Source organism: Magnolia sinica, chromosome 5 (genome assembly GCF_029962835.1).
Source record: "Magnolia sinica isolate HGM2019 chromosome 5, MsV1, whole genome shotgun sequence".
In the NCBI taxonomy this organism is placed as follows: domain Eukaryota; kingdom Viridiplantae; phylum Streptophyta; class Magnoliopsida; order Magnoliales; family Magnoliaceae; genus Magnolia; species Magnolia sinica.
The window spans coordinates 12,172,463-12,316,641 of NC_080577.1; the positions used below are offsets into that span (position 1 = coordinate 12,172,463).

The following is a 144,179-nucleotide window of genomic DNA, read 5'->3' on the forward strand; positions in this document are numbered from 1 at the left end:
TTGAGCCAATCAGATGGCGAGAACTATGTGATCTTGCATTTTTCACCAATTTCGGGCCTCTTTAACGTGAATGACTTGATTTCCTCGGATCCCTGATGTGTAATTTCATCGATCTTGGTCCCCTGGAGTCCGTCCCTTGCCTTGGGTGTCATCAGAGCATTAAATCCACGGTTTAAGCACCCTTTTTCAGTTCATGCTTGTAAATACACTCTGCATCACAAACACGATTAAGTCAGGCTATTAAACGGTATCATGCTTGTAAATTCATGCAATAACTGGGTCTGATATGCAATATTTGACCCTCAACAATTCTCAACCCCCTTGCTTCTCTAGATTGTCATTGAATGTATGCTCTGTGACTTACCAGAACTCTGGATCTTGTTACATCAAAATTGAAACTCATGGTAGTCTAGTCCTCCTACATGTCATTCTAGCATCATCATAAATCCCATTTGTAGACATTCTCTTGGCGTATGCTCTGCGGCTTGCCAAAATTTCAGACCCTCCCACATCAAAAATTTGAGTCTGTCGAATCTCATTTTAATGCCTTGCATCTTATCATTTCGCCCTCTAATATCAGCTTACCACATGGAGTAGAGACCATACACCTGTACAAGCAGAAAGGTTGCCTAACACCTTCTCTATTTATAACTAAGGTCCCTTGTTCGGAAACTTAGGTGGCAGGTCAGGAGTCAACCTTAAGCAGGAGAGTCTCCATATTCTCTAGCTTTTATAGATTTTGCAGGTTCTAACCGGCCGCAAGATTTTGAATTAATTGGCTAGTGGTGACTCCAAGTCTACTGCATCAACAATCCAAATCAGCCCATACAGCCTCAAACCAAATATAAATCAGCTTGGGCGCCAATTGCCAGCGTTCACAATAACATTTTCTTATTTTTAGAGTTTTAGATTTTCTTCTTTTTTAGAAATAACTTGTAATCATGTTAGGACTCTTCTAGCAGAAATTTATTTAAAATTTTTATTTTTAGAAATTAGGCTGTAAAAAGAGTTTTACTAAAATTATGACTTTTATTATAGTTAGAATTTTGCTATTTTTGGTAATTATGAATTTTGATTTTTTTTTTCTTTATTAATAATGTAACAGGGACACATACACATTAGACAATTATCAATCAAGTTATTTCTAATTTTATTAGAATTTATTTCTTTCCCTCGTGGATTTTTGGAATCATTGTGAGGAGTTCAGAGAAGCTCGGTGGATGCAAATGAATTATCCCTTGAGGAAGACAGTGATCGACCTCATCACGTCCTTCCCTGCCTCACAGACCAACGAGATCCTTAAATGAGGCTTTGCACAAGGACTCGGAGTGTAGAACACAGCACTAGGGGTGCACATGGGTCGGTTCGATCCGGTTTTGGGGTGAAACCAGAACCAAACTGTTCCTAACGGTTCTGCAAATATTGGAACCAAAATTGGACCGTTAGCACCCTAGAACGGAATCGGCACTGGACCATGAAGGACGGTTCGGTCCCGAATCGGATCCACGGTTCTGGGCTTTTAAAAAGCATTGTCGACAAAGATGTAGGCGATCGTCTCCATGCCCTTTTCTTTTCTTTCCTTTTCTTTTTTTTTTTTTATCAAACCTAAATTAGCTCTAACAGACCTAGCAACTTCTGAAGAATAAAAAGGTAGGTCCCATATCCTTCACTTATTGTAGTGATTTTCTAGAAATTCAAAAAAGAGGGCAAACCAAGGATTTTAACTGGAGCTATACTCACTTCCTACCATGGATTTTAGCTGCCTGCCTGTTCTTCTTCTTAACTCCAGACTTAGCAACCTGAAGACTCTTGCGCACAGCACTTAGCCTAGCAAGTGCCACATTCTTTAGATTTGGCCTGTAGTAGTTGTCTGCAACCTAGTTTACAATAGCCTTCACCATCGTGTCCACGCCCTTAGACCGGAGGTCGGCCGCCCGCTCGATGAAGTTCGGGAGGTGCTTCTGTGAGCAGGTTGGCGTGAAGGAGCCAGGAACCACAAACAGGATCGCCTTCTTCTTGGCGGTGAGGTTGGAGACGGTGACCATCTGGAGCTCGTCGGCGGCGTCAAAGTAAGAGAAGGTGGATTCCAGCGGCTTGTCGCCGACAGAGATGGCGACAGTGATGGTGGAGGTAGAGGGCGTGGCAGAGGGCATAAATCATGAGGGCTTGGAGGGGCAGAGGGCAGGGAGTGCAGCGAGAGAGAGGGGCAGAGGGCAGGGAGTGCGACGAGAGAGAGGGCGAGGGGCAGGGAGTGCACGAGAGAGGGTAGGGCGTGGACTTAGGCAACTTCGGGTTTTTTTTTTTTGGTTTTAAATGCATCAGATCAACGGTTCCTATCACGAATCGGTTCTATGGTTCGGTTAACGGTTCAGATCAACAGTTCGGTTAACAGTTCGGATCAACGGTTCGGTTCAGTTCTACAGGACCCTAAACCGGAACTGATCCGTCATCAACGGTTTTCAAAATTTGGGAACCAAAATCGGACCGTTAGCACCCTAAAACCAGACCAAACCGGACCGATCCAATGGTTCCAGTCCAGTTACACGGTTCCAACGGTTAAATGTGCACCCCTACACAGCAACGATGTGGTTAGTACTCTCATACGTAGCAAAACTTTGTAGGCCCCACCATAATTTATGTACACTACCCACAGTGTCCATTAATTTTTCCGAAAAATTTTTGGTCATATACAGACCTAAAAATGAGGCAGATCCAAAGCTCAAGTGGACCACGCCACAGGAAGCATGGATTGAATGCCTACCATTGGAAACTTCTGTTTGATCTTGTGCACAGGTCATTATGGTGGGCCCTAGCTAGGAAGGTTTGGAGGCGTTCTAATCCCACTGCTACATGCGGTCTGGTTCAATTGAGCTCTAGATCTGCCTCATTTTTGTGCTCATGTGCTAAAATGATTCAGAGAAATGAATTAATGGCTTGGATAACACACATACATCATTGAGGGGCATAGAATGTATATAGAGTACCGATGTTGGTGCTGTGTTCTACACTACGCAATACAAGTCCTTTACACAATACGCACGGGTCACCAATTCACGAGTGGGGCCATGCTTCCGTAATTAAGACCACTATAGCTGCCTGTTGTGTCCTACCATTTTTTCTTTTTTCTTTTTTCTTTTTTGTGTTAGCTTGTTAGTACACCCACTGTCAGATCACACTTCACTGTTAGCCACCCCCACTAGGGAATCGTTGCCAATGTTTGTGTCCTACCGTGGATGGACCATGCCCGAGGAATCTCTCGGACTACAAATCTTTTACCATGTAATTTTCCCTACAACCATACGGTTAAGAAGAACAATTACAGAATTCCTAATTCAGCTGAAAAAAAAAAACCAGAGTCTTTAAGATAGCCTGTTTAAGACCACGGCCTTGCATGAATCTAAAATAAAAACTGATTAACAGTAATTATGTATCAGATATCATAGTTTATATACACCATTTTTATCATTACCAAAATCTCTAATATATAATTACCACGTAAAAATATGGAAAAATCGACCATAACATTTGATAAGACTCGGCTCAACTTGAACCAATTTTAACATGATGGGAGCAAAGTTTGGATTTGGTCAGAGCTTGTAAATATCACAAAAAGGAAGAAAAAAGAAAAACTCTGAATCAACTTGATGAAGCTCAGAAATGAACTGGACCAAACTTAAGTAGCCAACACTGGACAATATTATTATATTATTATATTTTAATATTATTAAAAATACTCGGACACAAACCTGAAAAAAAACTAGTCTGAGCTACTTGACGAACTTTCGGTGCAGATAAAGATTTTTTTATTTTATTTTTCTAAACCATGCCATTGGCTGACTGAGTTTTATAGTGAGCTAGCCTTGTTTGGTGTTTGCTTCAGGTCCAATCAGTTGGGTGCCTGGCATCCCGTCCAAGATTTAAAAAACACAGCAGAAATGACAGCCACCATGGTGGTTAGTGATAACACTCATAATGAAAGATAATGAAAATTATCTAAATTCAGTAACCTTGGACATGAATTGACTTGTTGATTTAGGAATTTTATCATGCTAAGTCATGCGGAGAGTTGTCCATTTCCTACAAGTCAAGAAAGCTTGGTGTTATCCATACGAGAAACAAAGGAACATCTCAAATTGTTGACATGCGTAACATGTATAAAAACAAGCACCAGCGCCAAGATAATACTAAAGTACGACATATGGCATGTGCCAGATTTGTGTATGAATCAGATATCAAAGAGAAAGTTTGATGATTAAGGTTATATTACTTGTTGATTTTTATTTTATTTTTAATTGTACGGAAAATTTTAAGGAAAGGTGACCTTAATACAGTTGGCACAACCACATTATAGTTGGCACGATCGTGCCAACCACATTTTGATGATGTTATTGTCCGTATAATTAAGTGATTATTAAAGATAGTGTGTCCTGGGATCTAGACCTTTAACAGGATGTCCACTCCAGCTCCTCTTTAATTTAATTTAGGCTGCTTGTTTTGACAACATTTGTTAAGTTTTAGGTGGAATGGTCGTTGGCACATTACTACCCCACTACAAGAAATCCCACTTTTAGCAACGAAAATTTTCGTCGCTAAATTCGTCGCTAAGCCGCCAAAGGTAATCTTTTTAGCGACGAAAATTTTCGTTGCTAATAAAACTTCACAAGACTTTTAGTAGCGAAAATTTTCGCTGTCAAAAATATACGTTCCACTTTTAGCGACGAAACTTTTCGTCGCTAAAAGAACTTCATAAGACTTTTAGCAACGAAAATTTTCGCTGCCAAAAATGTATGTTCAACTTTTAGCGACGAAACTTTTCGTCGCTAAAAAAACTTTATAAGGCTTTTAGCAGCGAAAATTTTCGCGGCCAAAAATTTAAATTCCACTTTTAGCGACGCAAATTTTCGTCGCTAAAAAAACTTTACAAGACTCTTAGATATTCGGTCCACTTTTAGCGATGAAAACTTTCGTCGCTAAAAAAACTTTACAAGACTTTTAGCAGCGAAAATTTTCGCTGCTAAAAAATATTCGTTCCACTACAAAACTTTTGCCTACGAAAAATTTCGTAGCTAAAAGTCTCTTTTATAAAATCAATATTCCGGCACAAAATTTCACAAAAAAATTATTTTTCCTGATATACACCTGTTATAATATATTTCATCATATTTTTCCTGATATACACCTGTTATATAGTATAATGCATCATATTCACATTCACATTCATATAAACCCAAACTAGTAAATCCATCCAAACATAAAAGTACATTCATCCAAACACAAACAATCTTATCCACATCACATTCATTCACGCATAAATACATAAAAGTTCGTTTATCCATCGGTGGATGTCTATGAAACAAGTGTTCCTCCCGACTCCTATGTCATTTTGGATCAAGCCCTTCATCATGGGAATGTCCATGAAACAAGGAAATTGATCGGCTCCTATGTCAATGAAACTAGAAAATTTTCATAAGACAGCTACTTGACTGGCTATGCTTGGGACGAAAGTATAGAATTAAAAATGAGTTCATTGGAACAGCATAAGAATAATTCCAATAAGAAATTAAATGATCTAGAGCAGGTTGAGGTGATCGGTCATGTGCAACAAAGACTAGAGAGCTCCAGCAAGGAATAATGATAGGAGTTGAAAGGCCTCAAAAAGAATATGACAGGAAGACCTAAAAAGGTCTTGGATCAAGGTGGTGAGGAAGTATATGAAGGCTTGTTCAGTTGCATAGCATAGAGCCTTAGGATTGATTGGTGAAATGAGATTCACAAAGCTGACCCAAATACCTGAGGGAAGGCTATGATGATGACGATGATACACACGAGGTCTCATGTGCAACTAGTTGGACTATTGGTTATTGACCAACCAGCACATAAGATTCAATGTTTCAAGCGTGTCTAACATCCAACCAATCAAAAAGGTTGGCACCTCCATGAAAACACCTGATGCAAATTTCAGGTTGATCAAATAATCAAGTAGGCCAAACCACAAAAAACAATGGACAACCGCTCAGCCGATCCAAAGTACATGTGTGGCACATCTGATGAGTGGATATACCCGATTTATGTGCTAGGTGATCTTCATGGCCGGACCAACCTATTGGAGGGGGTGAATGTCATACACACGATACATTGACAATTATGCACTAGGACCATAACTTAGCAAATGTAGGAAACTTACCTGATTAGAGCTTTGCAGCCAATGCAACAAAGTTGTTTCTTAGCAAATTTCATGATACCGCTGTTTGAAGGAATTGAAATGGAAACTGATCTTGTGTGGCTGCCATGGAGAAGTTCCTTTTCCGCATTCTTCAGAATGGGATCAAATATTCTCAAAAGCGGCTGTAACATGGAAAATACTCAATAACCAGGTCAATCAAAGAAAGTAGTGAAGTAAATCTTGAAGGAAATACCAAATAACACCTTGCTAATTTGATTTTCGAGATAGTAATGGGAATCAATTGGAATGTTATTCTCTAGCACGAAGATAGGATCCTCCGACCTTTCATAAGCCTGTTTCATTATGAACCAGTGGATTTGAAAGCGTTACCAACGAACACAGAAAAAAACAACTCACAAAGAACAAGCATCACATAACCAACTACCTTGGCACCTTTTGCAGCTTTAATAATAACATACAGAACACGATCCCCAACATTTGGAGCAGTGGCAGCATCCCGCTTTTCATGACAACCACACAAGCAGAAAATAAGAGCATGCAATAAAAGAAAATAAAAATGCATCTTGCTGTAAGAACAAAGATAGGAATGACATCCAATTTGTTTAAATAAATACTGATTCGAAATCATGAGAACAATTAGCTGTACTTTATCAGAGACCAGATTTCAATATTAAAAAAAGAGCAAGAAGATGAGCATGAAGTACTAAGATGGGAAGCATAGGGTAGAGATCCTCTCATCCATGCATCTCCTAAATTAGAAAGTGGAGTTGGTTTTATGCTTGTTTTGGGGTTAGAGGAATGTGGAAAAAGTTATCATGTTTAAGTTTGGTCAGATACATGTAAGAAGTTACCTGACATGGATTGAGTTCAGGAAATGACTATGCCACACATCTACAGGCATGCTGATCAAGATATGGTGTAATAATTGCCTCAGCTTCCAATTGTCACATGGATCATGTCTTCCACTACAGGTTTATTCCATTTATTCCTATTTTCTCTCACAAGTCATATATCATGAACCATGAACAGATTGGTTTCTTATTTTATGTCGAAGCATCAAACCACTAGCCCTTCAAGATTGTGGATTTTGGTAAATTATAAAGTGAAATATTTTACTAAAACTTATTTATACTCAAATCTTTAGTTTCCAATTTCAAGGATCCAAACTGCTCATAAAGAGGGTTTCTATAAATGGGCCTGCATGTCTAGAATCTAGATATGTTTTATGCAAGAATCGCATGACAATTTTACAAAGTTTTTAGTTGATTGTATTCATATTAAATAAGTTTTGATGGTGTTAGCACCAACTCAAACCCTCAACCTTGGGGCCTATTGAGCCATTACATGGAACAACTAAGCAAAGGTTTGGAGTAAACAAGAAAATATTAGGAAACGCGCCATTCATATTATATAAATAAGAAAAACTTTAGGGGCTGTTTAGTTTCGAGTGAATGCTATGGTATGCCATGGTACTTCTTTTTCTTGAGTACTAAGTCACAAGTATGAAAAGAAATCAAGTATTAAATACAAAATATAATTATCATTAATAAATACAAAAAAACCTAGTGTACACTATGACGCTACATAGGCTGCGACCCCTATAGCATACGCCACAAGGGATTTACGCTATTTGCTAACTTTAGCATCGTAGCTACGCTACGCTACGACACTATTCAAAACAGTGGTGTGGACACAACTGATAGATTTGCAGGTTATCTTACCAAACAGATTGATTAGCAAATCACCCAAAGAACCTGCAAAAAAATCACTTCATGTGGCCTATAGAATCACTCTCAAACAAAGTCAAGAAAAGGACGAGTTCATGAAAAACTAAGCAAAGTTTTGTTAAATGAATGATACATATCCCATGATCAACTTCCTCCTCTTTTAACTCTCTAGTTCCGAATCAGTGTCTAATATTTGCTCTCGGTTATGTAGTAAAGGCCTATTAACAAAATAATTCCTAGTCAAAACTCATAATACTACTCATTACACATAATCCGGATACAACTCACAGTAAATAAGTTAAACGCATTTAGGTGGTATGATTGCTTTGCCCATCATACATGTTAGGTCAAGGATCTGTTACAAGACATCAGCAACAGTTCCAAAGCATTTCAGCAGCATGATTGCTTCAGTCATCATACATGTTAGGTCAAGGATCAGTTACAAGAAGTCAGCAAAAGTTTCAAAGCATTTCAGCTCATCACTTTTTAAAAAACCAATCTGCACAGAACCATTGCTTCCTGAATTCCCATGAGCAACACACCAAAAACTGATCTAGTTTCTTCCTCTCTTTTTATAAAAAAAATAAAAAATAAAAAAAATCGTTGAGACAATCTGAAAATTCTTGCCAAGTTTTAAGTTATATATATTGCAAAGTTCAAAAGGAGAACTTACCATAGGATCCATTTCATATTCAAGTGGCTCTAAAATGAAATCTTCATCTTGGATTACTCCATTCACCATCAATTTTCCATCACGAACCTATCAAAAGGCAAAACACATGCATGTCCGATGCTTAGCATTAGAAAATGAAGTATGGAATCAAATGCATATTGAATCATTCTTGATCAATGAAAGTGATTTTAAAAAAATTAGCTGGAGGGGAAACTCACATCGACAAAGTCCCCTACCTTGGCGACAACTCTTTTGATAAAGATATCACCTGAGCTGAAACCCTTTTCCTGCACATAGTGGTATCATGATCATAATTATAGGGTCCTAGTCATGCATATCATTCCATTGGCAACAACTGCTACTTAAGATGTATTGCAGTATGAGATTAAAAAAAAAAACATATCTGCAGGGCAGGAGGAACCTTGAAAATCACTCTGTGACATCTGGATTGTTAAAATAATAAGAAACCTGTAAAGTTTGCAAGGCAACACAAAAGATCAGCTCCAAGATATTTAAAGGGGAAAAAATATCATCCAGATGAGCAAGATCTACATGATTCTGGACGATAAAAGCATCAAGTCAAGGCCATTCTCAATGCAAGAGAAGATGTTCTGATAGATATCATTAGTTTAAAGAAAGCATGATTTTAATCATTTCATCATCCACCACTGGTTTCCTTGACAATAAATAAAGCTTAGTGATGTAGCTAGTGAAAGAAGACTTGCCTGCATATGGTCAAACCATAAAGTAAGGCCAACAAGAGCTGCACTAGCAGACAGCTTCCTAAAATCAGCTCCCCAGTCCTTGTCTGCCACCCTGCATCACGGCAAAGATCACAAGGTGTCCAAAAGACAAGCCAATGTGCACAAAACAATAATGATCGGATCATGATACAATGGAAATGAGAAATTACTAAGGATGGCTTTCCAATTTGTCATGGTTATGAGTATTCTAATCGGGACTCAGAAGGGAAAGAAGTTGGGCTTGACAATCATCTGATGAGGCAGATGTTGATGGGAGATGCCATAGAACATCTCATTCACTTCTCAAGGCTTCCTTGGGGAAATGTTCAGGGGTGGGAAATGCAGGTTGGAAAAATTACTTGCAGAAAAATCATTATAATTTTTTCCAACAGCCTTCCAGAAGAATATTATATGATGGCGAATGTTTTTTCTGTACCAAACTCTCCTCGCAACATACTTGGTAGCCCCAACCATTCACACAGGATCAAAATTTTACCTAACCATTTACAAGAGAAGGCCCTATAAAGCAAGTTTACTTCTCTAATGTCCAATGTCTGGTTTTTTCACTTTCATATACCCTACACTGGATGAAGTGGAGCCCCTCTCTGTTTTTATCTCATATGCAGAGGAATCTTTTTTTAACAGTTACATGCAAAGGAATCTTTTCAGAGTTTTTTCTCCGAATTTCAGGCTGCATACTAGACATTGACTACAAATCTACCATGAAGCAACAGCCAACAGTAATGACAAAACAACAAATAAAAAGATAAATATGTGGAATTGTGCCACAAAACTCTTAAGGCATTGCACCAAAGAGGCTCTAAAGCCATCACGCCAATAGAAAATCAAATCTATGAAAGGAAACAAGAAAACTGACTCAATTCAGTCAAAATATCATCATAGTCTACTCCAGAAGTCCATACATACAGCTCAACAAAGCCTATTGGAAAACAAAAAGTGATCTTCCCTGAACCATCTCTAAAGAACCTGGTTGAGCATTTTCCTCAAAATATGCAACTACGGAATACCACCTGACTGATATTTATGGTCATTTAATACTACCAAAGGCTTTGATTTCCACCATGTTTCTTGAATAACAGATGCATGGGTCTTTATATATTAAGCCTATTGACAGGATCTGCTATGGTTGAAATACAACCTCTAAAAGAGGACTCAGTTGATATCAATTATTTAGAGACAATTTGCTGAAGTACCATCTACTTATAACTGTATGGTGCCGTAGATCCGTACAGCTGTGAAAACATCGAAAAGAAAAACTATGGTTATATATTTCCATTCTAACATATCCAATTGAACTTGGGGGGTGTGAGGTCCACCCTTGAACCTCCATAGTACAGATATCCACAAGGACAGCCTGTTTGGCAAGCAATGTATCAATGGAATTCTTTCGTTGATGAACCTGTATCTCTGGACATAAAAAATCAAACAGAAAAATGGAACAGAGTAAAAAAGAAGTCTGACATGATGTTTGTAAAAAAAAAAAAAGAATTTAATAATGATTATGATTTTGGTGTAGTGCACTCTTCGACTTCAAACTGCTTGCACCCAATTCAACACTTGGGTTCTTGATTCCAGTAGACAGAAGGAAGAGCACAAGCACTTCCTGAGCTCTTACATTTTCAGGATGTGGAACTTTAACAAGCTTCCAAAGCAAGCTCACTTGAACAATGAAATGGACAACTTAGCAAATACACAAAAACAAAAATCATAATGAACATCCTCACAAGGTTAATAATGCTGAGATTGACTTCTCAGTCTTAATGGGATACGACATAGCATGTAAATGAGAATGACAGTTATCAAACAAGAAGTATCACCTTTCTTCTGTCTGTTTCAGGCAAACGATTCTGGCCAACTACTTTCCAAAGTTCTGACTCAAAACTAGCCATTGGCAAGTTTTTAAGGCTTTCGAGATCATCTATAGACAACACATCTTCTAACTCCTTCCTGCATGTGTGCGGGCACACAAACAAATGGAGCTAGATCATCTTTTACCTGAAGATATGTAAAGAAAAGGAGGAAAGCCAAACATCAATTTCAGACAAGTAAGCTTCCCCTTCCTCATGTTGAGATTTCAGAACATCAGACAGCATACCTATATACCTGAAATATGAATAAAGGCTGGACATATGTGATTCTTGCTCAAAATTATTTGTGCCAAATAGCCACAGTTTCAAGGAAAATATAATCTTAAAGACCTAAAGAACCAATGTCATTATACAACAGATTGATTTGAACCTGTAAATGGGGGGAAAGGCTAACAAACAAAAAAACAATTTTGAAAGCATGCTAGCATTGAATAAAACCACCTTGGTAAAAATTGCTTGCTAAGGTACACCACTCATTATGACGCAACACAGATCAACAGATATTATTGAAGAATCAAATTAAAGTACATTGCGTCCACTTCAGATATGAATCCCAAATAAATCTGTTAATTAGGGATTTTCAGATATGAATCCCCAAAAAATCAAAAAATCAGGGATTTTCGATTCTGAATCCTCAAATCCGAATCCCATACAGGCAAATTAGGGATTTCGAATCCCAAATCCAGAAATTAGGGATTTCGAATCCCAAAATCGAGAAATTGGGGATTTTCGTCAACGGTGAGAACGGTCAGAGAGAGAGAGAGAGAGAGAGAGAGAGAGAGAGAGAGAGAGAGAGAGAGAGAGAGATACCCGGTCACGGTCCACCGATCCACCGAGAGGGACAGAGAGAGAGAGGATGCGCGAGAGAGAGAGCACCGAGAGAGACAGAGAGAGCGACAGAGAGACAGAGAGAGCGACAGAGAGACAGAGAGAGAGAGGGCGCGGTTGAGAGGGACGGAGAGAGAGAGAGAGAGAGAGAGAGAGAGAGAGAGAGAGAGAGAGAGAGAGAGAGGGAGGGAGGGTGCGCGAGGGAGAGGAGACAGAGAGTGAGAGACCGAGAGAGAGAGAGAGGGTGCGCGAGGGAGAGGAGACAGAGAGTGAGAGACAGAGGAGAGTATATCTCCTTCTCTCTACTCGCGCTGACACCAACGCCCGTGGCTGGTTGTCGGTGTTGTGTGGGCCCCACGATGTTGTATGTGTTTCATCCCTGCCGTCCATCTATTTTTCCATATCATTTTATGGTATGAGACAAAAAATGAGGTATATCCCAATCTCAACTGGACCACATTATAGGAAACAGTGTTGAATGAGCATCGACCATTAAGTTACTTTTGGGGGCCATATACATTTTTGGATCAATCTGATATTTCTTTTTCTCATCATCCGGGCATGTATGACCTAATCAATAGATTTGATGTCAAATAAAAAGTACAATGGACCTTAGGAGGGTTTTAATGGTGGATATTCAATCACTATTGTTATCATGTGGTGTGGTCCACCTGAGATTTATATACCTCTCATTTTTGGTATCAAGCCCTAATTTTTTAAAAAAAAAATTTATGTGAGAGAACACCAACACATCTCCCATAAATATTGTTGCTTCACAAGGACTCTTTTATTTATTTATTTAGAAATGCTCCGGTGCCTACGAACACAATTAGTTATAGTGTACCCATTTTTATTCAGAACATAGACAGTCCAAACCATTGATCAATATGGTTCATCAGGTATAATCCATATTTCAAGAACTACCATGAAAATATCACACTGATTTAGTAAATTTGACCATTCCGTAAATGGAATTAAAAATGGACGGTCAAGATCATTTACACAAAAATAGGTCCAATCAACATTTCGATTCATCCATTTGTTAGGATTATCATGGTTTGCTTATAATTGTAAAGAATCACATTGTGCAAGTGACAATTAAAAACCCATGTAATTCCATTTTTTTATCATCAATTAAGCTATTTTTGAATTTACTAGAATTTATTTCTATTTTTTCTCGTGGATTCGAGGAATCTTTATGAAAAATATAGAAAAACTTCATGGAATTGGAATAATTATCCACTTTGAGGAAGACAGTGATCGACCTCATCACGTCCATACTTGCGCCAGTTGCTATAAGGGTTTGATAGAGAATGGTGCCCACCATACCATAGCCATCGAGGATGGGTTTAGAACTCGAAATACATCTTAGATGATGAAATAAATTGTTCATATTCTAGTGTATAATAAGAAGCATTCGCTGAACTAATGATTGTCTAGGACAGAAAATTTAGAACATTGAGAACTAAAGATCAAATGGCTCATATTCGAATCCAAGCATGATAGGTTAGGATCAACAATGAAGCATTGCTACCATAGCATCTATGGCATGATTATAACAAAAACAGGGAAGATCATAGTTTAGGAAGCAAAACAGATTGAAAACCCACCCCAGCAATGTATGCTGATAAGGGGCACCGTGAGTTGTCAAAATCCTCACTGCAAAATGCATGCCAAGGGATGGATGACGAAATGCATCATGGGAAGTTCTTGTGACCAGAAGCTATGTGGGCCCACAGAAATGCAGTAACAAAACCACTTTGTTCATGATTTTCTCAAGCTCGTAATGGGATAGGGTCTAAAAATCGGGCAGGTTCAAAACTAAGTTAGGCCACTCCGAGTGAAATACTGAGAATGGAAACGTCCACCATTGAGACTTCCTAGAACCCATTATGATATTTATACACCATCTCAACCGTTAATAAGGTTATCACCACACAAATAAAACTATGGGCACAAATATCATCCTGATGTCCTGCCAAGTTTCCAATGGTGGATGTTCCATCCTGCCCGTTTTGTCTGACGTGTGGCCCACTTGAATTTTAGATTTGCCTGATTTTTGAACTCTTCTATTGGCCCATATAGCTTATTACCATTGAAGCGGATTGCGTAGTGAGTAACTCACTATGAGTAAACTCTGTGAGGTCCACCATAATTTATGTATTTTATCCTCTCCATCCGTTAATTTTAACAGATAAATTTTCGGATTGAGACTAAAAATGAGGCATATCCAATGTTCATAAGGACCACACAACAGGATACAATTGAATTGAACATCTACAGTTGAAAAATTCTTGGGAGCCCTGGAGGTTTTGGATCAAGCTTATATTTGTGTTTTAACTTCATCTATGTCTGTATGATCTTATGAACAGGTTGGATGACAAATAAAATCACTGTGGGGCCTAGAAAGGTTTTTACGGTGGAAATTATTATCTCCATTGTTTCCAGTGATATGATCCACTTGATCTTTTGGGCTCAACTCCTTAAATTAGACTGAAAAATGGATGGATGACATGGATAGACCAAATACATTCAGGGCCTGTTTGGCCAAGCAGATTAAGAGGGATTAGGAGGGATGGGATGGTAAAATCCCATGATATGCCAAACGAGCCAAACAAACCCGATGAATTTGTCCCGGGATATGGCAAACCCATGGATCACCATGATGTTTTATTATAATATATTTCAAAAAATAAAAATAAAAATACAAATTCTGAATTTTTATTTTCAAAATCTTAAAAAATTTCTTATATTTTAATTTTTTTCCTCAAAAATTTCAAAATGTTGATTTTTTTTTTTCCAAAAGCATCATTTTGTTTTCAAAGTTTTTCTCAAACATTGTCAAAGTTTTTCTCAATGTCATATTTTTGCATTTTGCTCCATTTTTTTGTTCAAATCGTACCAAATTAGTGCCAATAGGTGAGAAATGCTTGATTCTTCATTTTTTTTCTACCAAATTCAAGGATTTGAACGTTAGATTTCAAAATTTGAGGGCAGGTGATCCAATTTGGGAGAAATTGGTGAATTTGATTTAAACATCTGAAGTTATTTACTGTTCAATTTGAACTGATTAAATTGTCCAAAAAGAGTTGATTAAAGGTTCAATTAGTGGATCTCCCTAATAATTTAGTAATTTTATTTTTCACAGATAAATTTCAATTTACATTTAAAAATAACATTTTTTCCAAAATGTATATTTTGTACTCTTATAATAAAATATCATTTTTATTATAAAATATTTCAAAAAATTAAAATACAAATTTAGAATTTTTATTTTCAAAATCTCAAAAAACTTCTCATATTATAAATTTTTTCTCAAAAATTTCAAATTTCCTATATTATCTTCAAAAGCAACATTACTTTTAGCGACAAATATTTTCGTCGCTAAAAGTATTATTAGCGATGGTTTTGGTTTGTCGCTAAAAGTCACTAAAAGTCAGGGCCAAAAATGGAAATACAAAACACTTTTAGCGACGAAAAGTTTCGTCGGTAAAAGTAAATTTCTATTTTTTAGCAACGAAAATATTCGTTGCTAAAACTCTTAGAGGGAAAATTTTTAAAAAAGCGGGAAATTACTTTTAGCGACGCAATTTTTCGTCGCTATTAGTCAGGGCTAAGATTTTCACAACTCTTTTAGCGACGAAAATATTCGTTGCTAAAACTCTTAGCGGGAAAATTTTTAAAAAAGCGGGAAATTACTTTTAGCGACGCAATTTTTCGTCGCTATTAGTCAGGGCTAAGATTTTCACAACTCTTTTAGCGACGAAAATATTCGTTGCTAAAACTCTTAGCGGGAAAATTTTTAAAAGAGAGGGAAAATTATTAGCGACGGTCTTGGTTCGTCATTAAAAGGCAGGGCCAAAATTTTTGTTTTTTAGCGACGAAAATATTCGTCGCTAAAACTCTTCTAGAAATTCCTTCCACTCGTGAAACTTTTCGTCACTCAAAATATTATTAGCGACGGTCTTGGTTCGTCGCTAAAAGTCCGGGCCAAAATTTTCAAACTGAGATAGATGTTTTAGCGACGAAAATATTCGTCGCTAAAACTCTTCTTGAAATTACTTTCAGTAACGAAAATGTTCATTGCTAAAAAAAATTATTAGCGACGGTTTTGGTTCGTCGCTAAAAGTTAGGGCCACCTTTTTCAACCTGGAATACACAACACTTTTAACGACTAAAGTTTTAGAGATGAAATTACTTTTAGCGACGAACTGTTTCGTCGCTAAAAGTCCCATACACGATTTTTAGCTACGAAAAGTTTCGTAGCTAAAAGTAATCGTCCAAAAAATGTTTGGAGCCTGTAGCGACGAATATTTTCGTCGCTAAAAGTCTCGTCCACGATTTTTAGCTACGAAAACTTTCGTCGCTAAAAGTTTCATTGCTAAAGATACTCTTTTAGCGACGAAAATTTATTTCGTCGCTGAAAGTCACTTTTAGCGACGAAAAAAAATTTCGTCGCTAAAAACCCTCTTTCTTGTAGTGCCCGATCGCGCCGTTTGAAAGTATAGAGCATCTTTCACCCGTGCACCTTGGTTTAGAAATGGTCTCTTAAAACACGTTTGAAAGTTGTTACATTGTAATGCAGGACATGAAAATTAAATATGATATGCGAGATTTCAGGCTTAAGATCACGTTAGTTCAAAAACAATTACACAAATTCCATATCCCACATGAAAGTCCAAGCATTGAATTAAGGGGAATCTATGTGGGTCTAGGCCTATACATGATAGGGCTAGATCAATAAAAATTATGAACCAAACAATACTCAAAGGTAAAAAATAATCATCTACGCATGCATGGTAATCAATCCCTAATCCAAGGGATTCACAAATTCCAATTCGAGGAACCCTACGGTAAGAAAATTGACAAATAACTTAGGAAAAACGTAATCTAGGGCTAGGATTCATGAAAAACGGCTATGAGAGGATAAAAAAAGATAAAAATCTGAGCCAAAAGATGATCCCGTTTGTGGACAGTAACAATGGTCAGACAGACGTGCGTGTGATCTCGGCCACACGTGTGTGGGGCCCACTATTCAGAAAAGGGACACCTTGGCCCTGGTCGGCTAGGGATGGTCTCAAAAACCCCCAAATCTCAGCTCGATCTGATGTACAGTTTGTGCGTGGTGCTCCGCTGAAGTTTCAGCTCGCCTGCGGGCCAAAATCTGAAAACCTGCTGTAATGAAGAAATCTGATGCAACAAAAGGATGAATTTGAAGTACGGATGGTAGGGAAAGATGGAAAAAAAGATGATGGAGGATGAGGGTGAATTGGGATCGATGTGGCTTCGCACCACGGTATTTAGCCCTTCGAAAAGGGAGGGCTTCGCATCCACTTTTGAATTCTTCCACAACTCATGAAGAGAGCAGAAAAATAAAGCAGAAATTTTTTATTAACTTCAATCAATCAAAAGAACTACAAGGGGTGCCTATTTATATAGAAAAATCCTATACCTCAAAACTCGCACCATGTGCGCAACCTATTACTTGGCGATGAAGTAAACTAAAATAAAAACCAAACAGGAAAATCTAAAGCATTCATAATGTTCTAAATAATAATAATAAATAAAACCTAAAATATGAAATCAATCTGACGAGTGGGTCACGATCATGAGATCCTATGATGGGCTTTCCTTGATTATCGGGCCTAATCTTTTGAACCAAACTTCGTCTTCTAGGTAGGAGGCCCTCCCTGGACGTCGTCATCGAGACAGATCGATGGTGGGGCCCTTATACTCCGTGCGTACATGCGTAGGTGAGGCAACGTGTGTGCGCGTATGCACGGGATGTCCCCATCAATTCTCCTCGGCTGTGAAGATTTTGCCACTGGTGAAATAAAACTCCTAAACCACTCCACGACGTCAAGATCAAGTCTCTGGAGCTCCTCCGTAGTGAGCCACGTGGTGTCTGAAGCTGGGCGTGACTTCCACTTGACCAGGTACTTCTGAAACTTGTCGTCTAATGTTAAAACTATCTGATGGTCCAGGATATCCTCTATTTCCTCTCTGGGTGTGTGAAGGTTAGGTATAGGAGGAAGTGACTGAGAATTTTTTTTAGGAAGAATAGGTAAGGGAGGTAGAGGTGGAGAAAATGGGTTGGGACGGGTAGGTATGGGAGGTAAGGGTTGGGAAAATGGGTTGGGACGGGTTGGTATGGGACGTAGAGGCTAGAAAAATGGGTCGGGAAGGGTAGGTATAGGACGTAGAAGCTGAGAAGATAGGTTAAGACAGGTAGGTATGGGAGGTAGAGGCTAGAAAAATGGGTCGGGACGGATAGATATGGGAGGTAGAGGTTGGAAAAATTGGTCAGGAGAGGTAGATATTGGACGTAGTAATTGGAAAGATGGGTCAGGATGAATAGGTATGGGATGTAGAGGCTGAAAAAATGGGTCGGGAGGGGGCCATGGATCAATGAAAATGTCTGATGAATCAGGATGGTTAAGCAAAAGGCTAGACAATGCATCAATGGCCCCTTGAAATGCAACTAGATCCTCCACATTGAATATGGAACTAATTCCCATGGAAGGTGGAAGATCTACCTCATACACATTGAGACCGTTTCGTTTTATAATTTTGAATAGTCTAGCACTACACGTGTGTAACTTACGAACGGCCCTCGGAGGGTACCACTTGGGGTTGATGCGGACCATCACGGAGTCCCTTACATTGAATTCTTTGAAACATTTATACTGGTCTTCAGAAAATTTGTAATGTTCATTACTAGTAGTGATCTTCTGCCTGATTTCTTGATACCATAAATGAATGTGATGCATAAAAAACTCTGCAGGCTCTGACGACCTATGGGACAATGACATAGGGACAAGATCAATAGGTTTCTCAAGTTTATAACCAGTAACGACTTCATAAGGACTGAAACCTGTGGACCTATCGACGGAACTATTAAACGCAACCTCGGCTATAGGTATTACGGTGTCCCATGTTTTGGTATGCTCTATATCCCTCCTAGGGGGAGACTCATCCGGTAGATCATCAGGAAAAATATCACGAAACTCATCTACTACCGGAATGGCCTCAGTGGGTAACTCTATACTAGCCTCTGGGGCACTCTCTCTAGCCACAAGGCCGTACGTGTTGTGCCACTCAAAATAGTAGTCTTGATGCCCCTGTTGGGGTGGGTGCACGAGTGCATGCCCATGACTAATTCCTTGGCCACCTCTATTCATTGGTCTATCCTCCTGGCCACTTGCTTGAGATTGGACATCTACCTCAATGCTGCGATTTGTCCTGGCAGAGGCCTTTAGTTGAGTAATGCATGCATCAAATTAATCAAAGCATTATTCTATATATTGTTCATAGCACTTAATTACCCAAATACTCGATTTGCTAGGACAACTTGTTCATTGACTCTAGCAGTTGCTCCATGTTTAGTGTAGGGTGCAAACCAAAATTCAGCAATATAGTTGTCAAAATATAAGAATTTTTTATTTTTCATTTTTTATTATTTTTTAAAATTTTTAAAAGAAACAACCTAGTTTCTAAAAACAAAAAAGGAAAGTTTTTAAAACAAGTTAGGAAAGTTTCTAAAAGAAAGCAACCTAGTTTCTAAAAACGAAAAAGGAAAGTTTCTAAGAAAAACAAATTAGAAAAATTTTCTTAAAAAAAACAAATGAGGAAAGTTTTTAAAGAAAAGTAACCTAGTTTCTAAAAACGAAAAAGGAAAGTTTCTAAAAACAAATTAGGAAATTTTCTAAAGAAACAAATTAGGAAAGCTTCTAAAAATAAAAAAAATAAATTAAAAAGTTTCTTTAAAAAAAAAATAACCTAGTTTCTAAAGAAAAAGAAAAAGGAAAGTTTCTAGAAATAGAAAGTAAGTTAGTTTCTAAAAAAGAAAAAGGAAATTAAACTAGTTTCTAAAAAAAAAGGAAATTAGTTTCTAAAAACAGATTAAGAAAGTTTCTAAAAAATTAATTTCTAAAAATCAGAAAAGGAAAGTTTCTAAACCTAGAAATAGAAAACTAAGTTAATTTCTAAAATAATTCAAATAAGGAGATAATAGAAAATTTCAGCAGCTTATGTTAGGGTTTATGGACCTCTAAACAGCCATATATGATGAGAATTGATGCGTAATGGACATAAACAACCAAACCCTAAACATGTAATGAATTCCTCTATAAGAACCCTAGGCTCTGATACCAAATTTAATGCAGGACATGAAAATTAAATATGATATACGAGATTTCAGGCTTAAGATCACGTTAGTTCAAAAAAAAATTATACAAATTTCATATCCCACATGAAAGTCCAAACATTTAATTAAGGGAAATCTATGCGGGTCTAGGCCTACACATGATAGGGCTGGATCAATAAAAATTATCAACTAAACAATACTCAAAGGTAAGAAATAATCATCCACGCATGCATAGTAATCAGTCCCTAGGGTAAGAAAATTGACAAATAACTTAGAAAAAACGTAATCTAGGGCTAAGATTCATGAAAAACGGCTATAAGAGGATAAAAGAGGATAAAAATCTGAGCCAAACGATGATCCCGCATGTGGACAGCAACAATGGTCAGACGGACGTGCGTGTGATCCTAGCCGCGCGTGTGTGGGGTCCACTATTCAGAAAAAAACACCTTGGCCCTGGTCGGCCAGGGATAGTCTCCAAAACTCCCAAATCTCAACTCGATCCGATGTACGATTTGTGCGTGGTGCTCTGCCGAAGTTTCAGCTCGCCTGCGGGCCGAAATCTGAAAACTTGCTGTAATGAAGAAATCTGATGCAACAAAAGGATGAATTCGAAGTACGGATGGTAAGGGAAGATGAAAAAAAGATGATAGAGGATGGGAGTGAATTGGGATCGATGTGACTTCGCACCACGGTAGTCAGCTCTTCGAAAAGGGAGGGCTTCGCACCCACTTTTGAATTCTTCCACAACTTACGAAGAAAGCAGAAAAACAAAGCAGAATTTTTTTTATTAACTTCAATCAATCAAAAGAACTACAAGGGGTACCTATTTATAGGGAAAATCCTATACCCAAAACTCGCACCATGTGCGCAACCTATTACTTGGCGATGAAGTAAACTAAAATAAAAATCAAACAAAGAAATCTAAAGCGTTCACAATGTTCTAAATAATAACAATAAACAAAACCTAAAATATGAAATCAATCCGATGAGTGGGCCACAATCATAAGATCCCATGATGGGCTTTTCTTGATTATCGGGTCCAATCTTTTGAACCAAACTTCTTCATCTAGGTAGGAGGCTCTCCCTGGACATTGTCATCGAGACAGATCGATGATGGGGCCCTCCTACTCCGTGCGTAGGTGAGGCGGCGTGCATGCGCGTATGCGCGAGATGTCCCCATCAGGTTGTAATTAACCTTGCCCATCTCTGGCACAACAAATGGACCAGTTAAAACCCACCACGTTGGGTCACGAAGGACATCTGTGGTGGAGGGGTCAACATACAATCCGCATCCGAAGAGGTACACAATAGGTAGATTTATATATAATACTTTATTTGCTTCCTTCCTTACCGAAGTTCTAATGCTTCTTTTCAACGCTTCTTCACTTAATTTGAAACAAAATGATCAATCGAAGACTGTCGAAGTTGCTATATCATATTCATTACATCTTAACAAACTTCGTGAACCATGCAAGCACAGAGAGAGAGAGAGAGAGAGAGAGAGAGAGAGAGAGAGAGAGAGAGAGAGAATTACGTAACAAGCCAAAATCCACGAGAAACCATTAAACAGAAACAAATAAAGAAAGAAAACAAAAGACAGATAAAAACAAATACGTTGCACTACTCCCATTTTATTCAAACATTTACGTAAGTAAAGAATTATATCTGGATACACCATAAATTACTGAGGGAGTTTATTGTAAGGGAGCGTGCTCTAGTTTTTCATTGCAAATTGCGCTTGGAGATAATCAACTATTTTCTTGTCAACTTGGAATGCCTTGGCAAGAACATCATCTGAGATGGGCGGATTTGATCCAAACACAGCTTTTGCAATGGTGATGGTTCCTGGGTTCTGGCTGCCAAATCCTGCAATGGCTACAGCATTGGTGTCGCCGATGTTCAACTGGAAGTGAATGAGGCCTTCGGGGAAGACAAACACATCGCCTTTATGAAGGGTCTTTGTTATGAAGCGATTTTCAGTGTTGGAAGTGACGAATCCGACATAGAGGGTGCCCTCCAATACTGTTAGGATCTCTGTGGCCCGCGGGTGTGTGTGGGGTGGATTGAGACCATAGGGTGCAAAATCTATCCGAGCCAGGGAGACGCCGAGGGTGTTGAGTCCAGCTATCTGGGCTACATTCACTGGGGTCACAACGGACCCAACCTTGCTATCCGTGTTGCCTGGTTTGTCCAGTCCCATGAAGAAGAAATCATCAGCTTTAACTTCCTTTGGGTCCTTGCACACAAATCCATTCACCAACACTGCCATCAAAAAAAAAGAAAAAAAGAGAGAGATTGTACGTAGTATATTCTTTCAAGACCTATTAAACCAACATAAAGGTGACCCTCACATGAATCCTTTTAAGTGGATTGCATTTCTATGAAACATTTGCAGCATTGATGCAATTACTTGACATGGAGTGAACATACCTTCGCTGTTGTTCAAAGCAACGCAGAAATCCTGTAAAGGACTGGGGTCGGATGCAGCGGCAAATGAGAAACTGAATGCAAGGAATGTTAGGAGAAGAAAGCCAGTGGCCATATTGAAAATATTTGGGAGTGTTTATGTATGTAAGCTAGGAAACCCTGAATCTTATAATGAGTGTTTTTTGGCTGTGGGTTTTGTAAGAAGATTAAGCTAGTATTTATAGAGTTAAGGAAATGTTAATCACTGAAATGGTCTCATTACTTTAGAAGTAATGAAGGTTTATTTATTGTTATTTTTTCAAATCCAAGACTTGTTCCTGGTCGACTTTGTATAAGAAGGAATTGGTTGAGTCAGTTGCTTCTAGAAAATATAGTCATTTGTTTACCAAGTCTGGATTTCATATATACTAACCACTCCGACTCGAATACGAGAGGTATGTAAAATAAGTGAGAAGAAATATGCAAAGGTCCGTCGTGCTGTGACGTCTCATCATATGGTCGAGAATGGGTCCGGATTTTGCTTCAGAGTGGATTAGGCGATACCTGGGTAACATGTTAATGGGTGATACCCTGACTTTATGGGGCTACATTGATGAATGTTTTGCATATCCATGCTGTCCATCTGTTTTTTCATCACATTTTAAGACCTGATCCTACAATTTAAGTAGATTCAAAAGGTCTGTTTGACCATATCAACGGGTTGGATGACAAATAAACTTAACGGTTGTCAGGTGCGCCTTAGGTAGTTTTTAATGGTGAGCATTCAATCACCACTGTTTCTTGTGTTGGGGTCTACCAGAGATTTGGACCTGATTAAGTTTTAGGAAAATGTCCTAAAATGATCTAGAAAAATGGATGGACGGCATGGATATACAACACATTCACCAAGGTGGGCCCCACAGTCAAGGTAACATCCACTAATGTGTTACCAGCAATACCTAATCCTTTATTGCATGACTAGAAGTATTCAATCGAAGATAAGAAAATTAACCAAAGTACTAAAGCTAGGTAAAGGCAATGGTGGGCCCATCTACTTGGTTACAGTAGAGTATGTGATGCTCTGCATATAATTAATCGTCCGATGTATATGAACTGTCCACCTAAAGTCGTGTTGGCCATGGATGAGAAATGGACCATCAATGTGGATGGCCCATGGCTCAACAAGCACACCAATCAGACAATCGTACCCGTTGCTTTCCAGCACTTCCCTGAACCCGACGTGGTCTTATCCCGCCCTATGTGACTCCCCATCATCAAAATGTTATTTGGATTTGAGATTTTGTATTGTTAATATTTCAGGTCGTAGTTTACGTATCAGCTCAAATGTTGGGTTCGACCGTTGCGAGCAGAACGCCTCACTTATTATTCAATTGAAGATGGAAGCATTTTCCAGGAACGATTCCAGCAGGATCAAACCTTCAATTCATCTCTCCTTTTACCTCACGTTTATAACTTCTGGTGTCGCCACCGATAGCCGAATCGTGAGTTTTCTTAGATAAATTTCTCAAAACGATTGCAAGCTTACATTCACTGTAGGTCAGGTGTGGTGTTTCCCTAACTGTGAGGCTATCTTGATATATGTGTTGTATATCCACACTATCTATCAGCTTTTACAGCTCATTTTAAGTAATGCTCCTGTTTGCCTGACTGTGAGATGAACGGGGCATGCCTTAGGATTGGAGCCTTCTATGAACTCTTCCTTCTCATCTCGTCTTTCCCATTCAATGTAAGCTTTTTTTCAGGTATTAGGCAAGGGTCGGGCCTAAACAAACAATTTGGATGGGCTCGGGCCAAACCATTTTGGCCTGTTACAGGCCAGGCCGGGTTTTAAGTTTAATTCCCTTGAACAATATGCATCGATAAGGGACCCATTCGCAATCTTTGTAAGATAAGCTTATTGTAATATAATAATAATAATAATAATAATAATAATAAATCTTAATGTGCAAATCATGCGGAGGATCCCACATCGGAGCTGCCTACCTCTAAAATAATAATAATAATAATAATAATAATAATAATAATAATAATAATAATAATAATAATAATAATAAATCTTAATGTGCAAATCATGCGGAGGATCCCACATCGGAGCTGCCTACCTCTAAAAAAAAGTATCATGCTCATGTTCTAGGCCAACACCTTTTGTCTTTTCATATCAATTGGCATTATCAGCTCGAGTTAATTTGTATATATATGGGGTGTGTCTGCCATTTTGACAGGACTATTTCCAGGGCATCCCTGGACCATGCGAGGAGCTTGGGCCCAGTGATCATATATATGGGCCTGTACTGTGGGGTCCATCTGTGGAACGATGTTGGGTGCGTGGGTTTATAACCTCATCCGCTTCACCAACAAGCCATTGAGTGAGATTACCAAGAGCTCTTCTTTCTTGAAATTTTTTAAGTTCAAGGAGAAATGGTCCCACTGAACAGGAAATAGATATTGACAGGGAAACCATCTAATAGACCCTTATTTTTCATGATATCCCCCGTCTCTCTCTCTCTCCGTTGAAAAACTTGTGGGGCTCACTATGTTGTTTATATCCCCCTCTCTTTCCAATTTCTTAAACCCCACTGTTGAAAAAATCGTGGGGCCCACCATGATATTTTTGAGAAATCCATTCCGTCTACCAGTTTTACCAGATCATTTTAGTGCCTAAATCAAAAAATGAGGCAGATCCAAAAATCAAGTGGGCCACACAGCAGGAACAGCAGATATTGAATGCCCATAGTTGAAACAATCATGAGACCAACATTTTGTTTTTGAGAATCCACCACATCCATCAGTTTTACGATCATTTTAAGGCGTGAACCAAAAAATAAGCAGAGCCAAAGCTCAAGTGAGCCACATGGAAGGAACCAAAAGCCCACCGTTGAAACTCTCCTCTCTTATCTGATTTCATGGACCAGACAACTCGCGCCCCACCTTGATGTTTGTGACAAATCCATTCTGTCCACCAATTTTGACATATCATTTTGAGAGTGAGCCAAAAAATGAAGTAAATTCAAAACTCAAGTAGGTCACATGGTAGGAAACAGGGGTTATTGAATGCCCACCATTAACACACTCGTGGGTCACAAAAGTTTTGGATCAGGTTACTATTTTATTGTTTTCAGTTCATCCCAGAGGGAAGACCTTATGAACAGTTTGGATGGCACATAAACATTACGGTGGACCCTTGGAAGGTTTCAACGGTTAGATCAATCCCCTCCCCGCTTTTCCTGCCGTGTTGCCCAATTTAGCTTTGAATCTGTCTCATTTTTTATTTTTTATTTTGGCTCCCCACCTAAATTGATATGGCGAAACTGATGGACGAGGTGGATTCGAAACAAACGTCATGAGGGTGGCCCCACCTAGCTTCCACAGTAGAATGAAAAGAGCCACGAATGGGCATTAGTAATCCAAAGGGCATCCCTTAGACATAATCATGTATATAAGTGAGTTTTAAGAAACGATAGATTACAAACCGTAAACAAAGCAAGGAAAACAGAAGAAAATGCACGTCTGACTACAAGTCCCCAGAAATTCCAACTGTTTGTGCAGTTTCAACAGAACTAAACCCACTTGCGTTTGGGGCTGAGTGGGAAACTGGAACCACACCCCGTCCATTGCAAATCATGGAGCATCCAAACAGTCTCCTAACATAAAACGAGGTATTGGTGCTTTTTTATTTTTTAAACCTCTCAAGGCATGGATCAATTTCTGCTCATATCAAATGAGATCAGGTATAAGTTTTCTTGTTGAGGACTCTGCTTCTTCTTCCTTACTCTGGAGAGACACCGATGAATCCATCCGTGGCCCTTCCATTGAAATGCTATGAATTTGGCTGTCCTGAGAGAGCGTCTCAAAGGACTTAAACCTCCAACCATCGCTCAATGAAGCAGGCCTCATGGTCGGGGCTTGGATGACAATCTGTCCCTCAAGCATGCTAACCACAGAAGACATAATGGGCCTGAGAGAAGGAGATGGGTTGGTGCAAAGAAGAGCCAAGTTCAGCATCCCCAATGCCTCTTCTTTTGAGTAGTCTGATCCCAGGACTGGATCAACCAGTTCCAAGAGGCTTCCCTTATCAAGGAGTACATAGGCCTGCAATTTCCACACAGGATAACATTACTATCATCTGATGATTATTTTCGTTTTAGTTAAGCAGAAACCACATAGACGTTGCAGAGACGCATTTTAGTCTGTTTCACATGTTCCTGTATTTCTCTTTCTTTTACTTAAGCATTTGCTAGTAAATATATAGACATATTTTAAAAGGTATTTCGGTCATTCATTTAACTAACTTGTGTATGACTATTGGGCTAACCATGCCCAACCTACAAAATGCTTCATGTGATTGAAATCTCTAGGATGTTGCAATTTCGGAACATTGTCTAAGGACCCACCTAACCATTGTCAGATGTCTTCAATCAGACAGAGATCAAGGATCGGTCGATGCCATCAACACCACTTGATGCCATCAAGAAAATCCGGAAAAATCTCTGCTGGACAGTTTTGGAGTTACTACTCAATGCCGGTCAAACCTTTATTTGCTTTTCATTACTATTTGTTTAGGATATTTTCATGGGAAACCTCAGATCGACCTAGTGACCTTGCAATTACTGCATCCTAACTGGTAGAGCTGTAAGAATTCTATAATGTGGGTTTTATTGATCAACGGTCTGAATTGCCCGAAGGGTTGGATAGTGTGATCAGGAATATATATATATATATATATATATATATATATATATATATATATATATATATATATATATATATATATATATATATATATATATATATCTTATTCTTTGTCAGGCTTTGAAAAATTCATTCTAGAAGGGGTTCCTCTGAATGGCTTTCATAGCTAATTTGAGAAATAAATACCAACCAGTCAAATTCCAGCTTGTTCAATTCACTAGTGGGCATGTTTACAGCTTCACATGGTATGTCTGGATACTTCATCCAAACTAAATGGTATTTACTATGCTTTGTAATTTCAGTTTCCAAGATAGAAGGAATGAATACAAAGGTCTTACTAAGGTCTGGAAGGGGAAATTAGCTGAGGCAAAGGCTAGTGGGAATTTTATAAGGATTCATGAAGCACATGTATAGGTGATACAGTTCCTTGATCAATCTATGTTTTACAGTTCTTATGTTGATTGTTTTATCTTATTAAATGCCTAGCAGGTGCATTACACTCTCTAGTCCATAATTGTACACATTTCCTTTATGTCTGTCATTGCACTTATTTTGATATCATATATTGGGTTTACATTCAGGTATTTCATGTCAATTTGCTGATGTGCATGTAATGTTGCCATGATATGACTGTATGACATGCCATCTTCTTTCTCGGGATTGTTGCTAAGGTAAGTTTTAAGAGCGAGAAATGTTGAACAATATTCTCACGAATAGGATTGAGTGTTTTTTCAGTGGTTCACATAGATGCCAATGTGGCATAGGTATGTGGTTTAGGCCATTCATCAGGTAGCGCCCTTCAAAATGTTTACTTGGAATTTCGTATTATACCAGTAATGGGTTCATTCGTCTCATTAACTTCTCTAATAGTTGTGCATGATTTCAATTTGCTAGGGACAATGTTGACAAGGTGCCAATGGAAATTTCTTGTGATTGTTTTCAAGTTTTAGCTATCATTCTTTGTCAAATTGCCTTTTGATGTTCCTTCCCTCATTAATGATGGTAGTTGTACTTTTTTATTTTATTTTTTTCAATGTGTGTGTTATAGTTGTATTGTATTTTTTTTCCCCCAATGCTGAGAAGCTATAAGTTGCGTTGTGAAGTATTCCCTTTGCAGTTCACAAAAAAATCAAACTTATTGTTGTAAGCTTTGTGTGAACCACTAGCCAAGGAGTGCTTTTATGGCCTCTAAAGTTAGCATGATTGCTCCTCATGAATGAGCTTATCTGTTGTAGCCTTTTGGAGGTGCTTGGTCATATTTGATTTTTAAATTGTACTTCTACAAAACTCTTAAGACTCTATTGCCATTGGGCATTTAGTAATGAAGTTCTGTGCATGCTTTAACAAGGATTATATTTTACCTTTCATAGTAAGATTTGAGTACGATGGACCACGCCTTATGGTTATTACTATTTATTCACCACGGCACCTTTTTGGCATTGCTTTCCTAGTTAAAAGAAAGACAATTGTTTAACATTGCTATATGTTTCCGTGGTTGTCCTGAGTAGATTACAACTACATGCATCAATCTATTGAGTAGATTCTAACTACTTGCATTAATTGTAAAACCAGTACTCAACCCATTCTTGTGGTTGGATTGGTTTGACTACTGGTCCTACGTTGGGCCCTCTTGGACTGTTTTGGCCCAAAATCTGCCTCTTTCTAATAATTTTTTTTCAAAAAAAAAAGAAAAAAAGAAAGAAAAAAAAAAGAGGCAATTTAACAACTAATCTATTGTTAGCCTAGTGGTTAGGGTGTTTGGTTTCCAAGTAGAAGTTGTAAGTTCAAGGTCAGTCAGATTCAGTACCTTCTTTTTTTTTTTCACTAAGTAGTTATCTCTATAACTGACTAGGTTTTAAGGTTTTAGTGTTTATGTTCTAAAATGTTAACATGCAGCTACTTGACTTCATTTCCCCTTTTCATAGGTAAGTTGCTCGTGGTTTTGAAAATTGGTTTCGGCCATATCATAAGCCACCCTGTTAAGTGATAGAGGGTTGTGCTAGAGAAAAAGGGCCGAATCAGCCCATATCAGTTGATACAAGCTAATACACCCCACATTGACATTGATACAGGGCTGATATAGCCATAAAGGAGCCATTTCAAAATTTTCCAACTTTAATTTTTGTAGTTGTTTCTTCAATCAACTATGGAGGAAGCTTAAAAACTAAATTTATACTAGATCTAGACTTATTTTGGATCAAAACACAAGATTTTAGTGATATTTGATAGATTGAAGTGAAATCAACCATTTTGAGAGAAAAATAGAAAAAGGTGAAAATATATACATATACCTATATATTTCTTTCTTCATCTTCTTTCTGTTGTATTTCAATGTCATGGGCCATAATATATCATAGCATGCTTTATATGCATGCGTTTGAGTAGGTCCTCTTTGATTGACTTTCAGTAAGTCAAACTAGCAGACAACATTCTTATAAATTTGTGTGGGGGGGAATATATTTGTCTGTTACATTCTTATAAACTATCATGATTGGTTTCATGCCATTTTTCTCCTTCTTTTTCCCTGCAACATTTTTAAGAGTAAGAGGCAGTCATTATCAAAATTTAGTGTGTGGGGGAATATACCTGTCTGTTGCATATTTCTCTTTGGTTATTATGCAGGTGCTAACAATTTAATACCAATGGAAATTACTCTTAAGATTACAAACAAGATCAAAGCAAATGAGAGATTTTCTGCCTATATAGTTATCCCAATGTGGCCTCAAGGTGATCCGACAAGTGTTCCTACACAGAGGATTCTTTTTTGGCAGGTGATCTTCACTGACTGTCTTTGATTTTAGTTTTTATTAGGAATCTTAGACATCTTGAGAGGCTTTAGACATTAAATGGGAAATTTAATTTATGCTATTTTTAAAAAATATAAATTTTATCAATCATCCTTCTGTACTCTGTATGATGTAATGTTTATTTATATGGAGACCTTTTGATAGCTGCAGAATAAAACAATGCAAATGGTGTAAGACATAATTTATAAGGCCTTGGAAGAGGTTGGGATCGAGAAAACATGCGCCGCAAGATTATTTGAATTTTTTCTGCCTTAGCAATTGTGAGGCTGCAGATGGAACCGATGCTTCATGTGGAAGTCCTGCGGCAAACACTCCCCAAGTAATTCTTTTTTGTTCCTGAAGCATTTTTTGTAGTTTTATATTTCATGACCTTAATTTTCTTTTCTCTTTTGTTTTGTGGGTAAGCTGGAATCAAGCCCATGATTTCATTCTCGTAGTCTTTCTCTTTACCACATGGACATTGGGTATGGTTTGAAACTTGGAGCTGAGACTCTGTATTCTACTGAGTCACTCAATTTTTCTAGAAACCAAGCACTGAATGATGCACTAAACTCACTTTGTGCTCACGTGGTTTGATTTTGGCTTAATTATTGACTTGGTTAGGAACCAACTCAATCTTAAGTCAATTATGGATGCCTTTTTTAAAATCTATCTGTAGCACCCATGCCTGTACAAGGCATACCATCTACATGCCACCATATGTCCCAGCATGACAAGCAGGTGCAAGATCCAAGCCATCCATCAGGTGGGTTCAGACAGTATGAAATAGCAAGTTTTATGGAGCTTGATATGGTGAGACCATTCCTTTTATATCAATTTCATTCCTCTTTGAGTTTTTATTAATTCATTAAGAAAAAAAGAAAAGAAAATGGTCATACATGATGCACTTCTTTCACTTTGTCTTTTTTTCCCCCAATGGTCATTCCGATTTATGAATGCCATGACTATTTGTAGGATGATGGAATATATGAAGCTATTGTACGAAGTGACTTTGTCATTATTAGAGTTGTATTTCAAGACAACTCTTCAAAGTACTACATAAATGACCGTGAAAGTAATTTTACAAAGGTCAGTAAGAAATTGAAAGGAAAATGAGTGGACTTGGACAATTGTAATTGTAATTGTAATTGTAATTGAATGAATGAACGATTGTAATTGTAATTGTAATTGTAATTGAATGAGTGAATGAACGATTGTAATTGATTATAATTGAATGAATGAACGATTGTAATTGATTGTAATTGAATGAATGAATGATTATGCAGGTAGTAATTGAATGAATAAATGATTACAATTGTTTTTTAAATGTAGGCAATAGCTATGGATATTGACCGTAACTGGTAATCGGACAACTGTATCTGTAATTAAATTCAGCATATAACTGCTACGGATTATATCTATAGCTATTGTAACCTATAGCTACGGATTAAATTCGTAGCCATAGATATAACTGCTACAAATTAAATCTGTATGTACTTTTCGCTACAGATATAATTGCTACTAATTATATCCATAGCTATTGTCATCTATGGCTCAGAGTAGATCCGTAACCATTGGTTTTTGACCTATTGTTACGGCACCTACAACTACGGTCATGCTACGGATTAAAATCGTAGCCATAGGTCTATAGCTATGGCTTTTATCTGCAGCCTTTGCCCAATTTTCTAGTAGTGGTACTTCTCCATTCAACGAGGCTAATGGAGACCTGTTTATCAAATATATTGTAGTGTGTATTGCTTCTCCCCAAAACATTTTGGGCAATTTTGCATGAGATAACATGCATCTGATTCTCTCTACAATGGTGCGATTCATTCGCTCAACCACACCATTGTGCTTTGGGGTCTTAGGAACCGTCTGTTCATGCCGTATACCTAAAGACTTACAATATTCATGGAAGTCACCAATGTATTCACCACCATTGTTAGTATGAATGCACTTTAATGATTTACATGTCTCTCTCTCTCGACCATAGCATAAAATATTTTAAACACATCTAAGACCTCGTCCTTGGATTTCAAAGCATAAACCCAAACCCTCTTAGATGCATCATCTATAAAAGTGACAAAATACAATGCCTCACCTAATGTTTTTATCCTCATAGGACCACAAACATCAAAATAAACTAAATCTAATGCATGCATTTTATTAACATGGGAAGTAGATTTAACAAATGAAACTCTATATTGTTTCCTTGATAAACAATTAATATAGATTTTGAGAGGTATACCTATCACTTCTGGAATGAGTCATTTCTTCGCTAGTAGTTGAAGCATTTTTTCACTCATGTGGCCTAGACGCCTGTGCCACATGTCAATAACTGAATCTTTCACTACATTCAACTCACCCTTGCACACACTGACACTTGCCTTGTAAATGGTGCAACACTTCTTCCCACTGGCTACAATCAACGAACCCTTGATGAGCTTCCAACACCCACCAACAAATCGGCTTTTATAGCCATTATCATCCAAACTTCCCGTCGACATCAAGTTGAAGTGAAGGTTTGGAATGTGCCTCACATTCCTGAGAACCAATGTGTAGCCCACATCAGTTGTTTACTCCCCAAGTATAGGGTTGTATATAGTAATAAACTCGGTGAAACTGAGGTCGAATCCCAAGGGACTGATACCTGTACGTTCTCTGAAACTAGGTAGAACTAGAACTAGAAAAAGATGAAATCTAAATCAGGTGGATTTGAGGAATAATGGTAAAATAGTAAACTAAAATATGTAGAATTCAAAGGTAAAAAACTAGGAATTCAGAGAAAGGAACTAGGGATTCAGAGGATCCACTTGTAGAGATCAGGGAGATCTACGGTCGATTTATAAACTCAACTGGACTTTGAGTCCCATCTTCATCCAATTGGAAGATATAACCTGAAAATCAATTCTGAACTTCATTTAATCTAGTTTTCAAGAGATCAGACAGGTGTAAATTAGAATAGATTCCATCACAAAACCATGCCTATGAGACAAAGCAAATAACAGACTTAAACCAATTCACGGTCAATCTGAGTGATGTATGAATGGTAGGAAGGGTGCCGACATCCAACCATGCCCAGGAGACGATGACGAACAATAGGGCTTCCTGACGTCATAATCAGAACAAAGAAAAAGAAATACTCAAAGCCATCGCAGACCCATTGTAATTTCAGTCACAACAGACCATTAAAAACTAAAAATATTCCCATAATAAAATTAAATCAAAATCCATTCAATCTAAACAAAAGGCACATGCATAAATTCTCCCATCACGCTACAAGCTTCACCTCTTAGCCCTAGCTAAGAGGTTTAGCCGACCATGATTAGGCTATCCTCAAAATTAAGCATAAAGAAAAATAGTAAATAAAACTAAGAAAAATCTTCTCAAACTCTCTCCCTTCTGACGTCCCAGCTTGGATAGAAATTTTATGCCCCCCTCTCTCTCTATTCTCGTTCTTTTATATGCAGGGAAGTTGGTAGGCTGGAGATCTTGTTGGAGTCAGAGAACCGACTCACTTTACACAACAACGTGCATGACTCTGTTTACGTAGAACTTGGAAAACGACTCATGTTTTTCCAGCATTGTCAGTCCATGGCTATCTCATAGGCTGGATCTGAGCCATTCAGACTCCTTGAGCTTGAACGGTCTGGATCATGTCCATGATTCGGATCTTGATCACCGAACGGCCTGCGGTATTGTCGGCTTCTTCCGAATCGCACCTGCTGTGGAATCCCGAGTCTGCGATAGTTGGTGGGCCCACAATTGGATTTTTCCAGAAAATTCACTCTCTTCAAAAAAACTGTTTGGATATGGACGGTTTAAATTTTCATTAGCGCAGCCCACCTGATTGATTTTTCGGCAAAGACTCTGCCGTTCAGTGCATTTACAATCTCTGTCTAGCATATTTCAGACCAAGAACCACAAGATCTTGGTTAGGACCGTCACATGCATCGAATGGATGGCTTGGATTGAGCTGATTGGTCCATATGGTGGCCCACAGAGATCGTGTGTAGTGCTCTGTTCGAGCGTTTCACAGCACGCAGAGGAGTTTGAATCTAGTTAGGATTTGCGGTCAAAGACGTGTTGGCCGTCTTTGGACCCACGGTGCACAACGAGTGCACGGATAAGTGTGGTGCACACGACATGCTGTAAGGCTCACAATGATGTGTATAGATTAGGTTACCTAATCAGTGTTTTCTTCATCTTGAGCAAAAATTGTGAAACTTTTTGCTCAAGATGAAGAAAACACTGATTAGGTAACCTAATCTCCCAATTGCATTTGACGTGGCAAGGAATGGGCGACCAAGAATGACGGGAATCTGAGTGCTCATGTTATTGATGGGTTCGGTGTCCAGGATGATAAAATCTACAGGGTAGTAAAATCTATCGACCTGGACTAACACATCCTCAATTATCCCTCTTGGTACACGAACAGAGCGATCAGCAAGTTGTAGCGTGGTTAGGGTGGGTTTTAATTCACCCAAACCTAACTGTTTGTATACCGAGTAGGGAATCAGATTGACGCTCGCTCTAAGTCAAGGAGTGCGTGATCAATTCGATGGTTCTCGATTACACATGATATAGTTGGGCTACCGGGATCCTTGAATTTCTGTGGCACGTCTTGCTTCAGGATGGCACTCACTTTCTCAGTCAAGAAGATTTTCTTTTGAATAATTTTCCGTCTTTTGGTCGTGCATAAGTCTTTTCAGAAATTTGGCATATGAAGGTATCTGTTTAACGACATCAAGTAGAGGAATGTTGACTTTCACCCGTTTCAACACCTCTAGGATATCCTGAGAGTTAGAGAGAGGTTTTGGTGAAACCAACCGTTGGGGGAATGGAGAAACTGGCTTCTCTAGAAGTTCCGGTTCTACTTTTTGTGGGGCATCACTGGATCCATCATTGTTATCCTCTTCTAGTTCTTAAGGCTTTTCGGGCCTAACCGGAAGAGTTTTATCAATGATCTTCCCATTCCTAAGAGTGGTGATGGATTTAGCATGCCCCATCTGATTTGAAGAGCTGGGATCATTGATCTCGTACTGCGGTTTAGGATTGGGGAGAGGGTATGCAGGAAGCATCCCCTTTTCTATAACCGTCATACGAGAATCTATCTTTTGCATAAAATCTGTAATTTCCCGCATTGCTTGAGCCAGCTCTTGTATGGGATTTTGAACCGGTTCCTCTTGAGGTTTCACTTGATTTAGATTTTGATTGAAGAAACCTGGAGGAGTCACAGTTTGTCCATTCTTCCAACTAAAGTTTGGATGATTTTTCCAGCCAGGATTGTATGTGTTGGAGTTAGGTCCAGTAAAAGGTCTTTGATAGTTGTTTACGGCATTGGCTTGTTCATTCAACACTCCTCGAAATGCGGGTATTGTAGGACAGTTTTCAGTTGTGTGAATGTTGCAATCGTAGATGCCGCAAACAATTTCATTGACCTTATCCTTCTTTCCTTCCATGGCCTCAACTTTCCTTATGAGCGTAGTCACTTTACATTTGAGATCATCCTCTTCTTTCAAGAGATATAATCCACCTTTCTCCTTTAATTGAGTCGGCCTAGACGTGATGTTTGACTTTGGGTAATAGTCCCAAGATTGTGTTTTTTCAGCCAAACTGTCGAGGTAGTCCCATACCTCATCGACATCTTTATTAATGAACTCTCCATTACACATTGTCTCGACCATTTGGCACATGGAAGATGTCAATCTATCGTAGAAAAAATTTGTGATGCGCCACGTTTCAAATCCGTGTTGTGGGCATGAACTGACCAAATCTTTGAACTTTTCCTAACATTGGAAGAATGTTTCATCTTCCTTTTGGGCAAAGTTCATGATCGCTTTTCTGAGGGTAATCGTCTTATGATGTGGGAAGAATTTTTTTATGAATTCCCTCTGTATGTCGTTCCATGTGCCAATGGATCTAGGACGCAGTGAATGTAACCACGTCTTAGCTTTCTCCTTTAAGGAAAAAGGAAAGAGTTTCAGCCTAATTGTATCCTCAGATACATTAGGAAAACATAATGTAGCTATAATCTCATCGAACTCTTTCAAATGCAAATATGGACTCTCTGATTCAAGTCCATGAAATTTGGGAAGGAGTTGGATAACTCCTAGCTTGATGTCCATTTGTCCTGTGTTTTCAGGAAAAATCATGCATGAGGGCATACTCACTCCCGCCGGTTGTAGATAATCTCATAAAGTACGAGGCGGGGGTGCCTGTTGCACCTCATTCTCATCTTGGGTATCCTCCACCCTGGGTGGAAGTAGAGGAGGTTGGTCTTCAGCCATAACTTCACTTAACTCAGGGGATTTTGAGTGGTGTCTAGTCCTGCGATGGATAGTCAACCCCTCAACCACTCCTCCTTCGGTCAAGAGACGTCGAGTGTTGTCACGGGCCCACTTGGGCATGAAACACTTGCAGCCCTCAATTAAATTCAAAGCCTAATCCTAAGAAGGGAAAAGAAAATCTAGAAAGAAAGAGAAGGAGAGTTGGAAAGAAATTACTAAATTGAAGCCCCTAAGTTAAGGACCTGCAAAATAAAACAAGAATAAGTTAGATTCTAAAAAGGAGAAAAACAATCCTTTAAAAGAAAGATAACAGTAAACTGATTTCTAAAAGAAAGTGAAAACTTCTAAAATAAATTAGAAAAGTCCTAAACTAGAAAGTAAATTACTAACAGAGAATTGAAAAATAGAAAGTAGGGAAGGAGCTTACCGAATTAGAAATTTCTATCTTAAAGGCCTACAAAATAGGAAGGTTAGTTTCTAAACAAAAATTCTAAAAATAAATTAGGAAACAAATTAGATTTTAAAAGAGTTAAAATTAGAAAGTTACTAAAATAGAAAGTTAATTTCTAAAAAGGGAAAGAAATAACCTAATTTCTAAAAATAAACTATTTCCTACAGAAGGGAGGATACTATAATTAGAAAATTTCTAAAATTTAAACCCTAATTCTAAAAATAGGAAAAAGTAGAGAGATTAGGAAGGAATTACCAATTGAGAAACTTATGTCAAAATCCTATAAAACAGGAAACAAGTTAGTTTTGAACTCAAATAAAAAAAAAAAAAAAAAACTAAGGTTAGTAAAATCCTAATCTTAAACTAATCCTAAAACCAATTAATTTCAGAGAATCGTAACCGTCAGTCCCCAGCAACGGCGTCAAAAACTTGTTCACTCCCCAAGTATAGGGTTGTGATGTAGTAATAAACTCGGTAAGACCGAGGTCGAATCCACAGGGACTGAAACTTGTACGTTTCCTGAAACTAGGTAGAAATAGAACTAGACTAAGATGTGATCTAAACCAAATAGAATTTCAAAAATAATTGTGGAATGATTATCTAAAACTTTAAGGAATTCAGAGGAAGGAAAACTAGGGATTCAGAGGATCCACTTGTAGATATCAGGGAGATCTTATGCCTGCATCAAGGATTATGGAATTCAAACTGAACTTACTTGATCTGGTTTTTAAGAGATGAAAGTATATGAATTAGAATGGATTCCATCATCTAACCATGCCCAGGATACAAAGCAAACAACAGGATTAAACTAATTACCAACTAATCAACAATGTATGAAGATCAAGAAGGATATTGTCATCCTACCATGCCCATGGGACAATGATGAACAACAGGGCTTCCTGACTTCATAAACATAAAAAGGGAAAGGAAATACTCAAAGCCATTACAAACCCCATTGTAATTTCAGTCACAACAGACCATAAAAGACTAAAAAATATTCCTTGAATAATCAAACCACAATCAATTCAGTTTATGAATTAAAGGCACAAAGTAGAATCTCCCATCTCGCTACAGGCTTCACCTCTTAGCCCTAGCTAAGAGGTTTAGCCACACATGAATGGGCTAACTTCAAACATCAAAAACAGAAGAAGGAGAAAAGAAAGAGACAAGGAAAAAAAAACCAGGTCCAGGTCCAGCCCAAGCAACGTTGCCAGCACCTTCACGTTTCTTCCTTTTCTTCCTTTTCTTCCTTCCTTCAAAGCCAACCCCTGCCCGTTTTGCTCACGTTCCAGCCGTGCCTCAACTGACGTCCAGCCCCAAGTCTAACAAAAAAAACAGCCGCTGCTTCCAATCCTCCCACCGAGCAAAAAAAAAACAAAACCGAGCACCCACGGTTTCTCCCTAACCAAGCCTCTCCTTGCCTTCCCTTTTATCTTCCTTCTCACGTCCCTGCCCAAGAAAACTCCTCACGTTTGCTGCTGTGGAGTCCTGAAAGGATTAGGTTGTGGAAAGCTCGCAGCCAGCGATGCAGCAGCGTGCGCAGCAATGCAAAAGGAGTTGCGTTTGGCCTCAGTTTGGGTGGCTCGCCGTCCAGTAACCTCAAAACCGACTTCATGGCTAGGGTCATTCCTGGCTTGGTCATCATCTGGACGGTTTGGATCACCAATCTGATCACAGGCAGTGGCCCACAATCGGCCGAAAATTCCAGATTTCCCGGATGCGAAAACAAGGTGCGTAATGTACTTATGCTGTACTGATGGTGGGGCCCACATCGCTTGTGTTTTGAGAAATCCACGCCGTCCACTGCGTTCTACTCGAAAAAAAAGGTGGGAAGCACTACTTTTGGACCAAATTCTATGTGGCCCACAATACCTTCTACTCCGCCGTTCATCATGCCTTTAACGGTTAGGATTCTTCAATATTTTACATGGTCTCAAAAGGCTGCCTTGGTGAGGTAAATACCCCACCTACGCACACAATAGACGGTCCCGATTGATGCTATGCATGATGTGTGGGGCCCATAAGCAAATCCGACGGATGAACAGCGTTAACGCTGTTCCGTTTTTAAAAAAAATTCGAATTTCGTCGGTCAGCGCCTGCTGACCGACTTTGAGTGCACGGGTGCAATGCTGGTGCACTTATGTACTGTGCACCTCTGTCTCATATGGGATCCACCTATGATGTTTGCGAGAAATCTGCACCGTCCATCTTCTTCCTCTTTTAATTTAAGCCGTTGAGTCCAAGGATGAGGTGTATCCAGTGATCAGGTGGGCCCCAGATTAGTAAATTGTGGGCTGTTCTGTCCGTTGGGCCACTTGCAGAGGGATCCAATGGCTAAATTTTGACGTGTACGATTATTTTTTTGGTCCTCAAGCCACGTATGGAGTTTCGAACTGATCAGATGGTGAGAACCCTATGATCTTGCATTCTGGACATTTTTCAGGCCACTTGAGCTTCAATTCCTTGATTTTCTTGGATCCCTGGCGTGCAAATCTATCGATCTTGGTTTCCTAAGGTCCTTCGCTTGCCTTGGTGACTTCAGACTGTTAAATCCATGCTTTTAACATCCTTCCAGCCCATGCTCGTAAATACACTCTGCATCACAAATACGATTAAATCAGGTCATTAACCGGCATCATGCTTATAAATCCAGGAAATAATTGGGGTCTAATATGTAGTATTTGACCCTCAACATGTATAAGAAATCTACACCATCCATCTATTGTATCATCTAATTTAAGGGGTTGATACCAAAGTTGAAGCATATCCAAAGATCAAGTGGGCCCCAAAGTGATAATTCATAGGCTGATCTGACCATTGGGCCAATTTCACAAGGATCCAACGGCTAAAATTTGACATGTAAGGTTCATTTATCATCATCAGGCCATATATGAAGTTTTGAACTGAACAGATGGTGGGAACTCTATGATCTTACATTCTAGACCAATTTCGGGCTACTTGAGCTTCAGTTTCTCGATTTTCTCGGATCTCTGGCAAGTAAATCCTTCGATCTTGGTCCCTTGGAGTCCGTCCCTTGCCTTGATGTCTTCAGAGCATTAAATCTATACATTTAGCACCCGTTTTCAGTCTAAGCTCCTAAATTCACCTTGCAACACAAACACGATTAAAGTAGGGCGTTAAACGGTATCAAGTTCATAAAATTAGGTAATAACTGGGGTCTAATATGCAATATTTAACCCTCAACATCAGTCTTCACACAAATATCACCGACTACTACGATCTTCGATACGCCAGAATTTCTCATCTTCACAGTCCCAAAGTCACCTAACTTGTAACTTGTGAAGAAATCCCTGCGTAAAGTCGCATGAAACAAGGTTCCCGAGTCTATCACCCAGTCGGTGTCCTAACTCGTAGCCGTGAGACAAACATCATGATTTGCTAAAAGAATAATTACGGCGTTGCCATCTAAAGCGACCGTAGTGGAGTCTGATTCATCTTCGTTCTCCTTTCCTTTTCTTTTCTTATCATTCTTCTTCTTATGACATTCATGCTTGTAGTGGCCCTTCTTGCCACAATTCCAGTATTTAACACATCCTTCCTGACACTCGACTTGCCTCTTGATTTATCTTCGGCATTCCTGCCCTTTCTGTTATTTCTTCTCTCCCGATCTTGTGTCACAAGGGCTTCTTGTTGAGTAGACCCCTGAGACTTCCTCCTTGTTTCCTCATTGAAGAGACAACTAATTACATGTTTCATGGACACTTTTTCATCTGGCGCGGAGTTACTTAAAGACACCACCAAGTCTCCCAACTGTCAAGCAATGTGCTAAGCAATAGTAAGGCATGTAGTTCATCATCCAAGACCATGATCTTCATACCGAAGAGCTAGTTCAATATGTTGCTGACCTCATTCATGTGCTCAGCCACAGAACTGCTATCTTTGAACTTCCTATTCACAAGTCGTCTTATGAAAAATTTTATTGCCGACTATCTTCCTCTCATACAACCCTTGCAATTTCAACCATAGGCTAGCGGCTGAGGTTTCCCTAGACACATGGTGGAATACGGAATCATCCAACCATAGTCTAATAAACCCCACCACCTTCTGGTCCAACTTCTTTCAATCATCATCTGACATATCCTTGGTCTTTACTGATATGCCTAAAATTGAAGCATACAAGTCCTTGCAATAAAACAAGTTCTCCATCTTAACCTTTCATATGGTCCAGTTAGAACCATTGAGACTGATCATCCTTGATGAGTCACCTTCCATAATTCAGAACTAATCTCACTCCGCTCAACCAACTTGGATGCTTTGATACCACTTTGTTGGGAGTGTTGCACAAAAAACCTTAGGATCTCGCTTCCCAAAACACTAGAATTATGAAATATAATAAAGTATTGAAATATATCAAAGCACAAACCATACGACACAAGAGATTTTACATAAAAAACCCTCGAAGAGGTAAAAACCACGAGACTTAGTCTAAAGCAACAATTCACTATGAAGTAGAACGTTACAACCGATCACAAGCACACACTGCTTAGATCAAACCTTCTTCACTCACATAGGAGTGGATGAACAATAAGAGAATAATGAAAACGGAGAGATCTCACCTATCACGAGGACATAGAAGCGCTGAGATGTCGATTGCACGGTAAATCACCTTTACGAGCAGAATCTTCCCTTCCACAAGCTTCCTCTCTCTTTTCTGTCTCTCTCTCTCGCCTTGGTCGTGAAAACACCTTAACATACCCTAGAATAGCCCCATAAGGACCCTTATTTATAGTTTAGAAAATCTCTTTCCGTACTTCTGCGAAACCGCCTCAAATTTATGCAGTCCGTACAAAATCCTCGCAGAATCTGAGTAACCCTCGACTGGTCGAACCAGGCCCTCGACTGGTCGAGCAACAAAAAACACAGCCTCTGGACTTCGAGTCAAGCAGACCTCGACTGGTCGAGCAACTCCCTTCGACCGGTCGAGCCACCCACTCGACCAATCGAGCAGTGCGGTGAAATAAGATTTAAGATATCCGCTTCACAATAAGCTGCACTACTTCTCCTCTGAACTGAGGAGAAAAACCCCATCACTATGAACACGGTGGACCTTGAACAAAGTGATGTAGGACATATCACAGACACATTCTTAGCATGGTTGGACCAAAAGAAGGTGAACTGCTCTGTCCGTTTTACCAGGAAATGCACAGTTTCAGTTCAAAAATGAAATTTTAAGAAAAAATTATTATTTTTAATAATTTCAATTTTTATAACATTTTCTTATTCTTAGAGTTTTAGATTTTTTTTCCCTTTTTTAGAAATAACTTATAATTATGATAGAACTCTTCTAAGAAAAGTTTATTTCAAATTTTTATTTTTAGAAATTAAGCTTTAGAAGAGTTTTACTATAATTATGACTTTTATTAGAGTTAGAATTTTGATATTTTTGGTAATTACAAATTTTAATTTATTTATTTATCTTTATTAATACTATAACAGGGGCACATACACATTAGGCAATTATCAATGAAGTTATTTATGATTTTATTAGAATTTATTTCTTTTCTCTGGTGGATTCAAGGAATATCTGTGAGGATCGTCCAGAGAAGATCCATGGATTCATAATAATTATCCCTGAGAAAGATGGTGATCGACCTCGTCACGTCCTTCCCTGCGTCAGTTGGTATCAGAGCAAGGCTTTCTCCTCGAATCTATGGACGGGTTGTGTAACATTCCCATGGACGGTGTTCTAAGGAATTTACCTTTAACAACAGCAACTTTCAAAGCAACGCAACAAGATAATCGGCAAGTCATGCAAGGGCTATAGGTTGCCATTGATCGCATGACGGAGGCCCTAGGAAAACTCCCTGTTCGTGGTCATGATTCGCTCTAGGTAGGTGCTGAAATTCATACATAATCACGCTGATCGTAAGGCGATTCCAGCAATGAATCGTTGAATTGCACTCCAAGAAATGGGATCCAACGACATGATTCCATAACATACCAGATGAGGAGTTGATAGGATAGATCGAACAAGACATCTGGTGGCAACCATCATTTCTCTTCTTCCTACATTCTTCAATAACAAAACCATGTAAAGACGAAAATAGTGAGAAATGTGTGTGTCCCTAGAGAGAATCTAGAGGAGAATTTTCTACTAGATTCCAGGTGGTGCAGAATTGTTGGGCCCCATGGAAGAACGAGAGCAAGTAGGAGAACAAGAGCGAGAAGGAGAACGAGATCTGGGATGTGGTTAAGAAAGGGATTTAGAATGGCGGCTGGTGCAACGAAAGCAAGGTAGGGCATCACGCAGCCACCATTTCGTTATTTTTGTGACTTACAACACAAACGTGGAAGACCTCTCCCGAATCTTTGACAGATTTGGAATTTTTGGATATTACCATCCCATGGGACGGAGCGCAACAGATCTCATGGTTTTGCTTTCATTAATTTCCTCTATGAATAAGATGCCCTAAATGTTGTCAACAGTTTCAATGGCCGAAGGATTGATGGAAGGATCATTATCACCCTGGAAAAAGCAAAGAGCAAATTAGAGGATATTTAAGGCAAGACCCACCGAGATGCCTCTGCATCTCAATTTGCCCTCATTTTGGGAAGGCGGTCCTATTCAAACTCTGTTATGAGTAAAGAACACCTCCCCCTACCAAAGCCCCCATCTCAGATCAATATGGGGCCATTTACAGTCACTACAAATAGCCAAGAAGTTAGGAAGCTACAGGAAGAGTTATCATCGGCCCTCATAGGAACGGCTCAAAGCAAATCAGTATCCATCACCCACATTATTGACAGTATCTGAAAATCCCCATTTGCAGCCTTGAAAGCGGACATATCCAGAATATCCCCCATGAAATTCATTCTAAAGTTTAAATCCAAGTAGGAGATGACCGCATTTGCCAAAGATTCAATCTTGCACCAGAAAATGAAACTGATCGATGTCGCAGCTTGGTACCCGGAAGCTATCATCTCGGGTATAGGTAGGTGGATCAGATTATTTGGAATCCCAGCTCATTCCTGGTACCCATCCACTATTGAAGATCTAACGAAAACCTTTGGGGAGGTGGTAGAAATCGACAGTGTGGCAAGATCAGGATCTTTTCAGGCATTTGGCAGAGTTCAGGTGATTCTCAAACCAAGAGTGGATATTCACAGCTCTTGCCACCTTAAGGTAGCAGGTCGAGACTCTCCAATCATAGGGATCTTGGAAAATTCTGATAATGAATTCGAGCGTCCTCCTAATCACATGTATTGCCGACATCAAAGGAATCTACTAATGAGTGGGTTGCAAGAACTTTCCATCAAGATAGGGCTAATAATACGAAGCCCCCACCCACTATTTGTGAAAATGACCCAAAGAACCTCCCTCCGTCTGATAACACTCATGCTTGCGAACCATCAGCATCCCCTCATCCTCCCAACCGTCCCACCTAGTCCAACAAACCTAGGCCTATTACCTCTTCCAACAACACACCACAATCGAGACCCCAACTATCAGAACCAACTTCCACCCACCAAACTAGGCCTCTACTAATATAGGACCATACCCCATACCCCTCAACCCCTCCAACCGATATTGCCACCTATCTCCCATCTCCCGATCCCACAGCCCACCAACCCATCTACCCTAGCCTGGCCACGGCTCATATCTCCCATCCAGTCTGTGCCCCCATATCTGGTTTCCAGGTTGATCAGACTCGACAAGCCCCTATTTCCACTCTTGGAGATGTAGAGTCGTCTACCCTTGCGATGAATGTTTCTCAGGAAAATCCAGTGGAGCAGCAAAACATCAGAACAGCAACTCAGTCCCAGACCCCATAATGCAAGTTCCTCCCCTTGTCTCTGGATTTGAATTCCGGCAGACATATACAAACCATCAGAGACTATGCCCCACTTTTTTCTGTCCTCAATCATCTAGCCTAGAGGGCCACCAGCCCATCAAAGGCATGATTTAGAAAATAGTGTAGAGTGCAGAACCTCATCTGAGAAAGTGCAAAAGATGGTGCCAATAACTATGCTCAGTGACTCCAGCCCTATTGAGGAACTGCAAAATCTGGATCAGGCCTTTTCCATCACATATCAGTCTGGCAACAAGGAACTTCATGGCCCTATGGATGCTCTCCTTCTAGGTCATAGAAACGATGATTAGAGATCTAGGCTATGCTTCAATCAGTGGGTTTCATCCCATACTCGTGAGAAACAGATAGATAACACTCTTCGGCAGGCCAGAGTAAATGTTAACAGAAAGGAAAACATGTCCTCTAGATCGAAAGGCAATTCTCCGATACATTTCCAAGAATTTGATTTTACGGACAGGCTACAGAATAAATGCAGAAGCCTCCATCTCTCCTTCCAGCAACATAGCCACGCCTTGGGGATTACCCCAGCTAGACCCTTTGGGCTAGTCGATAGTAGAGAAGATATCCAACCTATTGACTTGGAAGTAGATTTCGCCCCTTACAATTCTTTGTTCCAAGTTGGAGGGAAATCCCCTATCAAGCCAGATTACGAAGACTGCAGCGACAGTAAAGATCTCTCCATCCGGCAGGTCTAGGAGATCACCAAGCCACCATCCCAATCTCTCCAGGAAGACCTACAGGTAAATGGATCAACAGATGATACAACCCCACCCCAGTCCAAACCTCCTTCCAAGAGAGGGAAGAAGAGAATTGTGGTTAGAAAAATAGCAAAACCAATGATAGGCTTCACGCAGGAACAATGGGGTGGAAGACTGAGAAGATTAAATAGAAGGGCAATCAACTCAGGAAATGTTACTGATGGATAGTGTGATTATTTGGAATGCGCATGGGATAGCCAACACAGCTACTCTCAGATCAACAAACAAGATAATTCGTAATCATAAACCTCTATGTATGGCTATTCTGGAGCCCATGTCCAGAGAAGATAAAAGAGTGGGTGAAAAGGCCGAGCTAAGAGTCCTAGAGAGGGGGTGAATAGGACTATGTGTTGAGGGTCAAATATTGCATACCAGACCCCAGTTATTGCTTAGATTTATGAACATGGTACCGTTTAATAGCCCAATTTAATCGTATTTCTATTACAAGGTGTATTTATGAGCCTGTACTGATCAAGACTCTAAAAGCAAGGATTTAACGCTCATAATGCACTAAGGCAAGGGACAGACCCCAAGGGACCAAGATCGATGGATTTACACCCCATAGATCCAAGAAAATGGAGAAACTGAAGCTCAAGTGGTCTGAAAATCAGCCAGAATGCAAGATCATAGGGTTTTAACCATCCGTTCGATTTGAAACTTCATTCAAGACGTGAAGACCATATATTAACCGTAAATGTCAAAATTCAACCGTTGGATCCTTGTGGAAGCAGCCCAACGAACAGATCATACCATAAATTAATGATTTGGGACCCACCCAAGATCTGGATATACTTCAATTTTTGTCTCAACCCTTTAAATTAGATGGGGAAGAAGATGGACGGATCAGATTTCATATATACATCACTAGTGGATCCCACTGGTAGCGCCAGTGCACAAGTGCACTCGATGTGCACTAGATCGGGACAACCGGTCAGCGCTCACTGACCCGATCCATCTCACACCTGGAGACAGTGGACGGACGCTGTCCGTACGTTTTTGTGTAGTGGCCCCCACATATCACCTGTATCAATGATCTGGACCGTTCATTCGTCCCGTGGGGTGGCAAAAACCCATGCCTAGGTATAAGAATTACAAAATATCACGAAGATTGATTTTCAGCTGTTCAAACTCAGGACGGACGGTGGAGAAAACTAGGCCCCACCAACAGCCAGCGCAAGAAGCGCTGGCCTTGTTTTGCAGTCCGAAAAAACCAGACGCACATGCAGTTGTGGGCCATCACAATGGGCCAGCTCTTCAATCCAAACTGTCCAAACGTTGGAGAAGGGGGCCACAACCATTCCTATGGAGTCAGAATGAATGACGCAGATGGTCATCCACGCCAAACACAAATCAAACGCAGTTGTTTTGTGCCTTCTCCTTATGCAGGAACAGAGGTCTATTCCTGCTGCGATTTGGACTGCGAAAAGAGGTCGGTTTGTCCGATTATAACCACCGCCCATTCCTTCTCTATAAAACGAAGTGAGAGAGAGATCTGGGGATCGGATGAATTTTCAGAGGACGTGGAGCAAAGAGAGTAATATCTATTTTTATTTGTTTATTTTTACTATTTCTTTTTATGTTCAGCCGAATCATGTCTATTCTAGGCTAAACCTCTTAAATAGGGCTAAGAGGTGAAGCGTGTAGCGTGATGAGGAGACTTTTTGCTTGTGCCTTTGTTTAAATTGAACTGATGTTGATTTTAGTTTAATTAAGGGAATGTTTTTAGTTTTTAATAGTCTGTTGTGACTAAAATTACAATGGGTCTATGATAGCTTTGAGCATGTTCCTTTCCTTTTTATGTTTATGACGTCAGGAAGCCCTGTTGTTCACCATCGTCTCCTAGGCATGGTCGGATGACGGTACCCTTTCTAACCTTTATACATTATTGATTGGTTAGTAATTAGTTTAATTATGTTGTTTACTTTGTCTCTTGGGCATGGTTTGATGATGGAATCCATTCTAATTTATATACCTTTTATCTCTTAAAAACTATATCAAAGAAAGTTCCGTTGATTTTCATGGTTACACCCTTCAACTAGATGAAGATGGGACTCTAAGTTCAGTTGAGTTCTTGAAACAGGCATAAGATCTCTCTGATCTTTACAAGTGGATCCTCTGAATCCCTAGTGTCCTTCCCCTAAATTCTTTAAGTTTTAGATAATTATTTTATCATTATTCCTCAATTTACACTCGATTTAGATTTCATCTTAGTCTAATTCTAGTTCTACTTAGTTTCAGATTATGTACAGGTATCAGTCCCTTGGGATTCGACCTCGGTCTCACCGAGTTTATTACTACATCACAACCCTATACTTGGGGAGTGAACAAGTTTTTGGCGCTGTTGCTGGGGACTGACGGTAACATTTTTTTGAAATTGACTAGTTTTAGAATTAAGATAAGATTAGGATTTTCTATCTTTAGGTTTAGATTTTTCTGATTTCTAGAAACTAACCTGTTTTCCTGTTTTGTAGGACCTTAACATACACATTCTAAATTGGTTCTTAATTTAGGACTTCTATTTTGGTAACTTCCTTCCAACTCTTTTCTCTTATTTTCTAGATTTGTATTTCTTACTTTCTCTTAGGTTTAGGTTTAGAATTTGAATTGAGTATTGCGAGTGTTTCATGCCCAAGTGGGTTCGTGACAACACTCTACGTCTCAAGTGGGATTGGTTGAGGGGTTATCTATCCATCGCAGGATTAGATACCACTTGAGATGCTTAAAGTTAACTGAGTTTATGGCAGCAAATCAACTTCTTCTACTCCAACCTAGGGTGGAGGACATCCAGGATGAGAACGAGGCGCATCAAGCACTCCCGCCTCGTACTTTACGAGATTATTTACAATAGGCGGGGATGAGCATGTCCTCATGCATGGTTTTTTCTAAAAATACGGGACACATGAATATCAAGCCAGGGGTGATCCAACTCCTTCCACAGTTTCATGAGCTTAAATCTAAAAATCCGTATCTACACTTGAAAGAGTTTGATGAAATCATAGCCATTTTATACTTTCCTAACGTGTCTGAGGACACAGTCAGGCTGAAACTCTTTCCCTTTTCTTTGAAAGAGAAAGCTAAGATGTGATTACATTCACTACATCCCTGATCTATTGGCACATGGAATGACATGACAAGGGAGTTCATAAAGAAATTTTTTTCATATCACAAAACAAACACCCTTAGAAAGTCAATCATGAACTTCGCCCAAAAGGAGGATGAAACATTCTTCCAATGTTGGGAGCGATTCAAGGATCTTGTTAGCTTATGCCCATAACATGGATTTGAAACGTGGCACATTACATACTTTTTCTATGATGGACTGACATCTTCCATGTGCCAATTGGTTGAAACAATGTGCAATGGAGAATTTATGAATAAAAATGTCGATGATGTGTGGGATTACTTGGATAGACTTGCTGAAAACACACAAGCATGGGACACATACCCAAAATCAAATACCACTTCTAGGCCCACTCAATCAAAGGAAATGGGCGGAGTATATTTTCTAAAAGAGGATGATGATCTTAATTCTAAAGTGGCTAATCTCATAAAGAAATTCGAAGCCATGGAATCAAGGAAGGACAAGGGTAAGGAAGTTGTTTGTAGTATTTGTGGTTGTAATAATCACACAACTGAAAATTGTCTAACCATATCTGCCTTTCAAGAGGTACTGACTGAGCAATCCAATGCTATAAATAATTACCAAAGGCCTTTCAATGGACCCACCTCTAACACATACAATCCTATCTAGAGAAATCATACAAACTTTAATTGGAGTAATGAACAAACTACTACTCTTCAAGGTTTCTTTAATCAAATCCCAAATCAAGTGAAACCTCAAGAGGATCCGGTTCTAAAACACATTCAAGACCAAGAGCTACTTAATCAGAATACGGCACAAGCAATCCAGGAAATCAGATCAGCAATTGGAACGCTTGTGTCGTCTGTCCAAAGGATGGAGTCACAATTAGCAATTGTGGGAAAGGAGATGCTTCCTGCTCAACCTCTCTCCAATCCTAAACCACAATGAAATAAGTGACCTTAGCTCTTCAAATCAGATGGCACAAACTAAATCCATCACCACTCTTAGGAGTGGGAAGATCATTAACAAAACCATTCCGATTAGGGCTGAAAAGCCTAAGGATCCAGAAGAGGACAATGATGATAAACTTAGTATTGCTCCACATGAATGAGAACCGAAACCTCAAGGAAAATCGATTGTTCCATTCCCCCAACAGTTGATTACGCCAAAACCTCACTCTAACTCTCAGGATATTTTAGAGGTGTTAAAACAAGTGAAAGTTAACATTCCTCTACTTGATGCCGTAAAACAAATACCTTTATATGTCAAATTCCTGAAAGACCTATGCACGACCAAAAGACGGCAGAGTATTCAAAAGAAAATCTTCTTAACTAAGAAAGTGAGTGTCATCCTAAAGCAAGACGTGCCGCAGAAATTCAAAGATCCCGGTAGCCCAACTATATCATGTGTAATTGAGGACTATCGAATTGATCACGCACTTCTTGACTTAGGAGCGAGCGTTAATTTGATTCCCTACTCGGTATACAAACAGTTAGGTTTAGGTGAATTAAAACCCACCCTAACCACACTACAACTTGCTGATCGCTCTGTTCGTGTACCAAGAGGGATAATCGAGGATGTGTTGGTTCAGGTCGATAGATTTTACTACCCTGTAGATTTTATCATCCTGGACACCGAACCCATCAATAACATGAGCACTCAAATTCCCGTCATTCTTGGTCGCCCATTCCTTGCCACTTCAAACGCAATTATCAATTGCAGGAATGGTGTTATGACTATGTCTTTTGGGAATATGACATTAGAGTTAAACATCTTTTTTAATAACGGCAGACGGTTAGAGGATGATGACGATTTCCACGACATTAACATGATTGACTCTTTCGTGGAAGATAGGATACCTCTGACCTTATCCTCTGACCCTCTAGAGATGTGCCTAGTCCACTCCCATGATTTTAATGATAACATGATTAGGAAGATGGGTGTCATGCTTGATACTGTACCAGTATTTGAAGTTAACCGGTGGAGGCCACAATTTGAAGAGTTGCCTCAAACCGATGCAGTGTCTCTACCGTCTAACCTTAAAGCGCCGAAGCTTGACCTAAACCTTTACCCTCTGATTTGGAATATGCCTATTTAGGTCAAGAAGAGACATACCCAGTGGTGATTTGATCCCACCTTGAGAACAAACAAGAGGGTATGCTCATTTCTACTCTTAAAGAAGATAAAGAAGTTATTGGACATATCATCACAGATCAAGATAAGATGAATGAACTCCTTTCAACTGAATGTTTCAACTCTTTGGATGATTGCTTGGCACACTTTACAGATTCAAACAATCCCGTGATACAAGAAATAGTGGATGCCTCGCAAGACAATACTTCGATAGTTGTTACGGAACAAGAGAACTCTTATTCTGAAGTACTTCCTCCCCCAGATCCTGAATGTTACCATTAAAGGAGGAGGACCTGAAAATTGAACTAAAGAGTGAAAATTCGGCGTGTGTTGAGATTACACCACCTATTATAAATTTTTCTGAATTTCATCTACTTGTAGTCTCTGATTCATCATGGTGTACTAACTTCAAAAATTTTTCTGCCACAAGTGAATCATATACACTTTGGACACTTCAAATGATTAAAAGAAAAATTTATGCTGAGGTCCCTCAATTTCTCTGGACATTCACGCTCCAGGATATCCAAGCCTACTGCAAAATGGGCTTTTGGATGATCTTATTGAAAAACCTTCTGAGAAATTTACCAAGATACTGGCCGACGGAAGAACCTAGATGCATGATTAAGTAGATTTTCCTTACTTTCACAATTGAGGATTAGAGTTTACTACTTTCATAGGACTAGGGTAGTTTGCTTTATGTGGTTCTAAGATAAACAGTTTTATGCCATTAGGTTAGTTTGCTTGATACATTGTTTTAAGATAGTTTGCTTTCGTGTTTCACTCTCGTGCTACCTCGCTCTCCTGCTGAGATCTCTATGGATAAGTCTCTCTTGATTTGTTATCCAGGTACTATCTCCCCATCACTTCTCATTTACTTTCGTTATCCCATATGCATTGCATGCTCATATCTTTTACATTGAGGACAATGTAGATTTTAGGTTGGGGTGGGAGATTAGGTTACCTAATCAGTGTTGTCTTGGTCTTGAGAGCAGAAATTTGTGAAATTTTTTCAAAATTTTTGTGGAATTTCTTGTAAATTCGATGCGATTTTGACGGCTATCTTTGATTTAAAATTACAAGATACGTGATGTTGGATTTATGAATCTTGGATTCGGTTATCTATTTAGATTTCACAGTTAAGTTTGAATTGTTAATCCAGAATTAGAAGTTGTAAACATTAATTGATTCATGATTTCACATGTCACATCTCGCTTACACATTATGGTTTCAGTTCGATATTAAAGGGTTAACTTGGTAATCACTAAGCATGTAAGGAACCAGCCTGGAAAATTTGCCCGTCATGATCAATTGAAGAAGAAGAAAATACCTAGCTAAAAAAAATAGCTACATAACTAAAAAAAAATTATAGTGGTTCGCTTGTGTGTACACCAACTATTTAGAAAAACAGCCACATAACTACTCCACTCCTAATATCCTCACACAGTGGATATTAGCGTTCACTATGAAATAGGTTTTTCAAGGTTCACCTAAAACCTTCACAATTGTGTCTTTCAAGTGGGCTTACATAATCCAAAACCCCACACTCTGAGTTTTCTGGATCACCTCAGACAACCAAAAGAATGAGATTTTTCTGGCTCAATCTCAAAGAAACCAAAAGAAAAGAATTTACACAGATGTAAAATACTTGTCTGGATATTCTCCTTTTAATGCAACCCGGTAGAACCAAATTAGAGTAGAAGTTCAATGTCCACACTCACTTATGAAATGGTTCTAGATTCTAAATGATTTTTAAATTAAATCAAGTTAGGCTAGCTCAATTTGATTTTGATTCCAAGAAATGAAAATTTTTCAATCCCTTCTTCAAATATGACTGAAATATAGAATATAAAATCAAATACAACAAAGCTAAATGAAGAGAATATTAAATGAGCACAATATAGCTTAAAAATATGACTAATCTCTCAGAGCAGCATATTGATTTTACTTGAATTAGATATCAAACTCTAAAATTCGTGCTCTATTTATAAGTGCAGAAATTGCACTCTCGACTGGTCCTGAGGTCAGCTCGACTGGTCGAAGGACCGACAAACTTTTAAAAATTTGGGCTTGAAAAGATAAGGCCATTCCACGACTGGTCAAAAGACCTACTCGATCGGTCGAGTAGCCTCCACGACTAGTCGAGTCCTGTCCACAACTGGTCATGTGGAACCCATTTTAGTTGTTGAAATTTGAGTCGAGCCTGCAGGACTGGTCGAGCACTGTTCAACGACCGGTCGAGCAGTCTCCAGGACTGGTCGAGAAAATAATAGAAATTCTCAAAAATCAGTAACAAACTTAGGACTGGTCGAGGAATTCTTGGACTGGTCGAGCCAATGCTAGGACTAGTCGAACATAATCCAAGACTAGTCGAGAAACAGTCAATGCACTTATAAAGTAACCCAATTTAAATTATGTATTCAAAATGACCTTCCCTAGGGTCAATCTAGGGTCATTCCTTATAAGCGATATATGAACATTGAATCTTCTTTTGCTTCAGTTGATAGCTAATCTTTGAAGTTCACGAAGGTTGATATCTTGTCATATGATGAAGCTTGAACTTGAGACTTCTAAAGCTTGAATTTGTAATACATTGAAGCTTGAGCTTGAGGTTCAAAGTATAGGAACTTTGTCTTGACTTGGACGAAGCTTTGAAAACTTGAACTATTGAAGTTTGAAAGATTGAATTCACACTTGGTATTGTACTTGACCATAAACATGTAATCTTGCATTTAAAGTTCTTAAAGTAAAGACCTTTGTTTTTGTGCATGAGATGCACAGTCTTAAATATGCAGATGCGCTACACAAGACACAGATTCCAAGAAGTTTTGGCACTACAAAATTTGACAACCATAGGAGCTAGAAACCATAGCCTTTACAGTGGGGCTTAAACTAGGTTTCCATTTGTCAGTTTCCAATGTGGAGAATGGTGGGAAAATCTAGTTTTTCCACAACAGAAACCTTAACGTCTCAATTGTGCAGAGCTCAAATCAGGTGATGCCTTTCCAAATCCAAGTTCTCAACTCTAGTTTAACTTTTCATCTATCTATTGTATATGCCAAGTGTTCCAGAGTGCAGAGGAGAGCTCTTCGGGAGGATCTGATTTCCATGGCTAGGAATATATCAGGTCCATGGGCAATGGGTGGAGATTTCAACACTGTCCTCTCCACATCAAAAAGAGAAGGTAGCAGAAATTAGGACATAGGCAGTTACACAAAATTTGCTGATGCTATGGAATTTGCTTGTTCGTTGGATCAGGATTCAACAGCAACAGATTCACTTGGTACAATAATCAAGCTGGTAGCACTCAGGCTTGGACATGTTTAGACAGAGTTTTATGCAATGGTAATTAGATAAATTCCTTTCCTCGCTTCCATGTCAAGCACATCCCTCACGTAAACTCCGATCATTGTCCTCTCCTTCTAGCTTTTCCCCCAGTGATGCAGTCGTCAGCGAAGCCTTTTCGATTTCAACGTATGTAGATCCTTCACCATGAGTATTCCAATGTGATCAGCCAAGCCTGGAAGGAAGACCTTTCAGACCATCCCATGATCAATCTCATGATCAAAATTCGGAAGGTCAAAAATCACCTGAAAGAGTGGAACAAAAATGTTTTTAGTAATATATTCCAATAGCTCAAAATTGTGGAACAATCCATCGTCCAGCTGGAAGCTCAGGCGTAAAACTCCCATCAAGTCAGCTAAGGTGAGCTTCTTGAGGCTAAAAAGCATCTCAAGCAAATGGACTGGCCGAGGAAATCTACTGGAAACAAAAATGCCGCAACAATTGGCTTAAGGAGGGTGACCGTAATATAAAATTTTTCCACATGTCAACCATAGACAAGATCAAGAGGGCCTGCGTTGAAGAAATTCAGCTAGAATCAGGTAACATGACAACCGACCCAAAACTGATTTAAGATGAAGCAGTGTGGTGTTTCCCTACCCTATTTAAGTCGGAACCTAACACGATGCATGACAGTCTCCTTGATTCGATCCCACAGATCATCTCTGACGCTGATAATGAACATCTTTCGAGTTATCCCTTGTTGGATGAGGTCAGGAGAGCAGTAATGGCCCTTCTAAGAGACAGCGTTCCTGGACCCGATGGGTTTTCACGCATTTTCTTTGCCAATAGATGGGATATCGTTGGGCCAGATATCCATAAAGTGGTGGTGCATTTCTTTCAAGGTGATAAAATGCCACGTACTTTCTTTGCTTCCCTTATTTATCTGATCCCCAAGAAAACGGCCCCTAAAGTCTTTTCAAACTTCCGTCCCATCAGCCTATGTAACTGCATGTATAAAATATTTACTAAAGTTATTGTAGATAGATTGGCTTTGGTCCTCTCAAACATTATATCCCCTAAACAAGGAGCATTTGTTCAGGGCCACTCAATAGTTTAAAGTGTTGCTTTGGGCCAGGAGATCTTAAGAGATATCGATCGAAAGGTTAGAGGTGGAAATATAATCCTCAAATTGGACATAGAAAAGGCATATGATCGCCTAGAATGGGATTTTCTCATGCAGGTTCTTGCAGGTTTCGGTTTCTCTCAATCGTGGATTCATATGGTGGAAAAATGCTAGAATAACAATTGGTTTTCGATTCTCATCAATGGATTGAGTGTTGGTTTCTTCAAATCCTCAAGAGGGCTGTGCTAAGGGGATCCTTTATCTCCAAGCCTTTTTATATTAGTAGTAGAGGTCCTAAGTACAGGTTTCGCAAGCCTTATCAACAGCTAGAAATGTAATCCTTTCAAGCTCAAACTTGGCTGCAAACAAATCACTCATCTGTTATATGCTGATGATACAGTCCTTTTCTTTAATGGTGGTAGCTCATCCCTCAAAGTGGTGTAAGAATTTCTCTCCTGATACTAAGCTGCATCAGGTCAACGTATTAACTACCACAAAAGCTACATCCATCACTCCTCCAAAATGCTAGTGAATAGAATTAGAAACATCCAGAGTCATCTTGGGATCCCCAGCTCTTTGGCGTCTTCATTTATCTTGGGATTCCCCTTATTAAAGGTAGGGCCAGAATTTCTATTTTTCGTCCCTTGTTGGAAAAAAAATGAGAACAAGATTCAAGGGTGGAAGGCCAAAATTCTTTCACAACCAGGTAGGTGCACTCTCATCAATCATGTTCTTTGCGGTATTCCCATTCACGCGATGTCTGCTGTTTCTATTCCTTCTCAGATTCTTCAGCAGATGGAGTCTTGTTTTTCCAATTTTCTTTGGGGCTGGCATGAGGGAAATAAAAAATGCCATTGGATAAAGTGGGATAAATTATCCATGCCAAGAGAAGAAGGTGGCTTAGGCACAAGAAAGCTTAGAGATGTTATGACAGTGCTCAAATTGAAAATGGTATGGTCAGCTAAGATTGGCACGAGAAGTAGTTTGTGGGCTGATTACGTTGCCTCTAGATATGGCTCTCTTCAACATAGTACATCTGCCTCCTCTTTTTCTTCCCCCTCCCCCATTTGGAAACACATCATATCCCTCTCCCCTTTTCTAGACAGCAATTTGCAATGGAAGGTGGGGCAAGGTTCTTTCAACATCTAGCAAAACAACTGGCCAGGTTTAGGCTAACTTGCAGATTGGGCAGTTCAACCAATTCCTGATGAGATGGTCCACATGTCAGTCAGTGACATTGTCTCCCTCGATGGTATCAATCCTCAACCGATGGTTTTTGAGCTGCTCCCTGCGGGGGTGAAGGAACACATCATTCAGGCGGGGATATGTACATCAGATCAGCCAGATTGTCTCGTCTGGCCACACGAACGATCTGGCAATTTTTTGGTAAAATCTAGGTGGGCTGTGTGCAGGACAGCTAGGTAGGAAAAAGCTTGGGCCAAGCGCATTTGGCATCCAAATATTCCAAACAAGATTTCCTTCTTTCTTTGGAGGCTCTTCCAAGGGGCCATTCCAATTGATGATAGGATCCAGTCTCGTGGGATCTCGCTTGCCTCCAGGTGCCTTTGTTGTGATGGTGAGTAGAATTTTTCCCTTTATCCTGAATCGTTACAACACCTTTTCATTAGAGGGGCTCTTGCGTCCAAAGTCTGGAAAGAGTTCAGCGATAGTTTTGATATTCAACCCATCTCTTCATCATCGATTGGGAATCATTTTTTCCTCTAGTGGGAATCCAATCATTCAGGTGGTGGGCCATCTCTCCTTTACCGCATTAATACTCCATGTCTGATAGTATGGGAAATCTGGAAAGCTAGGAACTCAGCCAAATATGATGGGGTCAGCCCAAACAGCAGCAAGGTGATTAGTCGCGTTAAGTGGTTACTTGGTAAAATATTTCATGGTTCCCTTTCTTCAAATCCAATCCTCCTCTACCCAAATCTTGCCATTCTACTAAATGGATTAGACCTCCTGTAGGCTGGCTGAAGCTAAATATAGACAGTGTAGTAGTTGGGAACCCTGGCTCGTCTAGGGCCAGAGGCATTTGCAGAAACTCTAACAGCAACCTGATTTTCGTTTTCTATTCGGGCTACTGCTCTGGCTCGAATAACAGGGCTGAACTTTGGGCCCTTCATGATGCTATGTTTTTCAGTATATTGCTGGGTTTTCACCAGGTACTCATTGAGTTAGATTCTTCCTTTGTGGTGGAAGCTATCAAGGGGTTCTTGCATCTTCACTGGAAATGGAATTACTGGTTGACGAGAATCAAGAGTCTTCAGGTGAAAGGAAATTTTTTTCATATCCCTCATTCCCCATGAAATTAATGGGCCGGCTGACGGGCTTGCTAGAGTTGGAGCAGCCAACCAAGGGAATTTCTTGACGGACAAGACGCCAACCCTCCCTCAAATGATAAGAGGCCTATGTTTCCTTAACAAAACGGGTATAGGGGCATTAAGGGTGTCATGATTTTTTCCTGTTTTTCATTTTACCCACTCCTTCTGGAATCTGTATAGTGATATGATAGGTGGTCGGGCCTCTTTTTTGTTTACTCGTGTCCGCCCGAAGCTATTTGTAAGTTTGTTGATGACATTAATATATTCACAACTTTTCTTAACCAGCTCCACATCCATGACTTCTTCGATTGGTTGCTTGAAGTCGAACGTTTATTTGACTAGATGAACATTTTGGAAGAGAAGAAAGTTAAACTTATAGCTTACAAGTTGAAGGGCAGAGCTTTGGTTTGGTGAGAACAATTTCAACTAGAGTGGACAAGACAAAAGAAGGCTCCAATTCACACATGGTCGTAGATGAAGCTGTTGTTGTGCATGCAATTCCTCTATCGATATTATGATCAGGTGTTATTCTAACAAAATAAAAATTGTTGGCAGGATAGTCGATCAGTAAGGGATTACGTAGAGAAATCTCATTATTTGTCGGTGAGAGATGACCTCGTCGAAACGAAATCACAATAGGCCACATGCATAATTCATTAGTGGCAGACATATGGCCCCTGTGGGAATAGAAAACAAACCCAAGACTTCTAAAGTGGAATGACAGTCTCTCATAACTGAACAAAATTTTGTTAAGCAATCTAAGGAGATGAGAGATATAGATGTATTAGTTGAAAATGAAAAATATATGGAGCCTGTAAACATCCTGGAGGATTTTAAACCAGTGTTACATGAGTTCAATGTGATCGTGCTCAGTGAACTTCCTAAGGAATTGCTTTCGATACAAGATGTACAAAACTACATTGATCTTGTCTCAAAAGCAAGTCCGCCTAATTGCCCACATTATCAAAAAGGATGGAGATCTTGCAAGCACAAGTGAAGGAACTGATCCACATTGGTCAATTCGAGGAGAGTATGAATACATGTATTGTGTCAGCTCAAGAGCCTAATGCAAAGTATAAGGAAAAGGCTGATAAACATCGGCGCCAAAAATTATTTGAATACCATGAGCGAAGTCCCTTTAGGAACTCAAGGATGAGTTTTTTCCAAGTGGAGATGTCTGATGTAGGACGTGGCACAGATACATTCTTAGTATGGTTGGACCAAAAGAAGGTGAACCGTAAATTGGCCATAACTTTTGATCCAGGTATCGTTACGAGGCGCGTAACCTATCAATCTTCACTGTAGTTTCAGAAAATACGTGGGCCATCCGAGTTGAATCGACCCACAACGTGGGTCGTGTCCGTCCGTTTTGCCAGAAAACACGTAGTTTCAGCTTAAAAATGAAATTTTAAGGAAAAATTACTATTTTTAGTAATTTCAATTTTTATAACTCTAGACACCCCACCCAAGCTAACTTGATGAAGCATAGATGATCCTTAGGATCTAAAACTAAATCCTAAACCCTACTTAAAACCTTAACAGCCATTTCTAAGCCTAACCTAAACCCTAGAAGAACTCGAACCATTATCTCAAACCCTAGCTAAACCCGGGCCATTATCCTAAACCCTAGTCGAACCCGAGCCACTACCTAAGCTGAGTCATACCCAAGCCGAGCCATACCCAAGCCATCACCCAAAGTGGAGTCATATTTGAGCCATCTTTAAGCCAAAATCTCCAAAAAAGGCCCTTAGCCACTCTTCGGGCCCGAACAAGTCCTCAGCTAACTCACGGAAGAAAACGGAGTGAGGCAATAATTGGATTACCACCTGACTGAATTTCATGCAAGTATAGTCAAGGGTGGTAATCCAATTACCGCCCACTCTCGAAAAATGTGCCCCAAAGACACAACTGTTGCTCCCTTAAAAGTCAACTCTGTTAGAACCTATTTGACCCTCATAATTCTTACTATTTACCATATTACCAAGCCCTTTAGCCTATAAACAAGCCACGTGGCATCTCACTTCTCTCTACCAATTCAGAATTGCCACATCATCATTTACCCTTGATAAACCCTCAAATTACATCAAAGCCAACCCAAGGGGCTATAAATACCCCCCCTCCTCCCTTCATTTCAGACCAACAACTAATAAAGAGAGAGAGAAAGAAAGTAAGTGAGTGAGAGTGAGAGGGAGTGTTTAAATGCCTAAGCTCCCATCTTTTTCAGCCCCCTCCCCTCTAGCCTCCTCAGTCACCTTTTAGCCTCTAGTCCTATCTAGATTAACCAATATTTCCAACCATGATGCACCCAAACATCCAAGTCATTTCATGTGCAAGCCAAAAATCATGCAATCATCATCAGCATTCATATTTCATCAATCACATCATTTCTTCCGTTCACAACCCCCTCGCTTCTCTATATTGTCATTGAATGTATGCTCTGTGACTTACCAGAACTCTAGATCTTGTTACATCAAAATTGAAACTCATGGTATTCTAGTCCTCCTACATGTCATTCTAGCATCATCATAAATCCCATTTGTAGACATTCTCTTGGCGTATGCTCTACAGCTTACCAAAATTTCAGACCCCCCCCCCCAATCAGAAATCTGAGTCTGTCGAATCTCATTTTAATGCCTTGCATCTTATCATTTCTCCCTCTAATAGCAGCTTACCACACGGAGTAGAGACCATACACCTGTACAGGCAGAAAGGTTGCCTAACACCTTCTCTCTCTATAACTAAGGTCCCTTGTTTGGAATCCTAGGTCGCAGGTCAGGAGTTAACCTTAAGCAGGAGAGTCTTCATATTCTCTAGCTTTTACAGATTTTGCAGGTTCTAGCCGACCTCAAGATTTTGAACTAATTGGCTAGTGGTGACTCCAAGTCTACTGCATCAACAATCCAAATCAACCCATACAACCTCAAACCAAATATAAATCAGCGTGGGCGCCAATTGTCAGCGTTCACAATAACATTTTCTTATTTTTAGAGTTTTAGATTTTCTTCTTTTTTAGAAATAACTTGTAATCATGCTAGGACTCTTCTAGTAGAAATTTATTTAAAATTTTTATTTTTAGAAATTAGGCTGTAAAAGAGTTTTACTAGAATTACAACTTTTATTATAGTTAGAATTTTGCTATTTTTGGGAATTATGAATTTTGATTTATTTTTTTCTTCATTAATAGTGTAACAGGGACACATACACATTAGACAATTATCAATCAAGTTATTTCTAATTTTATTAGAATTTATTTCTTTCCCTCATGGATTTATGGAATCTTTGTGAGGAGTTCAAAGAAGCTTGGTGGATGCAAATGAATTATCCCTTGAGGAAGACAGTGATCGACCTCATCACATCCTTCCCTGCCTCACAAACCAACGAGATCCTTAAACGAGGCTTTGCATAAGGACTCGGAGTGTAGAACACAGCACTAGGGGTGCACACGGGTCGGTTCGGTTCGGTTTTGGGGTGAAACCAGAACCAAACCGTTCCTAACGGTTCTGCAAATATTGGAACCAGAACCGGACCGTTAGCACCCTAGAACCGAACCGGAACTGGACCATAAAGGACGGTTCAGTCCCAGATCGGATCCACAGTTCTGGGCTTTTAAAAAGCATCGTTGACAAAGATGTAGGCGATCGTGTCCACGCCCTTTTCTTTTCTTTTCTTTTCTTTTCTTTTTTTCAAACCCAAATTAACTCTAACAGACCTAGCAACTTCCGAAGAATAAAAAGGTAGGTCCCATATCCTTCACTTATTGTAGTAATTTTCTAGAAATTCATAAAAGAGGGCAAACTGAGGATTTTAGCTGCAGCTATACTCACTTCCTACCACGGATTTTAGCTGCCTACCGGTTCCTCTTCTTAACTCCAGACTTAGCAACCTGAAGACTCCTGCGCATAGCACTCAGCCTAGCAAGCGCCACATTCTTCAGATCTGGCTTGTAGTAGTTGTCTGCAACCTAGTTCACAATAGCCTTCGCCATCATGTCCACGTCCTTAGACCGGAGGTCGGCCGCCCGCTCGACGAAGCCCGGGAGGTCCTTTTGTGAGCAGGTTGGCGTGAAGGTGCCAAGAACCACAAATAGGATCGCCTTCTACTTGGCGATGAGGTTGGAGATGGTGACCATCTGGAGCTCGTCGGCGGCGTCAAAGTAGGAGAAGGTGGATTCCGGCGGCTTGTCGCCGACAGAGATGGCGGCGGTGATGGTGGAGGTAGAGGGCGTGGCAGAGGGCATAAATCGTGAGGGTTTGGAGGGGCAGAGGGCAGGGAGTGCAACGAGAGAGAGGGGCAGAGGGCAGGGAGTGCGGCGAGAGAGAGGGTGAGGGGCAGGGAGTGCACGAGAGAGGACAGGGCGTGGACTTAGGCAACTTCGGGTTTTTTTTTTTTGTTTTAAATAAATCGGATCAACCGTTCGGATCCACGGTTCCTGTCACGGATCGGTTCTATGGTTCGGTTAACGGTTCAGATCAACAGTTCGGTTAACGATTCGGATCAACGGTTTGGTTCGGTTCTACAGGACCCTAAACCGGAACCGATCCGTCATCAACGGTTTTCAAATTTTGGGAACCGAAACCGGACCATTAGCACCCTAGAACCGGACCAAACTGGACCGATCCAACAGTTCCGGTCCAGTTACACGGTTCCAACGGTTAAATGTGCACCCCTGCACAGCACCGATGTGGTTAGTACTCTCATACGTAGCAAAACTTTGTAGGCCCCACCATAATTTATGTACACTATCCACAGTTTCCATTAATTTTTCTGGAACATTTTTGGTCATATACAGACCTAAAAATGAGGCAGATCCAAAGCTCAAGTGGACCACGCCACAGGAAGCATGGATTGAATGCCTACCATTGGAAACTTCTGTTTGATCTTGTGCACAGGTCATTATGGTGGGCCCTAGCTAGGAAGGTTTGGAGGCGTTCTAATCCCACTGCTACATGCGGTCTGGTTCAATTGAGCTCTAGATCTGCCTCATTTTTGTGCTCATGTGCTAAAATGACTCAGACAAATGAATTAATGGCTTGGATAACACACATACATCATTGAGGGGCATAGAATGTATATAGAGTACCGATGTTGGTGCTGTGTTCTACACTACGCAATACAAGTCCTTTACACAATACGCACGGGTCACCAATTCACGAGTGGGGCCATGCTTCCGTAATCAAGACCACTATAGCTGCCTGTTGTGTCCTACCATTTTTTCTTTTTTCTTTTTTCTTTTTAATGTGTTAGCTTGTTAGTACACCCATTGTCAGATCACACTTCAGTGTTAGCCACCCTCCACTAGCGAATCGTTGCCAATGTTTGTGTCCTACCGTGGATGGACCATGCCCGAGGAATCTCTCCGACTACAAATCTTTTACCATGTAATTTTCCCTACAACCATACGGTTAAGAAGAACAATTACAGAATTCCTAATTCAGCTGGAAAAAAAAAAAACCAGAGTCTTTAAGATAGCCTGTTTAAGACCACGGCCTTGCATAAATCTAAAATAAAAATTGATTAACAGTAATTATGTATCAGATATCATAGTTTATATACACCATTTTTATCATTACCAAAATCTCTAATATATAATTACCACGTAAAAATATGGAAAAATCGACCATAACCTTTGATAAGACCCAGCTCAACTTGAACCAATTTCATCATGATGGGAGCAAAGTTTGGATTTGGTCAGAGCTTGTAAATATCACAAAAAGGAAGAAGAAAGAAAAACTCTGAATCAACTTGATGAAGCTCAGAAATGAACTGGACCAAACTTAAGTAGCCAACACTGGACAATATTATTATATTATTATATTTTAATATTATTAAATATACTAGGACACAAACCTGAAAAAAACTAGTCTGAGCTACTTGACGAACTTTCGGTGCAGATAAAGATTTTTTATTTTTATTTTTCTAAACCATGCCATTGGCTGACTGAGTTTTATAGTGAGCTAGCCTTGTTTGGTGTTTGCTTCAGGTCCAATCAGTTGGGTGCCTGGCATCCCGTCCAGGATTTAAAAAACACAGCAGAAATGACAGCCACCATGGTGGTTAGTGATAACACTCATAATGAAAGATAATGAAAATTATCTAAATTCAGTAACCTTGGACATGAATTGAGTTGTTGATTTAGGAATTTTATCATGCTAAGTCATGCGGAGATTTGTCCATTTCCTACAAGTCAAGAAAGCTTGGTGTTATCCATACGAGAAACAAAGGAACATCTCAAATTGTTGACATGTGTAACATGTATAAAAACAAGCACCAGCGCCAAGATAATACTAAAGGAAGTACGACATGTGGCATGTGCCAAATTTGTGTATGAATCAGATATCAAAGAGAAAGTTTGATGATTAAGGTTATATTACTTGTTGATTTTTATTTTATTTTTAATTGTACGGAAAATTTTAAGGAAAGGTGACCTTAATACAGTTGGCACAACCACATTATAGTTGGCACGATCGTGCCAACCACATTTTGATGATGTTATTGTCCGTATAATTAAGTGATTATTAAAGATAGTGTGTCCTGGGATCTAGACCTTTAACAGGATGTCCACTCCGGCTCCTCTTTAATTTAACTTAGGTTGCTTGTTTTGACAACATTTGTAAAGTTTTAGGTGGAATGGTCGTTGGCACCTTACTACCTGATCGCGCCGTTTGAAAGTATAGAGCATCTTAATTCACCCGTGCACCTTGGTTTCGAAATGGTCTCTTAAAACACGTTTGAAAGTTGTTAGGTTGTAATTAACCTTGCCCATCTCTGGCACAACAAATGGACCAGTTAAAACCCACCACGTTGGGTCACGAAGGACGTCTGTGGTGGAGGGGTCAACATACAATCCGCATCTGAAGAGGTACACAATAGGTAGATTTACATATAATACTTTATTTGCTTCCTTCCTTACCGAAGTTCTAATGCTTCTTTTTAATGCTTCTTCACTTAATTTGAAACAAAATGATCAATCGAAGGCTGTCGAAGTTGCTATATCGTATTCCTTACATCTTAACAAACTTCGTGAACCATGCAAGCACAGAGAGAGAGAGAGAGAGAGAGAGAGAGAGAGTTACGTAACAAGCCAAAATCCACGAGAAACCATTAAACAGAAACAAATAAAGAAAGAAAACAAAAGACAGATAAAAACAAATACGTTGCACTACTCCCATTTTATTCAAACATTTACGTAAGTAAAGAATTATATCTGGATACACCATAAATTACTGAGGGAGTTTATTGTAAGGGAGCGTGCTCTAGTTTTTCATTGCAAACTGCGCTTGGAGATAATCAACTATTTTCTTGTCAACTTGGAATGCCTTGGCAAGAACATCATCTGAGATGGGCGGATTTGATCCAAACACAGCTTTTGCAATGGTGATGGTTCCTGGGTTCTGGCTGCCAAATCCTGCAATGGCTATGGCATTGGTGTCGCCAATGTTAAACTGGAAGTGAATGAGGCCTTCTGGGAAGACAAACACATCGCCTTTATGAAGGGTCTTTGTTATGAAGCGATTTTCAGTGTTGGAAGTGACGAATCCGACGTAGAGGGTGCCCTCCAATACTGTTAGGATCTCTGTGGCCCGCGGGTGTGTGTGGGGTGGATTGAGACCATAGGGTGCAAAATCTATCCGAGCCAGGGAGACGCCGAGGGTGTTGAGTCCAGGTATCTGTGCTACATTCACTGGGGTCACAACGGACCCAACCTTGTTATCCGTGTTGCCTGGTTTGTCCAGTCCCATGAAGAAGAAGTCATCAGCTTTAACTTCCTTTGGGTCCTTGCACACAAATCCATTCACCAACACTGCCATCATATAATACAAAAAAAGAGATTGTAAGCAGTATATTCTTTCAAGACCTATTAAACCAACATAAAGGTGACCCATCACATGAATCCTTTTAAGTGGATTGCATTTCTATGAAACATTTGCAGCATTGATGCAATTACTTGACATGGAGTGAACATACCTTCGCTGTTGTTCAAAGCAACACAGAAATCCTGTAAAGGGCTGGGGTCGGATGCAGCGGCAATTGAGAAACTGAATGCAAGGAATGTTAGGAGAAGAAAGCCAGTGGCCATCTTGAAAATATTTGGGAGTGTTTATGTATCTAAGCTAGGAAACCCTGAATCTTATAATGAGTGTTTTTTGGCTGTGGGTTTTGTAAGAAGATTAAGCTAGTATTTATAGAGTTAAGGAAATGTTTATCACTGAAATGGTCTTATTACTTTAGAAGCAATGAAGGTTTATTTATTGTTATTTTTTCAAATCCAAGACTTGTTCCTGGTCGACTCTGTATAAGAAGGAATTGGTTGAGTCAGTTGCTTCTAGAAAATATAGTCATTTGTTTACCAAGTCTGGATTTCATATATACTAACCACTCCGACTCGAATACGAGAGGGATGTAAAATAAGTGAGAAGAAATATGCTAAGGTCCGTCGTGCTGTGACGTCTCATCATATGGTCGAGAATGGGTCCGGATTTTGCTTCAGAGTAGATTAGGAGGTTCCTGGGTAACATGTTAATGGGTGATACCCTGACCTTATGGGGCTACATTGATGAATGTGTTGCATATCCATGCTGTCCATCTGTTTTTTCATCACATTTTAAGGCCTGATCCTACAATTTAAGTAGATTCAAATTTCAGGTGGACCACACTACAGGAAACTATGGTGATTGACCATTAAAACTTATTGGGGCCATATAAGTTTTGGATGAAGCTGATCTTTGTAATTTTCTCTTCACCAAGGTCTGTTTGACTATATCAACAGGTTGGATGGAAAATAAACATAACGGTTGTCCCCAGGTGCGCCATAGGTAGTTTTTAATGGTGGGCATTCAATCACCACTGTTTCTTGTGTTGGGGTCCACCAGAGATTTGGACCTGATTAAGTTTTAGGAAAACGTCCTAAAATGATCTAGAAAAATGGATGGACGGCATGGATGTACAACACATTCATCAAGGTGGGCTCCACAGCCAGGGTAACATCTACTAATGTGTTACCCAGGAACACCTAATCCGCTCATGCATGGCCTCTCTACCAATCATCGTTCATGAGATGTTCCTTATTGCATGACTAGAAGTATTCAATCGAAGATAAGAAAATTAACCAAAGCACTAAAGCTCGGTAAAGGCAATGGTGGGCCCATCTACTTGGTTACAGTAGAGTATGTGATGCTCTGCATATAATAAATCGTCCGATGTATATGAACTGTCCACCTAAAGTCGTGTAGGCCATGGATGAGAAATGGACCATCAATGTGGATGGCCCATGGCTCAACAAGCACACCAATCAGACAATCCTACCCGTTGCTTTCCGGCACTTCCCTAAACCTGACGTGGTCTGATCCCGCCCTATGTGACTCACCATCATTAAAATGTTATTTGGATATGAGATATTGTATTGTCAATATTTCAAGTCGTAGCTTACGTATCAGCTCAGATGTTGGGTTCGACCCTTGCTAGCAGAACGCCTCACTTATTATTTGATTGAAGACGGAAGCATTTTCCAGGAACGATTCCAGCAGGATCAAACTTTCTATTAGATAAAATTTTCAAAACGATTGCAAGCTCGCATTCACGGGACGAGGTCAGGTGTTGTGTTTCCCTGACTGTGGGCCCATCTTGATATATGTGTTGTATATCCACACTATGTATCAGCTTTTACAGCTCATTTTAAGTAATGCTCCTGTTTCCCTGACTGTGAGATGGACGGGGCATGCCTTAGGATTGGAGCCTTCTATGAATTCTTCTTTCTCATCTCGTCTTTCCCATTCAATGTAAGCTTTTTTCAGGTATTAGGCTAGGGTCGGGCCTATACAAACATTTTGGATCGGGCTCAGGCCAAACCATTTTGGCACGTTATGGGCCAGGCCGGGTTTTAAGTATAATTACGTTCAACAATATGCATTGATAAAGGACCCATTCGCAATCTTTGTAAAATAAATTTATTGTAATAAAATAATAATAATAATAATAATAAATCTTAATGTGCAAATCATGCGGAGGAGGATCCCACATCAGAGCTGCGTACCTCTTAAAAAACGTATCATGCGCATGTTCTAGGCCAAGACCTTTTGTCTTTTCATACCAATTCGTATTATCAGCTCAAGTTAATTTTTATATATATATGGTCTGTCTGCCATTTTGACAGGCCTATTTCCAGGGCATCCATGAACCATGCGAGGAACTTGGGCCCAGTGATCATATGGGCCTGTATTGTGGGGTTCATCTGTGGAACGGTGTTGGGTGCGTGGGTTTATAACCTCATCCGCATTACCAACAAGCCCTTGAGTGAGATTACCAAGAGCTCTTCTTTGTTGAAATTCTTTTAAGTTCTAGGAGAAATGGCTCCAACTGAACAGGAAATAGATATTGACAGGGAAACCATCTAATAGACCCTTATTTTTCATGACACATCCCCCGTCCCTCTCTCCGTTGAAAAACTTGTAGGGCTCACTATGTTGTTTGTGACAAATCTACCCCGTCCACCGGTTTTGCCATTCCATCTCTCTCTTTCCAATTTCTTAAACCCCACCGTTGAAAAAAATCATGGGGCCCACCATGATATTTGTGAGAAATCCATTCTGTCTATCAGTTTTGCCAGATCTTTTTAGTGTAGTGCCTAAACCAAAAAATGAGCTAGATCCAAAAATCAAGTGGGCCACACAGCAGGACAGCAGATATTGAATGCCCATAGTTGAAACAATCATGGGACCAACATTTTGTTTTTGAGAATCCACCACATCCATCAGTTTTACAATTATTTTAAGGCGTGAACCAAAAAATAAGCAGATCCAAAGCTCAAGTGGGCCACATGGCAGGAAACAAAAGCCCACCGTTGAAACTCTCCTCTATTATCTGATTTCATGGACCAGACAACTCACGGCCCACCTTGATGTTTGTGACAAATCTATCCTGTCCACCAATTTTGACATATCATTTCGAAGGTGAGCCAAAAATTAAAGCAAATCCAAAACTCAAGTAGGTCACATGGTAGGAAACAGGGGTTATTTAATGCCCACCATTAACACACTCGTGGGTCACAAAAGTTTTGGATTAGGTTACTATTTTAGTGTTTTCAGTTCATCCCAGAGGGAAGACCTCATGAACAGTTTGGATGGCACATAAACATTACGGTGGACCCTTGGAAGGTTTCAACGGTACGATCAATCCCCTCCCCGCTTTTACTGCCGTGTTGCCCAATTTAGCTTTGTATCTGCCTCATTTTTTTATTTTTTTATTTTGGCTCACCACCTAAATTGATATGGGGAAACTGATTGACGAGGTGGATTCGAAACAAACGTCATGAGGGTGGCCCAACCTAGCTTCCACAGTCGAATGAAAAGACCCCACAAATGGACATTAGTGATCAAAAGGGCATCCCTTAGAGACAATCATGTATGTAAGTGAGTTTTAAGAAACGATAAATTACAAACCGTAAACAAAGCAAGGAAAACAGAAGAAAATGCACGTCTAAACTACCCATTTGGAAGTCCCCAGAAATTCCAACTGTTTGTGCAGTTTCAACAGAACCAAACCCACTTGCGTTTGGGGCTGAGTGGGAAACTGGAACCACACCCAGTCCATTGCAAATCTTGGAGTATACAAACAGTCTCCTAACATAAAACGAGGTATTGGTACTTTTTATTTTTTAAACCTCTCAAGGCATGGATCAATTTCTGCTCATATCAAATGAGATCAGGTATAAGTTTTCTTGTTGAGGACTCTGCTTCTTCTTCCTTACTCTGGAGAGACACCGATGAATCCATTCGTGGCCCTTCCATTGAAATGCTATGAATTTGGCTGTCCTGAGAGAGCGTCTCAAAGGACTTAAACCTCCAACCGTCGCTCAATGAAGCAGGCTTCATGGTCGGGGCTTGGATGACAATTTGTCCCTCAAGCATGCTAACCACAGAAGACATAATGGGCCTGAGAGAAGGAGATGGGTTGGTGCAAAGAAGAGCCAAGTTCAGCATCCCCAATGCCTCTTCTTTTGAGTAGTCTGATCCCAGGACTGGATCAACCAATTCCAAGAGGCTTCCCTTCTCAAAGAGTACATAGGCCTGCAATTTCCACACAGGATAACATTACTATCATTTGATGATTATTTTCGTTTTAGTTAAGCAGAAACCACATAGACGTTGAAGAGACGCATTTTGGTATGTTTCACATGTTCCTTTATTTCTCTTTCTTTTACTTAAGCATTTGCTAGTAAATATATAGACATTTTACAAGGTATTTCGGTCATTCATTTAACTAACTTGTGTATGACTATTGGGCTAACCATGCCCAACCTACAAAATGCTTCATGTGATTGAAATCTCTAGGATGTTGCAATTTCCGAACATTATCTAAGGACCCACCTGACAAGTTTCCGTTGTGATGCAGGGATGAACGTGATGAAGATAACTACTCCGAATCCACAGAGCTTCTTAATTTGGACTCCTCACAGAGACTTCTCGAATCCACGAGGAAAGAAAGCAGAAAATAGAAATAAATTCTAATGAATTTGAAATTGATTAATTGATCCATAAAAAGGAGTTCACATCCTTTTAAATAGGGGTACCAAGCAATGGGAAAGAAATCAGAATCAAACTACAACTACAACTCTTAGAATCCGTGACTTACTATAAATAGTAAACTTATTATTTATAGACGGTCATGATGTCTACTAGTGTGCAATGTTTTCGGCCAAAAATAGTAAGTGTCCGATTTGGCTTTACCAAACCGTTCTCCTAGTTATTCTAAGCTCTTTTCACGTTGGGCGTAACTCCTAAAGCCCGATGGATGAAGAGTTATAATCAAACTAAAACTTACTATTTATAGTAAAAACGAAATTAAAACAGGGAAATGACCGTCGATCCAGGGGTTTTTTACAATTCCAGGTTGTGCAACCCGGCATAGCGGGGTTGGTTGGCTAAAGTAGCTCGTTCTACTCCAAAATCATATATTTTACGTCAGATAACTCATTCCGGATTGTGAGATACGCCCGATCTAAGGTCTAATGGTCCGGATCACTTCTGTCGTTGACTGGGCCTTTTCTAATCCACCTTGGCCATGAAACTGTCCACGACCCGCTCTACATCAGTCCCCTCCACTTCAAAAGAACTCGTTCTCGAGTTCTCATCCTGCTCTGGTTCATGATCCTCAGTCAGGTCCGCGACGTTGAAAGTCCGTGAGATCGCCATGTCATCTAGAAGATCAACAACATAAGCGTTGTCATTGATCTTTCGAATGATTGGGACGGGTCCAATCTTCTTATTTTCATCTTGTTGTACATCCCGGTCAGAAATCTCTCTTTGCACAGATGGACCATAACGCGATCGCCCACCTCAAACATTTTTTGTCGTCAGTGCTTGTCCGCTTGTTCCTTGTAGTTCTCGTTCGAGGCATGTAATTAGTCTGCACTTCCACATGAATGCCCATGATCTTTTCTGCCATATGTTCTGCTGCAATGCTCGTGCCTGGGTGCTTGGGCAAAGGGACCAAGTTAAGTGTGTGGCGAGGCACTCGTCTGTAGATAATCTGGAATGGTGATTTTCCTGTCGAGCAGTTCACCATGTTGTTAAATGCAAACTCTGCTTGAGATAAGGTCAAATCCCACTACTTCGATTTTTCTCATAAAATACAGCGAATGAGGTTTCCTAACGTGCGATTCACAACTTCGGTCCGCCCATCAGTCTATGGGTGATAAGCACTGCTGAATTGAAGTCATGTACTGAATTGAGTCCATAAAGTCCGCCAAAAGTGTCTAATGAACTTCGTGTCACGATCACAAGTAATGGTTTTGGGGACCCCGTGTAACCGTACGACCTCCCTGAAGAATAGATTTGCCACGTGTGTTGCATCGAGGTTTTCTTGCATGGGATAAAGTACGTTATCTTGGAGAAACGATCTACTACCACGAACACCGAATCCATACCGCATTGTATTTGTGGGAGACCAAGCACGAAGTCCATTGATAAATCCTCCCAAGGACCATCAGGCACCGGTAACGGGGTGTAGAGGCCCGTATTCTGAGATTGCCCCTTGGAGGTCTGACAAACATGACAACGTTGTACGGCTTTTCCAACATCACGGACTAATTGCGGCCAATAATACCGCTCTTCCAAAAGAGCTCGCGTCTTGTGTCGCCGAAGGTGTCCACCGAGGCCATCTCCATGTAGCTCCTGAATAATCTGCTCACTCAGAGAACTTTAGGGGATGCACAATCGATTCCCTTTGAAGAGAAAATTGTCCTGTATATGAAGGTCACTGGGGTGACCTTCTTGGCACTTCATCCAAGAATCTTTGAAGTCCTCATCCTCGACATACAGCTCTTTGAGACAATCGAAAACGACCATTACTCATCGTAAAAAGTAGTGATGCACGACGGCTAAGTGCATTAGCCACCTTGTTCTGCTTCCCTGACTTGTGCTTCAGAACGAACGTGAATTCCTGTAAAAACGCAACCCATCTAGCATGCACACGATTCACGTTAGTCTGACTATTAATAAACTTTAATGCTTGATGGTCAATATATAGAACAAACTCTCTTTGAATCAAATAATGCCGTTAATGTCGCAGTGCTTGAACAATTGCATACAACTTAAGCTCATAAGTCGACCACTTCTTTTGAGCTTCGCTGAGCTTCTTATTGTAGAAGGCTATCGGTCTACCTTCCTATGATAACACTCCTCCAATTCCGACGTATGAAGCGTCACACTCAACCTCAAACAATTTGTCAAAATTAGGAAGCACCAAGACCGGTGTTGTAGATAAACGATGCTTGATCTCATGGTTAGCCTATAACATATTGCATGAAAAAAGGACCGTTCCAGTGGACCGATAATGCTGACAAGAGCTTTCATGAGATCAAGCATCGTTTGTCTACAACACCGGTCTTGGTACTTCCTAATTTCGACAAATTGTTTGAGGTTGAGTGTGACGCTTCATACGTCGGAATTGGAGGAGTGTTATCACAGGAAGGCAGGCCGGTAGCCTTCTAAAGCGAGAAGCTTAGCGAAGCCCGAAAGAAGTGGTCAACTTATGAGCTTGAGTTGTATGCAGTTGTTCAAGCGTTGCGATATTGGTGACATTATCTGATTCAAAGAGAGTTTATTCTGTACACTGACCATCAAGCATTAAAGTTTATTAATAGTCAGACTAACGTGAATCGTGTGCATGCTAGATGAGTTACGTTTTTATAGGAATTCATGTTCGTTCTAAAGTACAAGTCAGGGAAGTAGAACAAGGTGATTGATGTACTTAGCCGTCATGCATCACTATTTGTTACAATGAGCAACGAGGTGGTCGGCTTCGACTGTCTCAAGGAATTGTATGCGAAGATGAGGACTTCCAAAATTCTTGTATGAAGTGCCAAGAAGGTCATCCAGTGACCTTCATATACAGGATGATTTTCTCTTCAAAGGGAATCGATTGTGCATCCCCCAAAGTTCTCTGATGGAGCAGATTATTCAGGAGATACATGAAGGTGGCCTCGGTGGACCCCTTAAGCGAGACAAGACTCGAGCTCTTGTAGAAGAATAGTATTATTGGACACAATTAGTACGTGATGTGGGAAAAGCCGTACAATATTGTCATATTTGTCAAACCTCCAAGGTGCAATCTAAGAATACGGGCCTCTACACCCCGTTACCTATGCCTGACGGTCCTTGGGAGATTTATCAATGGACTTCGTGCTTGGTCTCCCACGAACACAACATGGTATGGATTCGGTGTTCGTGGTGGTAGATCGTTTCTCCAAGATGACACACTTTATCCCATGCAAGAAGACTCTCGATGCAACACACGTGGTAAATCTATTCTTCAGGGAGGTCGTACGCTACACGAGGTCCCCAAGACCATTACTTCTGATCGTGACACGAAGTTTATTAGTCACTTTTGGCAGACTTTGTGGACTCGATTCGATACACAACTTCAATTTAGCAATGCTTACCACCCACAGACTGATGGGCAGATCGAAATTGTGAATCACACGTTGGGAAACCTCCTTCACTATATTTTAGGTGAAAACTGAAGCAGTGGGATTTGGCCTTATCTCAAGCAGAGTTTGCATTTAACAACACGGTGAACCGCTTAACAGGAAAATCATCGTTTCAGATTATCTATGAACGAGTACCTCGTCACACACTTGACTTGGTCCCTCTGCCCAAGCACCCAGGCACGAGCATTGCAGTAGAACATATGGTCGATAAGATCATGGGCATCCATGCGGAAGTGTAGACCAAGCTACATGCATTAAACAAGAAGTACAAGGAACAAGCGGACAAGCACCGGCGACAAAAAGTGTTCGAGGTGGGCGATCGCGTTATGATCTATCTGCGGAAAGAGAGATTTTCGATCGGGACGTACAACAAGTTGAAAAATAAGAAGATTGGATCCATCCCAATCATTCGAAAGATCAATGACAACGCTTATGTTGTTGATCTTCTAGATGACATGGCGATCTCACAGACTTTCAACGTCGCCGACCTAACCGAGTATTATGAACCAACACAGAATGAGAACTCAAGGACGAGTTCTTTTGAAGTAGAGGCGACTAATATAGAGCAGGTCGCAGATAGTTTCATGGCTAAGATGGATCAGAACCTTAGATCGATCGACGACAGAAGTGATTCAGACCATCGGACCTTAGATCGGGCGTATCTTGCAATCCGAAATGAGTTATCTGACGTAAAATATATGATTTTGGGGTAGAACGAGCTACTTTAGCCAACCAACCCTACTACGTCGGATTACGCAACCCAGAATTGTGAAAAACTCCTTGATCAACGGTCGTTTCCCTGTTTTAATTTCATTTTTACTATAAATAGTAAGTTTTAGTTTGATTATAACTCTTCATCCGTCGGGCTTTAGGAGTTGTGCCCAACGTGAAAAGAGCTTAGAATAATTAGGAGAGCGGTTTGGTGAAGTCAAATAGGACACTTACTATTTTTGGCCAAAAACCTTGCGCTAGTAGACATCACGATCGTCTATAAATGGTAAGTTTACTATTTATAGTAAGTCGCGGATTCTAGAAGTTTTAGTTGTAGTTTTTATGAATCAATTAATCAATTTCAAATTTATTAGAATTTATTTTTATTTTCTGCTTTCTTTCCTTGTGGATTCGAGAAGTCTCTGTGAGGAGTCCAGAGAAGCTCTGTGGATTCGGAGTAGTTATCCTCATCACGTTCATCCCTGCATCAATATTCGATGCATAGCATGGTCCTTTGCAATTTTACATATAGTTTTACACGATATTCAATTCATGTTGCCTGCTTTATCGATCCTCTCGTCTCTGGCGTCATTATAGGTGATGTAATTCACTAACCCAAGCTGGTCAAGTCTCCAGTGAAGTGGAGGCTAAATGAGCATGTTCAAAATGGATGGTCCAAAAAAAAAAAAGAAGAGAAAGAGAGAAATTCCATGCATGTGACATTGTCATAGCCAACAACAAAGAAATGATTCTAATGAGATTCATTATTCATTAGAGAGAGAGAGAGAAAGATAAGGTTACCCAATCAAGAAGATAAACGAACTCCTCCTTGGGCCTATAGTTGGTGTTGCTCTTACCACTGACAATCTCTAGTAAAACGACTCCATAGCTGTAAACATCCGCTTTGTCAGTCAAGTAACCCCTCATTGCATATTCTGGAGCCATATATCCTCTGAAAGAAGTAAAACAACACCATCATAAACTAAATTTCATCACCATAAGTAATAAAAACTTGTAAAATAAGGCGATTAAATGACATATAATGCCTCTTTTTTCTCGATCATGTATATTTTTATGCTTTATAAAATTGTTGCTTCTTCGCTTGCTTTCACTCATATGTTTGAAGAGCAAACCTTCTCTGCGGTATTCATTAAACTATTATCCACCATACATATTATTAAATCCTACAACGGAAAGATTTAAAATTTAAAAACAAAAAAATAAAAATAAAAATAAAAAACAAACAAACACGGCAATGCTACTCACATAGTTCCAGCTATTCGAGTGCTGATGTGGGTGTTTTCCTCTTCATCAAGTTTAGCCAAACCAAAGTCAGATATCTTGGCATTGAGATTCCTATCGAGCAGAACATTGGTCCCCTTGATGTCTCTGTGAACAATCTTCAACCTTGACTCTTCGTGAAGATAGGCTAAACCCCTCGCTATACCCAGGCAGATCTTTCGCCTTGTTGGCCAATCCAGTTTCAAGCGCTGATCCTCACGACCTACAGATCCCATTAATATTAATAACCTTTATGATATAAATCATCAGTCAAACCAAAGGAGGTCAATGATAAAATTTTCGTAGCATGCTCATTTTCAAACACAAATGGAGCGTATGGGATAGGAAAAAGGGTTACCAAATAGTGCACGGGCAAGGCTATTATTTTCCATGTATTCATATATCAGCAGCAACTGGTTCCCTTCAATACAGCATCCAAAAAGCTTCACAAGATTTGGATGCTGCAGAGCAGAGATCATGCCTATCTCATTGACAAATTCACGGTTCCCTTGCTTTGACTTGGATGAGAGTTGTTTCACTGCGATTAAGGAACCATCTGGAAGAGTACCCTAGAATTGTGTAACATGCACTTTGGGGTCAGATTTCACATAGAATAAAACTCGAGGAAAAGAATAAAAAGCTATCAGAAGACAACTGGAGGGTGGCAAACCAACATGAAAAATGTGCAAATCAGATTTTCAAAATCCATACCTTGTAAACTGGCCCAAATCCACCTTCACCTATCTTATTTTCAGGATCAAAGTTATTGGTGGCAGATTTTATCTGTCTTAAGCTGAAGTAACCTGTTTGTAACTCGAGGCCTCGGAGTTCTGCCAAAAGAGAAGTACTGGTATAACTTCTGAAGATGATTGGACATAATCTATGGAGAAAGTTGCTATTTCACTGTACCGAAGATCTGATTGTAGGACAAGTGTCGGAAACGCAATCATGATTGAAGAAAATTTTATCTTTCCTTCTTCATTGGAAATATTTATATTTTTTCAAATGTGCTGATGCATGTCTAAGATACCCTTCCTATTTTATAAGATTGGACGCGGATAAGGTGGTTTTGCCCACACCATCCCAAGCAGTGATGTGGTGATGTGTTGGGCACTTTGTGGCCGACTGTGATGTATGTGTTATATATCCACATGGTTTGCCAGCTCAATTTGGGGCATGAACCCCAAAAACGAAGCAGATTTGAAGCTCAACTGAAAAACATCACAGGAAACAGTAGTAATTGAATGCCCAACATTAAAAACTTTTTGGAGGCCACAAAAGTTTTGGATCAACCTGATATCTGTGTTTTACCTTTATTCTGGACCGTGTGACCTAATCAGTGGGTTGGATGGCAAATAAGCATTATGGTTGATACTACTAAGTTTTTAATTGTGTGCACTCAATCAACACTATTTTCCTGCGGTGTGGCTTACATGAGAGGAGTTTTTGGGCTTGTGCTTTAAATGAGCTGAAAAAAATATATATGTATGGACAGTGTGAATATAAAACATATACATTACAATGGGCTCCACAGCACCCAACACTATCACCACACCACCTAATTTGACAGGAAGGGCTGTGATCCTCAGGGGATAACTACGAATCTACGGAGCCCTCTGGATTCTTCACATATCTTCCTTGAACCACGAGGGATAAAAGCAGAAATAATTTCTAATAAATTCAAAATAATTCGATTGATGATAAAAAATGAAATTACAACTCTTTAAATAATGAGCTCAACCCTAGGATAGAGTTTTAGACTTAGAATCTAACTCAAACACCCTAAAAATGTGAGTTACTATAAATATTAAAGATGACCTCTATTCCTCCTAGACGTTTTTGGCCAAAAATAGTAAGTTTTCAATTTAGCCGTTCTCCTAATTTTCGAAGCCCTTTTCATGTTGGGCAGAACTTCTACAACTTAAAGGATCAAAAGTTATACTCGAACTAAAACTTACTATTTATAGTAAAAATGAAACTAAACGGAACTTTTGACCGTTGATAAGATGGAATCTCACAAATCCAACGTGGGCAACCCAGCCATGCCGGGTTGGTTGACTTAAGTAAGTTCTCCTACCCAAAAACATATATGATATGTCAAAAAACTCATCCCGGTTTGCGAGATATGACTGATTTAAGGTTCTGATGGTCTGGATCATTTCCACTTCTGATTAGGCATTCTTTGGTCCATCTTTGCCATGAAAGTGTTTGTGCCCACTCTACATCATAATCCGTTTCCTATAATTTTTGCTCAACTTGCTGAATTGCTTGATAGGAAAATGAATGAAGGAAAGAGAAAAAATTTACAATTTATTTAAACATGCTGCTATCGGTGAGGTGGACATCACAAGGGTGCTACAAGCCTACAACTAATCCACTTTAAACATGGTATGCATGCAATTTTGGATATTCCAAATCGTGGGCCTCATTGTGGACAGGGCATAACATGAAAGTCACACAGTGGACAAAATTAACCATCTGATTTTGCCCACCTAAATTTTAACCATCTGATTTTGCCCAGTTGATTTGGAACCTTGATCATTTCCTTTTTAGCCGTTCATTTGATGGCACCAATTCGATGGTTGAGATCACCCAATCATTGTGATTTTTGGGCCATACTCTATCTGCAATGTGGTCCATGATTTAGCTATTCAGATTGGTATGCATATATGTCACATCAATGTGTACAAGAATACGTTGCAGCACCCAAGTGATTTCATTTACTAAAATTTTCTTTCTATTATTTCCTATGATGTCTGAAAAACAATGTAAAATAATATGATCGTGCTACAGTCCTAAAGATGACACATGAGCCAAGGAGAAAGAGGGCCAAGGAGCTCCAATGACCCAAAGAAAAATCCATATAGCTTAAAAGGGAATGATATGGTGAGAACTATCTGACCGCAGAAAAATAAAAACATGGTCCAACAGGACCCGCACATATCAAACTGAAAGAATTTATTTAAAAAACGTTATGACCTATGTATCCTTCTGCATGCATCCATTGGAGGTGCATCATGTTAGTTTTGGTGTAATGTGTCTCACCACGTCACCCTTGTATTGTAAACAAGTAGACCTTGATTCATCATCTCACCTTCGTCCACAAGGTCTTTTCCTCCTAAGCAACCTTTCATCCAAAGAAATAGCAAAACCAATCCAACAATGGTGCAACAACCAGCTACGATGCCAACAATTACTCCAACAGATAGTCCACTTTCACCTGTATCAGGTACAAAGTCTACGGGTAGAAAATATCAGACATCATGACAAGGAAGGCTCCGAAAAGAGAAAAGGCTAAACCATTTAGAATATCTTACTTGGTGTCACTGTAATAGCTGAAATTAGAGGTCCATATACACCTCTCTCTGGAATTGCATTGGTCCCTTTCCCAGCCCAATATAAGTGGATCTCCAAAGTGTTGTCAGTCACAGGAGTACTATTAAAATTTATAACAATTGGAATGCGAGCACCACTAGCATTCTTTGCGATGTTGAAATCCTTCAATACAATTTTGTCCTGCAGGAAGTCAAAAGTACACAGGAATTGGATCCAAAGATTAATATACCTAGGAATAAAAAATGAAGAAATGCTAGAAGCTAAAAAAAATTAGTTATTATATTGTAAATCTGTACAAATCTGTAGTTTGGTCTTGATTAGTTTTGATTAGATTCTGAGATTTATGATTAGCAATTGTACAACTAGTCTTAGATTAGGAGTTTGATAAAAAATAGTTTGTATCTTTCCTGTCAATGCAAATCATCAAGGAAATTTCTCCCACTTTACATTAGTAGAAAGCCCAATGGACCAACACACACGTGTGTGTGTGTGTGTGTGTTTGTATGTGTATATATACATACATGCATGCCTACATACATACATACATATAGAAATCATGGGTGCAATGTGTGAAAAACTTGTAAAATCAGAAATCATAACACCCATTTATAACTAAAAGCAATGTGACTTGAACTCTTCTAAATAGGAAATTATGTAATTCATTGTATGGGGCATTGCTTTACATGTGAAAAAACTCGTACAAAGATGTATAACACTTTTAACTTGTAGGTAAGAATACAAAAACAGGAAATGCCTTTGAAGAGAAACCAATAGCAATTCTACTCCAAATCGAAGTTGACAGGATCCAATTCTTGAGCGGATTATCAACTGAAGGATCCTGTCAAAATAGAATCAGAGGACACATTAACTATGAAAGATAAAGATAATGCAGTTGACCATTCACCTGGATTGATACATCAAATATGCGTTTCCCAACACCAACACTTCTAAATGTTTCGTCATTGGTGAAGATTATTTCAGAGAAATGTAGTCTAACTGTATACTCTCCATTTTGTAAGCAAATCCCATAGTATTTGAGGGAGAGAGGTGCCAGGCGAGCTGTTGCATACAAATCTTGATTGGCAATGGATGATTGTTTTTCAATGAAATGTGCATTGGGATTTCCTATAAAGTCCCCTGTACTGCTATATGCCCATCTATCAGTGGTGTGGAATGTGGACGTCCCACTCACTTCTTCATCAGCTTCGTATACATTTTCACCATGAGAGTCAGTCAATAGCAGTTCCCCTCCACCACAGTTTATGAATAACTTATAGTCTGCAAATGTATGGAATTCAGATTTACTTGCATGTACAATCAAATCATAAAGAAATTGATTTCCCTCCCACAGTGTGAGTAAAAAACAAAAGCCACATGCAGTTTCTAATTTCTGTACTTACTCTTTGCTTTTCCATGGCAGGGGTAGTTCCTTCTTAAGCATGGTGCAACGCTACAAAAAAAAAAAGTAAGAAATTTTGGCTTCATTTATTCACATATTTTCCTAGCAAAGTGATCGGCAATACCCAGCAATCTAAAATGCAAATTAGAAGGATGCAGAAGCTCACGAATCTTTTTCTGTAGATGAAAAGCTAGCCACCAAATTCCTGCAGGTGAAAAGAGAGGAACATCCAAAAAAGAACAAAACAAAGTACCTGGTACTCTGGAAAAAGGAAAGCATACAAACAGTGGAAAGTTATAGTTCTTACAAGTTTGCACCTTCGCATTTGGGTGGAGGGGTCCCGCTAAAATTGTTGTAGGATAAGTCACTGCAAGACAACATCATGTAGGATTATGTTTATACCTTTTCAGGAGTGGAAAAAGCAGGAGTCTGAAGTGGAAGCGGATTGCATGGTGTGACACACACAACCGAGTTATGCGGCCACACCATGATGTATGTGTTATATCCACACTGTCCATCTATTTTGCAAATCGTTTTAAGGCCTGAGCTGAAAAATGAAGCAAATCCAAATCTCAAATGGACCACACCACAGTGAATGATTAACACTGGAAATTTCTTGAGGGCTACAAAAGTTTTGGATCAAGCTGATATTTGTGTTTTCCCTTCATCCAGGTCTGTGTGACCTTATCAGCAGGTTGGATGGAAAATAACATCATGGTGGGCTGTAGGAATGTTTTAACGGTAGGCATCATTGTCCCACTGCTTTCTGTGGTGTGGTCCACTTGAGGTTTGAATCTGCCTCATTTTTGGGATCAAAATCTTAAATGATCGCACAAAATGAATGGACGGTGTGGATATAACACATACGTCATGGTGGGCCCCACAGAACCTCACCTTGGTGGTGTGTGGCACACCACGCCACCTCACTTCCGAGTCTAAAAGGCCTGAAGTAATCTCACAAGAGAGCTCAACAAAATATTAATATGCATGTAAAAAGAACCAGAAAATATATAGCTCGTGAAGTGTAATTGAAGACTTATTGAGTAATACGTACAAGTTACGGCTGCTAATCAGGATCCAAGGGGGTATTTTCCCAGTCAGGCTGTTGCTAGTAAGATACCTGCATCAAAAAATAATATCTTTAGATGGATTTCTAATTTGTGATAAAAGTATCCCCGAAAGTGTCATTGAGAAGGGTCCAGAAAACTACAAAATAAGAAGGATTGTCAATTTTCCTTAACTATCCAGCAAGAACATATGTGAAAATTTTACTAATAAATGTCTATTTTCTTACATAATATCTGGCGATGACTTATCCGTAAAGTTGCTTGGAATTTCTCCCGTCAATTTGTTAAAACTAAGGTCTCTGCAAGAGCAAATTATGGTCAGAAGTGAGTGAATGTTTTTGGTATTGATATTAACAAATGTACCGCATCCTTGGGATACGAAAACATAGCAGTTATCATATGTGAAATATTGGATGTATCATCTATTATCTTATTATTTTAAGGAAACGTTAGAAATTGATCGAATTTTTCAATGGAACTTTAGAAAATGTAAAAAAAAAATATTATTATATACTTAGAAAAAAAAAAGAATTACAAAAAAAAAAAAAATACAATTCAAAATCAATTCATATAATTTATAAATGATAGAAAACATGTATGAAAATATTACTTAATTATTTTTAAAATTTGCACATGTGGTATATAAATAATTGAAGTTAAATTGTCTAAATTATGTCTCATAACTCAAACATTAAGTTTATTTCATTGTCTGGATGAAATTGGTAGTTATTTATTGGACAGTTAAGAATGAAAAATTTATAATATATAATCCCATTTCAACAAACAAATGCCCACAAGTCAAAGGTTAAGATCGTTCAAAACAATCTGATTTTGGGATTGTGGCTTAATGACAATAGGTTCCACAATTTAATTGGTATAATTTGAGTTAATATATGACCCTTGTACAATTTCTGAGGCCATGTGTGTTATACATGTTGCGAGCAAGGGATCATGGCTTAGGTGGACCCTACCATGATTTTTTATGTGAAATCCACACCAACCATCGGGGTATCACCCCATGTTAGGCCCAAGGCCCCAAAAATCAGCCCCATCCATGATTCAGGTAGACCATACAATTGGAAATAGCATACAAGGCAACACTCACCCTCTAAATTGTTTCCCTCGCTGTGGTTCACTTGAATCACGGGCGGGCCTATTTTTGGGGCCAATGCCTACATTTTGGTGTGGCCTTTAATGGCTGGAGTGTATTTCATACAATTATCATGGTGGGCCAACCTAACGTGGGATTACAAATCTAATGGTCAAAGTGGATCTCACATATACATCAAGGTTTATATATATATATATATATATATATATATATATATATATATATATATATATATATATAATATGGGGTGGAGGAGTCCCTAAATATACCCAAGGTATCATGGGAACCCTAAAATAGCACCTCTTTTCAAAAACTTACTTCACTATTCTCAAAAGTGTTTGTCTGGATGAAAATGCCCCTGAACCTTCTTTTACCACTACTCTTAGGCTAACTCTTCTTTTACTACTATACTCGGATGATATTTCGTGCTTTCCAACTACTCACATAATCTTTTGTGCAATCTAACTACTCTCCAAGTAAAAACTACCACCTTAGAAAAATGGGTCCTTGTTTTCTACCTCTTATGTTAAAATGGGCTTGTTTAAGAAGAAAATGAGAGGAAATGAGATAAGAAAGCGTAGTAAAAAAAATTTAGTTCTAGAAATTTGATGCTGGCCCAATTCAAGAAAAAAAGCCCAACCCATGAATCGGGCTCATGTCAGGAAATCTAGACCATAATTTTCAGCCCAGGTGCATTTGTAATGCATGACTTTGGGACCATGTTACATGCATGGAAAAGAGAAGAATTTGAAATTAAAGGTTGTTTTGGGAATTTCTTTAGCATGATTTTAAAAGTTGTATTTTATTTTTCAAAATTAATAATATGTATTGGGATTCATAGTTGTTCTGAAATGCAGTTAAGAGGGGGTGTAATTGGTCTATACAAGGTCCTATTTTGTAATGAGAAAGAAATTCATATTTCTATATATATATATATATATATATATAGTTAAAGAAATTTTCAATTCTGACAATCCATTGCAACCACATCGGGTTATATAAAAAATGGGTTCTTCTTTCTCTAGAAGATTTTTGCTTAAATGAGACTTTTGCCAAGAAACGAATAGAAGAAAAGACGAGATAGAAAATTTTCCACTTTTAGAAGATGGGTTCTATTTTTTTATTAAAAAATTATGCCTAGATGGGTCAACTTGAGAAGAAACTGTTCGCTAGCATGTACTATTTGTGAGTTGAACATTGGGACCACTTTTGAGAAGTCTAACATTGTCCAAATGAATTGATTTCAATCATATTCAAAATTTCTTCAAATTATCTTTCCAAAGAGCCTAAGATCACCCAAATTCGACTTGTAATGAGGGAGTTATGACCGTTTATGTGCAATCACGCGATATTGAAAACGAGAGCGAACATGAGTTGAACTTTGAGCCCACTTTTGAAAGTTCAAACAGTGTTCAAATGAGATGAGTTTAGTCTTATTTGAAAACTTGTCTAATTATCTTTCCAACGAACCCATGATCACCTTGATTTGACTTGTAACGAGGGAGTTATGACCATTTTCGCAGGATTTACATTGTTGGAAATGCGAGCAAATGCGAGTACACACTTACATCCACTTTTGGTAAAACTCACATTCACGTTTGGTACGCACTTGTGTTTACTTACGGTACACACTTGCGTTCGCACTTATTTTTTGCATAACACAATCTCATAAAACAATCATAACTCCCTCACTAGAGATCGAATCAAGCGATCTTGGGCTCATTAGTAAGAAAATTCAACGAGCTTTCAAACATGACTATAATCAACTCATTTGGGCACTGTTTGATCTTACAAAATTAGGTTCAAATTCTGTGATAATGTTTGCAAACTATTTATGTTCACTCATATTTTCAGTAAAGCACAATCCCACAAAAAGGTTATAACTCCCTCGTTACAAGTTGAATCGGGGTGATCCTAGGTTTGTAGGAAAGATAATTCAGCGAGCTTTGGAATTGAACTAAAATCTTATCATTTGAACATCATTTGACCTTTTAAAAGTGGGTCCAAAGTCCATGATGGCTAACTTACATTGCTCACACAATTAACACATCGCAATTTCAGTAAACAGAAAGGTCTCCCTTGTTACACCTCGAATCTAGACATCTTAAGCTTGTTAGAAAAGTAATTCGATAAGCACCTTGATCTGGAATTGTTTGGTCTATCATTATCTAAGTCGAAATATACCTGTTATAGTATTATTCTCACTTCACTTCTACATAACTTTCAAGTCAAATGATGAATGAAAACATAACTTCTAATCAATATATTTTATAGCTCATTGAAAAGTTTATTCAACTTGCTTTTCACTAAGCCCTAGATCACTCAGTTCCGAGGTGTAACAAGGGACATCTAACCCATTTACCAAAGTCGTGTGGTGTTGACCATACAGGCAATATGAGTTACACCATTGAGAAGTTTATGCCCATTTTTGAAATGTTAAATGGTGTGCAAATGACATGATTCCAATCCTATTTGAAAGTCCATTGAATTATCTTTCTAACAAACCTAAGATTGCCTTGATCTAACTTGTAACGATAGAGGTATGACCATTTTCGTGGGATCACAGGATGTTGAAAACTAGAGCAAATGTGAACAGTTCATAAACACCATCAAAGACTTTGGGTCCAATTTTGAAATGTCAAATGGTCTTTAAATGATATGATTCTAGTCCTACTTGAAAGCTTATCGAATTATCTTGTCAACAATCCCAAGATCACCTCGATCCGACCTATAACGAGAGAGCTCCGACCATTTTTGTGGGATCGTACAGTGCTAGAAACGAGAGCAAATGTAGTTATGACAAACTAGATCTTATTGAATCCACTTGATTTTGAACTCACTGGACACATAATAAGCGATTTTTTTATTTTAATTTTTTGTTACCGACCAGATCTTCTTAAAGGCTCTACCAAAATGATCAGCTTCTTGGGTATACACACCATATCTTCTTGAAACCTCCACTAGATCTTCCTACCAAATCTACCATATCTTTATAAGGAGTTAGTATTTTTAGAGCTCCAAAAAGGCTCATTCGTAAGGTATTTTTGAACAAAATACCTTACGTATAAGTTCCAAAAGGCTCCCACGGTTCAGCTTCTTGGAAACGAGACTTGATTTTGCACTCGAAAAGCAACTTAATTTTGAGCACACTAGACAACTGACAAAATAATGTACAACCTATCTTGAAGCACATGGGCACACGAGTATGGGTCAAGATTCCCTAGCATCTACTTTTGTTGATTTCGACACAAGCACCACAAATTAGAATTTAAGTTTGCCAAAGACTCACGTTCATTGTTGTTTCTAATATTACGCAATCCCACAAAAAAAGGGTCATATCTCTATCGTTATAGGTCGGATTGAGGCGATCTTGGCTCATTGGCAAGATAATTTGACGAGCTTTCGAAAATGATTGGAATCATCTCATTTGAACACCGTTTGACCATTTAAAAGTGGGACCAAAGTCTCGATCGCATTTGCTCTCGATTCCAATATCGTGTGATAAAAAATAAAAAAGCGATCATAACTCCCTCATTAAGTTGAATTGAGGACAACTATGGGCTTGTTAGAAGGATAATTTGACAAGCTTTCAAATAGAACCGAAACTCACTTGAACACCATTTGAACTTTCAAAAGTAGACCCAAAGTTTAAGTCCCGAATAATATAGGCTAGCAATAGTTTCTTTCCAAACATACCTAAGTAGAATCTTTCTAAAAATAAAAAGAACCCATTTTTTAAAAGTGAAATTTTGTTTTCTTTTTTCTTTCCTTTTATCCATTTCTTGACAAAAGACACATTTAAGCAAAATCTTTAGAAGAAAGCAGAAGAAACCATCTTCTAAAAGTAAAAATTTTACAATATTTTTTCATCTCATTTTCTTTCCAAATAAGCCCATTTAACATAACATGCTAAAATAAGAAGAATAACTCACTTTTTGAGGAACAGGACTGCCTCCTACCCCTACTGTCCAAGTAGATCTATGGAGGTACCATGGGAAATAGTTAAGATGGGAATTTCCATCATTAAAGTCATCTAATTTGTAAGCGGCCCACTGATGTGTATACTTGTGATCGCTATTGTAGTTTTTTTTCTAGAAAGTGATACTAATGATGGCCAACCTATCAGGAGGGATGGATTTCATATGCACATCAAAGTTTGGACATTATCTAAAGCTTAAACATTAAACTTAGTCCAGCTCGTTGGACATGAGACATTCTCATTCACTAAAAGAAATTTTAATAGAAGCTCTCCTTTAGTTTTTTATGGGGCCATTGTGATGTATTTGTGAGACCTACTCTCACCATTAGATGTGTAATCCCATGTCTGGCCTATAGAAAAAAATTTTAAGATGACATGTGATTCAGGTGGGCCACTTCAAGGGAAACAATTGGAAGAGACATCTACCCTTGATTTTTACAAGGCTCACCGTAATGATTATACAAAATCCATTCCAGCCATTAGATGTCACACTAAAATGTAGGCCTAGGGCCCCAACTGCTAGTCCATCCATGGTCCAAGTGGGCCACGCAATGGGAAATTTTTTTGGAGAGTGAGTTTTTCACTTACGCTATTTACAATCGTGTAGTCTACCTGAATAAAAAATGGCACTGATATTTGGGCCCATGGTGTAACGTGAGGTGACACACCTGATGGTCGGCGTGGAAAACATTTAATAGCATTAATTACTACTTTGAATTATGAAGAGCAGCGTTAATTACTACTTTGAATTATGAAGAGCAGCGTTAATTACTCCTTTGAATTATGAAGAGCTTTAGTGGGAGATGGACTGTTTCTTTCGATTTTTGTCGGGCCCACCATAATGTATATGTGTGATATATTCCGACCAATAGATTTATAATACCATGCTGGGCCTGCAAAAACAATTAGGTTGATCTCTGATTCAGGTGGGCCACACCAATAGAACTAGTTGGGAGAGATGTCCACCCTTTATTTCTACAGGGCCCACCGTGATGAATATGTGAAATACATTCCAATCATTAGATTCCGCACAAGATTCCACACAAAGATGTAGGCATAGCTCCCAAAAAGCAGGGTCATACATGATTCAAGTGGGCCACGCCAAGGGAAACAGATTGAAGGGTGAACTTTTCCTTATACAGTTTTCAATCTTGCGGTCCACTTGAAGCATGGATGGAGACAATTTTTTATCCCTTGGTCTAACATGCAGTGATATAGAAGATGATCGGATAGATTTCACACTAACATCATTGTGGGGCCAACCGTGGCCTATTTTTCAAACTTACCTGAAAAGGTCTTTTTGGAAAGCATTTATGGTATTTTGATTTAGTACTTTATATTGTATTTAAAGAGAGAACTTTGTCGCATTAAATGCACTGCTAGTTGGACGAAAATGCAAGATCCAACTAGTTTTGTGTGAGCATTTCTATTATATATGTGTGTGCGCTAGTGTGTGAAAGATCAGTCCATGGTAACTTACAGGAGTTTCAGGTCTTCCCATTTCCCAATATACAGTGGGATTTTGTCAGAAATCGAGCAATTTCTTAGTACCCTGCAGCACACGACCAGGACAGAATTCGTGAGCGAAAGAAGCAACAAACATTGATATATTTATGCCATCAGGGTTATATCCATTCAACTCACAATCTCTTCATTTTGGTCATTTTCTCCAGATTAGGGAAAGGCATACTGGGTCCATCTAAATCAGATATCCTCCTGAAAATCTAAGCATATTGGATTCAATAAAGTACTTAATATCATACTACTTGCATGCCTGGGTATATATCCAAGTAATAAAAACAGCAAGAAAAGAACATGGAATGCATCCTTACAGTTCTTTTAGTTTCTCCAAGAAAGCAATGCTAGAAGGAATAGGTCCCGTCATAGACGTGCCTTGCATATCCCTGAGATGGTTCAGAATGAAAGTTCACATAGATGTTCTCATATAGATACATTTTATGTTGAAAACAGATCAATAAAGTTCTTACAGTCTGTCTAGTTGTTTCCAGTTCCTGATGAAATCAGGAATCTTACCGGAGATAGGATTCCCATCTATCCTACTGCAAAAAACGGACGGACTTTAATCGTTTATAATTTCTAAATGGAAAAGACAACCCCGGTGAGTAATGAAGAATTGACATACAAGTCTGTCAGGTTTGTCAGATTGATGAAGTTCCCAGGTATTTCTCCTGTGATGTCATTCGCAGAAATAAAGCTGCACCAGCAATATATTGGATTATACTGGGTAAAAAAAATAAAAATAACTACCTACTGTAATGTAGGAGCATTTTCACACCGGGCTTGAGTGGGATGACCCGTGGGATGCAAGGGCACACTCGGGTGTGAGCAGCCCGTGTGAGGTGGGTGGCTCGTGTGAGGTGGTACCTATGTGAAGTGAGACCCACGAGGGGGTTTGGCCAAAGTTCTAATCCATAGGATGTGGGGCCTGTGCTACAAGATAAAGGGATTAATTTACCATGCTTTGTCAGTTCGAGCTTCTGGTGTTGAATAACATAAACACTACATAATTGGACGACACTCAGCCATTATGTTCAGTTGAATAACATAAACACTACATAATTGGCCAGCATTTATTTACACACTATTCACATTTTCTATCTAATTAGGAGGCAACAAGAACTCAGAAATAATAATAATAATATCAACATTTAAATTTTAGAGATTTTCAATTTAGGTCAGAAATCTCAGCAGCTGCTCAAATGCAATAAAGATAAGGGCGCCACTATTTGCACCTGCCCTGATTGATAATGGCAACATTCCTTCTACTTTGGTAATATAACAGTATAAAGTTTGTTTTACTGAATTACCAAAAGTTGAAAGAAAAGGTGCCAATAGCTAATATCCAAGATGAGTAAAGATATGAATTCCCTGAAAGATAACCATGAAATGAGAATTAGGTCTTTATTTGGAGAAAAAAAAATGTGGCAGAACAGAGAATCTTACAATTCCTCCAAGCTGATCAAATCACCAAGCTTTGGAGGAAGAGGTCCTTCAATCTCATTATTTTCGATGACCCTGCAAAACCCCAAATTGCATAAATAATAGTAGCTAAACGCAATTTCATCTGTCTAATCTATTGAAATTTGTGAATCGCATACAATTTCTTGAGTGTCTTGATGTTTCCTAACTCCTCTGGAATTCTTCCAGAGATGCGATTTCCCAAAAGAGACCTGCAAGGTTCAAACAATTTTCAGGTATGTCCCTCAGAGAATGAGACGAGAGGGTTCTGTAGATTAGATATAGAAGATTCTAGATGCTATTATGGAAGAAGACTCACAAATTAACGAGAGGGAGGGAAGCCCATGTAGCAGGGATTGATCCGTTGAGATAGTTGCGAGTGAGATCGCTGTTGGACAAAAGCAGAAGTTACGGTCTTAGTGCTGCTAGGCAAAAGAAAATCCATTGGAATGAAGCATTGAGAGGTATTGGAGGGAAAGCCCGTTCCAACCTATTCAAAAAGAGGTTGAATTTATAAAAGAGTTCTTCTGGTTCATCTCAATGAATACACATGGCTATTTATGTTGGTCTACCTCATGGACCCTATCTTGGATCGTCCCACACAGAGATCCCTATGGTTGAACGATTACAGCCTTCCAACTTTTCCCCTTTGAATGTGGGCCATCAGCTGCTGTCCATTTGAAGACCCCATGTCTGATAATTAACCATGACTGCCTGATTAATGAGGTTTTCCTATCAAAGTCCACAGACAGAAATTCCCACCAGATGGACAGTCTTGATTTATCAATCGCACAAGAACATTCATGAGTGGCGATGAACCAGAAACAGCCTGCCTCAATGGTTAAAAGTGACTCTGAAATCTGATCCTTGTGGCAAATATACACATAAATAAACTCAGCTCTGGTCAACCAATCAATGGATTCGTGGAGAGCTGTCACAAGCTTCTGGTAACCACCCCAAAGAAGAATAATGATCAGCTACTTCAAATCATCCATTACAAAAAACACGTGCCTAATATGGATTCCAGAGGAGAATAATAGATTTGTGGCCATTTTAAGTTGCATGATCTCCTATTTTTAAAAGTCTGGATCATGTAAAAGGAAAAAAAAAAATGGACGGTGGAGATGGCTCTGTTAGAATTTCTCAGTTGGCTCAACACCAAATTTTAACATACAATCCTATATGCCCATTAGTCTATAACAACTCCTTAAACTTCATATATCAGCTAGACTTATATGATGTGCACATAATCACTTACAGATTTGTTAGGAAGGTTAGATTTGCAAATTCTTCAGGTAGAACTCCAGTTAGGTTCTGACCCTTCAGCTCTCTGAAATTTCAAAAGAATATTGAAATAAAATGATATTAAAAAATAATAATAATCAAATCAAATTAGAGTAGGAGGGGATGCTAAATAAAAGGCCATACACGCTAACGACATGGCAAACGGTTGGGTTGGAGTTGCAGTCGCATGAAACTTTGTTTAAGTAGGTGGACTCCGGATCCGTTTCCCTGACCCACGAACTTGTCGTGTTGCAAGGATCTACGTTGAAATTCCAATCTTTCTTCTTTAACTTGTCTGAGATTGCTCGAAGCGCCCTAACTATTTCACAGGACGCAATGGTCAGATTGGATCATCGATTCTCTTAATCACATATGGACTATAACTTCACTATCGGTGAACCTTATCATAGTGATGCTTATTGGGGCCCACTTGTATGTTGTAGGGCCCACTTCCTGGAATTACTGTGGTGCTTCGCGTCAGATCATGTCTTTATTCATTTATTTATTGGGTAATGATAAATGAGGAGTTATTGAATCCTCAATATGATAAGTGCATTTTATTTTTCAGTTTTTACATGTGGTATCCATGTCACTGGTCTGTTGACGGACCACGCCCTTAAAATCTTCCGGAATGGAACAATCTTATCCGTTTAACTTTTTTGCTTGCAAATAGACGGTCAAGAAGAAACTAATTAGGGCCATCTGTGCCCACGAATGCCTAAGAAGACAATCCCAACCGCTCGCTTATAAATGGATGATTCTAGTATAGAGCATGGGTCAACGTTCAACAAGTAGAACTTCTTAGATAAAATGATTAGGATCATCTGATTGGATCAATGGTCTTCTACTTCTTGAGTTTTCATGGTGCCGACTCTCCGGGGCATTCTAACACAGCTAGAGTTGTACACAAGTCGAGCTTGGCACAGCTCGGCCAGTGGCTGACCCAGCTCGAACTTCGACCTCCAAATTCCAACTCGTTTCAGTCCGAATCCGATTTCGAGCCGAGGCGAGTCAAGCTTTTCCGAGTCAAGTCGAGTGAGCAACCGAGCTAACTCGACTCGTGTACAGCTCTAGTACGCAACATGACACCCATTTGGCGAAAGGGATTAACTGGTATTAATGAGATGGAACTTCAAATCCCTCGTGAAAAAACTCATTCCTTGCTCATTTCCCTATCAAAGTTAGGGTTTCCAGCATAGGTCATATCCTAATACGAATGGAGTAAGGATGGATTTCCGCGGGATTACATCCACTGCAAGTCACGATTTTCCGAATCCTTTGGATTTTGGGAAAGCCTTTCACAAGTTCTCGTAAGGTGGGGCCTACCTTGATGTTTGCGAGGAACCCACCCCATCCATCCGTTTTTCTAGATCATTTTAGGCATTCGGCCAAAAATGAGGTGGATCCAAAACCCAAGTGAGCCACACAAGAGGAAACACAAGGGATTGAGTGACCACCGTTGAAGCATTCATATGGTCACAAAAGTTTTGTATTACACTAAGTATTTTTGTGTTGTCAATTCATCTCAACATGAATGACCTTATAAACGGTTGGGATTGCATATAAACATCAAGATGGAGCCGGGGAAGGTTTCAACGGTAGGAATTTCTCTTTCCGCTGTTTCCTCTTATATGGCCCACTTGAGTTTTGGATCCGCCCCACTTTTGGTCGCATGTCCTAAAATGATCCTGCAAAACAGATGAACAGGGTTGATTTCTCACAAACATCAAGGTGTGCATAGATTTCCTCACACGGTTTCCGGGTTGTTAACTGTTTTCCACGTTCAACTAAACACTGTATGAAATCAAAACAAGTATTTATGCCCAAACACAGAAGTGGATAAGTTCACTCACATGGCATCAGGAGATGATACACTGGCCAGTGCATTTATTGCGATAAGGCAAATGCATCTTACTTAATATCAGCTAATCCCTCACACTCAATGACACCCAGATCCATAGCTCAATTGAAAGACTGAGTGGAGATACCTCAGTTTCAACACTTGAGGTCTTGGTATGGATCTCCAGCGGGGGTGGCTAACATGGAGTGTGTGCACTGACATAGGTGTGTACTAACAAGCTAACCCTTAAAAAAAAAAATTAATAATAAAATAAAATAAAAACATCCCTCACACTCAATGGGCCCTGAAATCTCTGGGTTTGTTATGGAGTGTGATGCCTCTTTCTAGATGATGAGCTCCTGTTTGAATATGAGTGGACTGGTAATCTAAACCCTTCATCTGAGCCGGTTTTATTATTAGATTGGAATCTAATATCATTTTCTCTTCCTTTGGCGCAGACTGCATCTCCCCGGATTGTTAGAAAGGAGTTCTCAAGCGATAGGCCAGGACTCGCCTAACTACTAAAAATGGTTTGAGAACATGAAAACTCTACTAGAATCGAGCTTTTGTGGGCACGTTTGCGACTAGAAAACATGTGAATTATTCCAGTTTCTTATCAGTTTTGAAGGTAAACCTAGACAATGAGACAATTTGACTTTTCGTGGGCCACAACGTATAAAGTAAATTGATAGTTGAAAACTTCTTTCTCTACTCTACTCTCCGGCCACTGGATGCGGATTGCGTGGTGTGCCCACCAGGGGGTGTGTTGACGTGGCAAAGTTTTGTGGCCTCACATGATGCAAGTGTTATATCCACACTATCCATTCATTTTGGAAGATATTTTAGAGCATGTGTCCAAAATTAAGGAAGATCCAAAGCTCAAGTAGACCACACCACATCAAGCACTAGTAAAAATTGAGGAAGATCCAAAGCTCAAATATACCATGCCTGCGTACCTACGTTACCTTAACGAACACATTGCATGACAAATGTTGGGGAAAAAACACCAAGTCCAAAGACCCGAATATGGAATGGACCAACTCTATCAGCACCGTCCGAGAGTCCGAGGCAACGTGTTGGATCGAGACGAGACAAAGCCTGGAAGAGAGACTTAGCTCGGATTCCTGGGAAACGAATCCCAATCGAGACCTTAAGAATCAAGAGTCATAAGCAAAGTAAGACATAAAGTTGACTCGGTTAACAAGGTAGCAATGTCTAAAGATGCCGATTAAGTCCCTAAAGCTAAAAGCGACCTAACCGACCATAAAATCAACCCATATAAAGCCGGCTACAGTGTCAGCTATCAGATTAAGGAAGAACGTCAATCGTAAGCCGATCCTGCTCCATCCGACAGGAGGCAGAAAGCTTTATCCTTGCAGCCAGCCAAGACTCGTTTGTTACTTGAGTCGGTTAAGGCCGAGCCGAGCGAGGAAGAAACGGTATAAGCTTAAATTCCATTCCGAAAATCTTATGAAAGGATTCTCGATCCCGAGGATCTCGGGATCGGAAAGCATCCGTAAGCAGATTACGACTAAATCAATTCTCCTAAAAATCAGGGAGAGAATCCTTGTACGGCGGGTTCATCCCTCTCCTATAAATGAGAGACACTTCAAGGGTGAAAGATACGCAAAAACTCTCTCCCAAATCCTCTCAATACAATAAAACCCAAATTCCTAGCTTGACTTTAGCATCGGAGGGTCCCCTGCTCTAGCCAGGGTCTCCTTTGTCTTTTTCCTGTGCAGGTACTCGAAGGTCTAAAGAGGGCGGACCAGAATTTTGCATAAGCAGTTTGGCGCCGTCTGTGTGAAACGATACAAAAAGTCATTTTTCAGGCTCTATCCAAAAGTGTCAAATGAGCGTTAATGGCGAGAGCCAGAAAAACTGGTCCTAGCAATCCAAATAAGACCGATAATGCTGGACCATCAGGTCCAGATGGGGCCCAAGGAGCTCAGAACCAACCTGACCATCAACAAGGTTCCGCGGCTCGTCCTGCAGCATCTGCCGCAACTAGAAATACCCAGCGGAATCGAGGAAATGGACGATTGGATTGGGAGGTTCAGGAACTCAGAGCCGATATAAACGTTATGAAACAAATGTTGGAGCAGATGCACCGTCAACAGACTCAACAGCCTCAACAAAAACAGGCGATGAATGTTCCGCAACAAGTTACCGACCTTCATCCTACTACCTCGGGATCGTTGGCACGGTCGAGTCAGCCACATGGGACGTTCGAGCTAGCACCCGCTCATTTCACGACTGCCATGCTGCCTCCCACTGATCTCCGACACAAGATAGATCGAAGGAGATGCGGCCGGCCTCCAGTTGAAGGGGTGACAGAAAGTAACGAGCCTTGGAAAGATGACCTCAGGACTTTAAAAAATAAGTGCTAGAGGAGATGGCGGATATGAAGCATAGTCGGGATGCATATTCAACTACGATAGAAACAAAAGCGTCCCCGTTCGTCGATGAAGTGATGCAAGCTCGGCTGCCGAAAAGGTTTCGCCTCCTGCAGATTATACCTTTCACAGGTAAAACCGACCCAACTAAACACATCGAATGCTTCTGAGCGTACATGGAACTGCATGATGCCTCGGATGCCGTGATGTGTCAGGCTTTCTCCCTCACCTTAGTCGACGTAGCCCAACTTTGGTTCAAGTAGCTGAAACCAAAGTCCGTCAGCACGTTCACTGAACTCAGCAATGCCTTTCTCACCAATTTTATTGGTGGGAAGAAGAAGTTAAAGCCCCCTGTGCATTTGAACAATATAGTTCACAAGGAGGGAGAGCTACTAAAAGACTACATCAAACGTTTCAACTTTAAATCACTCCAAGTTTGAAAACATTCAGAGGAGACGGCACTCAATTCTATCATGCAAGGCGTTAGGGATAAGCCATTTCTAACATCCATAGACAAGAATCCGCCTGAGACTTTAGCTGAATTCATGACTCAGTCAGATAAATACGCGGACGCCGAGAAAACACGAAACTTACGTAAGGCCGCCCAAAACGCAAAAACCCCAGCTAAAGAGTCAGCCAAAAAGGAAGTTGACTCGACTGGGGGAAAGAAGCGTAAGGACGACCGAACACGCGATGAACGGAAGTTGGGCAAGCGATCCAACCGAAGGTTTTCCACATACACCCCGCTTAATAAACCTCAAGAGCAGGTGCTGATGGAAATCAAGAGTGAAGGATTTGTCAGCTGGCCGAATAAGCTTTAGAGTAATCCGAACCGGCGGAATAAGGATAAATATTGGCACTACTATCGCGATCATGGCCACAGTACGAGTGACTGTTATCACTTGAAGGAAGATATCAAAAGGCTTATCCGAGAAGGCCGGCTCAGAGAACATGTCGAAAGAACCGGGACAGTAAAAGAACGGTCGGGGGACAACCGACCCATGGAGGAAATTCGGACTATTGTCGGTGGTCCCCGCAGCTGAGGTGACTCAAATAATTCTTAAAAAAATCACGCCATGAGCATCAGTTAACCCAAGTCCGAGATCCTGATCATAGTTTGGCCTTCGAAGGAAAAGAAGAGAGAAAAATATTACATCTCGTTTACCGATGAAGATGCTCGAGACATCCATCATCCTCATGATGATGCATTAGTTATCACTTTAACTATCGCAAACCGAAGGGTATTCCACATACTCATCGACACAGGATCATCTGCTGACGTACTGTTCACTCAGGCATTCGACAAAATGAGTATTGAACGATCGACCTTACGGCCGGTGCGTACCCCATTGATCGGATTCTCGGGAGCACAAATACTCCCAGAAGGTATCATCTCGCTGCCACTTACTGCTGGAAACTCTCTGCATCAGGCGACAGTAATGGTCGACTTTTTGATAGTCGACCAGTCGTCCATTTATAATGCGATACATGGCTGACCCTCTCTGAGTCTCCTCTAAGCCGTGGTATTTACATACCATCTCTCTATGAAATTTTCGACTGAGTCGGGAATAAGAATCGTTAAAGGAGATCAGTAAGACGCAAGATGCTGCTATGCAACAGCCGTAAAAGTCCCGACCGAGGTATCAATGATCGAGTTACTGGATCCCCGAGTCAAAACTCACGAGTGAGGACAACCAGTGGAAGATCTTGTTTCGGTACCTTTAGTCGAAACCGACGGATCTAAAACAGTACAAATTGGCTCATCTCTGCGATCGCCATTAAAAAGCAGTCTGATAGCCCTGCTCCAACGATAGGCCGACGTATTTACATGGAGCCATGAAGACATGCCGGGAATTGACCCATCTGTTATCACACATCGACTTAACATCGATCCGACCTACCGGCCGGTCCGACAGAAGCGACGTCCACTCGGTCCTGAAAGGTACACAATCATTGAAGAAGAGGTTAACAAGCTCCTCAAGGCCAAATTCATAGAAGAGATATACTACCCGGAATTGGTAGCCAACGTCGTACTTGTGAAGAAAGCCAATGGGAAGTGGCATGTCTGTATTGACTATACCGACTTAAATAAAGCCTGTCCAAAAGATAGGTTTCCTCTTCCGAGGATCGATCAGTTGGTGAATAGCACTGTGGGACACGAACTTCTTAGTTTTATGGATGTTATTCAGGGTATAATCAAATTGTAATGCATCAGTCTGATAAATCTAAGACGACCTTTGTCACTGACAAAGGACTTTATTGTTACCGAGTGATGTCGTTTGGTTTGAAAAATGCTGAAGCAACTTATCAAAGATTAGTGAACAAAATCTTTGCTCAGTTAATCGGCTGAACCATGGAAGTGTACATTGACGACATGCTCGTCAAAAGTGTACACGTGGCCGACCATATAGCCGAACTAGAAGAAATGTTCCTGATCTTACGCAAGTTCCAAATGAAGTTGAACCCGAGCAAGTGTGCCTTTAGTGTGAGCTCTGGAAAGTTCCTCGAATTTCTAGTCAGCCAGCGAGGAATCGAGGCAAATCCGAAGAAAATTAAGGCATTACTCGACATGGAGTCTCTAAAAACTATAAAAGACATACAAAGATTGACTGGACGAGTAGCGGCACTCAACCATTTTCTCTCCCGAGCCACAGATAAATGTCTCTCGTTCTTTAAACAATTGAAGAGACGAAAAATGATAGATTGGACGGAAGAGTGCGAAGCAGCGTTTCAGCAATTAAAGTCTTACCTCGGATCTCCACCTCTCTTATCGAAACTCAAGCCAGGAGAAGCCTTGCTGTTATATCTTGCGGTGTCCGAGGCAACAGTTAGTTCGGCACTGATACGGGAGCTCGAAGGGAAACAACTGCCCGTTTACTATGTCAGCAAAACACTACTACCGGCAGAGACGAGATACTTACTCCTGAAAAAAGTGGCCCTAGTGTTGATTGTCTCCTCGTGACGACTTCGGCCATATTTTCAAGCTCATACAATTATCTTCATGACTGATCTCCCACTACGTCAGGTCCTATAGAAACCAGAAGCTTCAGGCCGACTCACGAAGTGGGCGATTGAACTCAGCAAATTCGATATCCAATTCAAGCCGAGAGTAGCAGTTAAGGGGCAAGCTGTGGCCAACTTCATTGCTGAAGTAACAACACGAGCAGATTCAATGACTTGAAATACCGAACCTACTAAAGAATTGACTATCGCTTCTCCTGAGTCAGTGTCCGACCCAATCCCCTGGAAGCTGTATGTCGACGGCTCCTCCAACTCTAAGGCAAGTGGGGCAAGAGTAGTGTTGAAAACTCTTAATCAAACCTACATGCAGTATGCCTTAAGACTTGGATTTTAAGCCTCAAACAACACAGCAAAATATGAAGCTTTATTGTTCGGCCTCCGACTCGCGACCGATTTGTGCATTACGCATCTCAATGTTTTCAGCGATTCACAATTGGTCGTCAATCAAGTCACTGGTGTGTATTAACTACGTAAAGAGCAATTAAAAGCATATGTGGAGAAAGAAAAGAGTTAATCGATGGATTCCAACAGTGTGTGGTTACTCGGATCCCTCGGACAGAAAACGCCAAAGCTGATCTGTTAGCAAGACTTGCCTCAGCCGATGAGGACGACATACATAGGTCCATTCCAATCGAGTACATCGCCAAGCCGAGTATCGGTGAACTAGTCAGCTTGACCATGCATACAATCGATTCAGAATCCACTTGGCTCGACCCAATTGTCTGATATCTCAACAATGGAGAGTTGCCCGAAGATCACGCCGAGGCTCGACGATTAAAGATCTGAACTTCTCGTTACACCATACTCAACAGAGTGCTGTACAAGAAAAGTTATTATGCTCCGTTACTACGATGCCTAAACCCCAATGAAGCTGACTACATACTGCGAGAAATACATGAAGGAATATGTGGAAATCATTCAGGAGGATGATCACTCACGCTTAAGGTTCTACGTCAGGGGTACTACTGGTCGACCATCCAGCACGACGCTTGTAAGTTCGTCCACAGATGCAACAAAAGCCAACGGTTCGCAGCTATTCCGAAGCAACCCCCGGAGGAGCTGACTCCAATGACCGGTCCTTGGCCCTTCACGCAATGGGGAATCGATATTATCGGACCACTACCCATAGGAAAAGGACGGACCAAATTCATTGTCGTAGTAGTGGACTATTTCACAAAGTGGGCCGAGGCTGAGCCACTGGTAAAAATAACTGAGCAGAAGATCACAGACTTCGTATGGAAGAATATTGTCTGCCGATTCGGGATACCCCGGACCATTGTTACCGACAATGGGAAGCAGTTCGACAATAGTAGATTTTTTGAGATGTGCGATAATATCAGAATCAGAAATGTATACGCATCACCCCATCATCCTCAGATGAACGGACAAGTCGAGGCGGTCAATAAGATCATCAAACGGCATCTCTGGACTAAGCTTGACCGAGTCAAAGGAGCATGGGCCGAAGAACTCCAAAAGATACTGTGGGCCTACTGAACCACGGTTCAAACCGCTACAGGAGAAACCCCTTTCTCCCTCGCTTATGGCTCGGAAGCCGTTACCCAGGTCGAGATCGGGCTGCCCTCAGCCCGAATCAGTTCGTTTAACGAAAATGATAATGAAGAACTCTTGGCCCTTGAACTTGACCTTGTGGACAAACAAAGAGAAAGATCTTGGTTACGAATTATGGCTCGACAGTAACAAGTACCTCGATTTTATAATGCCCGAGTCAAGGTGTAACACCCCGTACTTTGCAATACTCGAGTGTTACCATATAAATTAATTTAATATAAATGTATAAATAATGCAACCTAAATATATAAACTATGAAGTGTGTGTACTTTGTAAAGATGGAAAATTTCATGTTAAAATGATATGTAACTATAATCCATGTTATGTGCATATACTTACAACCTCATTAATATAAATTACGAACTATAGAATCTGTAATACATAAAAATAAAATATACTAGAAAATCTAATGACTTATATAAAATTTAAAAACCTAACACATATATGACCATACAAATAATAATACATATTTATTAATCTCTGCATACTGATATTCATATAATTTATATATTAACAATTTGTATTAATATAAATTATATATGACAAAATATATAAAGGAAAATAATAATAATAATAATAATAATAATAATAATAATAATAATAATAATAATAAACATTAAAACTTATTCTAATAATAGCATTTAATATTCTAAATCCATAGCGTAGGTGGTCCCGGTTGCCTGAATAGATCCCTTAGCCCTTTTAACCGTTGTCATTCAAATTTGATATGATCCGACCGTTGGAATTGCAGGAATCCACCAATACGACCCAAATCAAGTTGTGGGCCCCACCTAGGCTTTGGATCCACCTCATCTTTAGTTAGGTGACCTAATATGACCTCTAGAATCATTTAGACGGTGTGGATTTCTCAAAAACATCACGGTGGACCCCACTCCTGCATCGCATGAGCACCACAGGGGATGCACCCGCTGTGCACCAGGCTGGTTGGACCGGTCAGCACGGGCTGACCCGTGCTTCTCCAAAAATGGAGAGTTTTTCTCTCTCCCTCTCGTTGCGCAGCCGACGGACGAGCATCCGTTTTAGTTGATCCGAGGTCCACCCACACTACCCAGACGAAAGATCCAAACCGTCCATCGTGTGCGAACCTCAGCCCTGACCAAAACCCTGAAACCTCCACCTGCTAGGTGCACCCACATGCACTCGTGAGCTGGCGCAACAAGGACCCGGAAACATAACGTTTCCAAAAGTGGAAACTGTTTCCACTCCACATCAGCGATCCGCGTGAGGGGCGTCTAGCACGATCTCGGACGTCCATCCAAATCAATCTCAGCTGTCCATTTTAGCTGAGCGGTTTAGGGCTCCCTTAGCAAAGAAAACCACAAGCAGTTTCGAATTCGCCCACCGTATTTGGAGACGGTTTCAGCTAGGATGATCTGGACCATTTGTTGTCAATCCTACGGTTCTAACACGTTAGGGTAAAGGAATAATAGGGCGTGGATCGAGCAACAGGAGCTCATTCCCCATTCTTGCAGCCGCCTGAGAGAAAACCCATCCGAAAGCTTCTTCCTTCCAACCCATCTATGAAACTCCATTGGAGCTTCAACTTGAAGCATCCCCTAGCTTTATCCCACCAAATCAGACCATCCAATGCATTCGGATCTGAGAAAAATGCCCCGCATCGAGATCTGCCATTAATGGCCGGTCTTCTTCCTCGGCGAGCCACGGTTCCTGTTTTGCTGCGGGCCGTGTTCTGATGCAGCTGGGGTGAAGGGAATGAATAGGATAAGGAGGAAAGAGAAGAAAGAAACGGAAAGAAAAGAAATGGAGGAAGAAATAGAAGGAAAGAGAGTAGAGAGAGGGTTGACGTGGTGCAGCTGCACCTGCACCACGTTGCTGACTCAAACCGAGCCGAGGTTGGACTGAGTTGGGCTGGGTTTGGTTCATCTAGTCTCACTGCTGGACGTCCCAGCAGGGAGAAGAAAAAGAGAGAAACAGTGGGAGAGAGCGAGGGAGAGGGCAAGTGCAACTGTTGCACTCACTGCCGAGTCAAGGGGACCCGACTCGCCGGCATCTTCTGCCTTCATTGAGTCGAGCTGACCCAGCTGAGTTGCATGTCTGGTAGGATTCAGGCCTGCCAAGCATCCCTTCCATCAATTGAAATGTGGAGTGTGTGTGCTTGTGTGCGGCATTGGCTCAACCCAACCGAGTCGCTGGTGCGACTGCTCGACTCGCTAGGTTGAGCTAGGCGATTGGAGTTGGGGTTAGCTCGAGCTAGCTACGAGTTTGGTCTGTCCCAGACCCTGTGAAAAACCAGGGAGAGTATAGGGGCATGTAATAGAAAGAGAGAAAGCAAGATCGGTTGGTGGGTTGCATGGCAAGCGAGTTGACTTGACTCACCTGTGTTGGGTCTCGCCAGCCTCCTTGCTGGAGTTTTCCAGCTAAAGCAAGAGAGGAAAAGAAGAAGAAAGAAATAGAAAAGAGAGATTCTAGAGAGAGAGAGAAGAGAGAAAATGAATGAGAAGAAGATGGGCTGTCCGGCCCAAACTGAGTCAACTCATCGAGTCTGAGCGAGTCGAGCTGGGTTGGTCTGTCCAGACCCATTGCTGGACATCCTAGCAAGGGATAGAGGAATGGAGGAATGAAAGAGAAAAGAAAGAAAAGAAAGAAGAGGGAGAAGGTGAGATTGAGAGAGTTGAGCTGAGTCAACTCAAATGCCAAGTTGTGTTGATTCAAGTCAAATGAATTACAGGTGCGTTTTCCCTAAAAACCTCGTATTGGAATTTTAATTAGAACATTGGTAAGTTATTTATGCTATAACTAGCTATTATAATCAAAGGCTGTAATTATCAAATCTTAGTATTTATTACCATCATTAATGTGGCTATAATTATTGCGATTATTAAATATGGCTAACTATTTGTTAATTCTGCTAGTGTTAGTTACAACATTTATCATGCTATACCTTTTATCAGTGTAGGTTATTAACAATAAGATTAACATTGATAGCATTAATAGGAAATTATTATCTACTTTTACTTCATTCTAAAATTAATATGAATTAATTATATGAATTTGATTTCTAAACTCTAAGCCAAAGCCTAAAGTTAGGTTAGTGGATGAAATCCTGAGTCTAAGTAACCTAAACCATAAGTTATGATCCTAATCGTACAAATTAATAAGTTGTTCTCTAAGATATCATTATATGTCCCTTTTACCGTTGTTATTACTATCATGAGTCACTATTAGTATCACCACTCGTGTGTTGTTAGGTAATTTAATATAATATTAGCCGTTGTAATATTCTTAAAATTTACAACAATTTATTTATTAATTTTACCCATTCATTACTCCCATTAACAATACCATTAATGGCCACACGAAATAGAGTTTAAATTCCATAATCTAAACTTAGAACTAAATCATAAGATGAAGCCCTAAACTTTACATTAAAATCCTAAAATCTAAGTATGGGACTAGACTCTAGAATAAAACTCTAAACATAAGTAACCTAAACCCTAGGTCATATTAACCTTGACCTTAAGTACTTTGTAGAAACCTGATCTCACGTACAACTTCACAATCCATGGTAGGATTCAATCCTGAGGGTGCACGCAAGCACTTAGCGACACTAGAAGGCGATTCGATGCATGAGGTGATGATTCTTCCCCTTGAGCTTTCCATCTTCTCATTAGCTTAAGTTATAGTTTTTATTAAAAATTATAATTAATATCTCTCTCTTATAATCACATGTGTTAGCTGGTGGAAATTGAATTGCTATCTTGCTTGCTTATTGTTCATCCTGTATATTTATTCATGCTTGTGGATTATTTGTGTATTGCTTATGGACTTTAAACTGGTACATCAGTGGGAAACCCCCACCTATAGATGTACACCCATACTTGGGATGTAACCCGACTAGTTTTGATTAAAATGGACCTTCGACTTAGTAGTTATTGAGTGGTGGTCTAAATGGATCATTGATGTGGGCCTACCATCTAGGGTTATTGTGTCCAAATGGTTTTCAAGGATGGTCTTTTATCGCATGGTTTTGACACTCGCCCTATGAGGCCTATTTTAATAATTGCCCTATGTGGCTTGTTTGATATCGCCCTATGTGGCTTTGTTCTGATATTTTTCTTATATGGGTTCGATGTTTTATAATGTGTAACCATATAATGGTAAGCCCCATATACTGTAATATGATTGGCCACTAGTCGACGGATTTCCATTAAACATCCTAAGATGGTAGCCTCATGAGCCAGGGATGGTGGTAATGGGACACTATGCCCGAGCTGTCGGCCTACGCTGGGCCATGTGCTCCCCGTAGTGACCTTTGAGCTTATCTAAATTGGCTGGTTGTAAATGGACTAATAATGACTTGGCTAATCATGCATGGCATACTACGACGGCTTGGATCATTATGCCCATGCGATTACGCTGCGAGTTGCGCTAATGACCAGCCGATCGATTTATGATGATGACTTGGATCACTCATGCCCATACGATTACGCTGCGTGTTGCGCTGATGACCACTCACATCTTTGGGTGACGACCCCATTGCCTGTCTGGATGTTTTCCTGGGGCACCGACCGTCCGGATGATTTACCCGGGTCGATGATTGCATTCATGCATCCATGCACCTAATAAGATTGCATTTACTCTGTTTTGGTTGTCTGGATGTTTTATACTATTTCTTACCTAATGCGGCGGTGTGTAATCTTGAGGGGAATTCACACTGAGTTGGCCACTCATCCATCAAATATACAACCGTACAGGTAGTACAAGTGGCTTTAGTGATATGTATGTTCAGACTTGATGAGGAGCAGAGTACGATCACCAGGAATGCTTGACTGTATGCTTGGAGGAGCTATGTGATCTTGCAGCTTATATGCTTTCTATTATTTCTCATGTATTAGATCATGTAATTCTTGTATTTGTTAATTTTGGAGACATTGGTTTGTATAAGTCATTATGGGCAGCTTCTTGTAAATTTGAATGATAATGAAATTTTCCTTTATGTCGATTTATCCACACTACGCTCATTTGCTTACTCTGATGAAGGAAAAAAAAATGTACACTCGAATTCGACCATCCTTTAAAGCTAACACTCAGGTTTTTGGGACACGGGTCATATACTCGGGTCCTGAAAACCGGGGCGTTACACAAGGTCAAGCGATTTCGAGTCGGGGACATAGTTCTCCGAAAAACGTTCCTCAACACCAAGGAAGTTGGTGCGGACACATTGGGACCCAACTGGGAAAGACTCTATATCATCTCAAGCACCATCCGACCAGGAACATATCGATTGGAGGACTTAACCGACAGTTGCTACCCCATTCGTGGAATGCCGAGCATCTAAAAATATATTATCCCTAGTGCATTTATTACATTGAGCTACACCTAGTTGTGGCATTACATTGATAAAGTAAAAGGTTCCGTGATACGGAAGCATTTTCCTTGGCCGTGGATACTCTCGAGCCCGCCCTGGAGCTCAGTCTGTTTGGAGAGCTAGTGTGAGTGCTAAAAATGGAGCTGATGATAGTACCAAAAGAAGTGGTTCAGACTCAGCTACCACCGGTGGGAGCAACCTCAGGAGCATGACGGTCGGGACGACCGGAGCAGGGGCGATTAGGGCGGATGACTCCTTAGCCTTTGGAGCCGTTTTTACCTTCTTTGAAGGCCAAGGCTCCAACAGAAGCACCGACCTTGGAGGAGCCTTCATTTTTTATGCCGGTTTAAAAAAGGGCCGAGCTTCAGCCATCTCTATATCAGATAAAGAAAAGAGTTAGGGAAAATCCAATAGAGACGCGTTAGAATAAATCGAGGATACCTGTCACGGTAGAGTTTAGGCCCGAGAGAAGAAGATGCTCTGGTTGAAGAAGAACCTTCCAAGACCAATCTTCCGGACTTAGCGCCCTCAGATCCTTAATCCGAGGTAGAGCACTAGCTCCTAGCTTCGGTCTTCTCTTGGGGATATCTGCAAAATGCGTTCAGTCAGACTTAGGAATGTCAAAACAAGAAAAGATACGAAGAAAGGAAATGCCGGGTCACCTGCTTCAGAAAACGCCCGGGGAATACGAGATTCGAAGAGCCCAGGCTCAGTAGTCTCCCTGTGACCGCATGCCCAGAACTACCTCTCTCTAGTCTTTGTTGGAGGTAGGAGGGTCGGTTATCAAAGGACCGCCCTTTGTTCCGCCAAGCGCACAAGAAGTACCAGCCGGGTTGTTGAAGGTTTGGCTGTACTTGGTACAGATAAAGGAACTCATCCATAGTCAGTGGGGGTTACTGTCTCGGCCCACAACACTGAACATCCAAACAAGTTCCTCCACCCGTTCGGCACTATCTGCCCAGGAGCAATTCAGAGTCGGGACAGAAAATCCCGAGCAACGGGTTGGAGAGGCAGACGCAAGCCACATTGCATTGCGACTTGAAAAATTGCGACCATCCCAGCAGGAGGATAGTCAAGCAATTCACTTGGAAGGGTGAGACGAAAAATAACCGAGTCAGGGACATGATACGTAACTCGAAAATTGTCTAAATCCGCTTTAGTTAAAACCAAATGGACCGAACCCCTCTGATCGTCTCCAACCTCTCCTCTCTCGGCAGCATCTCCCTCTTCGTCTGACGACTCAACGGCCCTGGCCGACCTTCTGAGGGGAACCGATTCAGTGGTTTCTTTTAACTTCTCATCTTCTTCTTCCAAGTCATCTCAAGGAAAACGGGGGTTAGGTCTCCTAGGGGCAGTCACCAGAGACGCCCCTCCGCCGGAAGGACCTGCCAAAGCAGGACGTTCCGCTGAAGTTTCAGACGTTCTTTCAGAGAACTAGAAAGCTTCATTGGCGCTAATCGCCATCTCCGCCAGCAATGAGGCCGATTTTGAGACATTCCAGAGATGTCCCGTTTCGTCCTCATCACCGGAAATCCCTTCTCGGGAACTTGAAGAATGCGTTGCCATTAAAGTATCGAAAAGAAAAGGGAGGGAAAGAAAACTCACCGGAGAGGTGACAAGCGCACAGTTGGGAAAGTAAAAAGGAGAAAAAGGGCGAAAATAATGGAGGAATTAGTGAAACGCGAAGACAGGCAGGGAGAAGAAGAAAGGAAGAAGAGAAAGCGGGAAGGGAAAGCAAGCGCGAAAATGAAAAACAAATCCCACTGTCCCCTTTTATACCCGAGCCACGTGGCAACAACATTTAAGGAGGAGTCAAATCGACGCCTGCTTCGACTCCCCCACCCGACACTTGGCGCATGCCGACTAACGCAAGTAATGCCCTCGCCATGCGTTCGATACTCATAAGCGGACGAAATGTTCTGATGGCTATCCGCACATGCAACCTCGAGGACTGAACCGACGCCAGTTAAGAATGACACAAGAAGCATTAAATGCCCCATCATAACCTCGGTCTCCAGGGCATACCGACTCAAAAAAAAAAAACTCGTTACTCCTTAGTGTCAACCTAACTAACACAAGGAGTAGGGGGCTTACTGTTGAGGAAAAAACACCAAGTCCGGAGACCTGGATATGGAATGGACCAACTTTATCAGCACCGTCCGAGAGTCCGAGGCAGCGTGTTGGATCAAGACGAGACAAAGCTTGGAAGAGAGACTTAGCTCGGATTCCTGGGAAGCGAATCCCAATCGAGACCTTAAGAGTCAGGAGCCATGGGCAAAGTAAGACACATAAAGTTGACTCGGTTAACGAGGTAGTAATGTCTAAAGAGGCCGATTAAGGCCCTAAAGCTAAAAGCGACCTGACCGATCATAAAACTGACCCATATAAGGCCGGTTATAGTGTCGGCTATCAGATTAAGGAAGAATGTCGATCATAAGCCGATCCTGCTCCGTCCGACAGGAGGCAGAAAGCTTTATCCTTGTAACCAGCCGAGACTCGTCTGTTACTTGAGTCGGTTAAGGCTGAGCCGAACGAGGAACAAATGGTATAAGCTTAAATACTGTTACGAAAATCTTGTGAAAGGATTCTCAATCCCGAGGATCTCGAGATCAGGAAGCATCTGTAAACAGATTATGACTAAATCAAATCTCCTAGAAATCAGGGAGAGAATCCCTATACGGCGGGATCCTCCCTCTCTTATAAATGAGAGACACTTCAAGGGTGAAAGGTACGCAAAAACTCTCTCCTAAATCCTCTCAATATAATAAGACCTAGATTCCTAGCCTGACTTTAGCATCGGAGGGTCTCCTGCTCTAGCCAGGGTCTCCTTTGTCTTCTTCCCGTGCAGGTACTCAAAGGTCTAAAGAGGGTGGACCAGATTTTTGCATCAACAACAAATAAATTATCTCAGTGAGCCCTAGGAAGGTTTCAACAAAAGGCGTCACTTGCCCACTGATGTAAAATGATCTCTCGTCAAACAGATGAACAGTGTGAATATATCACATACATCATGGAGTCCCACGAAACTTTGCCACCTCAACACACCAGTGTGGTCGGTAGTGTGTGCACCATTCTACACAGGAGCGAATTGCCTACTTAGTAAGTGTATTGACTTACTCTGTGGGGGCACATAATGATTTATCTAATTGATGGACTTTGTTCATCCAATTTAGTAGATAATTTTATAGCTTAAGCCTAAAAATGAAGCATATACAAAACTCAAGTGAACCACACAGTAGGAAACAATGTTAATTGAACATCTACCATAGAAAAATTCTCAGTGGCCACAAAAGTTTTGGATCGAGCTAATATTTGCTTTTTTCCCTTCATCCATGTCTGTGTGATCTTATGAACATATTGAATTACAAACAAACATTATTGTGGGCCCTAGAAAATTTTCAACGGTGAAAATCATTGTTACCATTTTTCCTGTGGTATGGTCCACTTGAGCATTGGACATGCTTCAATTTTGCGGGAACCTCTAAGATGATCTGAAAAATTGGATGGCCGTGTGGATAAATAACATACATTCACGGTGGGCCAAACAGAGCTTACTCGGTACCATAAAAGTGTACTGAATAACCCAGAACGCAGTCCGATTTCAAAGAGCGCGGATTAGGTGAGACCCTGGCCTCACCCAAGGGGAAACGGATTGGCTACTCCCCCAAACACCAGCCAACGGTTGGTGGTCGGTGCTCTGTGGGCCCCACCATGATGTATGTGTTTCATCCATGTTGTTCATCTATTTTTACTGATCATTTTACGGTATGAGACCAAAAATGAGGTATATCCCAATTTCAAGTGGACCACATTACAGGAAGGTGTGTTGAATAAGCGTCGACCATTAAAAACATTTGGGGAGCATAAAAGTTTTGAATCAATCCGGTTTTTGTTTTTCCCCTTCATCTGACCTAATCAACAGATTGGATGTGACCTTATGAGTATTTTAATGGTGGATATCCAATCACTATTGTTTTCATGTGGTGTGGTCCACCTGAGATTTATATCCCTCTCATTTTTGGGATCGAGAGCTAAAATGATCCGTGAAAATAGATGAACCGAATGGATGAAAAACACACATCATGGTGGGACCCACAGAGCACCGACCACCAGCCACGGGGCTCTTGTCAGGGGGAGTATCCAATCCGTTTCCCACACAAGGGACGCGGATTGCGTCCCACCCCCGCCCGGACGGTAATCTGTTCGGGCAGTGTGCGGCCCACTGTAATGTAAGTGTTTTATCCACGCAGTTCATCATTTTTCTTAGATCATTTTAAGGTATGAGCCAAAAATCGAAGAAAGTCAACATCTCCAGTGAACCACACCAAAAGAATCTGTAATGATAATGACATCCACCGTTGAAACATTTCTAAGGGCCACCATGATGTTGTTTTACCATCCAACCTATTCATAAGGTCATGTAGATGCGGATGAAATGAAAAAACAAATATCAGCTTGATCGGAAACTTCTCCAGCTCTCAAGAAGTTTTTAACTGTGAAAGTTCAATCCCCACTTGTAGTCCACTCAAGCCCTATACCTGCCTCAGTTTGTCTGGCACCTTAAAATGATCTGAGAAAAACAATGAACAGCGTTGATAAATCACTTACATCACTATGGGGCCCACAGAGCCTTGCCCGGACGGTAATGTAGGACGCAATCTGCATCCTCACCTGTGAGGCACTTACCGTGGGGTTACTGTGGAGCCCACCTTTGTGTATGAATTATGTATGCATGCTCTTCATCCGTTTTTCCATATCATTTCAGCGGATTATCCAAAAAAAATGAAGGAGATCCACTTATCGGGTGGACCATACCATAAGAAACACTGGTTATTGGTGAGTGACCGTTCTACCGTTAAAAACTTCCTAGGGTGGACTTAATGTTTCCGTGGTTTTTATTTACCTTCCAATCTATTGATAAGGTCACGTAAGTCTGGATGAACGGACAAAACAAATATCAGCTTGATCCAAAACTTTTGTGGCTCATTAATGGCCATTCACCCTTTTTCTGGGGTGTGGTACATAAGTGATTTGTATCCGCTCAATTTTTATTACAACCCCCTTAAATGAGCTGAAAAAACGGATGGTCGGCGTGATTATGAAACACATTCGTTAAGGTGGACCCCACACGGTATGGGTAACACCCACTAAGCTGCTAATCCGCACCCTTTTTCTTTTTCTTTTTTTAATGCCAGTAGATCAAAATACGGCGTCGCTTGGATGATGGAGAGAACAGATCACACACGTGTCATAACCTATGTACCTGAATGTGAGGTTCCAAACATACATCGCTTTATTTCACGCACAAAGAGTAAATCAAAGGGCTTTTGCGTCTTATAGACCCAATGTACAATTGGCCTTTTTTCATCCCCGTACAAAAATCTTAAACACGAAAGTAGGCTTCATTCGTACAAATTAATTTAAAAATACAAAAATACCCTTGCTTTTAACAACTTTCCATTGCTTCTGCAAAAAAACAACAAAAAAGGGGCAATTTCGTCCTAAAGTCTAACTTCGTAACGTATGGTTTTAGGATGTCGCCAAATCACGCTGGGTAAAAGGCAGCGTCTAAAGCCACAATTATTTCTAAACGAAACTCACAAACCTATACCAAATCCCACCCGCAAAGGCTACACACAATAGACAAAAACCATTTCATTTTTAGCTATTGTCCGCTTCTCCTTCAACAAAAACCTCTTAATTTAGAGATATTCGAGCTCGATCTCAAACAGAAAAAATACATCAACTCGGGCAAATAAAGAAATCCAGTCGCTTTAAATCAACCGATTCATCAAAGGAACCATTTGCAAATACTCCATGAGCTATGTTATAACAAACAGAGTATATTAACTTTCATTCATTTCCCCCGAAAAAATCAAAGAAAACTGCATCAATTTCAGAAAAAAAAATATAAAAAAATCCCCAATGCATACCTTCTTTAGCATCCAGCCGTTGAGCTTCAGATCCGAGCTCCTCAAAGCAATTCAACGCAAGAAAGAGAAGAAACAGAGTTGAGACAACCTTCGTCATCTCTAGAAGAACAACTGCTCTCTCTCTCTCTCTCTCTCTCTCTCTCTCTCTCTCTCTCGATTTCTTCCGTAAATGAGAAGCCTGTTTCTTGGGAAGGGAAACAATATATTATAAAGAATAGATCATGAAATGAAATACATGCGGGGATCAAATACTCTCTGTGGAGCTCTAGAAAGAGAGAGGGTTGAATTTTCAGAGAGAGCGACTGAGTGAGAGAGAGAACGCAGCAGCCGCCGTTAAAGCGAAGGATTCCAAGTGTATCACATATACGTGACCACACACACGTCTTTTTAGCTCTGACAATTCAATCCCATATTTTTCCAATCCAGACCGTTGGTTCGTTTTGGCTTTGCGTACATGCGCTGTAACTTAAAAATGTTCATCTATAAAGCTATATTAACTGCTCGGTTTGTGGCCGAAATATTACGACGGTTCACATTGATACTAAAAATGATCCTCATATTAGCCTATCGGATCTTCTAATCTGTGCCATTTTTAGACTATGTTTCATCTAAAGTCGTACTCCACATACCAACGGTTTGAATTATCTTCTATTCTCAGGATTGTGAGATGCATGTCTGCCATAAAAATATGCGCCCGACTGCCATGTATCTAAATATGGTGTATGACGATTAGATTTTTTTTCGTTCATTTTTACGTACACGTGGCACATAGATAAACCATATTGGCTGGTTTTGTGGTATTTCATCCAAACGGTGGAGGATCGCCGAATCCGTAGAGCCGGTCGAAAATGATATAGCCATCCGTACATCACTCATGCCACGGCGACGTATGACTGGGACACACATAATTCCTATGATGTTAGCCGCCTCATAAGTGGCTTTCTAAGTCATGTTAAAGTGTTGAAAAGGAAACGTAATGCTTTTGATCATCTTTAGGTGTATATAAGGGTATTCCATCAGTTTTTCCAGCTCAATGCCGGCACGGTCCAAAAATAAAGTATATTCAAATATTAAAGTGAACCATAGTATGGATTAAAGGGCCATCATTAAAAACCTTTCGAGGCCATAAGTTTTGGATAAAGTTGATATTTGTGTTTTCTCTACATTTAGGCATACATGACCTTATTAACCAGTTTGATGGCTAATAACCATTATAGTGGCCCAATGAAGTTTTTTAATAGTAATTTGGATAAAAATAGAAATAATTTCTAATAAATTTAAAATAATTTGGTTAATGATTTTTTTATTTTATTTTTTAAAAAAAAAAAAAGCAAAACAAAACAAAATTACAATCCTTTAAATAGTGAACTCAAACATATATATGACAAAATTTTAGACTCAAACACTCCAAAAACATGACTTCCTATAAATAATAAACTTATTATTTATAAACTGTCACCATTCTTATTAAATTCCATGGTTTTCGGCCAAGTATAGGAAGTACTCAATTTGGCCTATGTTATTCTCCTAATCTTTCTAAGCCCGTTTCATGTTGGGTAGGCCTCCTACAACTCAAAATATCAAAAGTTATAATTGAATTAAAATTTATTATTTATAGTAAAACAAAAATAAAACAGACTTTTAACAGCCAATCTAATGAAATCTTGCAAATCCGGTGTGGGCAATCTGGTACAGCGGTGTTGGTTGGCTGGTTGACTAAAGTAGCTTCTCTTACCCTTAAGTTATATATGATATATGTTTAAAAACCCATTCTGAGTACTCATAGGTGGTGAAATTCCCCCAGCGTGACTGTGTGGGGTTGTGTGTGCGTGTGTTTAAAAAATAAAAAAAACCCCATTCCAATTTGTGAGATACCACTGTTCTAACCGTCCTGGTCATTTCCATCTCCAATCAGGCTTTCTCTAGTCCATCTTTGCCATGAAAGTGTCGGTGACCCGCTATACATTAATAATAAATCAGTCTAAGGGTACTCGGCTGTGGGTCCCATTGCTAACACTGCATGCAGCCTACCAACTGCATCCCACGGAGTTGGGTGAGCACTGAGGTGGGTGATGCAAGCTTCACCGCCCAATCCGAATCCATGGATCACAACCGACAAAGCCGCAAGCCACTGCAACTACTCAGATTCGTGGACAACGAGTGGATGGAATGAAAAAAAATACCCAACGGTCCAAATTCAAGCACAACGTGCCAATCTGGATGGATCAGAAGTTGGGATGGCAACCGATCTGATTTTGGGGTAACCCTCTTCTACAATGGATCTCAAGGTTAGGATACTGATCCAGTGGCCCCTACCTCCGATTTCCCAGCCCCATGACAAAAAATATCTTATTGACCATAATTGTCCCCTGAAAAGACTTTGTATGAATTGGATATTATCAAGGAAAATATTCAATGGTCTTATCTCAACATACAAGTATCCTTGCACGGATCAAGGGTTAGAAATGTTCAACCCATCTGAGTTTTTGACAGTTACTTCACAACAGTGATTTCCACAATTTAATCTGTTTGATCGGAGTCAATAAATGCTGCATGTACCGTTTTTAAGTGTCTGCGTATCAAGCAACGTTCGTAACCAGAGCATAAATAACTGCCTTGTTCTGAAATAGTTGCGTTATAGACACGTTTTGTTTGTACAGGACATGTATGATTGTCATCTTTTAGCACGAATGTTACTGTCCACTGGTTGAATGATGATGAAGTTGGTCATATTTACACGTTTTATTAGAGGTAGGACCACGCCTTCGGAAGTTTAGAATTTTCTTTGCATGTCTTTTGCTAGTGTGGAAAAATTCCAAAGAAATGTTTAACCAGTCAAGTTTTGGACTATTTAACTTAACAGCAGTGGTTTCCGCAATTTAGTCTGGCCGGTGATGTGTGTGGCTTTTATTAGAGGTGGGACGACTTTTATTAGAGGTGGGGACCACGAAAGGTGGAGGCTCCTTCAGAATATAGAATTTTCTTTGTGTACCTATTGCTAATGTGGAAAAATATCTAAAGAATGTTCAACTTGTTTGTGCAATTATGAAAGTGGGGCATGCCAGCGTTTACTTGACTCAATATTTGATTGAACGATAGTGACTTGTGCTGAAACAACTACATTGGATCAGATTCAGAAATCTAGTTATCGAGTTAGCTACCGATTGTGATTAGTGATTAGTTGATTTGCGAAAGGATGGGAATTAGTCTTTCTTGATGAATTCTTTTTACCTTATGACTTTAAGGCGTTTTATTTTTCCACCATTAGTTGCACTAACAATATTTCTCAAAGGAACAAAGATAAATAGGTAAATAAAACGAAAGCTAAAACAATGTCAATCTTATTAATACGTGATTGAAGTTTATTACATTGACATAGTAAAAATAATTAGAGACAATGAAAGTTAATATATACCTAATTTGTCTATGGGAACAAATGATCCAAGCAAATGGTTAACGAGATGCAACCAAAAAGGTGATTGTCCAAATAAAAACTCAATTGATCGGGATTCAGCAACTTAGGATTGTGGATGTTTAATATAATCCTATGGTACTGTAGCGATGGCTATGGACAACAGCAACCTATTTTAAGACACGGCTAAGCTATGTATACTATGTTAAGATAAATGTAAAGATGGATATAAAAGAAAGATAAATTGTATTTGACGTGGGTCTCGAGCTTTTCATCGCGTGCTCATTTATAGGTTGTTGAGATGGAAAAACCCTCATTGGCTTTCCTTGTGTAGTTTAGAATCTTTTGTAGTTACAACATACATTAATTCCAAATAGGTAGATTTGTGTAAATCTGAAATCGTTGGTTTTCAGATCTTTAGATGTTTTCATATTGAAGACTTTCATGTTACAACATTTAGATTTGTGATCAATTAAGGGAACGTCTACTATGCATTTTGGACCTCAAATCAATCATGGTCATGTATCCGAATGACCCAATCAAACTACCTCCTTCAAAACCCGGATCTCTTGCTCCCTTCTAATTGAACTAGTAGGATTAATGGGGATTTATGAGATCCTGTTCTCTCCCATATTCCAATCAATGGACGGTCATAAATCAAATCATATGGAGACATTTAGGACATTATTATATAAAAAGTAGCTTGGTCAAAGCTATCTCCACATTGTCCATCAGTTTTTTCAAATAATTCTAGAGCATGAGCTTAAAAGTGAGGTACATCCAAAACTCAAATGGACCATACCATAGAAAGAAGGTAGATTCACGAGGCTTATTTTCCATCTAACATGTTCATAACATCACACAAATATGGATGAAGGTAAAACACAAATATCAGCTTAATAAGAGCCCTTTGTGGCCCAAGAAGTTTTCAATGCTAACATCAATTCCTACTGCTTTCTGTGGTATGGCCCACTTTAGTTTCAGATCTACGTTGTTTTTCAAATCATGTCTAAGAATGATTTAAAAGAATGGATGGACAGTGTAGATCTAAGAAATATATCATTGTGGGGCCATGCAAATTTCACACATTAAGAAATTCATTGACTACTATGTGGTGAGCGCTGGAATTCCAGCGAGAGAAAGAAATCAGGAAGTGTTGATATGGGGAACTTCCGCAGGTGTCATCATGGTGTATGTATCAGATCCAAATTGTTCATCCATTTTCCCATTCCATTTAATTGCATGAGACCACAAACAAGGCAAATCCAATGATCAAGTCTGCCACACTACAAGAAGCAATGGGAATTGATGCCAACCATTGAAAATATCTTGGGACCATAGAAGGCTCTGATCAAGTTGATATTTGTGTTTTTCTTTCATTCTGGTTTGTGTTGTTGTATTTGATGCCTTAAATCTAATCAGATTCTACGCAGATTTTCACGCAACTGTGAAAGGGCGGAATTTGTTTTCGATTTCATTAATGATTCTTTCCGATTTTGTTTGGGATTCTTCTTAAAACTATATATAGGGGTATAATCGAGATTAGGATGTATTATTTTATAGGATTTCAAGGGTTTCTAAAAAGGTTCTAGGGTTATCAAAGGGTGTAGCAAGGGTGAAATTCGAAGTTGTTCGAATCGGGTAAGTCCTCTCTTTTTGTAATTTCTATTTTTATAATGAAGATCTGTCGCTTTATGCCGTGGTTTTTTCACGCAAGGGTTTTCCACGTTAAATCTACGTGTTCTCTTGTGTGTACTTGGTGTCATTGGATGCTATCCTAGATCTAGATCTGTGTGATTCCGCAGGTCAAAATTCCAACAAGTGGTTTTAGAGCAATCGTTGGGGCACAGATCTAAATCTGAGGGATTAACATCAATGGGAAGCAATAGGTATGAGATTGAGAAGTACTCAGGAAAAAATAATTTTGAGTTATGGAAGATCATGATGATAAGTTCCTTAATCAAGCAAGCCGAAGATGGTGCTCTTGAGGAGCAAAAGTCTACTATAATTGATGATGAATGGAATACTCTTGATAAGAAGACTTTATCATCGATCTGTTTATCTCATGGATGAAGTTCTCTACAATGTCATGAGAGAGAAAACTACGTCTAAGTTATGGGCGAAATTAAAGGATGTCTATGTGAAAAAATCCTCTAAAAATCGCCTGCACTTGAAGCGACAGTGGTATAACTTCAAGATGGTAAAGGGTGAAGATCTGGAGGTTCACATCAGCAACTTTAATAAATTTATTTGCAAATTGCTGGATATGAAGGAAGTGATGAAAAATAAAGAACAAGCATGTATGTTGCTGAATTCTCTTTTGGCGTCTTATGAGTCATTCAAGGACACAATGTGCTCCACGAATAAAACCCTGAGTGTTGAAATTGTTATCTCAGCCCTTCAAGGGAAGGCCATGAGAAAGTTTAATGTCGACATGAGGATATCTTTTGATGCACTGTTTACAAGGGGTAAGAATTCTAAATAAGGTATGGGTTCTTCAAGTTCTATATCCAAATCCAAGGGCAAGGGCAAAGGAAAGGTAAAGTGCTGAAATTGTGGGAAGGAAGGACATGTGAAGAAGGATTATGAAAATCCTAAATCAAAGAGAGAAGATTCTGAGGCTTCATACAAGGAAGCCAATGCTGCCACATCAAGTAAATCGAGTGAATGTGATGGTGATGTTTTGTCTGTGTCTACGATCAGACAACCATATGATAATCGTAAGGACGAGTGAATGCTAGACACAGGGGCATCTTTTCACATAACTCCTCATCGGAGTTGGTTTACCAGCTACATAGAGTGCGATGCTAGACAGGTATTTATGGGCAATGACATTGCCTGTAATGTTGTGATTGTTGGTTCGGTGCGCATCAAGATGGTTGATGAGGTGGAGCGTACCTTGACTGATGTTAGGCACGTTCCTGATTTGAAGAAAAATATTATTTCTCTTGGGATACTTGAGGCAATGGGTTGCAAATTCACAGGTATTGATGGTGCTCTTAAGGTATCTAAGGGGGCACGAGTAATCATGAAAGTGTAATGACTCGGTAACATGTACAGGTTGATCCGGAACACTTCAAAAGGTGGAGTTGCAGTGAATGTATTGGATTCCACCTCTGCACGTGTGTGGCATGTTAGGCATTCCACATGAGCGGGCAGGGTAGGAAGGCTAAGACGGGCGGACAAGGATACAGAGCAGGTGGAGCAGCCACCTGTGAGAAGAATCACATGGCATGATCGTAGGATATCGGTGAGGTACATGGATGACTCCAATATCGAAGGGGATTCATCTTCTATTCAGACAGCTTTAGGTGAGCCTAGTGCTGAGAAGTATAAGGTGACTATAGGCGAGGTGATGTACTTACTGTACCAGACCGACATATGGAAGTTGGTGGAGCTTCCACTAGGCCGGAAAGCGGTTGGATACAAGTAGATCTTCAAGAGGATACAACATAGATACAAGGCAAGGTTAGTGGCAAAGGGTTATGCTCAGAGAGAAGGGATCGACTTTTCAGAGATATTTGTGCTGATGGTATAACAGGTGTCTATTAGATCCGTGATTGACACTGGTTGGCCAATGTGATCTTAAGCTGAAAGGATGGATGTAGAGTCTGCACTTCTATAAGGAAAAGTAAAGAGCAGATCTACATAAAACAACCAGAGCGGTTCAAAGTTAAAGGGACTGAGAAAAAAGTTTGCAGGAGGTCGTGGTTCGACCTGTCACCTAGGCAGTGGTTTGATTTCTTCATAGTGAGTCAAGAATTGATGACATATAAATCGCTAATTATTACATGTCTGAAATCAATGTACTGAAGACTCAGTTAAGTGGGACATTCAAGATGAAGGATCGGGGGCTGCAAAGATGGTTCTCGATATTGAGACTGAAAGAGGAGTAAGCTTTGGTTATCTCAGGTAAAATACCTTGGGTAGGTATTGATCAAGGATGTAATGGACCAGGTAAAGCCAGAGAGCGTTCCCTACATGTCTCTTCTCAAATTTTCCTTAAGACATGTCCCAAAACAGATGAGAAAAAGCAGGATATATCTCATGAGCCTTATTCGAATGCGGTTGGCAGTGTATGCCATAGTATATATTAGACTGATTATTTTACAGGCTATTAGTGTTGAGCAAGTACCCCGACAAGCAATATTAGGTAGCGGTGAGATGGTAAGAAGATTACGCCTTTCCTTTTGAGAAGACGAGAGCAAAGGCGGTTGGGCACATGGATTCTGATCCTGTAACACCCTGGGTTTTCAGGGGCCGTGTAGGAACTCGACTCTCGAATTCTCAAGTGCCACGGGTGCCCTAATGGGCTTCAAATTTTAATTACATTTGGATGATCTCATAAACAATGGAAAGTTTAGCAAGGCATGAAGCATAAGTAAGTCATAAAGCAGTATCAAGTGCCACTAAATATAAAAATATCCAAACCATAAATCCTAAATCATCTAAATAGGGAACTAGTCCCACCCATACATGATCCAAAATGACTAGAGCCTTGGTTCATACCCCGCGGTAGCTCAAACTCAAATTAAAAGGATTCGCCGAAAGTTTGAAAGTAGGGAAGCTCCTCTTCCTTATCCATGCTCACCCTGCTCGGCTTGTCGAGCTACGCCTCACCTACATCTAATGGAATGTCTGGTTGGTGTTTTAAAACACCGTCCCAGAGTGGGAGTGAGTAGCTAACTCAGTGGGTGCCATTAGCCATAAGTTACATCAAATAATAATTTTATGATGAATTTAATGAAAAGCATACATACACAAATCTCTAACTAATCTTAGTTAATGCTTATATATGGATTATGATATGATGCATGGCCTCACCGACAATACTCCCTCAAGCGACTTCATCTTACAATCGCACATAACCAACACTCCCTCATTGCGACTTCAATTGTCGAGTCGCTAACTAACTAATGCAATGCGAACGTGAACATGTTAGCCAAGTTTTTAGTTAGGTCCATTCATCCAGCAGATTTGGAAAACCGATGTACCCCAACGATATCAATGCCCTTATCCCTTTTTGCGAGACCGTGACCCCTCAACGTGCGAGGGCAGGGTCCCACGATCCTTGATCTTATCGGGTTCCTCACCCCCAAATGCAAGCACGTGAGGAGTGCTGAAAAGTGAGATCACTCACGGACCACTACGGGGAGGCTCGTTACACCAGTGTAAGTCGACAGCTTGGACACAGTGTCCCATTCCACCATGCTTGGCTCACGAAGCTGTGGATCAATTTATTAGCCGTTATCAGTGGACGCCAGTGGGCGAGGGGTGTTCTAGGTTCCAAACAGGCGTGAGCAAACATTGTTAACAAACACGATTAGTTAGTTGGTGGACTAGATCGCCCTAGTTCAGGCAAGCACGAAACGCACGACATCGGGTGCAAGTAACCCATGTAGTCCTACCACTGTCGCCCATTCGTGTCCACCCGCACCAGTCAATCTAGTCACAGGACTGCCCAACTAATGGGACTACCCTTACAAATCTCAGATTCCTGACCAACCCAGAGGGTGGGCCATATTTAATAATATTTTAAGCAGTCAAGTGTTTATTTTTAAGTGCAGAAGGAATAAAACGTACAATATATCCAAGCATAAGATTTTAGGATATTAACATGCATGTGACTACTCTTAATATCATAAATTAGATATGCATGCGGGTTGTGTTGAATTACCTAAGAAGCAAAGATCACACATTATCCATAGTACGAGAAATTACAATCAAGCATACAACATAAAAGAATGTGCAAAATGTTAGATGCAAGAATGTATACACAACACGAATCTCATGCCCAAACAATTTGAGAATAATGATGAAACAATCTATTTATTATTTCATCCATGTTGGGTGTACTCATCATATGGATTCCTAATTTAGGATTTTTTCTTAGAATTCATATGTTCATCAATCTAGTATCCAAAATCATTAAATTTAGCCTAAAATTAGTGCTTAGCCACCTAAGGATAATGGTCCGCACCTATAAATTGTTGAGAGCTTGAGGAATCAATCTAGTGATCGGCCTGCCATTTGGATGCGCCGATCGACAGATATGATTAGAAGTCTGTTAACGGTCATTGATGGTCGATCGGGGCCGCGGCTATACGGATATAAGTAAAGAAATATCCTTACTCTATGTATAAAGTTTTCTCGTAAATCAACGGTCCGAAATTCTCAACTTTGTGTAAGAGTGGACGACCCAATTCACTTAAGTTTCAGTTTCTTCCTTTAGGGTATTTGCACTTCTCATGCACTCGTCCTTTGGCTCAAGTTGAGCAGTTCTGGACAAAACCCAAGTCCGACTCCCGCGATGGACGTCGATCCCAGTAAGACGAACATTATTCTATAGTGTTTTGGAACTAGTACCCCACTAACGAGAGAGCTTGTTCAGAAAATTGGGGCATTTCTGGAATGAATTAGATATTGAGATTTCTCGTGGGTAATGATTAGGGTTTAGATTAACTATGTTCATAGTATAACCTATTTATAACTAGTGGAAGTGGAGATTTGGTCATGATTACTCTAAACCGTCGGTTTTAAGCTAAAAGAGTAACGGGGTTGATTTGGTCCATTAGTCAAGATTCGAGCTTATCTAACTCAGTTTCGGGTAGATCTTTTAATTTAATTATGATTGTCTTGATTAATCAGTCGTAGGTCGGTTATATTTAGGCTTTGTGTGAGTAAATCATGTGGTTAAACTCGGTGTTTAAGTGATCGGGCAAATTCGTTGGCTTCCTATGGTTGATTGATCGGACTTGTGCGGTTCTTTACTGGTACCACCCATGTAAAAACTAACATTGAGTGTTAATGGTCAATAAGTGATAATATAAGTTAATTATTTTTAAAAAATTCAAGGATTTTTGGAAATCCAAAATATTGAAAATCCAAGACAATACAGATCCGGCAGTCATGCTCACCTAAAACATTCTTGTAGATAAGTTCAAGTTCTGTGCAACTTCTCTAGGCTTGACAATAACAAAAAAGAAGGATGAAGTGTGCATGAGAAGCTATGCTATGATGCAGATATAAGAGATGACAAAGAGCTACACGTTTGAAAATTGAAGACATGGTGGAGATTGTTGTATTTAATGCCTTAAATTTAATCAGATTCTGCGCAAATTTTTTGCGCAACTACGAAAGGGCGGGATTTGTTTCCGATTTCGTTTATGATTCTTTCCGATTTTGTTTAGGATTCTTCCTGAAACTATATATATGGGTGTAAACGAGATTATGAGGTATTATTTTATGGGATTCCAAGGGTTTCTAAAAGGGTTCTTGGGTTATCAAAGGGTGTAGCAAGGGTGAAATTCGAGGTTGTTTGAATCGGGTAAGTCCTCTCTCTTTGCAATTTCTATTTTCATAGTGAAGATCTATCGCTATGTGCCGTAGTTTTTTTTCGCAAGGGTTTTCCACATTAAATCTGCGTGTTCTCTTGTATGTGTTTAGTGCCATTGGATTGCTATCCTAGATCTAAATTTGTGTGATTCCGCGGACCAAAATCCCAACATGTGTGACCTCATGAAGAGGTTAGATGACAAATAAACCTCATAGTGGACCTTAGGAAGATTTCAACTGTAGTCATTCAATCCATGCTGCTTTATGTGGTGTGGTCCACTTGAGCATTGAATGTGCCTCATTTTTTAACTTATAGTCTAGAATGATCCGTTAAAATTGATAGACTGTGTAATAAATAAATTATGGGGGAGCAACCGAAGTTTCATAAGTTAAAAGTTGTGTTGTGTAATGGACAGTCTATTCAAGAGACGCGAAAATTGTATTTTGTGACACAGTGGCATTGATGGTGACATTGACCAATGAGAAGAGACATGGCTGACTTTACCTGTGCCTTCAACATAGAGGATCCTCTGCAGTGTTACAGGTTTTATTAGAGGTGGGATGGCAGCAGTTGCTTGCTCTTTGGAATTTGATTTGATTTGATCTATTATTATTATTATTTTTTTGTCTTTTGCTAATGTGGAAAATTAAGGAATGTTCAACCAAATTTATTTATTTATTTATTTTTAATAAGAAGATGGAAATCGTTCCACCTGATCTTTATTAATGAAGAACTGGAATTTACAACCATTCAGGCAGGCCCCAACAAAAAGGTTCCGGGCCCGCCTATCATATAGGACAACAAAACATGGCTATACAGGAAAACAGAACAGAAGCCAAGCGATAGCAGCGAGAGGGGAGATAGGTAACAGCAGCCAGCATACCCAAGAGGACACCGAAGGAGGCTGAGGAATCAGCTAGACGCCAGCAGCCTCCCAGCCTGCACATAGCAAAACAGGACTGAAAACAGGGCAGGAAACAAGTTCCAACAAGATCCACGCAGCCCCAACCACTTGCATCCACAACAGCCAGGCCCGACGCCAAGCTTGGCAGATCTAACTCCCTCCAATACCCTTGCACTAGCAGCTACAAAGACATTTAGAAAGGCGGACCCTGCAGCCACTACACACACCTACTGGCGCCCCCAAAGAACGCTGCATCAAGAAGAATTGCAGCAAATCTCACGACAACCTGAGCGCTCCCAAGCCAGCGTTATCTCACAAAGCAGTATTTTACACAGTTGTTTTCCACTGCATCAAGAAGAAACTGCAGCAAATCCCACTTCAACCAATTTGTGTTTTACACTGTAACTTAAAAACAGTGTTTTCCACAGTTGTCCATTTAATCATTTGAGTCAATATATACTACTGTACCATTTCTAGGTGCTGTGTACCAAGTGTCACATGCAGCTAGAGTATAAACAACCGTCTTATTCACAAATAGTTGACATGTCCTGTTTGTAGTTCATGTATGTGCTCATTTTTTAGCATGTGCGTCACTTTCCGTTGATGGGACGATGATGGTGCTGGTGATATTTACAGGTTTTATTAGAGGTGGGACCACGAAAGCTGCCTGCTCCTTAGAAATTTCGACTTTTCTTTGCATATATTTCTTTAATGTGGAAAATATCCAAACTGGACGGCTAGGTTTCACTTCTACAGCCGTCGCAATGTTACCATCCTCTGGTGGGTAAACCAGTATAATGAATTGCAGGGTTCTAATGCATCAAATAAGTCCTAGTTCACTCGTGCCATAACAATGGGACCATGCTTTGTTAATCCATCGTTGGATAATAAAAAGATAATAATGAAGTCTTCCTAATTGGATGATTATAGATCGACCTCTGGTTTATGACATTTTTTTACCTATCTATTTCTTGGTTGTGCAGTCCCAGTGAAAAACATTTCAGAAAAATTGGGTTATTTTTATTTTTCTCAGCTTCCTCTAAGAAATAACCCGCACATGGGAATGAGGATTTCCAATATGCCATGCTGATTAACGATGGCAATGGACCGAGTAGTCCCCCAACCCAATTAGCTGACATGGCCTTGGGCCGTTTTAGACCTACTAGCTTCTCTGTTGGTCTGGTGGGGCTTGGACTTCTGAAAATCCTTGTTAAAAGACAAATATTAGAAGGAAATTTTCTTTCTACCGCTTCCCCCACCCTTAGTTTCCCTTAAAATAGCCCCAGTATCTGTATGCCCTTAATTATATTTTCCAAACTATGAGATTTTTAAGCCATTGATGGAGTAGACCACTTAGGGCCCATTTGGATACCACCAAAAACTTTCTCTACGTACAACATTAGATAAGTAAGCTTGGTTTATGATTATAGTTATAAGTAATTTTTTTACTTAAAAGTACTTAATCACTTTAATTATTTTTTTTTTTTTTTTTTATTCTTTTCAAAATAGGTTGTTTATCAAACATACTTATCTTCTTAATAAGCATAAACTAAGACAAGTTATAAGTGGCATAAGTATAACTTATCTTAAGCAACTTAAGATCCAAATGGGCCCTTAGATTCAGAGTTTGAATCACTGGGCCATTGATTTGATGAGATACACAGGTAGTGGGGATTGAATGCCTAACTAGAGGTAGGCACTTGGACCCGATCCAGTGGATCCAATCCAATCAGACCCGACTCAGTATTGATCCAAACAGAACCGATGGTCTAGATCGGGCCTAATCGATTTTGCCCGTATAGATCCAAGCTTATTTCAGGTCGGGTTCGAATAGTACTATATCTGAACAGATCAGGTCTGAATATCCGGACCAAAAGGGTCCAAACTGTTCACTACCCAAGTATAGGGTTGTGATGTAGTAATAAACTCGGTGAGACCGAGGTCGAATCCCAAGGGACTGATACTTGTACATTACCTGAAACTAGGTAGAAATAGAACTAGCCTAAGATGAAATCTAAATCCAATGAATTTGAGGTAATAATGGTGAAATATTAATCTAAAACTTGAGAGAAATCAGAGATAAGAAACTAGGGATTAAGAGGATCCACTTGTAGAGATCAGGGAGATCTTTATGCCTGCTTCAAAAATCATGGAACTTAAACTGAACTTCCTCTGATATAATTTTCAAAGAGATGAAAGGTATATGAACTAGAATGGATTTCATCACCAAACCATGCCCAGGAGACAAAGTCAACAATAGAATTAAACTAATTACCAACCAATCAGATGATTATGAAGGTTAAGAAGGATACCGCCATCCAACCATGCCTAGGAGACTATGGTGAACAACAGGGCTTCCTGACGTCATAATCAAATTAAGGAAAAAGAAATACTCAAAGCCATTGCAGATCCATTGTAATTTCAGTCACAACAGACCATTAAAAACCAAAAATATTTTCATAGTAAAATTAAATCAAAATCCCTTCAATCTACACAAAAGGCACATGCATAAATTCTCCCGTCAGACTACAAGCTTCACCTCTTAGCCCTAGCTAAGAGGTTTAGCCGATCACGGGCATGATTAGGCTAATATTCAAAATAAACAAAAGAAAAAGAAGAAAAGATAAAGAAAAACCATGTCCGGCCCAAGCCTTGCTCATGTGCAGCCACCCATCTCCCTCTTTCCAACCGAGGTCCAGCCCCTTCGCTGCTCACAGCTCCACGTTCTAACTGACCGTCCGTCCTCCCCCCGATGCCCTCTTTTTCTTCTACCTTTTATCCCTGTAAAAGACGGAGTGCAACTCCCTGCGCAAATAGGAAACAGCATGCGAGACAGAGCCTTGCGGAAGTTGGGCGCGTTTTTTTTAGAAACTGCTTTCGCACGCAAACAGCGGCGTTGGGAGTAGGTTTCCGGAGTGCCGATTGTCGTGGCTCCACATCTGCCCTCTTGGTGGTGCTCGTCCTGAGTCTGGTCTCCGTCTGAACGGATCAGATCAACCGTCTGATCAACAGGGGTGGACCACAGCCTCCCGGATCGTTCGGACCTCGGGAGCAGAGGCAGCGCAAGATGGACGATGTGCTGATGATGGGGCCCACTTCACTGTTGTTTTGAGAAATCCACGCTGACCATTGCATTCTGCTTGAAAAACCAGTAAGAAATATCTGGTTTCAGATTGGATTCTGTGTGGCCCACAGAATATTGTATTCTGCTGTCCATCCTGAGTTTGATCGAGTCTTTCCCGTGTGTGCGCGCATGGGAGCAGATAGTCAACATGGCGTCGACCTTTCCGAACTCCTTTATAAGATGGATGGCTTGGATCGACCCTTTGGGCCATGATGGAGGCCCACCAGCTTTCGCAGTCTGTTCATCTGCGTAACAGAGGGGGCGGCTCTTGTCGTTTTTGAAGGAGCTCGAGTCCAAGACGGTTTGACCGTCCTGGAATTTCTGTGCACGCCTTGTGCATATGTGCATAGTGCACACTTAACTCAGGTGGGGTCCACGATGATGTACATATAAAATCTTCTCCGTCCATCTTCTTCCCCTTTTTATTTAAGTCGTTGAGTCCTAAACTGAAGTGTATCCAGAGATTAGGTGGGCCCCATATCATTGTTTTGGTGACTAATCTATCAGTTGGGCCACTTTCACAGTGATCTAAGAGCTGAAATTTGACGTGTACGGTTCATTTATGGTCCTCAGGCCACGTATGGAGTTTCGAACTGATCAGATGGTGGGAACCCTATGATCTTGCATTCTGGACACTTTTCAGGCCCATTTAGGATGAGTAGCTGGAATTCTCTGATCTCTGGCGTGTAAAACCTCAATATTGTTCCCGTCCAATGCCTTGGTGATGTCTGAGCATTAAATCCCTACTTTTAATATCATATTTCAATCCAAACTCGTAAATACACTCTGCATCACAAACATGATTAAATCAGGCCGTTAAACAGTACCATATTCGTAAATCTACCAATAACTGGGGTCTGATATGCAATATTTGACCCTCAACACAAACCAACCCGAACAGACCCTACCCGGAGTGACATCAGGTATAGTATAAATATATATTTTTTCCCCAAACCTAAACCACCCGACCCCAAATCGTTTTTACCCTCTTTTCTAACCCTAGCCTCTTTTCTTACCATAGCCTCTCTCGCCCAAACGAGAATGAACGATCTTCTTCGATTCTTCTTCTCCTCTTCTTCTTCAATACTCGTCACTCGATCTGAACTTGGGCCACCACTCCAAGCACCAGCTACTGCCTGCCCAACGTCCGGCCGTCCCGTCCGTCCCTATCTGCATCTAATCGGGTAAGGGTCGGGGTCCAGCAGTGGTCGGGGTCCATCCCTGATCGCTGCCTGTTAGCAGCCCGTTGTTCCATTAATACTTGTATTTCCGTTTGCATTTCATGTCTGTCTGTCAATCTTGAAAGGAAGAAGTTGGATTTTCAGGTTCATCGAGTCCAACCAGTTATCTAGAGATCTTCCTGCAGAGCTTAGGAATCTCACCAACCTAGAGAGATTGTAAGGCCTTTCTCCCTTCTTTGAGAAATTCTACATGATCTCTATTACATAATATCTCTAAAAAATGATTAACTAAAAATGTTTATTGTTGTTTTTCTTGAATTCTATTAGGGCCTATTTGGATGCGTGTAACTTTTCTAAAATGTAACAAAGTTACAGGTGACTTTGTTACAGTTGGTGTTTAGGGGAGGAAAGTCACAGGTGACTTTCTCTCAACCTGTGACTTTTTTATAGGTAAAAGAGCCAAAAATCTTACAGACGCTGGAGTCATTTTTCAAGTTACCTGTAACTAAGTTACAGGTAACGGTTGAAAATTTTGAAATGAAAATCGTTGGGAAGAATCGCACCTGCATTGAAGAAGCATACCTACCTTCTCAGACGGAGTGAAGGCTGAAGGGCCATTGAAGGCTACAAGCGGCCATTGAAGGTGAGGCTACAAGAGGCCATTGAAGTCTATCAGGCTACATGCGGGCGCAATGAGGGCTACAAGGCTGACATTGGGGAGAATCAGAGCTCTGTATTGAAGAAGGTTGGTGGTCATTGCTGTATATATAGACATCCATCCCTTTCCAATGTCTTCATCTCCCTCTCTCAGCCTCCGTTTCCCTCTCTCAAGTCTCCTTCTCCCTCTCTCAGTCTACTTCTCCCTCTCCCATCAAGCTTCCGCAAGGTACGAAACCCCTTTTCTCTCTGTTGCGTTTTCCTTTCTTTCCTTCTTTTTTTCCCCTTTCTGCGTTGACGGAGGTAGTTGGGTGAGGTGGGGTGGATAATGCAGATGATCTGTGGGGCCCACCATATTGTATTTGTTTTATCCATGCCGTCCATCCATTCTTTTGGATCGTTTTTGGGCTTGATTCCAAAAACGAGGGATATCTAAATCTTAGGTGGACCACACCACCAAAAATAATAATGATTAAAAGTCCACCATTTAAAAAATACAAGGGCCCACTGTAATGTTTGTTTCACATCCAAGCTGTTGATTAGGTCATTAAGACCTGGATGAAGGGAACAAAACAAATATCAGTTTGATCGAAAACATTGGTGGCCCACCAAAAGTTTTTAATGGTGGGTGTTCAATCAACATTGTTTCCAGTGATGTGGTCCACCCAAAATTTTGATGTACCTTATTTTTGGGCTGAGGAGTTAAAATTTTCTGTAATAATGGATAGATGGTGTGGATGAAACAAATGCATCATATTGGGCCCACATAACACGTCACATAGCCTTCATGAATGACTTCTGTTGTTTTTTTGTTTATTTGGTATTGCTGTGGATCCGAAGATTTGGGTCTATTGATATTGTTGTAATGAATTTCTTTTTCATGTTTTTCTTTCCTTTTTCTTTTTAAAAATGAGGATCAATTTTTCAGTTTCCATTTGTGGGTTCTGATGATTTAAGATTGATGTTCTTGTTTCTTTCCATTTCTTGGGTAAGGAATGATAGGATTGCTGTCATTTCTGTTTGATTGGAAGATCTTGACCATTTGATCTTTGGCCTTCATCAATTAAAATCAGATTGCTGCTTTCTGTTTTGTGTGATAATGGTGTTACAGCTACCCGAACAAGTGAAAAACCAACCCCAGCATGTTTTACCACGGGGGTGAACTGGTCCAGCTGTTTCTTGAAAGAATCTATCTACCACAGGGGTGAACTGGTCCAACATGTTTTACCCCAGCATGTTTGTGCAGGTGGTTCCCACAAACTGGTAATCCAGACTGTTGAGGGACTGTATTACAATGGAAAAAGTGTAATATTGTTGCTAGTAAAAATAGAAAAAGAATTATTCACTTTGATGTTATACAATGGTTCACAGTACATTCAAATTTGTCACTCTTTCAAGTGCTTATCATCAGTAAATTACTGCTAGTTGCAGCCAACTGTTAAGAAGTCCCCACTGTGCCTGCATTTATCAATTTCCCATCCATTGACATTAGCCACTATCTGTTTCAAGTCTTTCAAAAAACACTACACCAACCCCTTAATGAAGAGTACACCAACCCCTTATTTTCCCCCTCTTGTATGTTCTTTTGGCACCTTCCAAACCACACCAAAACTCCCACTCAACCAACCAAACTGGCATGTGTGAGAAAACCCCCCCTTACGCAACAACATCATGACTACATGTCCACCTCAGATGATCTGTTTAGCTTCCTCCTCTTAGAGGCTGGGCTGGTGTGAGAATTTGAACATGACCCAACTGTAATTTCATCACTTTTATAGCTCAAGCATGCAACATCCAGCACCCCAATGAGGCTCTATGGCACTGATGAGACTGGCCTACTTACACATTTAACAGGCTTACTAATCAATGTTATTTCTTGAATTAGTTCAAAACACTTCAATACTCTCTCCTGCAATCCAAAGACAGATGAATAAATTGATCAGATGGTTTGAATTTTAAATTGAACTATAAATGATGGAAGATGAAGGAAAATCCTTCTTTAGGTGGGCACAACTATTTACCTTTTCTATATGCATGTCACAGGAAATGGCCTTGTCCAAATCCACCGTTTGGGATTCTCCTGATACAGATATTGCCACTGCTAAAGCAATCTCAGAGGGCCTGAATTCCAAGAATTCAATCCCTGCATTTTATTTTTAAAAATTTCTTTGTTAGAAATGTCCCAACTTTGCAAATCTTGGAGAAGAAGGCAAGATACAGACCTTTAACTGTGCTTAAGATGAGTTCGATGCATTAACAAATTGTGGATCTTGGCGGCAGTTTGCCTTCATTGATCCTTTGAAGAAAGTAATCTATGAACGAGAATGGAGTAACAGTTTGCATCCTCCACTTCAAAGTGCTCAACACTAGAAGCTCCATTCTCTGTATAGTCCTAGCTTCAAAGGCGAATTTTGATTCTCCAACCTGATAAAACACATGATACTGGCATTCAAATGTGAAGAAAAAACATATAACATCTTCCAAAAGAAGAGGACTGTAGCAATCCCCAAGCATATTAGATAATTGTCCAAAGAATGGTCTTCTAATTTGTTGGTTATTTCTGACCTTTTTGTGCCTTTTATGTGGGACAGTTGGTTATCTGTAAAAGTTTATCCAAACACACCTTAAACATGGTAGATTCTACCATGGGGAGTTATGCACGAACTCCAGCTGATCCTGATGAAGAAGATGTCATGCCAACTCATGCCTTTGATGACATCCAGTTGTCTCCAATTAACTCCGATGCATATACACCATTTGTGCCCATGGATTCTTCATTTTGGGATGAGACACAATCTGAAACTCAACAATCTGGAGGAAGTAGTAAAATGACTATACGAACCTCAACTCCAGGTCCATCGAAGAAAAAGAAGGCTACTATCGAATCAATTGTCGTAGAAAGATGTTGAGGGTCAAATATTGCATATCAAACCCATTTATTGCATGGATTTACAAGCATGATACCGTTTAATAGCCTGATTTAATTGTATTTGTGATGCAGAGTGTATTTACAAGCATGAACTGAAAAAGGGTGCTTAAACCATGGATTTGACGCTCTGATGACACCCAAGGCAAGGGACGGACTCCAGGGGACCAAGATCGATGGAATTACACACCAGGGATCCGAGGAAATCAAGTTATTCACATTAAAGAGGCCTAAAATGGGTAAAAAATGCAAGATCACATAGTTCTCGCCATCTGATTGGCTCAAAACTTCATACATGGCCTGAGGGCCATAAATTAACCGTACATATCAAATTTCAGCCCTCGGATCACTATGAAAGTACCCCAACTGACATATCAGCCCATAAACCGTTGATTCTGAGCCCACCTGATATCTGGAACTGTTTCAACTTTGGTCTCGACAGTTTAAATAAAATGAGAAAGTAAATCGCTGGATCAAATTTTCAAATCACATCACATTGGGGCTTGTACGTGAGGCATGTATACTGCACGTGTACACGTGCCGAGCCGCACCGAACCACGTTACGCGGGTCAGCAGCGCTGACCCGCATCTCCTTCTCAAATAAGGCAACTGCCGTTTCACATAAAACGGACGCTGTCCATTTTTACGGACGCTAGTGGGCCCCACAGAGCATACGTACGGACAATCCAAACCGTCCATCGTGTAGAGGGCCTCGACTACTACAAAACCTTACTGAACTTTTGGACCCATGCAAGCATACGTGCGCGATACATAGGCCACAAACAGGCGGTCCTACGACGTTCAAAACGATTTTTAAGGTGATTTCTTCTCTGGGCCGCGTCAATGGACGTTCAAAACCACCTATTCTTGACTGAAATTTCATCCTGAATCTAATGGATGGGGTGGATTTCTCTGAAAATACCTCTATGGGGCCCACCGATCACATCAGCGCCGGACGTACGAAAGGCTACGCACGTCCGCGAAATCGGACTTTCCAGACAGTTGTGGCCCACCATCTTTGATCATATGGCAGATCTGAACCGTCCATCGTGTAGGCCAGCCAAAACACTTCCAAGAGACACTGATTTTACAGAAATAATGCAAGGAACGCGAGAGTTATGAAGCCCCGAACTTGGCTGCGAAAAGGCTTTCGCTGCGCGTGCGATAGCTTCCCAAATCCGATTTCCACCACTCCAAAAGCTATAAAAAGAGTTCCAAACGTGGAGAAGAGGGTATGCTTGAATAGGGGACGTCAGATAGAGAGAAAAAGGCGGAGAGAGAAGTGTTTAGAATTTTTATGTATTTTTTCTTTATTTTTCTTCTTTTTCCTATGATTATGTTAGGCTAAATCCCTTAGCTAGGGCTAAGAGGTGAAGCCTGTAGCGAGATGGGAGAGTCTATTCTATACATTTAAATTAAATTTCTGAACTTAATTTGATTTAGTTGATTATTATAAGAAATATTTTTATTAGTCTTTAATGGTCTGTTGTGACTGAAATTACAATGGGTTTACAATGGCTTTGAATATTTTTTTCCCCTTTTTATGTTTATAAAGTCAGGAAGCCCTGTTGTTCATCATTGCTCCATGGGCATGGTAGGATGACAGTACCCTTCCTGATCCTCATACATTATTGATTGGTTGGTAATCAGTTTAATCCTGTTGTTTGCTTTGTCTCCTAGGCATGATTAGATGATGGAATCCATTCTAATTTATATACCTTTCACCCCTTGAAAACTATATTAAAGGAAGTCTAGTAAATTTTCATGATTTCTGAAGCAGGCATAAGTTCTCCCTAATCTCTACAAGTGGATCCTCTGAATCCCTAGTTTTCTTCCTCTGAATTCCTTAAAGTTTTACATTAATCTCTCCCCATTATTCATCAATTTACATTTGATTTTGATTGCATCTTAGGCTAGTTCTATTACTACCTAGTTTCAAAAAACGTTCAAGTTTCAGTCCCTGTGGATTCGACCTCGGTCTTACCGAGTTTATTACTACATCACAACCCTATACTTGGGGAGTGAACAAAAGATTTGATGGCCTTTGCGGGTTAATAGAAAAATTTTTCGCCCTCAAGTTTACAACTGATGCTGCACTTATGACAACGAAATTATGAGAGCAGTTGGAGAACATGACAACCATCGATGAAGACATGATGTATAAGGCTTTTAGGTTCTTTTCAGATCGGCCAAATCTTATACATGGGTTCCTTCATAGTGTATCTCCTACCCAAAGGCATGTATGGTTGGAGAACATGGTTCCTAAATAGATTACTTTAGTTTAATATTATTTATTTTTTACTTTCTTTCCCTTAAAGCATTGTAAGCATATCTTGTGAAGAAAATAAAAATTTTTGCTTGGATATGTTACATTCAAGTTTTTTGCCTACATTACTAGCATTTTGAAAACATAGGCCCACTTTTATGGCCCACCTGTTGATTAGTTTAGCGTAAGAATTGGTCAAACTATTCATTTACATGAGCTTAATAAAATGGAATAATCACTAAGTGAAAAATGGGAAAAAATGACTTATTTAGAGACGGTTTTGGACCGTCTCTAAAATTGCTTGGTTTAAAGACACTTTAGAGACGGCCCTAAACCGTCTCTAAATTTTTAGACGGCCCTTAACCGTCCTTATTATTGTATTAAAAATTTAAACATCCGCAAATCATTTAAGACGGCCAAAAACCGTCGTTAACTGCAGATAAAAGACGGCCATTGACTGTCTGGAATAAGAGACGGTCCCTGACCGTCTTATATGCCAAAATTTGAGACTGTCGAGGACCGTCTCAATTAGAGACGGTTATTGGCCGTCTCTTACTGGTGGTTTGAGACTGTCGAGGACCGTCTCAATTACAGACGGTCGTTGGCAGTCTTTTCCTGGTGCATGGGACTGCTACCCTGTGGACTGTATTATGGACGGTTTTTAGCTGTCTCTGTTTGAGACTGTCAAGGACCGTCTCTATTAGGGACGGTCATTAACCGTCTCGTATGGGTAATCAGAGACTGTCATTGACCGTTTCAATTATAGACGGCCAATGGCCGTCCTTCTCACCCAACCACAATACCCATTGCCAGCGTCTAATAGAGACGGTCCTAAACCGTCTCTAATGCTCCAGTAACCCTTTACCCATAAAAAATTTATGGATTACGAAAAAAAAAAAAGTTTAAAAACTCAGAAAAATAACTAACAAAGTTTAAGAAAAAAATTTAGATTTTGAAAAAAAACGTAATTTTATAAAAATCTAGAATTTGAAATAAAAATTAAGAACTTTTAATAATGTTGATAATTTTGAAAAAAAAAAATTTTGATAAGAAAATGATATTTTGAAAAAGAAAATTTTAAAAATTAAACAAAATTGTCATATTGCAAAAAATATATATATTTGAAAAAAGAAAACTAGATTTTGTATTTTGAAAAGAAAAATTAAAAAGTTGTATAACAAAAGTGATATTTAAAAAATGATATTTTGAAAAGGAAAATTTAAAAAATTAAACAAAATTGTGAAAAAAATTGACAAATTGTAAAAAAATATATTTTTTTAAAAAAGAAAACTAGATTTTGTATTTTGAAAAGAAAAATTAAAAAGTTATATAACAAAAATAATATTTAAAAAATGATATTTTGAAAAAGAAAATTTAAAAAATTAAACAAAATTGTGAAAAAATTGACAAATTGTAAAAAAATATATATTTTAAAAAAAGAAAAGTAGATTTTGTATTTTGATAAGAAAAATTAAAAATTATATAACAAAAGTGATATTTAAAAAATGATATTTTGAAAAAGAAAATTTTAAAAATTAAACAAAATTGTGAAAAATTTGACAAATTGTAATATATATATATATATATATATAAAGAAAATTAGATTTTGTATTTTGAAAAGAAAAATTAAAAAGTTATATAACAAGATTTCGATAAAAAAATGATATTTTAAAAAAGAAAATATAAAAAATTAAATGAAATTGTGAAAAAATTGACAAATTGTAAAAATATATATATATATTTTTTAAAAAAGAAAACTAGATTTTGTATTTTGACAACAAAAATTAATAAGTTTTATAACAAAACTGAGATTAAAAATTGATATTTTGAAAAAAAAAACTAAATTAAACAAAATTATGAAAAAATTAAAAAAATGTAAAAATATATATATTTTAAAAAAGAAAACTATATTTTGTATTTTGACAAGAAAAATTGAAAAAAAAAAAAGGATCTATACCAAATTGAATGGATGTGGCCTACAATACACAAAGTGGGATTAAAAACATCTAAACGTGAAAAGAAAAAAGAAAAAGAAGAAGAAGAAGAGTGTTAACTCGAGGTTAAAAATATATATATACATGTTTAAGAAACAGAAGTGCAAATCAAAGTTCCTCAATACCTTGGTAAAAAAGAAAATGGTCTAAATTCAACGGTAATATCAGATGGTTGAGATTACCCAATCTTCGTGATATTAAAATAAGTATTCTACCCAACAGAATAGATGTGCCTTTCAACAAGTGCAGACCAAAGGAGATTGAAGCATATAAATGTTTAAAAAGAATAATACAAGTCAATATTATTCATCAGGATAGGCAAAAAGAAAATGGTCCAAATTAATCCAACAGCAATTTCAGACAGTTAAGATCATCCAATCAGTGTGACCTTTGGAGAGGTACGTACAGGTATGCCAGGTGTTGCAACATTAAGAATTGGTACCAAATGCATACATTAATATGGGTCATTCTCATGTTATCATTTTTCGTCTATTAACTCGTCTCAAAAGCAACGAGATGTAAACTTGCACAGCTTAGATATAGTTTAAGCTGCTCGTTAATTAAAAAAGAACTAGAATATAGTTTAAGCCAAATGGAATCTCAAAAAAAAAAAAAGACGACCGACATCCATCTAATCGTACTAAGTCCACCAATCAGGTAGCAGAGATTGTTCCATGAAAGGCATTCCCTGCTCTCCACCCATCCACAATCGGCCCCTACATATTAGCTTCAAGGACTCCAAAACAGTAAAACACAATACATAAGTCTCACTAAAAATTCTAGAACTTGCAGAAACACAAGACAATGACACAAACAGAATTTTTCTCAAATGGAATTAAATTAATATCAGAGGTTAGTTTCCAAACACCACTAGTAGAATCAAACAATCTTTGACAAGAAAACAAAAGCAAACCCTACAACACCTAAAATTCAACATACAGCCTCATCAAAACAGCAAAATCCAAAGGTGAAAAAATTATCATAAGAGTGATTTCATGACCCGGCCACCTGAGATTATTGAGTTCTTATGATTCGAAATCACATCCTAAATATATGATGGAAAAATATATGGACGATGTCAATACACATAAAATATATCAAGGTGGGCCATACACGGTTAGAGTAACACTCATGAAGGAGTTATCTGAATAGTGAAATGGTACTATAAGGTCACCTCTTGGGAACTTCCCATGAGGTTAATTTGTGTGTGCCCCACCATGATGTATGTAGAACATCAACACCATGCATTTGATGTGTCCCATTTAAGTCCAAAAATCAGTCGTATACAAAACTCAAGTGAGCCATAGTATCTAAAACCATGTGAAGACATCACTAAAACATATAAAAGTATTCAATTGGTGGGGCCCACATGAGTTTTCGATGTTTGTGAAACTTGGGTTTGACTCCTCTCGGCTGTAGTGAATGGGCTGGATCTATGAACCACAACTAGGTGGACCCAATAAATGATTGTGAATGTTTTAATGGGAGGGTAACCCTCTCAACTATAATATGTGGGTGTGGCCCATCCAAGTCATGGATTGACTTTATTTTTAAGCTTGTGGCCCAAAGTCACGGTTTATGATATCCACATAGTCAATCCATTTTTCCAGATCATTTTAGGGCCCGTTTGGACAAGTAGATTGGAAGGGATTGGAAGTTAAATCCCTATAGATTGGCCGAGCATGCCAAACAAACTGGGTGATCTGATCCTGGGATATACAATCCCATGGATCTTAAGACAATCTATTGACAACACCATCATTACCTTTAAATCCCATCCAATCCACCCTAATCCAGTCAAATTTGCCTGGGACATGTTTGGTTCGAGGAATTGGAAGGGATGGGAAGGTTTAATCCTGGGATTGGGTGAGTGTGCCAAACAGACTTAATATATAGCAATCCGGGGGAATATAGCAATTCCATGGATCTTAAGACAATCCATTGACAACGCCATCGTTACCTTGAAATCCATGCCATCCACCCTAAAACCATTCAATCCCTTCCAATCCACCCATCCAAACAGGCCCTTAGTGGTTGAGTCCACAATCAAAGTATATCTAAAGCTCAAGTGGACCATACCACATAAACAGTGGGAATAATGATTTCCACCGTTGAAATCTTCCTATGGCCGACAGTGATTTTGATTTGTCATCCAACTTGTTCAATAGATCACAAATACATGGATGAAGGGAAAACTAAAATATCAACTTGATCTAAAACTTCAGTGGCCTCCCAAAAAATTTCAATGGTAGACGTCCAATTTATACTGTTTCCTATGATGTGGTCCACTTAAAATTTTTATAGGGTTCAATTTTGACCTTACGTAATAAAATTATATGTTAAAATGGATAGATGGAGTGGATAAATTGAATAAATCATAGTGGGCCCCAAGGATGCTTAGGGTATGAGGGCCATATAGGGCCTAAAAATGTCTTATCTAAGCCGTCCATATATTTTAAAATATTATTATAGGGCATGAAACCAAAAATCATCTAGATTAAAGGTTAAAGTGGACCATACGGTAGGAAACATGGAGATTAAATCACATATATTTGCTATGGTGGGGAACAGATTGGCTACTCCACCTGACACCGGCCAATGGTTGGTAGTCGGTGCTCTATGGGGCCCACCATGATGTATGTGTATCATCCATGCCGTCCATCTATTTGTTATATATATCATTTTATGAGATGATAAAAAAATGACTTATATCTCAATCTCAAGTGGACCACATTACAGGAAATAGTGTTGAATGAATTTTGACCATTAAAAATGTTTTGAGGGCCATAACAGTTTTGGATCAAGTTAATATTTTTTTCCCTTCATTTGGGTCTTTATGACCAACTAAACAGATTGGATGTCAAATAAACAGTACAATGGGCCTTAGGAGGATTTTAATTGTGAATATCCATTCATTAATTTTGTCCTGTGATGTGGCCCACCTAGGATTTATATCCCTATCATTTTTTGCATCAAGCACTAAAATGATCTATAAAAATGGATGAACCGAATGGATGAAACATTTACATCATGGTGGGGCCCACAAAGCATCGACCACCAGCCACCGTCCCATCCCCAAATTTGGGCGGGCGCTCAAAACCGTCAGCGCGCCCAACCCCCTCCCCATTTCATTTACCAGGCGCGCGCGTCCCAGCGCCTCTCTGTCTCTCTCTCTCTCTCTCTGTTTCTCTCGCCGTCCCGGTCTCTCTCTCTCGCCGGACGGCCTCTCTCTCTCGCCGGACGACCTCTCTCTCTCTCTCGCCGTCCCGGTCTCTCTCTATCTCTCTCGCCGTCCCGGTCTCTCTCCCAGACCCGCGCCACTCTCTCTCTCCGTCCCGGTCCCAGCTTTTCCCCACCCCGACTCTCTCTCTCTCTCTCTCTCTCTCTCTCTCTCTCTCTCTCTCTCTCTCTCTCCTCGGCCCTCTGCTGCAGTTCGGCCTTCTGCCCTTCATCTCTTCCCCGGCCAGGTACTCATTTGTTGTTAATGTTTAAGGTATGCACAACATGTGTTTGATGAAATGTCTTTGCGGGAGAAGGTGGATTGGAAGGGTTTGAATGGTATTAGGGTGGATGGCATGGATTTCTAGGTAATAATGGTGTTGTCAGTGGATTGTCTGGAGATCCATGGGATTGATATATCCTTGGATTGCAATATCCAGTCTGTTTGGCGCGCCCGGCCAATCCCGGTATTAAACTTTCTCATCCCTTCTAATCCCTCAAACCAAGCACGTCCCAGGCAAATTTGTAGGATTAGGGTGGATTTGATAGGATTTAAATGTAATGATGGTGTTGTCAGCGGATTGTCTTGAGATACCTGGGATTCGGATCAGATTACCGACTCTGTCTGGCACGCCTGGCCAATCCAGGATTTGACTTCTAATCCCTTCCAATACCATCCAATCCCTTCCAATCCGACCGGCCAAACGGGCCCTAAATGGAAGCATATCCAGTGCTCAAGTGGGCCCACCACAGGAAACAGTGGGAATCGAAGACTCACTGTTGAAAACTTCTTAGGGCAGCAGAAGTTTTGAATCAGGCTAATATTTGTGTTTTCCCTGTCTGTGTCAGCTTATGAACAAGTTGGGTGATAAATAAACATTGCTGTGGGCCCTACGAAAGTCTCAACGGTGGATGTCATAATCCCCACTCTTTCCTGTGTGTGGTCCAGCTGAGCTTTGGATAAAATGAGGATTGCTGGTCTCTGCTGGTCTCTGCCATCTATTTTTCAACTCATTTTATGGCATGAGCCTAAATGGAAGCATATCCAGTGCTCAAGTGGACCCACCACAGGAAACAGTGGGAAAACAGTGGGAAACAGTGGGAATTGAACACATGTGTGACATGTTCTGCCATCTATACTTCATGTTAGACCTTAGGAAGGTTCCAACAGTGTGCAAACTGTCCATCTCATGGGACAAAATGACAACTGATGGTTGAAAAAAATCAAACTGATAGGACAATCCTAGCTGCCTAACATTTTCCCACTGAATGTGATCCAATGCCATTTTATTTAACTGCTCGTTTTAAGGCCATTAATCTGACGAATAGGAATAACCACATCTATTTTTCTCATACATGTGGGTCCCACCTGATAGTAGACCATCGTTCTTCATTTTTTTTTTACAAAGCATGTTCTCAGCAGGTTACACCTGATGAATAGGCCAAATACTTTCAAGTTGTAGAGACAGAGGATGACAGAAGGATTGAGAAAAAATGGCCTTTTTTACAAACATTTTTAATGCCAGTAATCAAGTAAATCCTAGCCCTTATGTTCTATTCTTAGAAACTTGCCGATATTTAGATGAGGATCCATAAATTTAGGTTTATTATAAACTAGGAAATTTTCAAAAATTCTAAAATTTGCATCGTTTCAAAAAACTCTTATAGTGGGGAGATAATATACCTACAAAAGTATGGAAGATATTGGTTGAAATCGGATTAGTTTGGTGATTTAGCCTTTTCTATAATTTTTTGTAGACAACATGCTAGATGAATGGAGGACCGTAATATCTATTTACAAGCACAAAAGAGATGCACAAAGATGCACAAACAGTAAGGGGATCCAACTTGTGAGCCATACTATGAAGCTTTGGGAGAGGGTAGTGGAACAAAGATTACAACCAGAAACAAGGATATTGTAAAATTAATTTAGGGAGATCAACAATTGGAGCTATTTTTCTATTTAAACAATTGATTGTGAAGCATAGATATTAGAGAAATATCTAGACATGACTTTCATAGATCTGGATAAAGCAAATGGTGTAGGGAGGTCTTAAATATTTAGAATTAAGAAGTCTCAAGTCCAACTAGTTGGATTGCAATTTATTGCATCCTAAACATTTTTACAGATCATTTTATAAATCATTTACATCTTTGCTATCAATTGTATTATTAAATGAAATTCAAACTCTTTGTTGGGGTTAATTGTTGTCTGGCCCAAGTTCCTGATGAAAATTTGAATATTCAGTAGTTTTGTTTATAATAATATTAAAAAAATCTGTTTGTAAAAAAATAATTTCATTTGATTTTTTATTTTTTTTTGTATGGATGCATCATGTATGGTTTTATGATAAAACATATGTATGTATGTGTGTATATGCATGCATGTGCACATGAATTCGATTTTCTATGTGTGTAACTGAAGTATTGATAGAACGTTATCTCTTGTTGCAGTAGGAGATGTAACAAGAATATACATTGATTGTGTATTTGAATTTTTTTAAATGCACCAACCAGAAACGATTTGAGACGACGTTCAATGATACTTTGTTAGATATGAAATTTATGACCTTTAGTTACTTGGTTAATTAAAAAGAACTACGTAGTGGCTTGATCCCAATCTGACTTTTTGGGTACGTAGGCAGCCGTTCATAATGTACTAGAATATCGGTGCAGCCACAAATCTTTTTCCTCCTTTGAATTGTAACAGACTGTATCGGTTGCATTTTTCTCTGTCATTCAGGTTGTGGCTATCAAAGATATAATATCATCTTCTTATAGGGAAACATTTAATGATGTGCGCAGGTAAATTCATTTTTTTATTATTCCTTATATTGTTTCCCAGTTATATTTGTGTTGGTTTCAGAGTACAGGTAGCAATAGAAAGTGTTGGTCGATTGTGGCTTGTGGACAAAGGGATGAGTAACCAACAATACGAATATGGGAGGCCTTCCCCAGGTATCTAAATGCATTTAGATATAATTTTGTTGTTTTTAAATGTATTAGATCGAAATTGATCGAGCAGACCCGGATGTGCGTCGGAGCTATCCGGATGTTGAGCGGGGGTCTCTGGAAGGTGGGAACCGCTGTTATGACTATGATGAAGCTGTCCATTTCCTATGGACAGCATTGGAGTGGCATGACCATTTGGACAGGCCATGTTTATGTATTAACTCGAAATTGATGGAGCAGACCCGGATGTGCGTCGGAGCTATCCGGATGTTGAGCGGGGGTCCATAGAAGGTGGGAACCGCTGTTATGACCATGATGAAGCTGTCCATTTTCTATGGACAGCATTGGAGGGGCCTGGCCATTTGGACATGCCGTGTTTATGTACTTGATCGAAATTAATGGAGCAGACCCGGATGTGCGTCGGAGCTATTCGGAAGAGCGGGGTTCCCTGGAAAGAGGGAACCGCTATTATGACCATGATGAAGCTGTCCATTTTTTATGGACAGCATTGGAGGGGCCTGGCATTTGTGTCGGATGGCCATCTTTATATCTGTATTTGCTTTGCAGGGACCATACCCTTAACCTAAACCAAAACCTAAACTTGAACCTACACCTAATCCTAATCTTAACTCCCTAACCTAAACCTATACCTAAACTTGAAAACCCAATCATAAACCCCATCCCAAACCCAAACCCGATATCCTAAACCTACACCTTAACCTATTCTCAATTCCCTAAACCTAAACCTAGACCTAAACCTAAATCTATAGCCTAAACTTAAATCCCTAAACCATAACCTATAACCTAACCCAAACCTTAACCTAAACCTTAACCTATAGCCTTAACCTAAACCCGTAACCTATAACCTAAACCTAAACCTAAAACCTAAATGTATTCTCAAATCCCTAAACCTAAACCTACACCTAATCCTAATCTAAACTCCCAAACCTAAACCTAAACCTAAACTTGATAACCCAAACCTAAACCCGATCCCGAACACGAATCCGATTTTCTAAACCTAAACCTTAACCTATTCTCAATTCCCTAAACCTATAGCTTAAAACCGAAACTTATACCTAAACCTTAACCTAAACCTTAACCTAAACCTATAACCTATACCATAAGCCTAAACCTAAAACCAAAACTTAAAACCTAAACCTAAAATCTATAACCTAAATCAAAACATATAATCAAAACCAAATCCCAAAACCCAAACCTAAACCTAAACCTAAACCTAAAACATAAACCTAAACCTATCTAAACTCAAATCCCTAAACCTAAACTTAAACCTAATCCTATTACCTAAACTCAAATCCCTAAACCCTAACTTATAACCTAATCTAAACCTATACTTATAACCTAAAACTATTCTCAAATACCAAAACCTATAACCTAAACCTAACCCTTCCCTAAACCTATAACCTATACTCAATCCCCTAAACCTAAACCTAGACCTAAACCTAAATCTATAGCCTAAACTTAAATCCCTAAACCTTAACCTATAACCTAACCCAAACCTTAACCTAAACCTTAACCTATAGCCTTAACCTAAACCCGTAACCTATAACCTAAACCTAAACCTAAAACCTAAATGTATTCTCAAATCCCTAAACCTAAACCTACACCTAATCCTAATCTAAACTCCCAAACCTAAACCTAAACCTAAACTTGATAACCCAAACATAAACCCGATCCCGAACACGAATCCGATTTTCTAAACCTAAACCTTAACCTATTCTCAATTCCCTAAACCTATAGCTTAAAACCTAAACTTATACCTAAACCTTAACCTAAACCTTAACCTAAACCTATAACCTATACCATAAGCCTAAACCTAAACCTAAAACTGTAACCTATAACCAAAACCTAAACCCAAAACCTATATGTATTCTCAAATCCCTAAACCTAAACATACACCTAATCCTAATCTCAACTCCCTAATCTAAACCTAAACCTAAACTTAAAAAACAAAACCTAAACCTGATCCTGAACCCGAACCTGATTTCCTAAACCTAAACCTTAACCTATTCTCAATTCCCTAAACCTATAGCTTATAACCTAAACTTAAACTTAAACATAAACCTTAACCTAAACCTATAACCTATAGCCTTAACCTAAACCTGTAACCTATAACCTAAATATAAACCTAAAACGTAAATGTATTCTCAAATCCCTAAGCCTAAACCTACACCTAATCCTAATCTCAACTCCCTAACCTAAACCTAAACCTAAACTTGAAAACTAAAACCTAAACCCGATCCCGAACCCGAACCCGATTTCCTAAACGTAAACCTTATACTATTCTCAATTCTCTAAACCTATTGCTTATAACCTAAACCTATACCTAAACCTAAACCTATAACCTAAACATAAACCTAAAACCTAAAAATGTATTCTCAAATCCCTAAACATAAACCTACACCTAATCCTAATCTAAAATCCCTAATCTAAACCTAAACCTAAACTTGATAACCCAAACCTAAACCCGATCCCGAACCCGAATTCGATTTTCTAAACCTAAACCTTAACCTATTCTCAATTCCCTAAACCCATTGCTTATAACCTAAACCGAAACCTAAACCTATACCTTAACCTAAATCTATAACCTATAACCTAAACATAAACCTAAAACCTAAATGTATTCTCAACTCCCTAACCTAAACCTAAACCTAAACTTAAAAACTCAAACCTAAACGTGATCCTGAACCCAAACTCGATTTCCTAAACCTAAACCTTAACCTATTCTCAATTCTCTAAACCTATAGCTTAAAACCTAAACTTAAACCTAAACCTTAACCTAAACCTTAACCTAAACCTATAACCTATACCATAAACCTAAACCTAAACCTAAAACTGTAACTTATAACCAAAACCTAAACCCAAAACTTAAATGTATTCTCAAATCCTTAAACCTAAATCTAAACCTTAACCTAAACCTATAACCTATAGCCTTAACCTAAACCTGTAACCTATAACCTAAATATAAACCTAAAACCTAAATGTATTCTCAAATCCCTAAGCCTAAACCTACACCTAATCCTAATCTCAACTCCCTAACCTAAACCTAAACCTAAACTTGAAAACTAAAACCTAAACCCGATCCCGAACCCGAACCCGATTTCCTAAACGTAAACCTTATACTATTCTCAATTCTCTAAACCTATTGCTTATAACCTAAACCGAAACCTAAACCTATACCTAAACCTAAACCTATAACCTATAACCTAAACATAAACCTAAAACCTAAAAATGTATTCTCAAATCCCTAAACATAAACCTACACCTAATCCTAATCTAAACTCCCTAACCTAAACCTAAACATAAACTTGATAACCCAAACCTAAACCCGATCCCGAACCCGAATCCGATTTTCTAAACCTAAACCTTAACCTATTCTCAATTCCCTAAACCCATTGCTTATAACCTAAACCGAAACCTAAACCTATACCTTAACCTAAATTTATAACCTATAACCTAAACATAAACCTAAAACCTAAATGTATTCTCAACTCCTTAACCTAAACCTAAACCTAAACTTAAAAACTCAAACTTAAACGTGATCCCGAACCCGAAACCGATTTCCTAAACCTAAAC

At 39.7% G+C, this 144,179-nt stretch overlaps 4 protein-coding genes and 2 non-coding genes across 9 annotated transcripts; 1 reads left to right on the forward strand and 5 right to left on the reverse strand.

The window, feature by feature from the left end:
* Positions 1-5,802: 5,802 nt before the first annotated feature.
* On the reverse strand, positions 5,803-7,058 carry LOC131247222 (DNA polymerase delta catalytic subunit-like). The gene is made up of 3 exons (XM_058247636.1): positions 6,609-7,058; positions 6,427-6,516; positions 5,803-6,345 (listed from the first exon to the last, which is right to left on the reverse strand). Exons 1-3 carry the CDS (start codon positions 6,810-6,812, stop codon positions 6,181-6,183), a joined length of 459 nt encoding a protein of 152 aa, XP_058103619.1. The 5' UTR covers positions 6,813-7,058; the 3' UTR covers positions 5,803-6,180.
* Positions 7,059-21,904: 14,846 nt separating this feature from the next.
* On the reverse strand, positions 21,905-22,859 carry LOC131246943 (putative germin-like protein 2-1). Its single transcript, XM_058247403.1, has 2 exons — positions 22,621-22,859; positions 21,905-22,452 (listed from the first exon to the last, which is right to left on the reverse strand). Exons 1-2 carry the CDS (start codon positions 22,730-22,732, stop codon positions 21,905-21,907), a joined length of 660 nt encoding a protein of 219 aa, XP_058103386.1. The 5' UTR covers positions 22,733-22,859.
* Positions 22,860-25,942: 3,083 nt separating this feature from the next.
* Positions 25,943-110,930, reverse strand: LOC131245462 (probable LRR receptor-like serine/threonine-protein kinase At1g53440). 4 transcript variants are annotated; one of them, XM_058244944.1, is made up of 24 exons: positions 110,615-110,930; positions 90,650-90,824; positions 90,480-90,551; positions 89,541-89,609; positions 89,362-89,433; positions 89,207-89,278; positions 88,386-88,457; positions 88,231-88,302; positions 88,075-88,146; positions 87,887-87,958; positions 87,723-87,794; positions 81,380-81,451; positions 81,140-81,205; positions 80,393-80,452; positions 80,252-80,290; positions 80,087-80,136; positions 79,591-79,964; positions 78,668-78,866; positions 78,445-78,588; positions 76,062-76,180; positions 75,709-75,919; positions 75,336-75,573; positions 74,871-75,021; positions 25,943-26,706 (listed from the first exon to the last, which is right to left on the reverse strand). In XM_058244944.1, exons 1-24 carry the CDS (start codon positions 110,709-110,711, stop codon positions 26,332-26,334), a joined length of 3,015 nt encoding a protein of 1,004 aa, XP_058100927.1. In that variant the 5' UTR covers positions 110,712-110,930; the 3' UTR covers positions 25,943-26,331. The 4 variants fall into 4 exon arrangements, with proteins under 4 accessions (XP_058100927.1, XP_058100926.1, XP_058100928.1 ...); XM_058244943.1 differs by lacking the exon at positions 25,943-26,706 and adding an exon at positions 68,709-69,435; XM_058244945.1 differs by lacking the exons at positions 25,943-26,706; positions 110,615-110,930 and adding an exon at positions 68,709-69,435 and having other exon boundaries at positions 90,652-90,707.
* On the forward strand, positions 35,838-35,944 carry LOC131247524 (small nucleolar RNA R71). The gene has a single exon (XR_009171809.1). It is a non-coding gene; the product is annotated as a small nucleolar RNA R71 (small nucleolar RNA).
* On the reverse strand, positions 48,599-48,705 carry LOC131247518 (small nucleolar RNA R71). The gene has a single exon (XR_009171804.1). It is a non-coding gene; the product is annotated as a small nucleolar RNA R71 (small nucleolar RNA).
* On the reverse strand, positions 64,495-65,644 carry LOC131245464 (putative germin-like protein 2-1). Its single transcript, XM_058244947.1, has 2 exons — positions 65,339-65,644; positions 64,495-65,174 (listed from the first exon to the last, which is right to left on the reverse strand). The coding sequence occupies exons 1-2, from the start codon at positions 65,448-65,450 to the stop codon at positions 64,627-64,629; spliced, it is 660 nt and encodes a 219-aa protein (XP_058100930.1). The 5' UTR covers positions 65,451-65,644; the 3' UTR covers positions 64,495-64,626.
* Positions 110,931-144,179: the final 33,249 nt, after the last annotated feature.

Coding starts and splice junctions, on each gene's coding strand:
- LOC131247222 (XM_058247636.1), bottom strand. CDS start 6,812: ATGATTTCGAATCAGTATTTATTTAAACAAATTGGATGTCATTCCTAT. Junction 6,517..6,608: donor AAGCTGCAAAAGGTGCCAAG/GTAGTTGGTTAT, acceptor ATAATGAAACAG/GCTTATGAAAGGTCGGAGGA. Junction 6,346..6,426: donor TCGAAAATCAAATTAGCAAG/GTGTTATTTGGT, acceptor TCCATGTTACAG/CCGCTTTTGAGAATATTTGA.
- LOC131246943 (XM_058247403.1), bottom strand. CDS start 22,732: ATGGCCACTGGCTTTCTTCTCCTAACATTCCTTGCATTCAGTTTCTCA. Junction 22,453..22,620: donor TGCTTTGAACAACAGCGAAG/GTATGTTCACTC, acceptor TTTTGATGGCAG/TGTTGGTGAATGGATTTGTG.
- LOC131245464 (XM_058244947.1), bottom strand. CDS start 65,450: ATGGCCACTGGCTTTCTTCTCCTAACATTCCTTGCATTCAGTTTCTCA. Junction 65,175..65,338: donor TGCTTTGAACAACAGCGAAG/GTATGTTCACTC, acceptor ATATGATGGCAG/TGTTGGTGAATGGATTTGTG.
- LOC131245462 (XM_058244944.1), bottom strand. CDS start 110,711: ATGACGAAGGTTGTCTCAACTCTGTTTCTTCTCTTTCTTGCGTTGAAT. Junction 89,434..89,540: donor TCCCTCCCTCTCGTTAATTT/GTGAGTCTTCTT, acceptor TGAACCTTGCAG/GTCTCTTTTGGGAAATCGCA. Junction 75,920..76,061: donor GATTTGGGCCAGTTTACAAG/GTATGGATTTTG, acceptor ACACAATTCTAG/GGTACTCTTCCAGATGGTTC.